Source organism: Excalfactoria chinensis, chromosome Z (assembly GCF_039878825.1).
Source record: "Excalfactoria chinensis isolate bCotChi1 chromosome Z, bCotChi1.hap2, whole genome shotgun sequence".
NCBI lineage: Eukaryota > Metazoa > Chordata > Aves > Galliformes > Phasianidae > Excalfactoria > Excalfactoria chinensis.
Genome location: NC_092857.1, coordinates 32,903,859 through 33,048,037, shown reverse-complemented (window position 1 = coordinate 33,048,037; position 144,179 = coordinate 32,903,859). Strand labels below are relative to the sequence as shown.

Sequence of the window (144,179 nt, the reverse complement as noted above, 5' to 3'; positions counted from 1 at the left end):
GATCACAGAACTCACTGGGATGAAGTGTTATATGGATCATCCAGTCTCAACCTCCCTTTCACAGACACAGTCACCACCCAGCAGCTCAGGCTGCCCAGGGCCCCATCCAACCTGGCCTTGAGCACCTCCAGAGATGGGGTATCCACAGCTTCTCTGGGCAGCCTGTGCCACTCAGTAAAACTTTTCCTATTAACATCTATTCTAAATCTGCCTTGTTTTAATTTAAAATTATTCCCCCTTGCCCTGTCACTGTCTGACCATGTAAAATGCTGGGTTTGCCATAGTCTTTATAAGCTCTAAGTACTGAAATGTCACAGTGAGGTCTCCCTGAAGCATTCTGTAGGCTGAAAAAGCCCACTCCCCATAGTCTTTCTTTGTAGGATAGGCACTCCAGCGCTCTGACCATCTTTGTGTCTTATAAAACCAGCCATTAACAAAGAACCCAAAGCCCTGCCTGTAGCACCAGTCTCATAGCCAAGCATTTATGGACTGGATCCTTCTATTCTGTCCCGTCCTCACCCAAAAATGGAGGGAGGGAAGAGAAAATAACTTGTCCCCCAGACTCTTTCACTGACTGTCCCAAAGCCTTGAAGTCTTTCTTAATTCCCCTCAGTCTATGGTACGCAGCTTCCTCTCCACCTGTCAGTAGTGGGTAGCAGTCTGTCGAGTACACCAGCTTGCAGAATATCCTGGTGATATCCCTGATCCAGGCTCCAGGCAGACTGCAGACTTTCCTATGATGAGCTCTCTGTCTAGTGGAGACCTTGGTCACTTTGATTTCTCACGGACTGCCAATAAATGAGCTGGTCTCCCAAGCAAGTTGGTGCAGAGCTGGGCCAGTTCTGAAGTGGCTGACCTCCCCCACCCTTTGATTGTTTTGTTTGCCCCCTGTAGCATCCACCCACCCTGAGATTCCTTGGAGGCCTAATCAAGGTCAAGGGTGGGCAGTGCTGGCTGCACCCATGGTACCTCAACAGCCTGCCCACAAGTTTCCAGCTGTCCCCTGCTCAAGTGAAGCACTTTAGGTTGCTTCAAAAAGCCCCACAAAGAGCTTTTTGTCTGCCTCTTTTTTTTTTTTTTTTTTTTGCTATAGGCCCCTTAAGTGAGTAAGGCTATTCTGTTTGGGTAAGAGATCCTCAGCAAAAGAAAAAGAGACGTAAACATCAAAAAAGCCAGGGCCTCCACACAAGACTGGATTGCTTTACTCTGTGGGTAGGTCAGGATGCAACAGGTAGGCGTCAAGATTCTCCCCTCTATCCTCTTTCCAAACTTATCTCTATCCAAGGACAAGCAGATGTCCAGAAATAGTGACCAAGTGTTGAGTGAGCAAATCTGAGAAGTTGAATAATTAGCAATATATGCCTAGCTGGCAAAAATTTTATGTTTATCCAGTATTCATATGTTTAGATGAGTGCTGGGAAGATTGTGAACCTGGAGAACTCATCCAGTGAGGAACCAGGGGAGAAAGAGATAAGTGTTGCGTAATGGAGCAGAAAAGATTTAATGCTGTTTACTGTGTGTGCTCCTGCTTGCAGGACACCTGCCATTGCAATTGTGAATAAAATCTGCTTTATCAGAGATACCGTCATGATAAATTCATTTGGATATTTCCAGCAGTCTGAGAACTCCTGAGGCCTTCTGATGTCTTCTGTCTCATTTCAAGATCTCCTGGATTTCAGGCCCACCTCTCACATCGTGATCTGCCATCATTTCACAGAACATGACTGCACAGGAGCCAATGACTGCACAGAGTACAACCTATCTACTCAAATTCTCTACAAATCAGATAGGGGGGCATAGAAATCAGAAAAAGATGATGCTCCCTCCCATCCCAAAGTCCTAGCATGGGGAGAAGGAGCAGCCTCACTTCTGCAGATTCCCCCATTTCCCTAGTATTCCCTACTCAGCCTTGCAATGGCTGAAGCCAGCAGCCTGGCCCCTTCACTCCAACTCTGTCCTACTCCTGATCACACCCACCTCTTAGCATCATTCTTCTTATGCTTCCTGCAGGATGAAGCTAACAAGGATCTGCTTCCTCTTGCCCACTAAGGTGAGACCTCCCTGGGTGTGTCATGTGCTGAGGGCCAGCAAAAGAAGGGCTTCAGGCAGAAAGCATATGGGGAGAGTGGAACATGGGTGTCTTATCTCCCCCATCCACCTCTCCATCTACCTCTCCATCTACCTCTCCATCTACCTCTCCATCTCCGCGGTCCCTTGGAAATACCCTTGAGCCTATAGCTTGTTCCTGCTCCTCTTTAAACATGAAAAAATTCTAGCCAGTCTGCAGTTTTTATAAGTAAGATGACAATTCATAAGTATCATAAAGGAAGTTGTATTTATTTTTTTTAATTCCATACTTAAAGAATAAGTTATAATAATTCCCTTTGCTGCTGCTCAGTTGAAGACTCTCAAATCTCTTTACTTGCAAATATCTGTAGCACTTTTTTTTGTTAGTTTTGTAGAATTGCAACTTATGAAACAATATTTTGCAAAATCAAGTATACACTGCACAAATTATTTCAGTGAATTAGTACAGCATAGGATAAAACACTTAATTGGATTAGGACAGGTCAACAGAATGCTAGGAATCAGTACGCCAAGTTGGAAACATCACATGGCTGAGACCTTAACTCATTAGTGCAAACCGTGATATTGAGTATGAATGAAACTGTAGTATGTGAGCTAAATTAACTGTGCTGTAAACATTTTAAATTACTTAACATATTCTTCATATGGCAGATTTTGTAGTGTAAAAAAAATAATACATAAATTTCTTATCCGTCCTTTTGCACTTATTGCAGGGACGTTATTAAAGCACAATTCCCTGTTTAACATACCATGTACAGTGACAAGTTGAGCCTGTTTGGCTCTTTAGTGGCATGCTGACTTATTAAGATCAGCGTGGTTTTAACAAGTTAACGGAGAAAGGAAACTGATAGCTGGGGTAGGTGCATGTTGAGAGGAACTGCTTATTTTGATTGGATAATCCATCTTCCTATTTTGCCGGAATGTTCCTGTGTGCTGCTCCATTTGCTGGCATGAATGTAGCCTGAACTTTGAATGACTGCTTTCACTGGTGCCTGAGATAAAAGAAATAATGTGATAAAGGATGGCAAATACTCATCCCAAGTATTCATTGCATTTTACAGTGAGATTAAAAACCTTCCCTGGAGAAGCAATCTACGACAATTTAAAGGTGTTAGAAATGCATAAAGTTTTGCATATATTTATCTCTAGTCATATGAATTTATGAATATCTGTGTAGTTAGATGACCTTTTAAGGGCAGAGCTGCTCACATGGAATCAAAGAGTGGGAACTCTTTATAAGAGTGATCTTGTTAGGTCTACTTGGAAATATAACTGTACTTTGTAAGCATGTTTCCTCTTTTTATTCTAGCTTCGTGTGGGTTTTGCTTCAGCCACAGACAGAGAAATGATCAAAAGCATTCTGGGCTGCAGCCTTATAGCACTGAACTGCCTCTTCTAGTAATTACTTTTAATGAAATATTTCTTAATTAAGCATTAAGGATGGATGATTAGGGAAGGCTGTGTTGTAAGTTGTATAATGGTTACTCCGCTCAGTACAAAAGTAAAATAAAGGTGGTCAAGTGGGGAAGAAACATTACTTGTTATAAAAAAAAGCAAACAGGGATGTTTGCACGGCAGGGTGAAGAAACAGCTAAATGTTAGTTTAAGACTATCTTTCATCAAAGTAAAATGAAAGACAAGAGTGAGGTTTCCAAGTGCACTAATAGTCCTGAACTATATGGTTAATGTAAGCAAACGGCTGAATTTTAGGGCAATTTTTGCCTTTTCTCTCCATTTTCTCTCCATTTAAAATCTATATTCTGACCTGTGCTCTACTGGCATTGACAATCATTAATCAGTTGCTCGTATTAAAAAGTATATTTGTTTCAGTGTTAGTATTTGTATTCTCATGGCGCTTACAGTCTCTGAGTGAGTCCCATTTAATTACCACAATATATGTATATATAAATATATATATATTTACATACATGTGTTGTTATATTAATGTAAATACACAAACATTCACAGACATACATACATGTAAAATACGTAGGTTGTTCTGAAAGTAGTGCCCTCTATTTATTTTGATGGAAAACACAACAGATACAAACAGCATGATAATACTATTAAGGGAGCAAATTCTTAACTACAAAGCAGTATTTTTCAGCATTGTCAACATCATTAGCTATGCAATTGCACTCATAACAATCTGCGTGACCATCCGGAACATGGCTTGTCTTTTATGTTGCTGTCTCCAAATGGATGTCAGAATTAAAGACGAGGAGAAAGTAAGTAATTTCCCTGAATGAAAACAGGTAGACAAAGCTCAGCTGAACTGTGGGAGTATAAACCATGCTAAAGAGACAACATGACATCAATATTCAGCAGGTTCTTGACTTTTCATTGACAGGGCTATGTTTCACTGTGTTATCCCACTGCTAAACTATTTAGAAAATAAAGATATTTCTGTAGGTTATTCTTTTAAATTCTTTGTAGAATTTTTGAAGAAGAGGGAATTGATGATGTAAGATACACATTCTAGCATTCAGCTGAAATAATAAGAAAGTGGCATTAAAAAAAAAAAGACAATGAAGTCATAAAGCAGAAAATGAAAGTGGTACGTGTAAAAGCGTACACAAGGGGGAAAACCTTAAAAACCAAAAAATGATGAAAGAAAACTTCTACCACAGAATAATTAATTTTCAAGACTTTGAAGAAACAGGAGCCTATGAATGACCTTCAAAGCAATCCAGCCCATCACTTGGGATTTATACAGGAAAGGAGAAGCACAGCTGCTTATCTTTATCATGTACACTTTCGGCTTGATACAAATTGGCCTCATTCTGTTGTGCACCATCACCATCTCAAGTCTCACCTGTAATCACCTTCCTTTACAGCAAAGAAAAGTGATTGAGAGCAGCCTGCAACTTTTGGACAAAATGGGCAAAAGGTTTCCTCAACAGTGTCTAAGAGAGAAAATGTCCTTCAGATTTCCTGAGCAGGTTCTAAAACCCAGACAGAAAGAAACTGTTAAAGTAGCTATTGAAGAAATCTTGCAGCACATCTTCTATATCTTTAGCAAAAATCTGACTCTAGCTGCGTGGGATGGGGCAGCTCTAGAACAATTCCAAAATGGACTCTATCAGCAAATTGAGCAATTGGAGGCATGCATAATCAAGAAACAGACTCACTATTTGTGGAGTAAAGAAGTCAACAGGCTGAAACTGAAAAAGTATTTCCAAAAGATAGACTCCTTTCTTAAAGAGAAACAACACAACCTGTGCTCCTGGGAGATCAGCCGTGCAGAAATGAGGAGATGTCTTCAATTGACTGATAAAGTCACGAGGAAGCTTTACAACTAAGGTACAAAGATTCTGACCTGATATAATTTAGCTTTAGAGTTAAATACTATGATCTATCTTGGGGCAATGCTTCTATAGTTCACTTTCATCATATTTGAATGACTATGCTGCTAATGTTATTTTTGAAATTGTAGTATATTGTTCAATGTTGGTTGACTTCTCTTTGTCAGGCATTATGTGTACACTACCTGTAAAATGACCCATATGAATTTTCAGTGAGGTTACTCCATGGGAAGGAGTTTAGGTTGATGCTGTTTATTCTTTCAAGTTTTGTATGCTCTTTTCCAAGAATGTTTTCTTTAACACATTTGATGCACTCTAACATTTGCTTTGTTCAAAGGGATAAAATAATTCTAGAAGAATTTGTACAGAAAACTGTTTGCAATAACTATATTTCTGCAATACTTATCAGTTGTATGCTGCTACTTAATAGTTATTTACCTCGTCTCTAACTTTCTGGGGAAGTTTTGTTTATTCCCCCCACCCCACCCCCCATCCTGCCATCTTTCCAATTCACTTTAACTTCTTTCACATGCTTATTTGAATTAACTTTTCTACGTAAAACTATCCTAAAGTTACATTAGCTAATAGCACATCCTACTTGTTCCTGGGCATATTCATCCTGGCTACTGCAACCTCAGACTTGATTCCATTCCAGTTCACTATGATTTGGTGCTATGCTTTCTTGTTGCATGAAATCTTCCTCTCGCCTTTTGCTCATAAATCCATTCACAGAGACATGTCGCTGCCAGTATTCCAGCAGAGTTCCACCCTTAGACCACACAGCTTTGACGAATAATAGAAATACAAACAACTTACTCAACATAAACTACTTCTACTGGGCAAAAGTCCACTAATTTCTGCAAGGGTAAGACAGGATTTTACACTTGGGAAACTGTCCCTGGGTAACTCCATTTCAAATTAATGTGTTTTCTGTAGTCGCTTGCTGTATGTTAGAAAGAGGGAATACAGAGTTTCATACAGGCTAGATTACCAACTGAATTTTTGTTAAAAAATGATAATAATAAAAAGCCAAAGAAAGCAGCTGTATTTTGTGGCCAAAGCTGATCATCTCTGGACACACTTCTGGGTCCTACATGAAGAGGTAGGGGAGAGATGGTGAGATTAGTTCTTAACAGAAGGAAATTTCAGTCCCAGAGGGCTGAAATTAGTAAGGGTAGCTTTTAACATCTGGTGAGGAGACATTTGAAAGCTCTTCCTGTTCTGCAGCCATTCAGAATAGTAGCATTCAAAGTACAGATAATAAAAGCGGGTCTGTATAAAAATGAATTGATGAAAACAATAGCAATGATCATCCAGATCTCAAGTACCATTATCTGTGACAGAGGTCTCTTTTGCAGGGTAGCCATACTCTCCTCTCTGCCAGTTACGGATGCAAGCTAAAGGAAATGATGACAGCTATAGGTCTGAAGCGAAATACCAGAAGGAAAGCCTGCCAACAACGCTACCATGATCCAATACAAACAGAAAGGAAAAAGCGTGAGATTCCACAAAAAAAAACTACTAACAACACTTGGAATAGTTCCTCTGCCAGACTGTTGGAAAGCTGATTTCCTGCTTGTTTGTTTTTTGCACTTCTGCAAACCTGTACAATAAAAGGATGTTCAGCCTATTTAGTGTTCTGGTTGTGGCATTCGAGCAGACTTCTGCAATGAAGTAAAATGATACTGAAACAGCCCCATTTTTACTGAAACATGGAAATGGGATGAAATATCTTCAGCTGCTCTCTCATGAGGGATTACAGGATTTTCTGCTTCACTTTCCTGCAGTAGAAAGATGTTAACTCATAGCTTACAGATTATTCAGAAACTCTTATCCCCAAAAGCTTCCTTTGTGGTTCACAATTATCCTTCGTAATCACGAAGTATTACAGTCAACAGGGTACTTTACAGCGCAGAAGACAACAGAGTGGGCACTAGAGGGCAAAGTGAGATTATAGACAAGTGTGCGAATTGCAGGTAAATGTGTGTATGTTTTGGCAAGACAGCATTTCAGCTCTTAATCACTGTGTTGCCTGTCAATCATCTAACTGCTATTGAGTTTACAAAAGAAAAACGAACTATTTATGAAGAAAGGAAGAGAATCTCAGAGAGAGTCAATATGAGTTTACAAACCAGCATTTGATTTCAATGAATTTTCAGTCATCTGTGAGATTGCAGAAATTATCTGTAAAGAGACAGTGTCTCAATTACTCACGTAAGCATAGAGACTTTGGTACAGAGATGGCTGCTGAACAAAAAAGAGGTAAAAAGCCAAACAATATTTACAATATTTCTTTGGTTTTTCAAAGAAGGGTAAAGAGTCTGTAAGGCGAAGAAAGAGAGGTAAAGAAAAAAATGTAAAGAGTCAGCAGATCCTTTTGCTTGTCACGATAGTATTTTGGAGCAACCTGTATTTTGTCACCACTGCGTTACTGGGTCAGCGGTATGTGATGTCCTTGACCTGAAACCTTCTACTATTTCTTCCACTTAGAATTTTTCTGGAAATTAAGACATACATAGTAAAATACCATTCTGAATATAAATTGTTTTCAAATATAAATGAATGAAATTGTGAACACGAAATCTTAAATCCAGGTAGAAAATTTAACACAGAAGTCTTTCCAAGCTAAGAGTGCTTACAGCTAAAAAAAGAAAGCCATACATTTTCTCAAAAGATGTGCACTAGTGCTTTCCTGCACAGATCCCATTCCCACATTCTCAGTTGTGGCTGTTTTTCATGGCTAGTTTCAAAGCCATGTTGTTTACATGTGCAGTGCTGCACTTCTTAGGAAATTTAATGAAAATGTGCATGATTTCATCTACACAGAGCCTGTTTCCTGGAGTATATTTATGAGACTGGGATCAACTGCATTGTATCTGACATGAAACATCAGAGTAGCTACAGCTGATCTCAAGCATGCTAATTCCAGACTTTACTGTGGCGGATTTTTTGCACAAGACGTTACAGCTGTCCAAAGCAATTCTTCCACAGCTTTGGCATGTTCTGCAAACTGTGCCTTTACTTCATTTTTAAATTGGAGAGAGAGAAGGAGGGAACAAAACCAAACCAAACCAGGGAGAGAGAAAAAAAAAAAAAAAAAAAGAAAAAAGAAAAGAAAAAAAAGAAAAGAAAAAAAAAAAGAAAAAAAAAAGAAAAGAAGAAGAAGAAGAAGAAAAAACCAGAACAAAGCCTGTGTGAGTGACTCCCCAAACAATTATCCAGGATTAGCCCTTGCGGTAGGGAGGACAGCTGTGAACCCTTCTGTCAGAGCGATGTGGACTGGAGAGAGGAGCAGGAGCTGCTCATGGGGAAATTAACTTTGCTTTAGAAAGTTCATGCATTGCATATAGGTTGAAAACGTAAGGATTTGATACTTCCCAATATGGTGACTATGCTTTTCAATATAAAAAAAAAAAAAATCTAATATTATAAATGTAGGCAAAGATGAGTCAGTTATACCACTGTTTTCCATAGTTATATCAAGAAATCTTGGTAAGGCATCTCTTTTCAACTATTTTCCTAGCCTGCAGACACTCTGGGGCTGAAGTCACCTCTACAAACTGGAGGACAACTACGGTGCTGCAGTGGGACCCCTCCCTGCTGCATCAACTCACAGCTGAGCCTACCTTCTTTCCAAACAAATTTGGTGTTCCTCATCAGTTGTGTCCTGGGTGAATGCCTCTTCTTTCTGTAAGATACTAAAACCAAAACCCAGCACACATGAACTGGGAGCCCTCTGTTTTAATTTAATCGAAGCAATGGTAGTTCATGAATAGATGAGCACACAGAAATAAATGTTCTTCCTCATCTCTCCTAGCAAGAGGCAGCAGGGTTGACTGGTTCTCTAGAACCAGCCTTCTTGCACCCAGATTCTTTCTAACTGGGGTTCTAAAACCAGGTATTAACTTCACTGATGAACAATTCAAAATTCTGAGCGAATAGCAGCCTGAGACCCAATCCAAACAACAATCAAATCCCTCTCCTGATTTTTGAAAACATGGGAGTGAGCACCATTAATGTTCATCTCCACGAAATAACTTCAGAACAGCATTTTCAAAGTCAAAACCCACACTAAGAAGAAGAAATACTGAGATTCCAAGTAGTATATCTGCCCCCTTCACACCAGTTACTATAATGTCTACTCACCTTAGCTTTTACTGAATGCTGTATTCTCCAAGTTCCTTATCTTGGTAGGCCAGAGCCTTTACAGCTTCCTCTGGACTTAGCTGGAGAACTGTGAGTACAGCTCATTTTCCCAGAATGGAAATATCAAACATATTTAAATAAAATGAAAGCTTTTCTTCTACAACACCAAAACCAGCATCAACAACAACAGCAACCACAGAAACAATAACAAAAACCCCACAAACAACCCCCCCAAAAAACAAACCAAACCCACCCAGCCCTATTTTACTTTAACTATCTGTGAAAATGCTGCTCTTTCAGAAATTAATTAAGAAATTAATATGCTTTCTATCCAGCTCTCCTCAACTTAGAGGTGGGCTCAGTTCTGGTCTCCATGTTCAGAGTAGAGCTCACATTGGCTGTTGCAGATCTTTACTTGGGATTATAATGTTTAATAGTTAAAACTAAGTTTCTGCAGCAGAATTCACACTGTTTTCCTTTGGGCAAGGCTCAAAGCCTGTCACAGCTATTCACGTGTAGAACAGGCTAGAGGTGGCTTCACTGTCTCTGCGTGGCTTTCTGTGTTGTGTGTGACCATAAAGTCAGTAAGGTACTGCTATTTTCAGGTTCTCAGAATGGAAGTAAGCATTATCTTTCTTTCCCCCTGTCTGACTGGTAGCTGCTGAGCTCCAGAACCCCAGAAACCTCCTGCCAGACCTCACCTGGAAGATCGTGGCAGCTGTGGCAGTGATGGAGAGGATGAGGAACAGTACCGTCGGCAGCTGTCAGACCACTCAAAGAGCCTTGGGCACGGCACTGTTGTGCAGGCTGCCTGTGGCATTTCCCTGCTGACCCCAGCCTCATCTCTTGTCAAGGATTGCTGGTTGAGGTGTGGCACACGTGTTCACCTTGTGAGAAATGCTCGTATTCAGTAGTTTGGGCTTAGGTGAAGTTTCCTATGAATCACAATTCCTTTCATGCTTCTACAGAAGCGGGCAATCCTGACAAGGGTGTGCCAGATCAGAGCACATTTTCTCCATTCCCTCACTGGCCGAGGACTCCCAGGTTTACAGCCTGTGCGAGGCTCCTCATTCCCTCAGCGGATTTCCTGTCCCTGTGTACTGCTTGGTTAGCCCCTCCCAGCTCCCCTCCTCCTACTCTTTAGCTTTTAACTGTTCTGGAATGCTGGGATAACCCCTCATAGTTAGCCTTCCCCTCTTGTCTGGCATTCAGGCTGCAGAACTGGTTTGTACCAGTACATCTCATGTTACGTTATTCACAGCATACACTTTTTCAGAGTATAAAATTGGAATGCTCAGAAATTCAAAGTCTGGCTGAGATTTAATGGTAAAAGTAAAAAGAGGTTTCTGCTGTTTCTCAATGGGGTGGCACGGTTCTGTTCTCCCCACATACAGGATCCAAGCCGATCCCTTTCTGCAATGCAGGTATAACCCATGACAGCGCACCACGGAGATATCTGATGGCAGTGAAAGCGGCACACGCATTTTGGGCTACAACTGGCTGAGCCCACCAGGGCTGTCGATGGTGACGTACCATGAAAGCTGCGGGGTCTCCCACCTGCCAGCCCTGCTGATTCTGAGGTCAGAGCCACGAGCTGCCGCTGTGCAGGCCCAGGCCTTTGTGAGGTCATGACTGGGTGCCACAGTCTGGCCCACTGAGGCACCACCTGGAACTGTTGGCCGTGGCTGCCGATGCATGTGGTAGGAGCTCGTGCTGCTGTCCTGGTGACTGTGCTTGGGGCAGGCGCACTTCTCCTGCAGACTGGGTTTAAGGCTTGTTGCTCACTGGCTTTCTTTTGCGTAGACATTTCTGCTGCTGAAGGGGACACTGAGAGGGGGCAAGCTTGATTCTTCCACATCATGAGGAGAAAGGCTCCACAGAGATCAACAGGGGCACAGAGTGCCCCTGAAAGGGTGAGGGTGAGGAGAGCCGGCAGGAACTTGGAAGAGGCAGAAATGGAGAGCAGCCGGCTCTCAGAAAACAGGTAGGTGGGAGGTTTGTTCCTCCTGGGGACACGAGCTGTTGGGCAGCAGAGATGGAGCAAATGTGGGGCTGAGGACAACACAAAGTCCAGATCCCATGGGAACACAGGGTGAAAAGGAAGCTGGAATGCTACTCATATCCTTTGTGTGCTGCTCATATCCTTTCCATGCTGCTTGTATCCTTTCCATGCTGCTCGTGTCCTTTCCATGCTGCACACTGTTGCCAAGCTGGGGCTGCTCCCTCGGAGGCTTCCCAACATCTCTCTTCTTGCTGGGGCCTCCGAGCTGGTCAGTCTGCTGGCCGTGGCTCCCGTGGTGTGGAAACGGTGCACAGCAGGGCTTTTCATTTTCCTCCACAGCTGCACCCTGTCTCCAGTGGCCCAGGTAGGGCCAGCCAGCTACAGAAGCAGTGCTTTGTACAATGAGGGTAAGTCCAGGGCTTTGCTCCACCAGGTTTCTGGGGTGCGTTTTGGCCAGCAAGGGGCACCCCAGTACAACAGGAGCTGGGACGCCAAGCCTTAGGCTGACCTCCTTCTCTGAACGTGCCATCAGAGGTGTGCCTGCAAAGTGACTCTTCCCAGCCCTCAGTATCCTGCTCATAGGATGCACCCAGCAGCCCCGTCTCCTGGGCACAGCCCTGCCCCTGCCCTTCTTAGAGGGTCAGACACGGTTCTGACTGTATTCCTGGAGGACATGCTTGAGCTTTTGTTTTTCCTCTTTCTTTGCCAGTGTCCGACATCATCAGGTATCTGAGAGAGTCACCAACCCTGGTCTCCCTCAAGAGACACTTCAGAACATGCATCTCCTCTGTGTGAGTACAGCAGCTGTCCAGTGTGGTAGTGGGGGTTCCATTGGTCCGGGTGGGCAGGCCAGGCTGGCGGTGCTACCCACCGGGAGAATGGTGCAGCCTACCTGTGGAGAGTACCTCAAAGCAGGACGTGTTTCTTCATCTCCTGCATAAGGAGATTTGACTCCTCAGCAAAAGAGAAGTCAAGCTCACAGCAAAGGGCCTGTGAGCCACTGCTTTCGCTTGCTGGATCAGCATTCTTCCCTGGGTTACTTCAGCAGCCTTCCTGAAGGTGCTCTGGGAGGCAGGATTTGGCATGGTTTGCCTGTGGTGCTGAAGGCAGCTGAGGGAAGCCCCACTCCTTCTGGAGGCTGCTCTGTTGGATGTTCTTTGCCAGCAGCAGACTCCCCACTTTGCTGCTTTGCAGCCTGTAAGAGAAGATACCCCTGAGAAGGGTTCTGCCTCAAACCCTGAGCGCTGCCAACACCCTGACTCCTTCATTTTCAGGAAGGAGATGTCCAAAAGCAGGTCTGGGATCTGTCTGCTCCTTCTTCTGATCCTTCTATCAGCTCATGGTGAGTATTTGCCTGTTGCCAGCAGCGCACACAAACGTTAGAGGGGTGGCAGGTTCTGGAGCACCTGCGGGGCCCTTCGCACCTCCCGCTTCTGCTGCTCAGGGAGCTCTGAAGGTGCTGTTGACACACAGATCCCAGGTGGCCCGAGCGCCAACTCAAAGCCATTTCAGAGCTTTAGGTTTGGACGCTGTGTGCAGGAGCTCCCACACCCCGTAGCTTTTGTTGTCTGTACAAGTCAGAGTAAGAGCAGAGGTCAGCCAAGCCAAGCCTATGAGGGGAGGCTGCCTGTCCTACCAAGTTCACTGTCAGAGAGGCAGAGGCAGCGGGAGCAAAAAGCCTTTGTGCTTTACAGTCAGGGTTGCAGTTAAGACCTTTCCCCCTTCTCAAAACCGTAACCCGGGTCCTGTGCTGGGGAAGCACCCAGCTGCCGCGCTGCTGTGCTACTACTGCTCCTGCAGCCCTCTGCATGGAGAGGGGCTGGGGGAAGTAGGGACAGTGACAGGCAGGGCCAACGTGGGTTCGTCTCAAGAGGCTGAGCATGGGCTTGCCCAAGGTTATGTAGAAAGAGAGGACTGTCTGGGGGCAGTCCCTACCATTAGTGGGAGCCAGGAAAGGTAGGGTAGCTGCCCAGTGCTGAATGCACCTGGAGGGCATGGCTGTGCCAAACCTGCAAGCCAAAGAACAGGGTCCATTCTTGCATGTCCATGTGCTCTCTGCCCCAGTCCCCCACATCCTCAGGGAACATCCTGCACCCTGGTCTGGGGGCGCGACAGTGGGACTATGGCAATCCTTAGAAACCAGAGAGAAATAACTTTCTGTCTGTGTTGCAAATGACAGCTGGTGCTTACTGTGGAGTCTCATTGGCAAAAATATCGTGGACAAAGGATTTCATGCAGGTCAGTGACAACTGCTGAGGGACAGGGAGTTCCCACAGAGAATGTCTATAGGTGATGGCTGGGCAAATGCATGCATCCTCCTGTTGCCAGCATCGAGTGGTGCTCCAATGGAAATTCTTGCCCTTTCAGGTGCTGTCATTGCAGAGTGCTCCACGCATGATGAACTTAGGGTAAGGGCCCCCATCTGTCCTGCTGCTCTCCTGGTGGGATAGTGGCAGACGAGCTCTTGTCATTTGCGCTGCCATGCACAATCCTCAGGGCTTGTGCCTTTCCTTTTCTGTCTTTTATTACACATGGAGGTGATGGGAAGCGCTCCTAAGCTTGAAAAGAAAAGGCAGCACAAAGAAAGGCCTGTGTGCCTGCTCGTCTGTGAGCTCTGAGTGCACTTGAGGGGCTGCGCAGCTCTCTGACATCATCTGCTTTGTGGGTGTTTGCAGGAATTCGCTGACTGAGCAAACCCAGGGGATTGAAAACCAGAAGAAGGAGGTGTCCTATCTGACTGAAGAGCAGGGCACTGTGATGAAGGTGATCCTGTTGTTTGAGTAAGAGGCTGGGATGAGCAGAGCCTTGGGCAGGGCGCTTCTGTGGAGCTGGCTGTGGGATTTCCCTGCTGACCCCAGCCACTCATCTCACAGCAGGCAGTGCTGGTTGAGCTCCCCTCCTGCAAAGGCTTTCTCTTGGTCACGTTTACCCAGGCCACCTCCTGCGGCTGGAAAGCTGCCCGCATTCTTGTCCTGGTAATCTAGGACCTCCAGGAGCAGCTCTGGTGTCTTCCAGAGAGTGGAGACTCCTGGGTTCCCTTTCAGACGTATCCTCCCCTGCCACAGCTCATCCGGAGAGCGTGGAGACAACTAGCCAGTGGTGTCCCAGTCCGTACTATGGCGGGGGACACAAAAATTCCTGTCCCGCCCTTAACTTGTCCTGATGAAAAAAGGCTGAGCATCTCTGCAGACGAGGCCTGTGTTTTGCTTTCTGATGCACTTCCTGACGATGTTCCTTGGCTTTGATACGGAATGCAGCGGTCCACTGTAGCAGCCTGGTGACGTGCTCATCTCCTGTGCTTCTTTCTCTCTTCCCCAGGATGTCCAGGATGTGAGAGAGGCAGTGTCTGTGACACCTAGGGAAAACTGCTTCGCAAAGCCTGACTGGGTTCTGAAAAATGCAGGTATGGACTCAGACAGGTGTGTCTTGTTACACTGGGCTTATGCTCAGCGCTGCCAAAATGAGGCCGTGCTGCAGCCTCGTCTCTCTGAGGAAGAGCCAGATGAGACTACACCAGCTGGCCCAAGGACACAGCTGTGGCACCGCGGCTCCCTTGGGCTCAGCGGCTCAGCCCCATCATGCCCTCGCTCCCTGCAGTGGTGCCCCTGGCAGGAGTTCCTGCGCTTTGCTGGTATTTCTCATGGACCACAACCAGGTCCATGTTGTCCTTAGCTCTCCCCATGCAGCTCGGCCTTGAGCCTGCTGCCCTTCACACAGGGCCTTGCTGCCTGCCACTGTCCGCAGACCCCATCTCTGTGCACCGGAGATAGAGATGCTGTCAGTAGGCAGTCTTAGAAATAGCCTGAGACAACTAGGTGCTGGGAGACTGGGTTCCTGGCAATCATCCGCTATCTTCTCTGTTCAGGGGTCTCCATAGACCTGCAGAGATCATCTGGTTCTGCATGGCACTGCAAGGTGGCTTGGTTCCTGTGCTCTCCAAACGTGCTGGAGACCTTTGAGCAGGTGGGGTAACTGAGATCCTCGGTGCTGCTTTTGTTCCCTCCTGTCGAGCTGGGGGAAGCCCCTGGGACTCTCCCCTCAATCCCCTCTGCAGTACTGGTGCTGCTCAGGTGCCCGGCTCCTGAGGGCTCCCTCAGTTCTTGGCTTACCAGAAACCAGTGGTATTCCTCTGAAGGCAGGCTGACCTGGGCTGAGCTGTGCTGCTACATCCTGCATTCCATTGTCCGTGGTCAGGGCTGGGTGAGGAATCTGCTCCTCTGCCACCCCGTTTGCCTTTTTCATCTCTGATCGTTGTTCTTTGGGTTGGGCAGGGGGGGAGGCAGGGGAAGATGGGGAGCTACTGGTCAAAACAGTTTTCTTTGTAGCCCTGACTCCGGTGTGGCGTATTGCACGTTGTATAACGGATATTTTCCTCTCCATGGGAACATGCAGAGCTCTCTTTCTCTTGCCAGCAAGGCAGCGGGTCGTGCCTGTCTGCTTCTTTACCTGCCATCTGCAGCACCAAAACAGCTTGTACGCTCAGTGCTGCCTATGCTTTACACTGTGTGGGCAGCAGTGTGTGCCTCATCTCTCACTCACTCCCTGCTCTCCACTTTCAGCTGGACCTTTCCCCGGGTTTCTGCATGCCTCTGAAAGCATCTCAGAACTGGCTGGTCTTCCACTTGCCTGCAAAAGTCCTTCCTACTGCACTTACTGTGCGGCATGCCACGGACACAACCTTGTGGGACATCCGCAGCGCTCCCCATAATTTTGTTGTCTATGTAAGTGTCTACTGGTACATGGGGCTGGGACGTGGCTGTAGGGAAATGCCCCCGCTAGGGAATATTCTGGAGAAGAGGACCAGTACGTCCTTTGAGAAGTGCTCAAGGGGAGACTCAGCACCACCACATCCTAGAACGGAGCTGCAGGAGCTTCTGGAACTCCAGTGGCCCAGGTATGGTACATGTGTTGACCTGCTGCCCTCTGTCCTATCTTGTAGGGTCTGGATGAGGAAGATGTAACTATGCTTGGGAATTTCAGCTACGATGTCAGGAAAGAGCTGACCCAGACCTTTGACCTGCAGGTACAGTTGTTGCGTGTGGGCAGGAGACCGTTCCAGAAACACTGCTTTGGCAGCAAGTCAGTGGCAGGGGGAGCGTGGGGAGTCCCTGCCAGGGCAGGGGTCCAGCACGGGGGCCAGGAGGAACGTGCTGAGGTTCAGAGGGCCGTGAGCACATGGCATGGCAGGGTAGCTGAATAAAACAGGGAGAGCACCGTGTTGGACCCAGCAGTGCGCAGGTGTGCAGTTCCCCAGCAGTGCCCACCACTTTTGGCGGAGCCCTGCAGGCCCACATGTGAAGGGAAATGCCTTGAAATGCAAGTGTCAGGTGGTGAGAGCCCATCTAGGCCCTTTTTCCCCTGGGACCACACAGCGTCAGGCTTCCAGTGCTGCTCATTCTGCTACCACAGGCCAGATGTTTGCTCCGCTGAGGCACAGGGGACTTAGAGGGACCGCCTGGGAGAAGGGAAGCAGTGAGAAGCCTCCTCCTCAGCCAAGGAGGGAGCTGGCACCCTGCTGACAAGGAAACGCATGGAGGCAGCTGCGGTTGCTTCCAGGCCTGTTGTGAAGTCTCTTGTCCTCTTTGTTTTGCAGACCGGAACCCCCAGAGCCTTTTGGTATATAAAGCTCGTCGTACTCAACAACTGGGGAAACGTGGGACACACCTGTATTTATCGGGTGCAGGTTCATGGCAAGATAGCGTGAACAACTGACATTGGCTGAAGACACTAATTGGCATTGTAGAAATAGATTATTTAAAAAATAAAACACAAAATTATCCCAGACCAGTGTTGTGTGTTTGCTGTGGGGCAGAAGGTGTTCTTTCACAGGCTTCCTCTGAGTAGGCCGTTTTTACTTGTCCAGCAGAAACCAGACATTCCTCACTTTGCCTCTGCCCCCTGGATGTGAGTGAACCAAATAAATGGAGATTGTGATGCCCAAGCCCTTCCTTGTCTGGAGGGGTGCAAGGGACACCCATGAGGGCTGGCAGGTATTTTTACATCCACGGGGCTTAGAAACGGGTGTTGTCCTCCCAATCCAGCCTCAATGGTGGTGCTGTCATTGCTGACTCCAAATCCCATGAAAACCTCCCATAATTGAGAGGGTGTTCCTCTCCCATTTCTGCTACTCATGGAGCTCCAGAAATGCTGTCTGCATACAGACCCCACCTGGCCCCAGAGCCAGCCCAAGAGGTTTTCCTTTGGACTTTCTGCACAGGAGCTCCCATGGCCCTGCAGCTGCCGTGCCTCTATACCAATGTAAGAGCAATAACCCAAGTGTCTTCAGTCTAGTCTTGGCAGAGGCAGGGCTGTGATTATGCCTGGAGAGTGGGCAGCTGGGTGCATCCTGTGAGTGGGATACTGAGGGCTGGGAAGGATCACCTCGCAGGCACACCTCTGACGGCATGTTCAGGGAAGCAGGCCCCTGGAACCTGGTGGAGCAAAGCAGCCCTGGACTTACCCTCGTTACACGAAACACTACTTCTGCAGCTGGCTGGCCCTGCCTGGGGCCACCAGAGAGGGGGTGCAGCTGTGGAAGAAAATGAAAAGCCCTGCTGTGCACCATCTCCATGCCATGGGAACTATGACCAGCAGGACTGACCAGCATGGAGGCTTCCGCCAAAAAAGACATCTTTTCAAGCCTCCCAGGGAGCAGCCCCAGCATGCTGTCAATGGGCAGCATGGAAAGGATACGAGCAGCATGGAAAGTACACAAGTAGCATGGAAAGGACACGACTAGCATGGAAAGGACATGAGCAGCATGGAAAGGACACGAGCAGCATGCCAGCTTCCTTTTCACCCTGTGTTCCCATGGGATCTGGACTTGGCAACAGCAGCAGCACTGTGGGTCTGGTTTGGTCGTCTCACATGGGCTTTCAGCTTAGACTCTTCTCCCACGTATTTCTGAGCCCAGTGGCTCTTCTCCTACCCACAGCCCTCCCATGGTGACAGCTGAGTGCATCCTATAGCAGGGACGCTGCTCCTTAAACACCTTCAGGGACGGTGACTCCACCACTTCCCTGAGCAGCCTGCTCCAATCATGTAGTTGCCAAGGTTGGAAACAGCCTCTAAGATGATCCATTCCAACTTTCCACCTACTACCAATATTTCCCACTGAACTGTGTCCTTCAGTACATTATCCAGAGAATCACAGATGCCTGCAGAATGACAGAATGCCTACCCACTCCTTCCGAGAAGAAATTCTTCCTAATATCCAACCTGAACATCCCCTGGCACAACTTACTGTGATTCCCTCCAGTCCTACCTCTGGTTCAGTAGGAAAAGCAACTCACGCTTGCCCCACCACAACCTCCTTTCAGGGAGCTGTCAATTACCTTCAGCTATGCCCCCAAGGCTGACAGGGTCCTTTCCCCAGGTGGTAAATCAGAGGTCCAGGCTGTGACTCAACTGTTACCGTACGCTCCACCGCTTCACTGGGTGAACCAATGATTGGGCTGGCTGAAGGGCAAGCCTTCCCTAATACAAGGATTCAATGCAGTGCAACGCTTGTACAGTTGCCCATCACAATGCAGGCTGACATAATATAAGATGATTGATGGTTCCTTCACAGTTGAAGGTTGTGTTCTTTCCTGGGCTAGTTCTTGATGACATTACTAGAGGCATAGAGTAGTTTGGACCAGGAAAGGCTCAGCTCGCATTTCATCAGTCCCATGTAGTCCATCACCAGGTGTCACACTGACCTCACAGTGGCACTGGAACATCTTGATAACACATTGCTCTACCTGGTGATCCTGTGGACTCAAAGAGACTCATGTGGAGCCATACAGATGTTTTGAGATACTAGAAAGAGAAGGTTTGCCTTCCAAGGCAAGATGCAGGCTGTGTTCCTGTTCTGGATCAGCACCTCAGCTTTCACTGGATTTGCCACAGGGACATGATTAAGGTTCCCCTAGTGATGAAAACCAGAGTGTTGACCATGACGTCTGCAAGCCAGTTACCGGGGGGATGACTGGTCCCCCAGACTCAAATAATCTTCCCCAAGGTGCAAGCAGGCCACACCACTTTAGTCCTACTTGCACCTTTCAAGGTCATTCTGTTTTATGGGTACTGGGCTCTAGGTTCTCAGGGACAGGGAGCAGAAGATTGTTTTCATTTTCTGGAGAGGATTGTTGTCTTGGGCAGCAGTCTTGGTCTCATCCTGGAGCAAGTGTTGCAGTCTTGGCATGCCCAGGCGATACCAGATAGCTGTATGGGCAGCCCGCAAGCTTTAGCAGCTGCCCACATTGTCTTTTGTTCAGCATGCCACAGCTTCTGATGTAACCTGCAGGCAATGTTCTTGGATGGTGAATCATCAATCCATTGAACTTGAGCGAGCGTGTCGGCTTCATCGATTCCCAGTAACTGTAGAGGCTGATGGCCACATGAAGAGGTGATGGGAGGCACTCCTAAACTTGCAAAGAAAGGAAGACACAAGGCAGTGCCTGTGTGTCTGCTCATCTGTGAGCTCTGTGTGTTAGTTAGGGGCTGGGGAGCTCTCTGACTTGTGTGTCTGCAGAAACTTGCCCTCTCTGGTGAGTGAACAAGCCCAGGAGATTTAGTTCTTGAGGAAGGGGGTAACTTGCCTGTCTGTGGAGACTGGCTCTGTGATGAAGCTGATCCTGCACTTTGGGGAAGACACAGGAATGAGCATCTGGAGGGATGCAATCCCATGAGGGCTGGCAGGTATTGCAACAGTCACGGGGCTTAGAAACCCACCACGGCTCAAGAAGCAGCTCGGTCGGTGTGTTCCCAAAAGCAGCCCTGATGGTGGTGCTGCTGTTGCTGACTCCAAATCCCATGGGAACCTCCCATACTTGGAAGGGTGATCCTCTCCCACTTCTGCCTCTCAGGGAGCTCTGGAGATGCTGTCTGCACAGAGATCCCACCTGGCCCCAGAGCCAACACAGAGCTGTTTCACAGCTTTCCCTTTGGATGCTCTGTGCAGGAACTCCTGCAGACCCATAGCATCCATCCTCTATACCAGTCAGTGTAAGAGCATCAACCCAAGTGTCCTAAGCTCTCCTAGGACATCTTCCACTTTCTAACCTGCTTTGTTGTCTCTTTCTGGATGGTTTCAAATATCTTAACATCCCTTTTATATTGTGGAGACCTGAAACGAATTCCAAGGCTTGGAATTAAACAGGGTTCAAATGCACTGGTAAAATTCTGGCCTATACTGACACATTTGAATGGAACTAGGAATGTAAATTCAGCGTTGCTTAAGGAAGTGCAGTTTCACTGCAATTAATTTGTGCAGGCTGAGCAACACAAGAACAAACATCTCTTAAGCGTTTGACACTAATAAGTCACAAATTGTAATTTTTTTACTAATTAAGAATCCAACAAAATAGACCAGCGAAAAAAAGAGCTTTTTATCTTGCATGTTTTATGAAGAGACAGTCCTTCCAAGACCAGCGTCTGCTCTGTGTATGCTAGCTGAGATTTGCTTTCCCTTGAGACTCATATCGACAAAGGAGGTTATACTAACAACACTGCACAGCCTCCCCTCATCCTACATCCTACCGAAACATTCTGCCGAAGTTGAGACTCTCTGATCCTCCGAGGAGTGCAGAAGCTGAACATGTGAAGGAGTAGTACTTTTTCTGTGTTGATTTCGAGGTCAAAGAACGTTTTCTGAAGTGATGAAGCCAGCATCGGCCCCCAAGTATTTGGCTGAGAAAAGTAAAACCACACAGTGCCAGGATTTTTTCACAGACTGCACTCCAAACTCAGGAACAGATTAGGAGAAATGTCTCAGTCTTCACTTCTGTTTTGTTCACACATTGTCTCTGAGTCAACCCATCCCTTTACTGCCAACCCTCTGGACCAGTCCCCCTCTGTGGGAAAGAACAGAAAGGCAAAACAGAAGCAATGCAAATTATTGTCTCTCGCTCCTACACCACAGAAAGCAAACAACCTTCACATCAACACTTTAGTTCTGTGTGTCACTCACACAAAGTCTCTCTGAAAGTTCATGTCTATAGAGCTGCTCAGGAGCAAGCAAGAACTAAGGCATCCCAGGTTCACTGGAAGGGTAATGGAAATAAATGCCATTCACCAGGGATATTTGGAGACGTTTTAGGAACAGGATTCAAAAAGAGGACGCAAACTAACAAAAAAAAATCTGTTCTGATGCATGTCTGCTAGCTCGGTACAAAGTGATGTTATTTTTTGGGCACTTTCAGAACAGCCTATTTCTCCTGCCATATCTTGATGCCTTAGTCACGTTCATCACTTTTTGTCCCAAGGATATGTTAGAACCATGCAACAGTTTGTATTGCTGCTTTCCTTTCTCTGTGTAACCTCCAAAGTGCTGCTCTCTGTCCTGCCAGACACATAGTGACCACATGCTCTGAACCAGCCCATGGGGACTTGAGCCAACACAAGCATTTTGAAGCTTTGTGTTGTGTATAAGGAACTGGTGACAACCATCATGGGGGTGCCCAGACCTGAGAAATGGTCACTGTAGCTTCACAGAACTTGGTAGTATATAGGTTAGTCTGAACATAGCATTCTTCAGAAGTGTCAGGCAGATCACGGTTTCACAGGAGGGAGGAGAGTGCCTTCCACTCAAAACTGGGAGCAACTGCAAAGCCTCTAGGACTCCAGAATCACTGAAGCACTGTTTCAGATAAATACTGAAGATCATTGGATCACAGAACTCACTGGGATGAAGTGTTATATGGATCATCCAGTCTCAACCTCCCTTTCACAGACACAGTCACCACCCAGCAGCTCAGGCTGCCCAGGGCCCCATCCAACCTGGCCTTGAGCACCTCCAGAGATGGGGTATCCACAGCTTCTCTGGGCAGCCTGTGCCACTCAGTAAAACTTTTCCTATTAACATCTATTCTAAATCTGCCTTGTTTTAATTTAAAATTATTCCCCCTTGCCCTGTCACTGTCTGACCATGTAAAATGCTGGGTTTGCCATAGTCTTTATAAGCTCTAAGTACTGAAATGTCACAGTGAGGTCTCCCTGAAGCATTCTGTAGGCTGAAAAAGCCCACTCCCCATAGTCTTTCTTTGTAGGATAGGCACTCCAGCGCTCTGACCATCTTTGTGTCTTATAAAACCAGCCATTAACAAAGAACCCAAAGCCCTGCCTGTAGCACCAGTCTCATAGCCAAGCATTTATGGACTGGATCCTTCTATTCTGTCCCGTCCTCACCCAAAAATGGAGGGAGGGAAGAGAAAATAACTTGTCCCCCAGACTCTTTCACTGACTGTCCCAAAGCCTTGAAGTCTTTCTTAATTCCCCTCAGTCTATGGTACGCAGCTTCCTCTCCACCTGTCAGTAGTGGGTAGCAGTCTGTCGAGTACACCAGCTTGCAGAATATCCTGGTGATATCCCTGATCCAGGCTCCAGGCAGACTGCAGACTTTCCTATGATGAGCTCTCTGTCTAGTGGAGACCATGGTCACTTTGATTTCTCACGGACTGCCAATAAATGAGCTGGTCTCCCAAGCAAGTTGGTGCAGAGCTGGGCCAGTTCTGAAGTGGCTGACCTCCCCCACCCTTTGATTGTTTTGTTTGCCCCCTGTAGCATCCACCCACCCTGAGATTCCTTGGAGGCCTAATCAAGGTCAAGGGTGGGCAGTGCTGGCTGCACCCATGGTACCTCAACAGCCTGCCCACAAGTTTCCAGCTGTCCCCTGCTCAAGTGAAGCACTTTAGGTTGCTTCAAAAAGCCCCACAAAGAGCTTTTTGTCTGCCTCTTTTTTTTTTTTTTTTTTTTTGCTATAGGCCCCTTAAGTGAGTAAGGCTATTCTGTTTGGGTAAGAGATCCTCAGCAAAAGAAAAAGAGACGTAAACATCAAAAAAGCCAGGGCCTCCACACAAGACTGGATTGCTTTACTCTGTGGGTAGGTCAGGATGCAACAGGTAGGCGTCAAGATTCTCCCCTCTATCCTCTTTCCAAACTTATCTCTATCCAAGGACAAGCAGATGTCCAGAAATAGTGACCAAGTGTTGAGTGAGCAAATCTGAGAAGTTGAATAATTAGCAATATATGCCTAGCTGGCAAAAATTTTATGTTTATCCAGTATTCATATGTTTAGATGAGTGCTGGGAAGATTGTGAACCTGGAGAACTCATCCAGTGAGGAACCAGGGGAGAAAGAGATAAGTGTTGCGTAATGGAGCAGAAAAGATTTAATGCTGTTTACTGTGTGTGCTCCTGCTTGCAGGACACCTGCCATTGCAATTGTGAATAAAATCTGCTTTATCAGAGATACCGTCATGATAAATTCATTTGGATATTTCCAGCAGTCTGAGAACTCCTGAGGCCTTCTGATGTCTTCTGTCTCATTTCAAGATCTCCTGGATTTCAGGCCCACCTCTCACATCGTGATCTGCCATCATTTCACAGAACATGACTGCACAGGAGCCAATGACTGCACAGAGTACAACCTATCTACTCAAATTCTCTACAAATCAGATAGGGGGGCATAGAAATCAGAAAAAGATGATGCTCCCTCCCATCCCAAAGTCCTAGCATGGGGAGAAGGAGCAGCCTCACTTCTGCAGATTCCCCCATTTCCCTAGTATTCCCTACTCAGCCTTGCAATGGCTGAAGCCAGCAGCCTGGCCCCTTCACTCCAACTCTGTCCTACTCCTGATCACACCCACCTCTTAGCATCATTCTTCTTATGCTTCCTGCAGGATGAAGCTAACAAGGATCTGCTTCCTCTTGCCCACTAAGGTGAGACCTCCCTGGGTGTGTCATGTGCTGAGGGCCAGCAAAAGAAGGGCTTCAGGCAGAAAGCATATGGGGAGAGTGGAACATGGGTGTCTTATCTCCCCCATCCACCTCTCCATCTACCTCTCCATCTACCTCTCCATCTACCTCTCCATCTCCGCGGTCCCTTGGAAATACCCTTGAGCCTATAGCTTGTTCCTGCTCCTCTTTAAACATGAAAAAATTCTAGCCAGTCTGCAGTTTTTATAAGTAAGATGACAATTCATAAGTATCATAAAGGAAGTTGTATTTATTTTTTTTAATTCCATACTTAAAGAATAAGTTATAATAATTCCCTTTGCTGCTGCTCAGTTGAAGACTCTCAAATCTCTTTACTTGCAAATATCTGTAGCACTTTTTTTTGTTAGTTTTGTAGAATTGCAACTTATGAAACAATATTTTGCAAAATCAAGTATACACTGCACAAATTATTTCAGTGAATTAGTACAGCATAGGATAAAACACTTAATTGGATTAGGACAGGTCAACAGAATGCTAGGAATCAGTACGCCAAGTTGGAAACATCACATGGCTGAGACCTTAACTCATTAGTGCAAACCGTGATATTGAGTATGAATGAAACTGTAGTATGTGAGCTAAATTAACTGTGCTGTAAACATTTTAAATTACTTAACATATTCTTCATATGGCAGATTTTGTAGTGTAAAAAAAATAATACATAAATTTCTTATCCGTCCTTTTGCACTTATTGCAGGGACGTTATTAAAGCACAATTCCCTGTTTAACATACCATGTACAGTGACAAGTTGAGCCTGTTTGGCTCTTTAGTGGCATGCTGACTTATTAAGATCAGCGTGGTTTTAACAAGTTAACGGAGAAAGGAAACTGATAGCTGGGGTAGGTGCATGTTGAGAGGAACTGCTTATTTTGATTGGATAATCCATCTTCCTATTTTGCCGGAATGTTCCTGTGTGCTGCTCCATTTGCTGGCATGAATGTAGCCTGAACTTTGAATGACTGCTTTCACTGGTGCCTGAGATAAAAGAAATAATGTGATAAAGGATGGCAAATACTCATCCCAAGTATTCATTGCATTTTACAGTGAGATTAAAAACCTTCCCTGGAGAAGCAATCTACGACAATTTAAAGGTGTTAGAAATGCATAAAGTTTTGCATATATTTATCTCTAGTCATATGAATTTATGAATATCTGTGTAGTTAGATGACCTTTTAAGGGCAGAGCTGCTCACATGGAATCAAAGAGTGGGAACTCTTTATAAGAGTGATCTTGTTAGGTCTACTTGGAAATATAACTGTACTTTGTAAGCATGTTTCCTCTTTTTATTCTAGCTTCGTGTGGGTTTTGCTTCAGCCACAGACAGAGAAATGATCAAAAGCATTCTGGGCTGCAGCCTTATAGCACTGAACTGCCTCTTCTAGTAATTACTTTTAATGAAATATTTCTTAATTAAGCATTAAGGATGGATGATTAGGGAAGGCTGTGTTGTAAGTTGTATAATGGTTACTCCGCTCAGTACAAAAGTAAAATAAAGGTGGTCAAGTGGGGAAGAAACATTACTTGTTATAAAAAAAAGCAAACAGGGATGTTTGCACGGCAGGGTGAAGAAACAGCTAAATGTTAGTTTAAGACTATCTTTCATCAAAGTAAAATGAAAGACAAGAGTGAGGTTTCCAAGTGCACTAATAGTCCTGAACTATATGGTTAATGTAAGCAAACGGCTGAATTTTAGGGCAATTTTTGCCTTTTCTCTCCATTTTCTCTCCATTTAAAATCTATATTCTGACCTGTGCTCTACTGGCATTGACAATCATTAATCAGTTGCTCGTATTAAAAAGTATATTTGTTTCAGTGTTAGTATTTGTATTCTCATGGCGCTTACAGTCTCTGAGTGAGTCCCATTTAATTACCACAATATATGTATATATAAATATATATATATTTACATACATGTGTTGTTATATTAATGTAAATACACAAACATTCACAGACATACATACATGTAAAATACGTAGGTTGTTCTGAAAGTAGTGCCCTCTATTTATTTTGATGGAAAACACAACAGATACAAACAGCATGATAATACTATTAAGGGAGCAAATTCTTAACTACAAAGCAGTATTTTTCAGCATTGTCAACATCATTAGCTATGCAATTGCACTCATAACAATCTGCGTGACCATCCGGAACATGGCTTGTCTTTTATGTTGCTGTCTCCAAATGGATGTCAGAATTAAAGACGAGGAGAAAGTAAGTAATTTCCCTGAATGAAAACAGGTAGACAAAGCTCAGCTGAACTGTGGGAGTATAAACCATGCTAAAGAGACAACATGACATCAATATTCAGCAGGTTCTTGACTTTTCATTGACAGGGCTATGTTTCACTGTGTTATCCCACTGCTAAACTATTTAGAAAATAAAGATATTTCTGTAGGTTATTCTTTTAAATTCTTTGTAGAATTTTTGAAGAAGAGGGAATTGATGATGTAAGATACACATTCTAGCATTCAGCTGAAATAATAAGAAAGTGGCATTAAAAAAAAAAAGACAATGAAGTCATAAAGCAGAAAATGAAAGTGGTACGTGTAAAAGCGTACACAAGGGGGAAAACCTTAAAAACCAAAAAATGATGAAAGAAAACTTCTACCACAGAATAATTAATTTTCAAGACTTTGAAGAAACAGGAGCCTATGAATGACCTTCAAAGCAATCCAGCCCATCACTTGGGATTTATACAGGAAAGGAGAAGCACAGCTGCTTATCTTTATCATGTACACTTTCGGCTTGATACAAATTGGCCTCATTCTGTTGTGCACCATCACCATCTCAAGTCTCACCTGTAATCACCTTCCTTTACAGCAAAGAAAAGTGATTGAGAGCAGCCTGCAACTTTTGGACAAAATGGGCAAAAGGTTTCCTCAACAGTGTCTAAGAGAGAAAATGTCCTTCAGATTTCCTGAGCAGGTTCTAAAACCCAGACAGAAAGAAACTGTTAAAGTAGCTATTGAAGAAATCTTGCAGCACATCTTCTATATCTTTAGCAAAAATCTGACTCTAGCTGCGTGGGATGGGGCAGCTCTAGAACAATTCCAAAATGGACTCTATCAGCAAATTGAGCAATTGGAGGCATGCATAATCAAGAAACAGACTCACTATTTGTGGAGTAAAGAAGTCAACAGGCTGAAACTGAAAAAGTATTTCCAAAAGATAGACTCCTTTCTTAAAGAGAAACAACACAACCTGTGCTCCTGGGAGATCAGCCGTGCAGAAATGAGGAGATGTCTTCAATTGACTGATAAAGTCACGAGGAAGCTTTACAACTAAGGTACAAAGATTCTGACCTGATATAATTTAGCTTTAGAGTTAAATACTATGATCTATCTTGGGGCAATGCTTCTATAGTTCACTTTCATCATATTTGAATGACTATGCTGCTAATGTTATTTTTGAAATTGTAGTATATTGTTCAATGTTGGTTGACTTCTCTTTGTCAGGCATTATGTGTACACTACCTGTAAAATGACCCATATGAATTTTCAGTGAGGTTACTCCATGGGAAGGAGTTTAGGTTGATGCTGTTTATTCTTTCAAGTTTTGTATGCTCTTTTCCAAGAATGTTTTCTTTAACACATTTGATGCACTCTAACATTTGCTTTGTTCAAAGGGATAAAATAATTCTAGAAGAATTTGTACAGAAAACTGTTTGCAATAACTATATTTCTGCAATACTTATCAGTTGTATGCTGCTACTTAATAGTTATTTACCTCGTCTCTAACTTTCTGGGGAAGTTTTGTTTATTCCCCCCACCCCACCCCCCATCCTGCCATCTTTCCAATTCACTTTAACTTCTTTCACATGCTTATTTGAATTAACTTTTCTACGTAAAACTATCCTAAAGTTACATTAGCTAATAGCACATCCTACTTGTTCCTGGGCATATTCATCCTGGCTACTGCAACCTCAGACTTGATTCCATTCCAGTTCACTATGATTTGGTGCTATGCTTTCTTGTTGCATGAAATCTTCCTCTCGCCTTTTGCTCATAAATCCATTCACAGAGACATGTCGCTGCCAGTATTCCAGCAGAGTTCCACCCTTAGACCACACAGCTTTGACGAATAATAGAAATACAAACAACTTACTCAACATAAACTACTTCTACTGGGCAAAAGTCCACTAATTTCTGCAAGGGTAAGACAGGATTTTACACTTGGGAAACTGTCCCTGGGTAACTCCATTTCAAATTAATGTGTTTTCTGTAGTCGCTTGCTGTATGTTAGAAAGAGGGAATACAGAGTTTCATACAGGCTAGATTACCAACTGAATTTTTGTTAAAAAATGATAATAATAAAAAGCCAAAGAAAGCAGCTGTATTTTGTGGCCAAAGCTGATCATCTCTGGACACACTTCTGGGTCCTACATGAAGAGGTAGGGGAGAGATGGTGAGATTAGTTCTTAACAGAAGGAAATTTCAGTCCCAGAGGGCTGAAATTAGTAAGGGTAGCTTTTAACATCTGGTGAGGAGACATTTGAAAGCTCTTCCTGTTCTGCAGCCATTCAGAATAGTAGCATTCAAAGTACAGATAATAAAAGCGGGTCTGTATAAAAATGAATTGATGAAAACAATAGCAATGATCATCCAGATCTCAAGTACCATTATCTGTGACAGAGGTCTCTTTTGCAGGGTAGCCATACTCTCCTCTCTGCCAGTTACGGATGCAAGCTAAAGGAAATGATGACAGCTATAGGTCTGAAGCGAAATACCAGAAGGAAAGCCTGCCAACAACGCTACCATGATCCAATACAAACAGAAAGGAAAAAGCGTGAGATTCCACAAAAAAAAACTACTAACAACACTTGGAATAGTTCCTCTGCCAGACTGTTGGAAAGCTGATTTCCTGCTTGTTTGTTTTTTGCACTTCTGCAAACCTGTACAATAAAAGGATGTTCAGCCTATTTAGTGTTCTGGTTGTGGCATTCGAGCAGACTTCTGCAATGAAGTAAAATGATACTGAAACAGCCCCATTTTTACTGAAACATGGAAATGGGATGAAATATCTTCAGCTGCTCTCTCATGAGGGATTACAGGATTTTCTGCTTCACTTTCCTGCAGTAGAAAGATGTTAACTCATAGCTTACAGATTATTCAGAAACTCTTATCCCCAAAAGCTTCCTTTGTGGTTCACAATTATCCTTCGTAATCACGAAGTATTACAGTCAACAGGGTACTTTACAGCGCAGAAGACAACAGAGTGGGCACTAGAGGGCAAAGTGAGATTATAGACAAGTGTGCGAATTGCAGGTAAATGTGTGTATGTTTTGGCAAGACAGCATTTCAGCTCTTAATCACTGTGTTGCCTGTCAATCATCTAACTGCTATTGAGTTTACAAAAGAAAAACGAACTATTTATGAAGAAAGGAAGAGAATCTCAGAGAGAGTCAATATGAGTTTACAAACCAGCATTTGATTTCAATGAATTTTCAGTCATCTGTGAGATTGCAGAAATTATCTGTAAAGAGACAGTGTCTCAATTACTCACGTAAGCATAGAGACTTTGGTACAGAGATGGCTGCTGAACAAAAAAGAGGTAAAAAGCCAAACAATATTTACAATATTTCTTTGGTTTTTCAAAGAAGGGTAAAGAGTCTGTAAGGCGAAGAAAGAGAGGTAAAGAAAAAAATGTAAAGAGTCAGCAGATCCTTTTGCTTGTCACGATAGTATTTTGGAGCAACCTGTATTTTGTCACCACTGCGTTACTGGGTCAGCGGTATGTGATGTCCTTGACCTGAAACCTTCTACTATTTCTTCCACTTAGAATTTTTCTGGAAATTAAGACATACATAGTAAAATACCATTCTGAATATAAATTGTTTTCAAATATAAATGAATGAAATTGTGAACACGAAATCTTAAATCCAGGTAGAAAATTTAACACAGAAGTCTTTCCAAGCTAAGAGTGCTTACAGCTAAAAAAAGAAAGCCATACATTTTCTCAAAAGATGTGCACTAGTGCTTTCCTGCACAGATCCCATTCCCACATTCTCAGTTGTGGCTGTTTTTCATGGCTAGTTTCAAAGCCATGTTGTTTACATGTGCAGTGCTGCACTTCTTAGGAAATTTAATGAAAATGTGCATGATTTCATCTACACAGAGCCTGTTTCCTGGAGTATATTTATGAGACTGGGATCAACTGCATTGTATCTGACATGAAACATCAGAGTAGCTACAGCTGATCTCAAGCATGCTAATTCCAGACTTTACTGTGGCGGATTTTTTGCACAAGACGTTACAGCTGTCCAAAGCAATTCTTCCACAGCTTTGGCATGTTCTGCAAACTGTGCCTTTACTTCATTTTTAAATTGGAGAGAGAGAAGGAGGGAACAAAACCAAACCAAACCAGGGAGAGAGAAAAAAAAAAAAAAAAAAGAAAAAAGAAAAGAAAAAAAAGAAAAGAAAAAAAAAAAGAAAAAAAAAAGAAAAGAAGAAGAAGAAGAAGAAAAAACCAGAACAAAGCCTGTGTGAGTGACTCCCCAAACAATTATCCAGGATTAGCCCTTGCGGTAGGGAGGACAGCTGTGAACCCTTCTGTCAGAGCGATGTGGACTGGAGAGAGGAGCAGGAGCTGCTCATGGGGAAATTAACTTTGCTTTAGAAAGTTCATGCATTGCATATAGGTTGAAAACGTAAGGATTTGATACTTCCCAATATGGTGACTATGCTTTTCAATATAAAAAAAAAAATAATCTAATATTATAAATGTAGGCAAAGATGAGTCAGTTATACCACTGTTTTCCATAGTTATATCAAGAAATCTTGGTAAGGCATCTCTTTTCAACTATTTTCCTAGCCTGCAGACACTCTGGGGCTGAAGTCACCTCTACAAACTGGAGGACAACTACGGTGCTGCAGTGGGACCCCTCCCTGCTGCATCAACTCACAGCTGAGCCTACCTTCTTTCCAAACAAATTTGGTGTTCCTCATCAGTTGTGTCCTGGGTGAATGCCTCTTCTTTCTGTAAGATACTAAAACCAAAACCCAGCACACATGAACTGGGAGCCCTCTGTTTTAATTTAATCGAAGCAATGGTAGTTCATGAATAGATGAGCACACAGAAATAAATGTTCTTCCTCATCTCTCCTAGCAAGAGGCAGCAGGGTTGACTGGTTCTCTAGAACCAGCCTTCTTGCACCCAGATTCTTTCTAACTGGGGTTCTAAAACCAGGTATTAACTTCACTGATGAACAATTCAAAATTCTGAGCGAATAGCAGCCTGAGACCCAATCCAAACAACAATCAAATCCCTCTCCTGATTTTTGAAAACATGGGAGTGAGCACCATTAATGTTCATCTCCACGAAATAACTTCAGAACAGCATTTTCAAAGTCAAAACCCACACTAAGAAGAAGAAATACTGAGATTCCAAGTAGTATATCTGCCCCCTTCACACCAGTTACTATAATGTCTACTCACCTTAGCTTTTACTGAATGCTGTATTCTCCAAGTTCCTTATCTTGGTAGGCCAGAGCCTTTACAGCTTCCTCTGGACTTAGCTGGAGAACTGTGAGTACAGCTCATTTTCCCAGAAAGGAAATATCAAACATATTTAAATAAAATGAAAGCTTTTCTTCTACAACACCAAAACCAGCATCAACAACAACAACAGCAACCACAGAAACAATAACAAAAACCCCACAAACAACCCCCCCAAAAAACAAACCAAACCCACCCAGCCCTATTTTACTTTAACTATCTGTGAAAATGCTGCTCTTTCAGAAATTAATTAAGAAATTAATATGCTTTCTATCCAGCTCTCCTCAACTTAGAGGTGGGCTCAGTTCTGGTCTCCATGTTCAGAGTAGAGCTCACATTGGCTGTTGCAGATCTTTACTTGGGATTATAATGTTTAATAGTTAAAACTAAGTTTCTGCAGCAGAATTCACACTGTTTTCCTTTGGGCAAGGCTCAAAGCCTGTCACAGCTATTCACGTGTATTCAGAAAGGATTTGGTCACTAGCACATTTCCCATTCCTTCTGAGATCCCCATACCAGCCTCCTGAAAGTGTTGAATACTATTACACAACTTCTGTGGTAAGTGACTTAATAATAGCTAAAGCTTAAAAAAGGGAGTTTCCCTGGGCACTGATTCTTCCTGATGATTTGACCGGTCTGTGGGTCGCATTCCAGTAAAACGGGTGCAGTGAGCTGGAGCACAAAGGCTCGTGACTCATTGCAGACCTAGTAGGTCTTTCATACTCAGTTGATCCTTTCATTGCCTCCCTTTGCAAAACCAGTGAATTTCCCCATCTGCTGAAAAGTGACTGTTTGGGAATGAGAAGGCCTGATGAGAATCCTTGTAAAATAATTGTGTTGCATTACAGAAACGTGCTTTGTATGTTTCTCCTAAGCTGATAGCCAGAAGTCTTCTACCGTTCACCTCCATCTAGGATAGTAACTTATAGTCTGGCAGATCAATGCTTGAAAATAGTGAATAACTCAAATCAACCTATTTTTAGCAAGCTGTAGGGCAGGTTTTAAGCATCGTGGTTAATCTAGAGGGCAGATCACCTGCTCTCATGAAAGACTCCGAGGAAGGAACAAGTAAGGAGAGTAATGCTGGCACACATCCTCCAAGTGATACCTGGGGAGGTCTGGACATGAGCTACCAGAAGACTGTCTCCCCCTTTTTCCTTCCTTGTGCCCCACTCCAGCTGCAGGGCAGTGGTGAAGAAAAGTCATGACTTTTATAAAAAGCGTGCTTTTTCAAAAATACCTGTGCCTATAGTAGAGAAGGACTATCCTGAAGGATGGCAGATACAAAAGGTTGGTTACAGATGATGAAAGCCAAGCAGATGAAGTGGGACTTTCTTCCTTGAAATGCCTCCTGCCATTCTCTGCTGTGGGGTGGCTAGCACTGGTGCTGAGGGAGGGCATGGGGACCACATCTGTCAGACACTGCACTCTTGTTTTCCGTGGGAGTGCTAACTTGGCATTTACCCACAATGGATTTTGCAAGTCACGAGGCTGAATGAGCCTTTGCTGCTTTACATGTTGTCCTGATATTTGAAAAGAGCTGCTCTGCCAGCTGCTGGATCTTATTACAGCCATGAGCTCATCTGCTGACAGGGTTAGGCACACCAGTCGACTTCCCAGAGGCAGGCAGCACAGGAGCCGTGTTGCAAGAGCTTGGGGCAATGCATTTCAATAACCATCTGTTTAACTTACTTGCTTAGCCATTTGTTTAATGCTTTTTTATTATTTTCTCCTAAGAAAGGAATACTTTCCTTAGCCAAGAAAAAATGTAGAAGAGAATGTCACACCAGCAGGATAGCTCTGCATGCCTATGTGACCCTACTGTGGAGGCACCACAGGGGGGAAATGCAGACAGGCAAAACATGGCATCCCACCAAGAGAAATCACCTCCTTGTCATGGAGGGAGGGATTTCTTGCCTCTGTGGGACATGGTAGGATGGAGGTGGCTTTGTTGGTTGCCCCACAGCGCTTGCAGACAAGACATGGGATGGCATCCCCCAGACTTTTTGCACTTCTGCATGAAATCCTACTAGACATTTGTTTTGTCCTTGGTGACTTTTTCACAGTATTAAATTTTAAACCTTCTGTAAGGTGGGGTATGCTTCAGCGTGAGTGCTAATGGGAAAATACTGATTGCCAGAAGGTATTTTATATGTTATTATAATAACTGCCAAAGATTTTAATCTAATTTATATTGACGTGTTCAAAAGATGTAAGGGCAGCAGGAATCTTGTACATAAGCATTTCCTCTGTCAGTAGTGTCCGTATTTCACAGGGGCATGAATTAATAGATACTTCCAGGTAAGAAATGAAATGGAAAATTAATTCCTCTGTCTGAAGAAAAGTGCCCCCTTCATGCTATGCTGTCAGCCTTCCTTGTTAGCACTGTTGTACCACTGATGATTTAACTAGAAGAGGAAATAAATAAATAAATAAATAAATAAATAAATTGCTTTTTCTATCTCTCCAGTGATCACTCAAAATATTGCTCTGTCTTAGGAGACAAAGTTAGTGGGATTTACAGAGTAGCTTATTGGCGCCGTCAAGAAACCAAATTAGGCTAGGTCAGGCTGTTTTACATCAGTTCAGATCTGGCTAGGCTGAAGTAGCTAGGCAGCGTTAGGTTAGCCTTGGGTAGGGTAGAGTAGGCTAAGCTAGGTTAGGGTAGGCTGGGCAAGGCTGGGCCAGGTGAGAGCAGGGTGGGCTAAGCTGTGCAAGGAAGGTGGCTGGCCACGTGGAGACATTTGGGGTTAGAAACTCCGTTCTCGGAAGTGCAGCACTGTTCCTGCTTAGTGCTACAAAAGAGTGACGTGGTGGGTGGGGGAAGAGGGAAGAGGAGGGGTGATATGCCAGCGAACAGCTGCTGCAGCTGTGAAGAGAAAAAAGGAGGAAGATCAGGAGCAATTGCAGCAGTCTGACCCCCGTGGCAGGTAATGTCCTTTGTGCAGAGATGACGTGGGCTGCTCGTCAGGAAAAGGAAGGGAAAACAAAGCGGAGTGGGATGTGCCTGTGAGAGAAAAGCACATCTGTGCAGGGTCTCAGCGGCTCTCCTTCCTGAGCTGCAGCATTTGCAACTTCCCACAGGGTGGGAGGGGAAGAGGGAGAGGTTCAGACCAGTGTGACTTAGAAGGAAACCGTGTCAGTGAATGGGCTTTTTTAGCAGACCTTTCCTAAAGAATAAAATAAATCTAAAACTAACATTGCTGCCTGGTTTCAGGGCAAGGGCTGCTTTGTCATGTGCAACAAGCCAGTCTGGGCTCAGGGAAGGCAGGAGGAGTGCAGTTGCTGCCATGGCAGGGAAGCACCCAGCCTGCAGTGTCTCTGGTTGGGAAGAGCCATCCCCCGGGGGAAGGCCTCATTTGGCACTACCAATGAGCAAGGTGCAGGCTGACCCGCTGCCCAGCCACCGGGATGTGGTTCTGCTGCTGAACAGCAGGGAGGAAAAGAAGCTTGGGAACATCTTGCCTGTATAAGATCAGAATGTTCCAGTGTTTCATCTGGGGTTCAAAGTTTCCAGCTCAGAGCCAGAGAGGGTAAGGTGAGCACTGCCGCTATGCAAGACAGTGTTGATTGCTAGCATTTCAGTGTATTTGTTATAAAACCTGTCACAGCAGGTAATGTGGGATTGAAAACCAGAGCATCAGACTGCATGTTGACCTTCTGTATCTCCTTACTGCAAGTCCCACATCTGTTTCTTTCACCTGTTATCAGAGTACCGTCATGTGCAGTGCCTTCAGTCTGAGACGCATTAAAAGCAATCTGGAAGCACTGAAGTGCACTACGCTACAGGCAACAAAGGCAGCAGAAACTCCGTTTTGTAAACCAGGCACTGAGGAGGCTGAATGAGATTGGCAAGGTCAGCCAGTGAGCCTAAACTGAACTGCTGTCTGCAGGCAGTTGCTGGACTTGCTGGTCTATGCTTTTCCTGCAAGGGTGCTGCAGCCGCAGGCTCTGTGAAATGAATGTGGAGTGGTGCCTGCTGTGAGTTGAGCGGATAAGGAAATCTAATTAAAGCCCGTCTCTTCTGCCAGTGGCTGGTCAAACAGAAGCACGTGGATTAACTTTCTCTTGTGACACAAAACTGTCAGAACAGGGAGACAGGTTAACCTCAATCTGCTTGACTACCTAGGAGAAGGGTCTGGCCTTAATATCCTGGAGATGAGGAAGACCGTAGGGAACAAATACATTTCCATTTCCTGTGATTACACTGATATCACCTTTTATTCCTTGCAGATTTATTCACATCTGCAAAAGGCATCTCTTTGGTGTTGGTACCTTTTGTGCAAGTATTAACACAGTGGGATGAAACCCCATTTTGAGATCAGGACCACTCCTTCACTTGGAGAGCATCAACACATGAAGGATCGGTCCTCCAGGTAAGAAAATGGCACAGTGCCTGCCAGCACATCTCTATGCTTTATGGGCAGTAATGGGGCACTTTGTAACAACAGCATGTATATTTAAAAGGTCATGAGTTTAACATAGAATGGGTGCCATAACGACTGAATGCTGGCATGAAGCTGCAGTTACAAACATCTAATAATAATAAGCTAATACGATAATATCTAGCCAGTGGATGGAGGAAGAATTCAGAAAATAAAAGCCTGAACCACTGAAAGACAAGTTCTGAGGAAAAGAGACAGATGTAGCAGACGTGGTAAGCTCCAGAAGGAAGAGAACATGTACTCAGTGCATTCAGTGCAAAGCCCACATGGCAGTATGGGGGCAAAGGGACTGGCAGAGGTACTGACCGGAAAGCCTGAACATTTTTATGATGATTCCTATAACTTCCCTTCCCATTACAGTAATAAGACAGTAAATCCCAACAATATATATGTATTTTGTCTTTTTGTCTCACTTTTTTTTTTTTTTTTTTTTTTTTTTTTTTTTTTTAAACCCACAAGTTCATCTGTATGATAGTTTTTCCAAAAGAAATGTTTATGGATTATCTCTTGTTTTGGACCTTCAGGGATCTACTTTCATAGTATCAAAGAGAACTGATGTATCTTTGGAGGCAAATTGTGCCAATAAATCCTTCTGTGCTTGTAGAAGTAATTATTGGAATAGCAGCCATCCTGTGTATCAGGAAGATAGGAAGAAAGGCATTTACTATGATAACCATAGGATATATTTCAATTAAAAATCTAGGTCAGATAACCTAGGCCCATTTCAAACAAACAAACAAAAAACCCCCACCAACAAAACATCACAACCACCCATGTTCTTCTTATTTATAACCTGAGTACAATGTTGGGAATGAATTATATATTCATTTATAATGTTCAGTTACTCCAAAGCACAGAAATTCACTTTGTTTATGTGCAGACATAAGGCAGAAAGGTTTGGTGGCAGACATTTCACACTAACACAAACACATGGGATCCAGGGACAAGAGATCTGACTACTTACTGGCACAGAGAATCAACTGGAATTCAATTGGCAGGAGATGAATTATAATAAAAAATTAACAAATTCATTTCCAAAAAAGATAGTCCTTTTTGTAAATGGAGGACAAACAGCCCTCTACAGAATAAGCGAGAAGAAAATGTATTGATGGGGATTGAAATTAAATATCTCCCAAACCTATAGCATTCTGGAATCAGATTATTTGGACTAGATGATCTTTCAAGGTCCCTCCCAGTCCCTGACACTGTGATTCTGTGATTATCTATTCAAATAAAATCAGAATAGCTATAAAAATTTGCCTGCTTCAACAGAAGATTCTGTATTAAATGTAACTTGAAAGACCGCAGGATGACACAGCTGAGAATTTGCTCTATCAAATTGTGTTACTGTGCTCTTTGCATCTGTTGTAATTCCCATGGAATTAAGTGGAAGGCATTATGGCATTATTTTTGAGTAGCATTTAAGTAATACAGTTTGCTTTAACATTTTCACCTCCACAGCTTCACTAAGATGAAGATCTACCTCTTTGTGTATGACCTGATGCAATTCTGTGGGCATTCCTGGATATTTACAAATATGATCATCAGGTACATGTCATTTGGAAAAGGTAGGATTCCTTCTGTATTTCCCTTAAACATTTTAGGAGGCAGTAGTATAGAGAAACTTATAGATATACATAGCTCTGCCCAATGCCATGGGCTGTAATTTTAATTAGGAAAAGCGTTGTTTCTGTTCATTAAGAGGGATGAGCAATTTGCTTGTATGCTGCATCAAAAAAAATTGGGCTCTATAATATTCAGTGCTGTGTCAGCAACATTTGATTTAGACACAGACCTATACGTGAGTAGGTCAAGTCATTATGGTATCGGTCCTATTGAAGCCACTGGGAGGGAAGATCTTTGTAATTACTGCACGCAACTTTGCATCTCCCAAAACTTCACAGCATTTTTCTCTTTCAGTTGTCTGAAGTTAATGCACAAAAATAGAAAACAAATGACTGGAAATTAAAAATAGTTTAGAGGTGGCAGTTGTGGATATGTAACATACATATTTTGTGGTCTAGTTGTTTTTGGAGGTATCATGGGTACAGAAACAGGCAGGAACTCCTGCATCTCCTCATATTTTATGCTTCTTCATGTTTAGAAGTTTCCTAAAGGGATATCTGCAAATGAACATATCCTGTGCAGTGTCTGCCAGTGCATCAAATATAGGCACTCCCATTCTTTTCTCCGTTTCCTGCCTCTATGTGAGATCTGCTTGAGGGTAGAGAGGCCCTTCAGAGGGATCTAGATAAGCTGGATTGCTGGGCTGGGGTGAATGGGATGAGGTTCAGCAAGGCCAAGTGCTGGGTCCTGCAGTCTGGCCACAATAACCCCATGCAGCACTACAGACTTGGGGCCGAGTAGCTGGATGACTGTGAAGAGGAAAGGAACCTGAGGGTGTTGTTTGATGCTCAGCTGAACATGAGCTGACAGTGTGCCCGGGTGGCCAAGAAGGCCAGTGGCATCCTGTCCTGCATTAGAAATAGTGTGCCCAGCAGGGGCAGGGAGACAGTCATCCCTCTGTACTCAGCTCTGGTGAGGCCACACCTCTAGTACTGTGTTCAGTTTTGGGTCCCTCACTACAAGAAAGACATTGAGGCCCTGGACCGTGTCCAGAGAAGGGCAACAAAACTTGTGAGGGTTCTGGAGCACAAGTCTTATGAGGAGCAGCTGAGGGAGCTGGGATTGTTTAGTCTGGAGGAGGCTCAGGTGAGACCTCATTGCACTCTACAGCTTCCTGAAGGGAGGCCGTGATGAGGAGGGGCTTGGCCTCTTCTCCCAGGCAACAAACAAGACTTGAGGAAATGGCCACAAATTGTGCCAGAATTGGGGTTAGATTAGACATCAGGAAAAGCTTTTTCTCTCAGAAAGTGGTCAGGCACTGGAATGGCTGCCCAGGGAGGTGGTGGAATGCAGTGTTCAAGAGGGTCTACAAGATATGGTTTAGTAGCTTGTGGTAGCAATGGTGATGGGAGGACAGTTGGTCTGGATCTTGTAGGTCCTTTCCAACCTTATGATTTTATGATTCTATGATCTGCAGACACAACAGGCTGCCTTTTCCCCTCTCTAAATCTCTGCATCTGCTATCTCAAATTTTGGTACCGTATGAGCTCTTCTTGTCATTTCCAGGTGCAGCAGGCAGAATCAAACTCAGCAGTTGGTCTGAACTTTTTCTTGGTAACTAATTCCAATATTCTTCTTTATTTTGCCTGTAGATTCATTGGCCGACACATTTTACTCCATAGGACTTGTGATGCGCCTTTGTCAGTTGTTATCTGTACTGGAGATCCTGCACATCCTCATTGGCATTGATAAAAACCGTCTCCTCCCCAGGTTCTTGCAGGTATGTCCTTAGCTCAAGACCCCTCTTCTACTACACGTGTACTCCTGAACTAGCCACGCTGAACTACCCTGAAAGATCTGGATGCCTACCTGTGTGATATATTGTAGGGTACCTGCTTAAAAAGGAGGATTGAGCATGATGATATCTTGCGATCCCTTCCAGCCCTGGTAATTCTGTGGTTTGCTGGCATTTTCCATGCTGCACTCTTGATTTTCACTGGGAGTTCAACTCAGGTTTTGGAAATCTTTTTTTAGTGCATTGGAAAAAGTAGAACTGTTGGCTTGAATTTACCTTCAAACCTTTCTAATCCTTAATATTTGAATAATGGTGAAACTAGTTGTTCTCTGCAGTCAGAAGATAGGAGACTAAGAGTAAGTTAGTTGTGTTTTTACTTTTCTGGGTAGCCCATTTTTGCCAAGTGACACATTACAAGGGTGAAGATGTTCCTCTTTTTAGATGTCCATTAGAGATGGATTGACTGGTAGAGATCTCTGTTCTTCATGCTGCTCATGCAGTATGGTATCCAGTTTGTCAAAAGCAATTAGCTGTTTTTTCTCCCTGCTTAAATTCATGCATTCTTACACTAGTCTCTCCTCTCCTCTCCTCTCCTCTCCTCTCCTCTCCTCTCCTCTCCTCTCCTCTCCTCTCCTCTCCTCTCCTCTCCTCTCCTCTCCTCTCCTCTCCTCTCCTCTCCTCTCCTCTCCTCTCCTCTCCTCTCCTCTCCTCTCCTCTCCTCTCCTCTCTTCTTTTCTTTTTTTCTTTTTTCTTTTTTTTTGAACAGCATCCAATCTCATATATTATTTAACAAATCTCATGTCATTACTTGGAGAGAAGAGCAGCCCAGTAAGCCTGACAGGCATTAGAGCAAGAGCAAGATCTGCCCTGGCAGAGTTTACAAGATTACACATTCCCCAACCCTGACACGGTCTGTTCTTCTGTTCTTTTCACACCCATCCCTATGGAAGCAGAGATCAGGGAAGCCTGCACGCACACTGATGTGAACCACCACAGAAGAAACTGGATGTGAACTGCGAGCAAGAAAACTGTGATCTTTCTTGGGTACTGCAATTACTGCAGTATCCTCCAGGGCAGCATTAAGAGGGCGGGTCAGGGAAGGGTTTGGCAGTGTGACTCTAAGCATTTGTCCTATAGTAAAGATAGATTTGGATCTTTACTTGGCTATTTACCCCTCAAAAAAACTGTCTTATCTTGATGTTAGCATCACTTCCATGCTATCTAGATAAGGTGCACTGGCTTTTGGATACAGGCTCTGTTTTTATTTGTGTTGGTCTGTTTTTGCTGTGATGGTACAGCTTAAGCATCTGTGTGCTTACATTAATCCTTTGTGCTTTGCCATACCTTCCTCTGTGCATCTTGGGAAGAAGAGGTATTTTCCATAATGCACTGGGAAAAAACAGTAGAGGCTTATCCTACCACAGCCTGCTGGACTACTGCTGACTACCTATTGTAAGGCTGCAGTAGTTTGGTAGTGGTTGTGCAGTCCTTTTTTCCCACTGTTTGTTCCGACTGTAAGTGTAAACAATATCCTTAGATGCATCCTTACGTGTGTGCACATTTATGCACATCCACAGTTAAGTTCATCTCAGAGATGAGAACAGGTGGCAATGGCAGTGCCATGGAAGCACATGGGCAGAGATAACATCACATTCAATAAAATCAGCTGCAGATGCACCCCTATGATGGCTGATACGTGCCATTGCAGTTGCCAAAGCTGTGAAATTTAGTGTTGTTCTGCCCAGAGAGTAAAGACAGATGGCACTGGTACTTAGCAAGAGGTGTAGGGAAAGACTCATGTTTCTAAGAGTTTCAGGTACTAACGGTACTGCACAGTCACTGTCATTAGTAAATGGAAGTGAACGCGCAGCTTGTTCCTGCCCGAGACTCAGCTAGTCTGATCTGTTTCACTTTCTTGCTTAAATGCCCAGGCTGCCTTGTGGAAAATTACACCATTCTACAGCACATGCTGTATCCTGTGAGAGACGAATGCTGGGACAGGAAGGAAACTCCAGTTTAACACAGAGATCAACAAGGAATTAAAAATGAAACCATTTAACTTATGCTTTGTGATGTGTTCGCACATACTTCCCTTTTCTGAGCATGAAAACACTGGACTTCTGGTTTTGCTACTTTTTTTTTTTTTTTAAAGGGAGTAGTGACAGAGAATGATGTATTTTAATTTGTGCAAGAGACAGATGATCTGTACAAAGGAGCTGCATCTTAGCAGTTTGTACATGTATGTAAACCTAGGCATTTACATTTGTGTATGTGTGCACACGTACATACTTAAACAATTCCAGATAGGCGTGCCTAGGCTCACACCAAGTGACATTTCCTGGAAGTGCCTCTTCCTCAGGTAGTACTCTGTCCTTTTCCTTGCTTCAGATCTTCTTGGACTCTCACTAACCCATAGTTTGTCTGGGTGACCCACGGTGTGAGTGCTATGAAAGAAGAGGGCACAGTGTTTGACAGGGAATAAGTGTAAGCAGAAAGGCAGCCTCTTAGTTGGAAATAAGGTATGATGTCCATCTTCCTGAAGTCATCACAAGTGCACTGGGCAGCTAGACCTGTGTGCTCACAAAAGCATCCTCACAATTCTGTTCCATTTCAAGACTGTGATTGGTTTGCACTTTCCATGGTTGCTTTATGCATCTCATGGCACGTTGTCTGAGTCTGGTGTTTAGCAGGAGCAGCAGACCTGTACAGAACCTCCTCTGTGTCATGCCCAGTTCCCCACTACTGCAGGCACTTAAACTGCTTTGCAGTATGATCACTGGCTTCATTTTGTGCAGCTAAGGTGGCTTATTCCACCACCTCTGCCCTTTCCAAATAAGAGTCGTATGGTGGAAGATGTGTGTTTGAGCTCCAGTCAGGCAGAACTTGCCTCCTGTGCATCAGTCTGTGCCCAAGGAGAGGAGCACCACAGCCTCTCCTGCTCTGAGACCATGGAGCTGGCTCTCCACAGTTACTCTTGTTAATACTAGCTAGATTGGCCAGCGCTCATCCTTTTGAAATTGGGGGTGGGAGTTACTGCACATCCTCCTGTCTCATTGGAATGGGATCAGTTCCCAGCCATTCAACCCGTTTTTTGCAGCACTTTTCCACTTGGCACCACCTCCTGAGTAGCAAGTGATTCTTTGGAAACTCTGCCAGCTCTCACAGACCTTTTCATTATTGTGATAAGGCTTTTGTCTCCAGGTGACACAGTTTCTTGTGGCAGTTCCTTGACGTATCTTTCAGTCTAACAGAATTGCAGAATTCTTTCTCCTCAGCACAATCTGATTCTAGGGCCTGTAACAAACTGCCCCCAATAGCAGCACTGCACTCCTTTACCATTCTTCAGCAAAATCCTTTTAACTCAGTTTCTGTTCCATTTGTTCTCCGCAGCACACAATCCCATACAATGATTTCACTACTTCTACCTTTCTTTTGATTTCCCCCTTTTGTGATGGTTGTCCTACCACGCTTCTCCTATCTCTGTTACATCTGATTTCAGATCCTGCAGCAGGACTTCCAGTTCCCCCGCTTTATGCCTCAGCATCAGCATAGAAACAAAGGACTTTCTGCCTCTCATTTTCTATTTCCTGGCCTATAAACAGCACCTTCTTAAAAGTCACTTTGTATATTAGGGAACAAAGGGATCAAATGTGCAAGATGACATTCTTGTGAGAGAAGTGGCCAAACCACGTTATCTGTTGTGCCTCAGTGCTTTCCAAGATGAGGAACCAGGTGACTTAAGGGATGGGCATGCTCTTTTCTGTATGAAAAATGGCTCTTACGTAATTCTGCTGAGTAGTAAAGCTGCTCATTTTTCTGGTAGATGTTGTTTGCAAAAAATAAAATCTGTAGCCAAAATATTCCACACTAGTACTGGTAAACATCAGGCAGCACAACTACCTCATAAACCTGTAGAGGTTTTTTACTCGCATTTTAATTTAAGGTGGGAATGAGGGAAAGGGGAAAACCAGTAAAGAATATTGACCACACTAATGAAAATCACCACGCTAACTGCTTTTCCTTTCATGGCTTTTCAGTGCTTTATCTTAATCATAACATCATTCCAATTGAAGGTACTTTAAGAAGACATGAGTTTGTACGCCACTTGGTTTAGAAAAGAGAAAATGATCTGCACTGACTCATACCAGCTGAACATACATACTTTTCCCCTTTATCATTTAAAACAGATCATAAGTCAGAATGAACCAGCACAGTGCTGGGAGAGTTTCACAGAAGATTCTCGGCAATCCCAAAGATTATCGATGTATTTATTTTATAAGATTGGGAAAATGTTGTTATAGAAGCACAGAATCATAGAACCACCAGGTTGGAAAGGACCTGTAAGATCATCCAGTCCAGCAGTCCACCCATCACCATTGCTACCACAAGCTGCTAAACCATATCTCATAGCTCCTCATCCAGACACCTCTTGAACACTGCCATGGATGGCGACTCCACCACATATGACATGAATATTATGGCAGCAATTGATATAAATAGTGAGCTGAAAGCTGTTTCTTTTTTTTTCTGTCCAGGAATAAGAAAGGAAGAAAAACAAGTAATTTAACTTTTCTTCCTAATTTTTGCAAATCTCCTGTGAGAGAGATCCTTCCAAGATCCAGATCTCCAAGCTACGGAAAGCAGAGCTGGGAATGTGACATTACTGCTGTCTGGCACGCTGTTTTGCTGAAATATCATAGAAGTGAGAGCTGTTGAAGACACTAACCTGAGTTTCTTTCCTTACAGATCACTGAGAGAATAATCGTGTTGTTTGTCGTGATCAACAGTCAGGAAGAAGTTCAAGGGAAATACATTGTGTGTGTTTTATTTTTCCTTTGGAATTTATTAGATGTGGTCAGGTAAGGAGTCAGTGGTGAAACTGTGAACGGAAAGTGGTTTGTTCTTGCAAGGAAAGCATCACCACTGTGTTGTAGGTTCATCATTTCACTGCACTGAAACTGGCAGAAAAGAGAATTACCAATTTTTAGTGAAAGCTTAGACTCGATAAGCTGCTTACTAATTTTTTATAAAAACTGGCATATCTGAGAGACGGAGCAATTTACAGAAGTAAACGACTGCATTAACATTTCTAGTTCAAGGGATTTGACGTTCTTAACAAAAAGAATGCAGGAAATCCTAACAATCTACTGAGGAACGGCAGTTTCCCAGTGTGATTTACAATCTCATTGCTTTAGTACTTAAGAGCACGGCAGTTTGTTTTAGCATCTCATGTTGATCCAGGACAGACGGCACAGTAAGGCAGCACCTGCAGAACTGCTTCCTGAGACTGAAAAGTTACTCTGCATTTAATTACTGCATATGGGTAGAAAAGGGGGTCCTGCTGCAGGGAGCAAGAGTTTTGGTGTAGTTACATGCACAGGGAGTGCTCACAAGAGACATAAAGAACACAGTGCAGTTCAGGATTTTTATGTCAGAAGATTTGTGTGGTGCACACTGACCATGGTAGATATATGAACATTCCATCTTGCTGACTTTTGCTTTGATATCTGCCGTCAGGAAAATTTTTCAGACGTTACATAAGCCTCAGTGAGCCTCAGTTTGTAGACTTAGAGCAAGGAGGGCAGATGGAGTTAAGCATTCAAACAAGGCATGGCCCTCTTGATAACCTCCCAGCGGCAGCAGAATTCTTTATGGGCTACACACTACCTATCTATCTGCTGAAATAGTCCTCTGCTATTTTGGATACATCATTTTGAGGACTGACCGGGGTATAGGTTCTTAAGCAGTGGAAGAAATGTGTGTTACAAAAGAGACCAGGAAAAAGGAAATTGGCTGGTACAATTGATAAGTCTGGAGCTGACTTACTTAAAATCAGTTTGTACTACATGCATTAATAAACCACTTCTTGTCTCAATAATTTGGATCATCACTCCATTCCTTTTATTTTTGAATCTAGTAGAGCCAACAGAGTAGAACTTAATTTCAAATGAAAACATTCTGCACAGCCAGGGAGAAGCCAGAAGTATAAATAATATTGGCTGTGCAGTCCTGTCGATGCATAATAGTCCTGTTAGCACATAATTATTTGACATTACTGTTGATGAACAGATCCAACTTTATGGCAGTAAACAGTGGCTATTTAATAGATCAGTAGGATACAGTGGGTGGAAGCAGCAAGTGTACAATTAAAGCTTGAATGCATAAAATAACTCCTGCTGACTTAGACATCGTAACTGGTTTATTTTACGGCATCTGTGCCACAGACTAGCAACTCAAAGGAGCATTAAACATTATTCCATCCCTCAGCATACGAGTCTTGAAGTATTAACAAATTCTAGCACACAGTTCTTCAGGGACATAAATATCCTGTGCATTAGGGCTAATGATACACTGACGGCAACTACTGCCAAGTTTTCCATATCTGAGCTTTCTTGCTTATATCATAAAACAGTTCAGGAAGGTACATAGAGAGGAAGTAGCATTTCTATCCTGTCAGTCTCCTCTTCTGCAGCCCAGGAATTATACAAAATTAGTCTGATTAATTAATGAGTAGAAGAAGCATGAGGTTTTTTTGATGCTGGCTATAGCTGCCAGAAACAGTTCTGGCTAACAGTGGGTTATCCTTTTTTATATATCTCTAGCATTACCACAGGGCAAAGAGCCTTTCAAATGGCCAAAAACATGACTGGACAGGCTTCTCCATTTATCACTTGTAGGTCACAGAAACTCACTACCTTTAGCTCACTTTTGGGGACTGAGCTTTAAGGTCTCCTTGTGGGAGAACAAATTTTTGTTTTTGTAAGAACAAAATGCTGCAGTGCATTGGAATGTTACTATTATTATTAATTACTATTATTATTTTGCACCAGTGGGTGCCTGAGGCCTGGGGCAGGGTCAGCCTTACCACAGAAGAGCGAATACCTGCGAGTACCTGTCTTTTCAGCCCCTAGCACTGCTGTAACCATTCCAGCAGACATTTATCAGCATTTTCTTAATCCAGCCAGCAGTCATGCTGCACCTGCCCCTCTCTTGTAATGTGCCCCTCTGAAATCTGTTCTCTGATGGACTGAGTTGGAATCAGGTGCACTTTGGGCTGGGGAGCTGTCTTGCTGCCTGCCTACTCCAGGTTAGCACCACAGATAACGCTTCTGAAAACTGTGAGCCATCTGTTTTCAACCTGAATGAAAGAATGAACAAAATTTATGAAGTTCTGCTCTGAAAGATTCTCAGATGGGTTCTTCCATACTCTTCTGCAGCCCCACTCAGATCACTGAGTAGTGCTTCTTCCTTTTGCTGTAGGTACACTTACAACATGTTGGCAAGGGTGGGAATACGTTACTTACCGCTGACGTGGCTGAACTTCTCACTGTGCATCCTCCTCTATTTGCTTTCAGTTCTGGCTGAAGGTAAGGAGATGGGATGGGGGATCAACCACAGATTAATCTGTCTTCTCCAATAAAGTTTAATCTGTCCGATTGTTGTTTGTGTTTCTAACATGTTTCTGTGTTGCCAAAGCAGGCATAAATGTTTTTGTACATTCTTATTAATTAACCTCTGTGTCACTTTGTGTCTTTTCTGTGTCTTTTTTCTTCTTAGGAGCTCTCTGTTTTTTAAGAGTATGGAGAAATACACAGATTCTCCGTTCCAGGTTGACTGCATTAGCCTGCAAAGCGCAGTGCTGCCCTTTTCCCCATTGAGGCTAACACTACCAGCTTAGCCACACTTAGCTACTTACCACACTTAGGTGGGGAAATGTGCCTACTGAGATCATTTGGGCAGCAGCGCAGCTGCAGCAGTGACAGAATTTTTTCTGACTAGGAAAATCTCCTAACTGTTGTGTTAATAGAAAGCAGTATACCTCAGACCTACCAAACTGAACTCCAGGAAATAGCGTGTACCTGTGCACAGAAATGACATGGTAAATTCAGCATACAGTATTGGCTATCCGTGCCCTGAAGATCTTTTTTGATGATGGTCTTCCACTTCTTTTGACTAAAGGCTTAACACGTTGTTTTACAGCATTTGCAATCTGTGTATCATTGCCTTATTTTGAGACCTTCGGCACATACTCCGTCAAGCTTCCATTTCCAGTCGCCTTCTCAGTCCACTTCCCCTATGTTCTGAAAACGTACCTGCTGGTGCTGTTTACAGGTAAGTATCTCATCGCCCAGAAAGCCAGGTCTCACCACAACTGTAGTGCCCTTGGCAACTAAAAATCACAATCAAATCAGCGTAGGCCCTTTCGCAGACTCTAACTTTCTTTGCAGTAACTCGTGTGGAGTACTGTGGGATGCCTCACGACCAGCTGGTTTGGATTCAGATGTTTTTTAGCACAAATGATCAATTTTGCAAGAGATGTGGTGTGTGTGTTGGAGAGAGAAAAGAAAAAATCAGAAAGTATATATGCATAAATATATATACATAAAGTTCTCCAATCATCTTGGCCTTTTATAAACTTTGGAAGTTTTCTTTTTAATCAGTTCCCATTTAGTCATATTCTGTGCTATGCTTCCTCACTCATTCCTCTCAGTTGGTGTGAAGACACGTATCTATATGAAGACCTCTGTGGCTTGTTTATCTACCAAAGGGATTTTTAAGAAGCCAAAAGCTGCATACAATCTGACCTCTTCCCATTCCCAACAATATATTTCTAGTAAAATTTGAACTACAACTAACCTTGTGGCTAAGCCTTTGTTCTGATACTGGCTTTAAGGCTAATTGAAAGAATCTCATCGCTGTAACGTAGTGTTGTTTTCATGTTCATGAAAGGGACTGTTCAGAGTTGCCATACAAAGGCTTGTACTGTTCATCCTACACAAACTGAGGGCGCTTTGGACTTCCTTCCCTCGTTCTTACACCATTTTGTGTTTTAATTCAGGTATGTGCTTTATCATCCGGAACCTCTTCTCAGAAAGGAAGGCTCATCTAGAAACAGGCAACGCCAAAAAGAAAAGAAGCTAAGCTGATGCTTTGTTTTGAAATACAAATCTGGTTCCCAGTGGGTTAGTACATGTCATCGGTGAAGAAAAGGCGACAAAGACGTTCCATGCATAACTCCTGCCTGCATGCGCATTATCCAGCTGTGTTGAGCCTTCAGCCAAGACACATCTCTAATGCTCCTCATTTGGAGCAGCCTGGAATACCTTGTTACTTTTGAAAGTTTTGACTTCAAATGTCAGGATTTTTTAAAATGAATATTTTTCTAATAAAAGAGAACTTGGGAAAAAAAAATAGAAGAGTGCCTTCACCCCAATTATACTATCAGCCCTTGTTTTGGTGTTAATTCTTGCTTCATCATCATCAGATATTGTGTAACAACAACACTGCTTGATGTATTAGGCAAGCATGTATGTGCCTCCTATATATAAACTGGCTATAATGGGGATCTCTCAAGGAGCAGAAGCTGGAAGCTTTGCAGCCTATGAGATTCATACGCTGATTGCCTCAGATATTCACAAATATATTGTGGCCCAGCATTCACCTCCTGCCAAAGAGATTCCAGCAGAGTAAACCATGGGGGCAAGTGATCGAGTACTTGGGTACTATACCTCCAACCAAAGCTCATCATCATGCTGCTGGCAGATGCTGAGAATCTCCTTGCCATGATGAGGCCAGCTGTTATGAAAGGTCACCTACTATAATTTTTATTTAATACACGTGGCAGACAACATCTGCAGACTGTTGTGATCGCTGGGATATAAGCAAACCATAAGCAACAGGATCCTACATGCAGTAGTTTAACGGGGATCCAGGGTATTTTGAAAGCACTGTGGACAAGAGTTATTAATTTGGATGTTGTTACAGACACAGGTACTTTCACTTTGGACTTCTGGCTGACCCAAACCAATCCAAGTGCAGACAGTCTGAATAAAGAAAACTATAAGCAGCTGAAGGAGATGGCAGCTTCAAAGGAGACCACTGAAGCAGGAACACTTCACAGTCAGATAACACTGTAATATGCAAAGTAAAACACGTGACATTCCTCCTCTTGGTGATTCAATCGGATGTATTTGAACTAAAACCAGAGTTAATAGTACAGGAAGGATGTGGAACTGTTGGAGTGGATCCAGGGAAGGGCTGTGAAGGTGGTCAGGGGGTGGAAGAACCTCTCCTATGAAGAGAGGCTGAGGGAGGCTGGGCTTTTTCAGCCTGGAGAAGAATAGGTCCTGGGGAGATGTTGTTGCAACCTTCCAATACCTTGGGGAGCTTATAAGCAAGAGGAGACCAACTTTTTACACGGCTTGATGAGGACAGGACAAGGGAGAATAGCTGTAAAGTAGAGGGAAATAGACTTATGTCAGAAATACTCAGAGGGTGGTGAGGCACTGGCACAGCTGCCCAGAACAGCTGTGGATTCTCCATCCTTGGGGGTGCTCAGGGCCAAACTGGGTGGGGACCTGGGCAGCCTGAGTTGGTGGAGGGCATCCCTGCTCACAACAGGGCATTGGAAATGGAGAATCTTCAATGTCCCCTCCAACTATTCAGGGACCCTGTGGGAGGAAGCATAACATATTATACTGGATATATAGGGAGCACAGGGGAAGGTGCAAGGATGGCTTCTGTGAGAAGAGGCCCACACCTATGGCCTGGACAGAGAACTGGCACCAGATGACTTCAGAACAGCCACCATAGGGCACCACTGAACCTATTAACATTGTGAGAAGTGCTTCTGTGAAAATGCTATATAAGAAAACGCAAACACACTGCACACTAGGTGTGAGGGAGAGGAGGGAGAATGTGTGTGAGAAGCAGCCCTGTGGGTGCCAAGGACAGTACAGCAGGAGGTGCTCCAGGCACGGAGCAGAACTCCAAATGCAGCAATGAAGGACTGCTGCAGTGCTTGTGGACTCGCTGAAGAAGCCATGGAGCAGCTCTTGAAGTACTACAGTGCCTGAGCAGGGCCTACACCAGTGCAGATGCTGAAGGAGGGTTCCCACACCAGAGATGGGGTACAGTATGAGAAGAAAGCAGCAGGAAAAGAAGCGTGTTATCACAATCCGTGTTTCCCACCCCCCCCTGACAGGAATTAAGAAGTGAAGCTGAGCACGTAGGAGGGAATGTTTTTGTATTTGTTTATCACCACACTATGTTTATTTGGCAATAAACTGTTCTTCCCCTGACTGAAGTTTGTTTTGCTCATAATGGTAAATGGTGAGTGATCTCCATGCATTCAACTCAGCCCTACCTCTGAGATTCTCTCCCCATTCTGGTTAGGAGGCTGGGTAAGCATCCAGCAACCAGCCAGCTCAAACCCAGCACAGATATTCATGTTTGTTTGCTTTAACATAAAAATACATATCGTACTTCCATTGCATTGATACCAATAGCCAGCTTAAAGGCTGGAATAGTAGAATGATTCTTTAAAGTCACTGTGTGAGGGAACTCCAGAATATAAAGTTAATTACTGGAAACTTCCCCCATTTTTGGTGCAGAGGTAACTTGGGGCAGAGGGAGATTTAGGGAAGAAAGCCTTCCATGTATGAACACAGTAGGCCATTGTAACTCCAACTCCACCTTACTTAATTTCTGGAAAGATCGGGACTGGGCAGGCAAAAAAAGCGCCTCAAATATTGCCTGACTTCTTTCCACATCTGGGAAATAAAACCCTTGAGCAAAATAAGCACTTTTTGTACATAACTATATGAAGATGACAAAGAGCCAAAGACAAGGATGAAGGATGAAGGAGTGTCACTAGAAAGTGACGCACTGGACAGCCACCTCAGGAACAGAAGCATATCTACTACATTTGTCCATCTTTATACAGCTTGTGCAGTGTGAGACTGAATTCATAAGTATATATATGAAATGTGGAAACGGATTTGTATATAAAAATTAAAGAAACAATTTTTATAAGCCATTATTCAGTGCTCTTTTTGCTTGCCTATAGAACAGCTATGCTGGAATCACAAGAACTCATCCTACTGCCTGCTCCAGCTCCAGCTTTGCTGCCTTGTCACACATCTAAACTGCGGTAGCAATTAACTTGTCCTCAGTCCTTGAAAGTCACTGTCTCCAGAGGAACGTTCTATTATGGAGGACATCACCTAGTGATAAAAATAATATTAATTTCTCCAGCACCAGCACACAACTGGAGGCACAGCCTCTCTCCATCACAGGCTACACATATAGGAAAAGCAGGCCAACAGAAATGGAACAGTAGATAAAAGGATACACTACAGGGACCCAACAGTGAACTTCTCAGTCTTTCAGAGGATTATATTTCTAACTAGCTTTTGTTTAGTTCTGTGGGCTGAACACACAGTTATATGGAGTATTTCCACTATATATATATATATATATACATACATACATATATATACACACACTATATATATATAATACACTATTTATATATACACACACACTCCAATCCAGCAGCTTGTGTACTTGTTCCACTGTACAAACTGTAATGCAGCACACGACTGCTACCCACAGCTTCCTCTAAAATAATCACACTTTTCATCTAAAATAGAATGCTAATGCAGACACAAACTTAGATGAGTGGAGCTGTAAGTTAGTTTGCAATAGCACTCTATGAGTGGCAGCATTAAAATATCTGGCTTTCTTAGAGGTTACTTAGAAGAGCACAGTGGTTTCAGAGTCCTTCTGTGCATTCACCTTTAGATTGGCTTCTCCACATACTGCTGCCTACACAGCAGGAAATTATCATTATTATCCACTACTTTAGAAATACAAGCAAGCTCTGTGGTAATTTTCCACATACCCAGTTGCTGAAACAATGCATCAACAGAGCCAAAGGCTGTTCCTTATAGTTCGCTTTGTTAGGTGGGAAATGCTAACGATGAATTCAGTGGAAAATTTTTTCTGCACAGAAATGTAATCGGCCCTGAAATTAAGAGAATTCCTGTAGAGGGCGTGGCTCCCAGATAAAGGGCCATAACACTTCCTTGTAGTAGAGCTTTGCAAGACACCAGAGTCCAGTACACACACAGTTATTGTCAGTTAACTTTTGTTTAGTGAGGAGAATTGCTAAACACAGCTCTGCTTCTTTAAGTCCACTCTCTCCCAGACTGCAGAGGTAAAGCTCTTCTCACATGCAAAGTTGTGCAAAGGACACAAAAACAACTTTCAGTGGACGGAAAACTGCAGTAATCCTGGAGCTGGAGGCTCCCCATTTCCTTGCAGACACTGACTTAAACAGTCTTGATAAAGCTGTTGCAAAACTGACACACGTAACACCCCTTTCAGGAGCTGTATCCTACATACCTCTGCTGTGGTGCCATGCTGCACAAGGGCATCATATAGTAAAAAGTGTTATCTGCTGAAAACTAGTACTCATTCAAGGCTTTAAAATGCAATTCAGGAAATAGGCCACATCCGAACAATTCTTGTAACGTTTTATTTCTTTCCCACTTGCTCCACAAAGCTCAGAACACACCGCTACAGCCTCTGACGCTCCCAGCTGTCACTGAAACAGCTTAACTGAAACAGCATATTTCTCATTCAGATCCAGTACAGCTCAAACCATGCCAGACAGTCTGTAGGAACGACCCCAGTAGTGAAAAATATACATTTTGGTTTTTTCATCATTAGAGTCTTAGGGAGAGAAGGGAAGGATTAAAAATAATAATAAAAATAAAATTGAAAAACTTCTGACAGGAAACATTTTTGGAATTAGCCTTGATGCCCGAATAGTAACTTTATGCTTTCAGTTTTCTTCACAGGGTAAGGCTTTGCATGCAGCTACCAGCCATAAGCTTTAGTCCACACTGCTTTCTTCTTGAACTCTGCAAGAGATCTCAAGGCCAGAAGTGTAACTGTGAAGACAAGGAAAAATCACATTAATACGTGCAGTCTAGAATGAAAAGTATGTGCAGGAATTCTTCCTAGTCATTCCACTAACACGTATAGATTCAGTTCCCCTTTTACTGACTCTTTTCATGACTTTCATTTCCTAGCCTGACAGCTTCTGGTGCTACTTCTGCTATTCCCAGATGTACTAGTCTCTACATCCCTCTGAAATGTCATGCTGTACAAGACGTTTCACCTGCTTTATGGCATGTCTCCCACTGAAATCACATCACCACTTTCTCATTAGATCATCACTTTGAAGCAGCACGTATCAGCCAAGTCTGCAGGAAGCCTCAATTCAGTGACCAGAGATCCAAGATAGGGGGGTTAGGAGGTACCGGGAAGGACAGAAGCATGAATACAAGGTCTTATATCCTCTGGTCAGTTTACTGATTCACAGTGCAATCCATTGATTCAAAAGGATCATGCAATTAAGCAGAATCTGGTTACCAAACTGCTCACATTCTAGTCATCCAGGAGTGAATCAACTCATCTCAACCACTGCATATTGAGAATATACTGTGTGCACTGCAATCTTCTGACTACAGAAGATTTCCCAACATCCATTAGCATGTTTCTGCTATACTAAACTTGAGCCCACTGAAGATAAGCAGACAGTCGGGGAATCTTTAGATTTATCAGAGAGTGATTAGAAGTTGAAGACTGTCAAAAACAAGGCCAATTATCCTAGTAAAGCAAACAGCTTACAAGCAGCTTACAAGAAGTTGTGCTTAGGTCCAACAAATCAAGTGATTCAAATGAAGTGCCTTATGTTAATGGAAAGAAGAAAAGGCACACTTCCTTCATCAGAGAGTATTTATGGTATCCCCTTAATCATTTCCACAGATTGTATGACACTTCTACCTCTCAAAGTGACCAATGTAGTACAAGGTAGGGTCAAATCATATTACTGTAATTCAAAATATTGTGCATCCCCCATATTTATTTTTATCTTTCATTTCAATAACCCTATTGAGCCCATTCTGTGGCTCACTACACCAGCCAGACAACTACTCTGGGCTGTCATTGTCTGCCTCTTCTCCCTTCCCCACAGTTCAGATGCATCAGCATAATTTCTGTTTTGTGATTTCTATTCTAGAATTGGAGGCTTTACAAATAGTATGTTCATTTTTAAAAGTAATTTCAAAAACAGTTGACAGATCTATCACTGAATACTCTTGTAGGACCAGATATCTTGCTTGGGACCACTGGGTTCCTTACATCTTCACAACAGTATCACAAGAGGCAGCAGATAAGACAGCAAAGTCTTTAAAAAGGCGTCACAGATAGGTACTCTATCTTGCTTGTGAAGGTGCCCTTACAGACAAAATACAGCTCTCCTACATATGCTGATTCCATAGATCCATCTTACTCCTTTTAATAACTGGATTTTTCTCTGTTATTGCTAGTTACGGAAAGAAAAGGAACCAATTAAAAATACCTTTCAGCAGGTCCGTAGAAGATTTTGATAATGCTTCCTTAGGACTTTCCAACATGCTGATAAGCCAGTCAATAAACTTAGGATTAAAATTTAAAAAAAAAAGAAAAAAGAATTAAAAGAGTCTCAGTATCTAAACACCACAAATTCTTTACAGTTTGGTAAGCAACATCAGATTGCTGCTAAATTTGAACAGTTATCTCATCAGAGGTAGCGGCCAATCAAGCTTCTGCCCAAACTAACCAAACTGCATCTCACCATTAGTGTAATTTCTTCCACTGTTGGATGTGGTACTTTTATCCTGGTACATGGTACTTCCTACCATGGAAGCAATAGTTCTTTGTAGAAAAGAGGGCACAGTAAGCCCTTTTCTCTTGCCTATTTACATCTTTATTAATACAACTCTTTTGTATTTGTCCCAATGTTTTAAGGCAAATCCATCATTACTCTTACTGTATTTGTCCCTCTTCTAAACTCTCTCATTTCTCACTGTTTTTCTAGCAGAGTACGGTACCTGCAGGAGAACATGGTATTTCAAGCTTATTGGAGTGATCTTCAGAACATAGTGTCAAATTCTTCCCTAAAGTCTAAATCATGCATTTGCATATTAACACCCCACTCCTACATTTCACCTGTATTCTGAACTCTGACTTGAGTGAGAACTCAAAGCACAGAAGTGTGCAGGAACCAATCATTAGTGGTTCTAGCTATCAATCAATGGATTCATACTATTTCCACATATCAGATAAGCAATCTGCGATAGGTTTGCCAAATAAGCACAATTGTTTACACTTACTTTAATGAAAAACTTGAAAATAAAGTGAAACTGAAACATTACAAACGGAGATCGCTGATTGCCCTACATTGCCACAGTGGTGATGTCCAGCTCTAGTGGGCCTGCCTTTTAGAGTTTAGCAAGACCAACTGGCTACCAGCACCCAAATCTCCCTCAAGAGTTTGATTATGGAAATATTCCTTTTATCTAATTTTACTTGAGAAACTGCAGTCATATACTAGATATTACTTGTCTCAAAATATGAACAAAGAAAATCAAGATCACATGTTAGGTGCTTACCAGCATGTGCAATCTTACCTTTTGTGTTTGCTCTTTCCAAGGCTCTTTAGCTAGCAAAAGGGAAATGCTACTGGGAAGAAGAGTGAGCACCTCCTGCACAGCAAGCTTGTCAGTGTGGTGCCTGCCAACTCGATCCTCAGATAATTCTGGTAATACTGTTTGGTGCTTCCATGGTGACCAGTTGGCACTGAGGCCAAGCAGTAATGGTGCACTATGGTCAGCCCAGGCCACCACCAAACCTGCAAACAGCCACAGTAGAAAATCTATAACCTGAAGAGGAAAAAAGTACACTTTATTAAATGAGTAACACAGGAGAAAAAAAAAGAAATAACATATGGAGGTTTATTCAAAGTAATCAGGTGAAAATCCACCTGAGATTCAAAACGTAACAACTAAAAAGTTCTTAATATTCTCAGTGGATTGAAGCAGTGCTAGGCTGGTTTTGGTTTTGTTTTTTCAACTCAAAATCAAACAAAACTGTCTAAACAAAGAGAAGCAAAAACACACTCTTCTAAAGCCATGCCTTAGTTTAATGCTGACCCACATCTCATTAAAATGGGCAAATAACATTTTTACAGTAATCTGACTGTCCAGGGTCAGGCTTGTGTGCCGAAACCTTTGACAAATATTGTAGCAATGCAAAATATGTAGCTTGTTTGTTGCCCTAAGACAGAAAACTAATGGCTGAACAGGCATTATAATTAACAGTATTAGTACTTTAAAACTGTCCAAGCCCTCCCAAAGAAACAGCAAGCGCAGAACTCGAATCTCCTTAGACAGTTCTACTTGTGAACTCAAATTTTCCTTTAATCTATATACAGCAAGTTTTTTGCCTATATCTAGTTGCATTTCTCACAAAAAGTCTTCTAAAATACGAAAGCATAGAGAACAATATCCAGTGCTGAGAAAGAATGTGAACTACAGCAACATAACTTTTTTTCCTGAAAGCTGAAAATTATTTTCACAGCACGTACCTCTTTAAGATCAACATTTTGTACAGGTGTTGATTTGTACGCTAAATTTCCAATGTAGCCCATCAAGTCCAGCAGCCAGTCCATCCTTTTCATCACTCCTAAAAGAAAAAGAAAAGAATACTGGCTCACTTAAACTTCACGATTTTTCCTTAAAAGTCAAGAGTGAGGAAACAATGGCAACAACTGTGGAGGAACAACAACCAGCAACACCACTATCGCATTTGTTTCATGATTGCCACTAAAGCATACAGGCACTTGCACAGTACAGAGCCTTCGCCTGTAATGTAGGCAGCACACTGCACATGCAGATAAATAAATGTTTAGCAAGATTATTTTTATGTAATGGCAGACTGCACTGCAGACATGACTACTCTTAAAACCAAAAACCTCCCCAAGGTCTTTTAAAATACAGTCAAGGCAATGGAACTAGTACATATTCTATTGCTGATTTGAGGACACATTTCATTGACTCAGAGTCTTTTGTCCAAATTCAGTTCTGCCTCCTACAAACTAATAATCAACTTTATCTCATTTTTCAGCTTTGAGACTGTGTCATTACCCTCTCCCCACATATGCCCTTTACCACATTGCCTCCTCTTTCAGTGAAAGGAACCTCACTTCATTCAAAACTCAGTAATAGCTGAAGTTCTTTAATCACAGCTGGGACCTCAGGCATGAATGAACAATGTAATACTTTGATTTTCATCTTTGAATAGTCAGCCTAACATCCTGCAGCCACAAAAAGGGGGAGACTTAATTCTTCACTCCTTTTTTGCTTGTTTCTTCCTCATTTATCCTACTGCGCGATTCCGTTACTTCACTTGCGTCAGCTCCAGTGCTTATCAGAAGCTGAGGTGAGCCAACCAACATATAACCCACTACACAACTATCAGTTATGGTGGAGAGAAAGAAGAACAATTTTGTTTCTCTTATCAGTTCAGCAGAAGGAGCTCAAAAGAGCATGCTGCTCTCTTGGCTCAGCCAGGCTCACAGAAACGCACTCTTACTTTGTCTCACACTGCTAAGCGAGATACTAGCTATGAAGGACAGCAGGTTTGCACTGACAATAGTCACTGATGTGCTACGTGTATTTCAAACAATACTCAAAAGATTAGAACAACTCGGAGACACAAGATGCAGTCATGGCTGTGGCCAGCAAATCACTTGTCTATGATATGTGACTCATTGCTGATCCATGGAACGATAAAAGAAATGGAGAAAAACATAACAACAGCATTTGTTAGAAGTAGTTCAGAAGCTGAAAGATTCTGAAGATTGAATAGTTTCCAATGTAGAGAAGTTTGAAAACAATTGCATCAGATCATCTTAAAATTACATAAATAGTATCAGAGCAGACCCTTTAGTATTTGCTGGTACTGTAGCTGATCCTTTTTTAAGGCTGGCCTTACCGGTGTTTTCATGGCTCACAATACGGGAGTGATAGAAACCATGCAAGAACATCCATACTATAGACTCTTTCTGGTAATAGCCTATTGAAGTATCAATCACAGCGCTCAAGTTCTTCAAAGGCAGTCTGCCTTGAGAAATCAAATACACTTTGGTGAAGATGGCCTTCTCCACATTGCTCTGCAAACCAAACGTAAGAAAACATTAAATCAAAATATGCCTTATTTTGTGGAAACAGAAAAATATGATTTATTCCTCTGAAGTGGGATTGGGAAGGAATTCTCTGATTATCTAGCAGGCTTACTTTTCTCTCAGACAAATTACAAAACCTAAGACTGTACATACTACTTTAATTTTACATGCCTCTGAATAATCAAGCAAAGTGCAACTCAGTACAGTTTGATTGTTTCCATACTGCTTTAAGTTTTACACTCCCCTTTAAACTGAAATGACTCATGGTGACAGTCCTTAAGATCCAAATCTTGCATAAGAGATTTCCTTTAGTGACAAAAGAGGTTTTCACAAACTGTGTGGAAACAAGAACTCAAGAAAATGATTGTTCAGCTTTCCTGACCTATTTAAATCTCGATTCACTCTCTCTGATCTGTAGATGAAATAGCAAAGCATTTTGTCATGGATATCTGTTCATAAAGACCCGCTCTAAACTCCTTCCACACAGGTTATTTACTCAGCATATAGTATTTTTCAGCTGCTAAGTGTTCCACTGCTAGCTGATGTGGTAAGCTAGAAGTTGAAAGTTTCCACTGTTATCTTTGTCTACCAGGAAACACTCTGAGCATGAATACAAATACAGCAAATTAGGTCACGAATGAAAGACAGTTCAGTTGAAGCACTTCACTTTTTAACAAAAGAAAAAATCCAGCAGTTCTCAAAAGGATGTATTTACAGTCTGCTTCAAGTTGGCAGTTATGTTAACACAGGCAGGCTACAGTCTTATTTGCACCACTGGACTAAGAAAATCTAACACCACTCCTATTCTAAGTAACAGTCCAGTTCAAAGCCCTGGGGTGAAATCAGCAGCACTTAGCTGCCTTAATGAAGTTTTGGATGTGGACTGACCACTTTTGCTTCCCTCTCTGATGTCTGTAGAGTAGTACCCAAACTCTCATATGCAGGATATACTAAACAAACAGTGCTCTTCGGCACCTAAAACACACTGGTAAGATTAAAAAAGAATGGTAATTTATGCTTATTTCATTTAATTTTGTGATAAAAGGCCAGGAGAAAACCGTAATTACCTTAGAGATTTGGACAATGCGATCAATTTCTGAATCAGCCATTTCTGAGATACATTTTGCTACACTGACATACATCTCCAGTTCACTTCTCTGCAACAGAAAAGTAAATGCACATTTGGACATCTACCACCAGATTTCTTCTTCATTAAAACCACTACGTCCAGGAACTTTATTAGTGACCACGACAACAACTTCAATGCACTTCATGTAGGAATAAATAAATAAATACATATATACGTACATAACTAAATATATATACTAAAACACTTTAAAAAACTTTTAAAAATCCTTCCTTGCAGATATTTTCTGTATCTAGGTAGTTCTTTATATCACTGCAAGATGCTGAGGCCTCTGTTGAAAAAGAACACCTCTGAATGTTCTCTGCTTCTGTTTCAGTACTATTTATTTCAGTACCAATACTGTGTTTTCCCACTACCAAGTTATTTAAGAGGGAAACCCGTAATGAAATGGCCTCACAACTCAATCAACAGTATATTTGAAAGTAACGTCAGTTGAAATTACACAGAAATCTTAACTGCTCTCACTAAAAATTTTACATCCTACTTCATGTTTCAAATCTGATGAGTCAGTGCAAAAAGACGGGATTTTACATCAGTAAAAATAACCATTCAAAGTTTATATGTCTCATACGTTATTCCTTACCTGAATTTCGTTTGGTAGAAGCTCAAATATTTTCTCAGTAGCCTGGCACAAAAAGCCCCAGCAGTACTGGGTAGGGTTTGGAATTTTCATTGCCTGCATGAGTCCCTGTAAAACACACTGGCAAATTTCTGGGTTTTTTGTGCGGTTCACTTCAAACTGTTGTATCAGAAACACTTCTGTAAAAGCCTGTAGCTTGTCTTCTGCAACATGTTTCATCCACAGGGACAGGGACATGAAAAGGTATTTCTGTGTTTTCATCTAAAAAGACGATAGAAGGTAAGAGTGTCTTAAAGTTTGCTGTAATTTCCAGATTAATTACCTTCACTGCATTTAGGTCTTTCTGATTCATCTACATATTTGGAATTAGCTTTCAATTCAGTGGTGTTCCCTGTACTACATAGGAGCAATCTACAAACGCAGGGGTATCACTCATCATCTAACAGACCAAAACAAATTTTAAATTGCTTTGAGATACTAAGTGATTTTTTTTCCACATGCTATATAAATCAGTGTGTTTCAAGGACACAGATAATTTCCTCTTGGGCTAAAAACAGAATCTGATTTTCACTTAGTTTCATATTCTAACTCTATTATCACAGAACCATTGAATGGCTTGTGTTGGAAGGGACCTCAAGGATCAACAAGTTCCAACTCCATTGCTGCAGGCAGGTTTGCCAGTCACTAGAGCAAGCACTAGATCAGATTATCCAGGGCCCCACCCAACCTGGCCTTAGACAACTTCCAGGGATGGGGCATCCACAACCCCTCTGGGCAGCCTGTTCCGGCACCTCACCAATCTTAGTAAAAAAAAACCTCTCTGACATCAAATCTAAATCTCCTTCTTTAGTACAAAACCATTCCCACCTGTGTGAAAAATTGATTTCTCTCATGTTTATAAACTCCCTTTAAATACTGGAAGTCTGCAATGAGGTCTCCCTGCAGCCTTCTCTTCCAGGCTGAACAAGCCCAGCTACTTCAGCCTGTCTTCACAAGAGAGGTGCTCCAGCCCTTGGATTCATCTTCATGGCCCTCCTCTGGAACCTCTCCAAAAGCTCCATGTCTTTTCTGTGGGCCGCAGACTTGGATGTAGTACTGCACTAAGGTCTCACGATAGCAGAATAGAGGGGGACAGTCACCTCCCTTGTCCTGCTGGTCACCCCTCTTCTGATGGAACATTTATTCCATGTTCAGATTCAATATGACATTCAACTTATAAAGTATTAAATTAAAAAAAAGAAGCAAGGAAAAAACGCAACTCAAAACACTTCAGAAAGCATTCTAAATCAGTTAAATCTGATCCCTTCCTTAGTTGTGTCTCATTTCTTTCCTCTTCTTATGGATTGCTTGAATTACAAGAAATTCAAACATGGCAACATTCTGTTTTCCTTCTAAATTGAAGAAATTCTTTTTAGTGAACTCTTACTAAAGACCTTTTGTGCTGGCAGAAGAATTTTGGTTTCCCTGTATGCTGCACACTGCAATCCCAAACAAAACATACAGACCTTTCATTGGCAGCCAAGCACAGGAGTATGATACACCTAATACCATTAATATTATTGGTTAATGAAGAAAACTGCAATTATCTTGGAAAAAATAAAAACTAATATATCCTGGGGCTTAGTCCATTTTGTGACCTGAAATCCACACTGCACTGAGAAACCAGAGCTCAGAAACCAAATACTTAGCTTTTTGCTACCACATCAAGCATATACATTAAAAAAGCCACAGAGTGTTCATCTATCTGTGGAGATTAATTTAAAATCACAGGACAAAAGACACCCCCCCTCAAGGAACTGGAAGAGAACAATTTTGTTCCCTATATGCCATGGCTTCTTACATGTCTAGATTGTCAGAAATGCAACAGGAAATGGAAGAGGTGCAAAAGATCTTAAGTGATCAAAACAAAAACAATGCTGCATATCTTAAGTTTGTCTTGAACCTGAAGGACCCAGACAAGATACTCCAGTCCATCCGTACAAATAGATGCTAAAAAGTACTCATTTCTGCAGAATTCTGAACCCAGCAATCACTTTACAGTTCGACACTCAAAACTTCATTAGTATCTAAGCAATCTCTTCAGAAAGAGGTGCTGAAGTCACACGGATTTTCTGACATACGTACATTGAGACTATAAACAAGAGGAGGTGCCACCCACATCCCCAAAAGCACTGCAGCATTTTGAGATGATTGGGCTTGTGTTGCAGCCAGTTCAAGGCAGAGATATTTTATCTCGTCACCTAAAACAAAACAAAAAACAAAAAAGTTAGGAAATGAATTATTTTAACTTTAATTTTATTCTCAATGCATAAAATGAAGGTTATTGTTCTACTTGAGCACTTGCAGATGAAACTCCATTTATAGAGCTGCTACTTAGAGTTTTCAACACATTCACTGTAGAATGCTCCTCTACCCATTCACGCTTGGACAAATTCTGAGATGTCTTGCTGAATGTTCCCTTCAGCTTTCTCAATAAGAAAAAGTTAACAATCACACAGTTCACTAGTAGTGCATGAGCAAGGCAAATAATTCAAGAAACTAATACTTTGGCTCTTTAGAAGACCGTACATTAGATGTTATGTTACTTGCACAACTCTGAAAGGATAAAATTGTTAGAAAATACTTTGTCAACCAATTCAGAACTGTCTCACTAGCTTGGAGTACTACATCACCAATAATTAGGGATTATTAAAAGAGTATTGTTAAATAACAGATCCCACCTATGTCACATTATATAGTTTTTGCTCAGCAACTGCAATGAATCTTCTGCAATACCTTTACAGATAAGTTTCACAGCAGACTTTTAGAAGCATTTAAGTTTTGTAAAGATGTCCACGAACAATAGTCATGTAAGAATCTGATAAAATTGAATAAATTATCTATTTTTCATACAAATATTCATGACATAGCTAGTTCAACATAATTATGTTAGTTTTATGTTTCTAGATTGACTGCCAGGTGAACCGTACTGCATTATGCTTTTTAAAACAAGCTGAATCACAGAATCATAGGGGTTGGAGGGGACCTCCAGAGATCAAAACCTGCCAAAGCAGGTTCCCTACACCACGTCGCACAGGTAGGCATCCAGGCTGGTCTTGAATATCCCCAGAGAAGGAGACTCCACCACCCCCCTGGGCAGCCTGTTCCAGTGCTCCGTCACCCCCACCATAAAGAAGTTCTTGCACACATTCATGCAGAGCTTCCTATGCTCCAGCTTCTGGAAATAATGCTTACTAGCACACAAGAATCTCTATTTCTGTGCAGATATATAAAAGAATATGCAACTTCCACAGGAACACAGAGCAAGAATCAAGAGAAATTATGTTTGAAAACAGACTATCATGTGCACTGAAGTTAATAAAAACAGTGTCACAAAACCAATGTACAATTTTCTTTGGAATTCCCCTCATTTACAAAAGTCAGAGTCCTAAGCAAAAAACAGGAATAAAAAAATTTCCCAAGAATTTAAGAAGTTTCAGCTATTCATAAGGTTGCACACAGATTTGCATTAGCATGCACTGCACAGCTCAGTATAGGAAATTCTTTCACATATTCTTACAAAAGATTCTACTATTCATTGTAAGATTACAAAAGTTCCAGCCCAATTAACAGTAAAAGCATTTCATTTGTTGCCAAATTTCTTCTAGATCTAGCAATTATTTGTTCCACACTGGACATTTCAGTGGTTTCTAGTGCTTTTGCAGGCATTTTGTATAACTAAAGAGAGAAATAAGCAAAACTTTCAGTTTTCTGGGCTCAATTTAAATGCAACAGTTCTTGACCAGCCTAGCTGTAAAAAACAATCTGCAAAACCAGTAATGACAACTACACAAATCAAGAGAAACAAAACTCTGCAGAATCAAGGGAATATGGAACTATGAACAGTAGGTATTTTTTAAGGAAATGAGTGAAAGTCAGCGACATTTACGTCAACCAAAAATGACACCACCAGATATCCTGAGAAAAACTATCCAGTCCCATACTTCAGTGTTGTGATTTGATCTGGCAGGTAGCTAAATGTCACACAGCCATTTGCTCACTTTACCCCCAGTGGGATGGGGAAGAGAACTAGAAAAAAAAATGTACAACTTGTGCACTGAGATAAAGACATTTAATAGGACAGAAAAGGAGGGGAAAATAATAATGACAAAAGAATATACAGAACAAGTGATGTGCAGTGCAGTTGCTCACCACCTGCTAACTGATGCCCCTTCACTGGCCAACTCCTAGATACACGGAATCCAGAGCTGTGATGGAAAGATGGGGATATGCTTTCCCCTTTTAGCCAGTGCCATTTAGTAAACATTTTATAAAACTATATTTTAGAGTAGCGATAGCTAGATGTGCTGTAGTTCAAATTTGTGATAGATCTACCTGCATCTTCTAACACAGGCAATTGTACTGCATTCAGTTGGTACTGGATTAAGACAATTTCCGGTCTTTGATGGGTTCTTTTCACCAAATCCACTAGCATCCTAACAGAACTTAACAGAACTCTTAGTTCTGTTCTCTAATCTCGTCTTATATTACAACAACCTATGTCCAACACAACAATTGCAAATACATGCCTGCAAACACTAGAAAGTTGCCCTTGAGAGCATAGTAAACACTTCAATTTCTGAAGCAACTAACAGGTTTTGTAGCTGATGAAAACTGCATTAGGAAAGAAGTGTTGTGGCAAATACAAGTGACTTAACAGAAAATGATAGAACTTACCAAAGTTTAGCCTCATCAAAGGAGAAAGAACAGATGCCCAGTTTACAGGTGGATACTGATGACTTCCTCCAACTACAGCAATAGGTGCCAGTGCAACTTTCACCAGCTGAGTTGGAACAGATTCAGGGCCTGGAACAGAATATCCAACCACAGCCTGATTTTATATGTTTGTTTAAATGCTTCAGAAGTGAATGTACTATATCAACTCAAGCTGCAATGAAGACCAGTCTATAGTGAAGACCTAGAGAGCACTATAAAATTACCCGCTGCTTTTGCATTGTTTTTTGACCTCTGTATAGAAGAATTAGCTGTCTCTTGTTTGTAATTAATGGATCTATGTTTAACACTAATAACCTGACAAAGGTTTTTCAGCTTTGGAGAAGCTTTCGGGTTCCTGTCTCTTGAATCTGTTGTAGTGTAAATTACAGACATTTTTTTTTTTTTTTTTTTTTAAATTAGGAAAATAGCCACGTTTTCTGATACTGTTCTCATGTCTCAACCCAATGATGCATGACACAAAAAACTGCTAGACATGCTAACCTTTACTATGCACTGTGCTACTTAAACATGGGGAATTAACTCAGTTTCCCGGAAGCGAAGCAGTTTCCTCCTTCATTAAGAGCAAACCTTGCTAAATTGGACAGATCTCTTTCATTAGCACTCCACAGGTAACAGCATACTTTCAACAGGTTACTTTGCACTTTTCACACAGTTTTGTCTGATGAAATATACCTGAGGATACATGCTAACATTTAAAGTGACCAGACTTCCATTCCCACAAGGGAGATGCATCATCTCACAGGCAGAGGGAAGGGGAAAGGTAGAAGATTTAAAAATGTAGAAAAATCCAGACAGAACAATATGATTCTGTTACATGTAATTCAATTTTTTTGTTTTAAAAGAGTTTGCACATGGAAGTTTAGAGTGCAAACATTAGAGAAGCATAGTGAAGCATTAGTGAAGCTCAAATCAGTGCTTAGAAAAGGTCTCTTGAATAAAAGCAGGTTGTTAAGGTCATACTTTTAAGCCATAATGTATTTCCTAGGTATTATACTCTAATTCCTTCTCACCTTTTTTTCCACTTTCAATGGCAAAGTCAATGGCTGCCCGGATAAAGCTGCTTTCAGGCAAGTAGCTAAAATCTGGAGGAACTGTGAAGACAACAAGACTGTTTATATGCTAAAATGTGTTAGCAGAAAGTGTAACTTCCAGCTTCCATGTAAATACAAATATGGAGCTATGTTTGAGCTCACTAAGTCTGCAGGTGATTCAAAGCAGTTAAACCAAAAGACTACTGATATTTCCACTGGCCTTCCCGCTGCAAAGGCAAGTTAAACAACAGTGAAAAATGTCAGGTCTGAAAAACAAATTCAACAACCAACTGAAAAGCCACGGATAAGGTGTGACTACAAGTCAGGCCTTAGTAAGCTTTAAAAGCTTTAAAGCTCCATTTGAAATTTAATAAAACAGAAACATTCCGTGTCTATCTAAACTCAAGCACTTACATCAGATTATACAGAAGTAGAAAATCCAATCACGCAATGATATCTTGACAGAATATGAACTTGTGTTAAATGTCACATTAAAAGTGCGCTGAATAGAACATTAATCTTCAGCTTCAGCTAAGTAGAAATCTGTACTACTAACTCATTTGAAGAATAAGTTTCTCATTGTTAGTTTTTCAGTGTTAGCTTTTTTTTTTTTTTTAATGAAATGTTATGAAGTGTAACAGAGTAGGTTTAACAATCTCTCAAGGCATGGATTGGATAACATAGATAACGTATCTGCCCGATGCAATACAAAACTTATTTCAATTTATCCTCAATGCTTTTAAAGAGTAAAGGCAGAAGCAACATACAAGCTTGACTGGCATAACAGAGAACCTTACTTTGATACTGCAAAAGCAATTGCAGTAAAAGCAGATTGCAGGGTGCAGTGTGGAGAGCATCCCTTTCAGCACACTAATCCCTGCATCACATTTCAAGCTTTAGGTCTGGTACACAAGACCATGAAGTCTCTGCTTTAAAAGACGTCATTCATATTAAGGCCTGCAGTGCCAAGTCTGTAGTATTCTTTGTAGCCTTCACTGCCTTTTTAATTACGTGCTACTGCTGTATGCCATCTTTAAGCAGCAGTAAGATAAATCATCTTACCAGATGTCCTGCTTTGAGTAGAAGACAAACAGGACATATGAAGGTGTCCAAGAAGTCCTGCTGCATTTGTCTGAAGGCCAATCTGCCCCGAAAAACTGATAATCTATTAAGACAATGAAAAAATGTTTCAATCATCAAGCTGGACAGAAATACTAAAGCATTTCTTTAAACAGAAGTGGTCTGTTTGGGCACAGTGTCAAGATACCCTACTGCATTATCCAAAGCTTGAAAGACATACTAGCTCCTTACCTGTGTAAGGGTTCTGATGACTTCATTGAGCTTACTTTGAAACTGGGAGGTCTGGATGCTTTCAGATTTCAGCTGCCAAAGGAACAGAAAGAAATAGTGACCTTTATAAGAGAAGAAAAGAAACAGTGCAGCAGCGAATGAATACTGAAAAGGCAGATTATATTTGCACACATGCCTTTTTGTGGGGGAGCAGAGGAAAGGAGAAAACCTACACAACAGTAACCTGATTCCCAGTGATAATGCATATGAGCCATATGATGGGAAAAATGGATCAGATTCATTCTACACACGAATTCATCTCACTTGGTTTGTACCCAGCATAACTCACTACTAGGTGCCCTGGTAGACGGCAGCTCCTGCATGGATGCAGGAGAGATCATTCTATCATGTCTTCTCATCAAATTTCTAGGATAAAAGTACCATCTGCATGCATGTTCTCACCTGTATCACGCCTCCTTCAGAACCCACCAGCGCAACCAGCCCATTGACAGCAGCCAGACGCTGCATTGTTGGAGAACCCTGGAAATGTAGTTCAGTGTTAATGAAACTCTGGGCTCACACAGCACCACAGTAGAATTTGGAGCACAACAGATTGGCTTCCCTTAAGCAAAGGGGATTTTCTTTCAAATAAAAGACGACTGTTATCACAACTATATTCTCCATCTCAATAATCTCTTCAGATCAGACTCCAGCATGCTGAATGATTATTCGTCTTGCTGAATGAAAGGCTTTATATAGAGACTTCCTTCCCCACTCTCTCCATCTAAAATAGCCACACATTTTTCTCTGACGAATCACTTCCTTCTGGCGCAGTGTGTTTTCAACAAAACAGGCCAGTGAATCTGAGCTCTAAAACATTTTTTTTCTTACTGAAACTCACCTTCAGCTCCCACCTGAAGGTCTAGGTTTAGAGGTTGCTTTCACACAAGTGTTTTAATAATGAGAAATTAGAATGATAGAAGCAGAATGGCACACAGGACAACTGAATGCATGTTAATCTTCCCATTACACAGTTACAACACAATGATGAGTGGGGCTTTCAGCCACCCTGGACCTGTTCATCAACAGTCACAAATACCATCCGTTCAATCTAAAAACTGCACTGCAGTCACTGCATACCTTGAGTATAGAGAAAGCAATTACTATATCATAAAAATGGATTACTGGCAATTTATTACTTAGCAAAATAACCATTTAGGGGAGTAAATCTAAAACAAATGAGACACTATAATCTCCATTTATTTTAGTCTATTTTTGTTAAGTAGCACCTAATTTCACCAGGTACCTTGATTTACTTAATAACCTATATTTTATTGTTTGATATTGTTCCAAATTAATAAAGATGCCCAGATTTCCAAGACTTCCTAAGAATAAGCGTTTCCCATAAAGCAAACAGCCAGAAGAGAAATAAGGTTTTTCTTAGTGAACTTCACATTTTTAATAGCAAGTACAACTCAGACAGCTTATTCAGATTGTCCCAGGTTTTCCTAAACCATTCCAACAAACACAATGAAATTTATGTCTCTACTTTTCTTTTAAGAGTGCCCTCTTAAAAACCCTAGGATATGAATCAAAACTCCTTTACCTCTGCGATCACAACTTTTATCCAGGCTGGCATTAGTTTGTTACTCAAGTCTTCAGCTTTGCCATGACCACAAACGGACAAACCGTGAACAATGGTACCAAGAGCTAAAGCAAAACCAGATGTCTGTAAAGTAAGAAAGACACACATGAAGAAACAAATCTCCCACAGAACTCTGTACTCTTTTCTGTATTTACTACTGCGAAGTTATGTAAACATTTATTATTCCTTTACAGAAGTCATACACTTATAGAAGTCCTGCCTTTATCTAAAGCACCAGATGCTTCCGTGTTTTAAGTATTTTCTCCTGTCAAATGACAGAAGATTTTCTGATCTTTGGCACATGGTCTGCTCTGAGGTCTTTATTCCAGAACAGACTTTCCTATACAAAGATTAAAATAATTATAAAGGCCTTGATTCCTTATTTTCTACATGAATTTTCAAAACAATTGATCAGTCTAATAGTGAGCTTTGACATTACAAGATTCTGTTTTTCTTTTTTTTTTTTTTTCTCATTTTCTGGCATATACGTTTAACAAAAAAGAACAAGTACAGGACTATGGAGATTATTTATGCATTTTTGAAGATAACCTTAGGACACCTGAGGAAGAATCAGTAACCTGGAGTAAGTTGTGGATCTGGTCATGATGATCTATCTGATCAAAAGAAGACGAAATTCAGAAGGGCACAGCAGATGTGTTTTCTTAATAAAAATATTACAAATGAGACAGGAATTGGTAAGAAATGACGACTAAAGACATCAAGATCTCAGAAATACCAACTCTCCTTTTACATGTAATAAAATACATACAGTCTGCTATTATTTCGGTCTCTGGTAATTGGGCAGATAATGCATCAGTGGATAAAATGATAAGGTAATTGTATGGTGTGGAGAACACAGTGAATATTCATTAATGATCAAAGTAGGTTAATATAGTTTTCTTCAAGCAGCAGCCCAGATACAGCAGGATGAGATATTAAATAGGTAGGAGACAAAGAGAACTGAAAAAAGCCAAACTCTGAATCATCACCTGCAGATTTTTTTCCACTAAGGTCCGCAACTTGTTCATGGCCTCTTCAGCCTCTGCTGCTTCTATGATTCCAACACTGAAAGCAGAGACACAGGAGCAGGCAACAGAATAGGCAAGTACCTGAAAATAATAAATTCTGTTATGCAGCACTGTTCAATTTCAATTCAAACAGAAGACAAACATTTTTCATAGCTTGCAGTGCTGCCTCATTGACAAAGAGCAATAATATATGTTACTTACAAGATATGTCAAATAATCCCACAAAATACAAACAGAACAAAACAAATAAGCAAACAAAACCGACATACAGAACAATCGAGCAGAAAAGGAAGCTGTCTATGAAACCTCAAGCAGGATTTATACTACTTAGGTACTAAACATGAAGACCATATAATTAATTCTTCTTTGGCAGCTCAAATAGAAAGCAACTTCTGCTGCTGCTGCTGTTCCAATCTTCATTAGCATTGCATTTCTCAGTCACGCCTGCTTTTAAGCAGTACTTGTATATACTGTTCCCTTGGGGAAAATGCTGCATTTTAAAATATAGACTAAATGTTTTAAGAATCAAATTTTATAAATCTGTCTGCTGTTGTCTTTGCAGATCACCTCTGAGCAAGGACAAGTATACGCTATGATAGCAGTGCCCAAGGAAGCTAAGCACAATCCCTTAAACACTCAGCAATAGTTGTCCTCATTCTCCAGTGTCAGGAACTGAGAAAACTCACTCTAGGCTTCGATCCTTTTCTTTCTGTAAGATGGTATCTAAGTTTCCACTCATTTGTTAACTCCACAAATAGTAAAAAAGGATTGGTGGTTTCAATGTCTCATCAGAACCATGCATAGTACTTGAGTACTTGCAACAGGATTTATCACTATAGCACATACTTGACAAGAAGATTATCTCTCAAGATGGAGGCTAATGAGAGATGTCTTTTGTAAACCATGGAGGAATGCAGTAGCATAACAAAAAATGCCATGCCATTTTCAATTTATACTTTCAAATACTTATTCTTTCTAAGAAAGGTTCTTAATCTATGCCATTAAGCAAGTATAACTAAATTCAGAAGAACTTCTATGTTTTGTAGGGCCAACTTCTGATCTTCGTAAGTGTAGTTATTTTCCTACACACAAGTATCCAATCACTACTTATGTCAGAATCTACAGCATGTTATGATCCCATCCATGATGGAAGCAGGCCTGGAAGACTGGAAGAGTATACAGTAGAACAGTTTCCCTCACAAAATACATGACCCAGCCACAGAGTTTTGCAAGTTGCACTATTTTTCTGTTCTTTAGCATTAAGATATGAAAAGTAAAGAAATGAAGCTTGATCTTTCAATAAGGCAGCTGTGCCAATTGTTCACCCTCCTTTGCAACAATGCTATGCAACAGGACGTATATAGGGATTAAAGGACTCCGACCAGTTAGACAGTTAGCAACAACTGAACTTCAAAAAGCAATGCTCAGATTGAACCACTGCATGTGGCCAAAGCTACCTCTAAAGAACAGGATTGTATGCCAGCCATTTCAGCCTACTGCGCTGGTGACATTTAACTGGTGTAATTACCTATGCAATATCTTACAGATTTTTAAGTGATAAAGGTAATTTTTGTATCATCTAAAATTAACTCATGATGTTAAATAACTGCTGCATTTAATCTCAGAAGTTGCTTATAGAACTAAGTTTAAGTTCAGTAAAACTCTTCAAGACTCAGGAGAGAGAAGCTATTTCCTATCTCCAACTCTGCTAACTCCCTTGATAAAACAGAGGATTATGCAACTCTGCTGTTCAGCTGCTGTGAGTTTGGATGTGAAGATACAGAGTTGTTTGTGTGTGTGCGTGTGTGTGTGTGTGTGTGCAAAAAACCTGTTTATCCTGATTCTTGTTAACTGTTGTAAACTTCTACAGTTTCATGAGCTTTCTTAGGCTTTACCTCAGCAAGGTAATAGACTCACTCACACATAGGCCACATAAAAACTTAACAGAATATATCATGGCAAATGATACTGAAACATACACTCATATTTATCACCACTCAGGTTTTTAAGTTTTCAAATCTTTTAAAGAGAACAGCTCACAAATTAAAAAGGGAACAGGAAACATATCTATAGCAACTTCCACAAGCAAAAGACTCACGTTAGGTAATGACAACAGCTTTCAAAGTGGGAAGCAGAAGGCATATTGAAGAAGGAAATATGAAAGCACTCTGAGAATAACTTGCTGTTTGCTTTCTAGTAGAAGAGATGAGTAGCACTTTAGAGAATAATGTGTTTAACCATTTCAGGCAATTTCCTAGTGTTTGTGCTGCATTATGGGCTATTCCAACAATATACCAGCACTACTGATAAAAAGCTTCAGTAAAAAGCTGAGTTATTAAAGGCAGCAAAGAAAGAAAAATGAAAATTTGTAATCTGTGATAAAACAAGTCATACCTCCTGGACCCATCTGCTTTGATCCTCACTGCTGTCCAGGTATACACATAGTTTTCGCAGTGAAGCAGAAACGTGTACTCGTGATTCTGTTTGGCTACTGTGACTCAGAAATGAAAGAGCAAGTCCCACTCCTAAAATACATCCAGTGCTTGAAAGGAAGAAGAATAAAACAAAAAATATTAGCTATGTCTTGGCTGCTCTGAGCTTTTTTTTTTTTTTAACTCTTTTTTCATCCCAAAATTACACTTATACTCTCCACTCCTTTTTTTCACTTGGCCATCTTGCTTGTGATTTACAAATATACATACACACACAAATATGTATGCATACACATGTAGAATGAAAGACAAATTTTAAAACAAAATAAGTGGTTAGTATTTCAGGATGAAAGAAGACTGACATTTTGAAATCCTTTTACTAAGGTGAGTTTAACAGGTTTCCAAATGTAGAATAAGAAAACTTAATGACAACTTTAATCGAAAATACCTTATATCCAAATCAAACAGTTAACAGTCTTGCAAAAAAAAAAAAAAAAATCCATAAAAATCAAAGGCTCTGCACAACAATTTTAAGGAAGACTACTATGTATTTTCAAGTTTCTTAATAATCTGCTCTTTACTACATCCTTACTCAACAAGTATGCATCAACATTCATCATTTGCTCGATATTCCTTCAATATTTATTCTTGCAAATGCAAGACAGTTCTGCACATCTGGCAGAATTGACCCTGGTTACAGAAAATTGGAAGGCAAGCCAGAAAACACTACTGCTTCCTGTTAGTGCCAAAATAAAACTCTTCAAAAGCAAGAGCTAGTTCAATCTTCAACACATGGTGTTTTTCTTTGATTATAGAAAAAAAGTCTGTCCAATAGAAGTACGGTATGAATTGTCATGTTTGTTACATATATGCTATACTGCTACAACAAAACCCTACCTTTAACTTTTGCCCCCTCCTCACTTTACAAAGGTTGACATGAGAAAATCTATTCAGTAATCTAAGTGAAAAATGGGAGATGTAAGCAGTCATGAATGTAACACAGTTTTTGCGTATGTGTCTTTGCAAGGTAGCTTGCCCTTCTGAGGGTTTTAGTCATTGATCAATAGGCTTAGATTATTAGATCCCAGTTCAAGGTGTTTCTCATTTCCTCTCAAGGAAGATGACTTCCTTGCAAGCTGCTTGGCAGCCAGATGTGGCTGTGATGCCTTGTAAAAACATCCCTGGACCAAAGTGTAGCAAAGCTTCCCAACCACTTCACAGAATCACAGAACTGGTTGGGCTGGTAGGGAACTTAAAGATCATTGAGATCCACAGGCTGCACAGAGCCCCATCCAACGTGGCCTTGAACAGCTCCAGGGATGGGGCATCCACAGCTCCCCTAGGCAGCCTGTGCCAGTGCTTCACCACTCTCTGTGTAAAGATTTTCCTCATAACATCTAACTAAATCTTCCCCTCATTTAGTTAAAAATTGTTTCTCCTTGTCCTATCACTATTAGACAATGTGAAAAGTCAGCCCCCCTCCTGTTCAAAACCCTGCTTTTAGTACTGAAAGGCTGCAAAGAAGTCTCTTCAGAGCCTTCACTTCTCCATACTGAGCAAGTCCTGTTCCCTCATCCTCTTCTTACAGGAGAAGATCACCTTCACAGCTTCCTCTAAACCCACTCAAACTGCTCCACACCTTTCCTGTTCTAGGAGCCACACACTGGCTGCAGTACTACAGGCAGGGCCCCATAAGGGCAGAGCAGAGGAAGATAACCACCGCTGTTGGCCATCCCTCTTCTCATGCAGCCCAAGTTGGCTTCACAGGTTGCAAGCACACTCTGCTGGCTCATGTCCAGCTTCTCATCCACTGGAACTCTGAAGTCCTCAGCAGAGCTGCTCTCAATGAGTTCTCCTCCCAGCCTGTATACAACTGAGATTGCACAAATAAGGAACAGCATCTTCTATTTGGCCTTTTTGAACCTGATTAGGTTCTCATGAGCCCATTATTCAAGCCAGTCCAGATTTCTCTGGATGGCATTCCTTCCTTCTATCATACCAACTAAGGGTACACTTGATCCAACTCTCTGGGCTATTGATAAAGATGATGCAGAGCAGAAACTGCAGAATGGACTCTTGGAGAACATTACTTGTTATTGGTCTGGAAATAGAGCTGCTGACCACAGTCCTCCAGTTGCAACCATTTAACCTATTTCTTATCCACCATATAGTTCACCACTGAAATCCATCTCTCTCCAATTTATAAATAAAGATGTTGTGTGGGACTGTGTTAAAGGATACTTTAGATGGCCAGGTAGATGATGAACCATACTAACACATGCTTATCCACTTGAAACCATTTGAAATACTTTTGCCCTTTTAAAAGATTATGAATTTCACTTATTTTCTTGCCTGCAGTTGAAGACAGCATACTGATTTATGAGCATTGCTCTCACAGTGACCTTTTTTAACAAGAAACTATTTAGACTGTGGTATGTATCTTAAACAGGTTCTTACAGAACTTGGTGAATTCTTGCCATGATAAAGCACTGGTTCAGGGAAAAAAGATTCCTTTTGCTTATTATTTATTAAAACATCACTTAAAATGAAAATTCTCCCAATTAACCAAAGAAATAATATATGTAAACAACATTCCTATCAAGACTTGACATGATCAGTGAGGGGTGGCTGTATATCTCCATCTTGCATGCTATGCACATTAATAGATCTCTTTATTAGCTAAACACTTAAAGCAGGAGAAAAAGATGTTAAAGCCTCTTTCTCAGTGTCCTTCAATACGTGAGATGTTTCAGCAGCCTAGAGAAGCATGTTCTTCAACAGAAAAACACTCTTAAAGAGTCAGGAGCTATACCACATGGGGTGGGGGGTTTGCTTTCTACCACACGGCAGTACAAGTCCCTGTGACACAGCGGCAGAAACATTGTCCACATCATGGCAGGATGATGAACTGACCCTGGATATCTGTCATCCTTCCTGGAACACTAATTAATGAAAGTACACAGAAAAAGCAATCTCTTTATATCCTTCAAATTTAGGAATAGAAGTTTGAATGGAAAAAAAAAAAAAAAAAGAGTCCAAAATGAATCAAAATTTAATCAGTAATGTAAGAAACTCACTTGTACTCCAGAGTGGAATCAAAACAACAGTCCTCTAGTGCATCTAGGGACTTCATTAGAACTAAGTTCATCTGTTGACCAGGTAACTCACTGCAAAACAGAAGAAAACAGAAAACAAAATAGAAATATGGTTCTGCTCTTCAAATCGTACAGTACATTAACCTTCTGCTAAGATGGAACATGTCACTAAATAAATTTAATTCTTGCTGTAATGGGTTCTCATACTGGCCTGTAAGCACTGACAGTAAAAGTGGCCATTTGTGTTACTTTCAGATAAACCTACTCATGTAATTATGTAAATAATACAAATGTATTTGGACTAATTTGGTGCCTGTTGGTTCAAAACCCAGAAAGCAAGCAAGCATCAAGTATTTATAAAGTGAAAGAAGGCAAATAATAGAGAACATGTGAACTCAGCTAGACTGGTAGCTATTTGTATAAATATTTATATTTATATTTTAGGGTATTAGCTCTTGAAATCTGCCTGTCTCTCTATCCATTTGCCTAATATACTGATAAAACAAAGAAGGGTCTATTTCTCATTCCGAAGATGTCATAGGAACTCTTCATTACAAAACATACCCACAGCTGTCTTTATGAATAGGACACATTTAATAAAAATTATCTCTATGATTTGACATTACCTATAGCTGCATGCCAAGGATGTGGCCAGCCGGCGTTAGGAAGAGATTAAGTTTTGAAATTATGTAGTGAAGTGGAAGAATAAAAATGGATTTGTTTTAGCTCATAAGAGGTTTGTTTGATTCCTTTTCATGTTCTTGTTGCTTTTTTTTTTTTTTTTTAAAGATAAAGGTCAACACCCTTCACCAAACAAAAAAAAACTAAAATGAACAAAATGAAGGCTGATATACACCAAAATACCAATGTCATTTGTTACACACTTAAGAGCATTTTAATATTTGTTAGCATCTCAATCTCAATAATAATTCACAGGCAGTGCATCAGCAAATCATGATCTTGAATTGGATACAGGAAGCTGACGCCAAAAATGAAGAACAGTGCAGAGTCCTGCTGCATGTTCTTTAACAGCTGGTATTTGTTTCAGAAACATTAACTTCACAAGTTCTTTGTTATACTTTCGACAATGTAGTAGTTAAACATTATGCACACACAGACAGATGAACTTCCTAGTAGTCATTAAGTTGGACTAGTACAGAAGCAAACCTACATCTCAGATGCTCTGAAATCATTTAAAATTTGTGACCTGAGGCCAGTACTGAGGCCAATCTTCAGCACTGCTGTAACAGCACACCATAAAGACAGTCCATTAGATTTCCAACATTGTAGCTCTGTCCTCATATAGGTAACATGATGCAAGTGCATACTACCCAAGTGTACAGATTATTAATTTGAAAGGGACAAGTGAAATCTGCGAATTATTTTACAGTTAAGCCTCCCAGAGCATCTGGTACACTTTAAAGATATGTAAGCAGTCAACTACCAGGTTGCACATGCACCTAAGGGATACAATGAAAATTAATCAATCACTCTGAAGGAATGCCAGCAAGATATCCAGAATAGCAGGACTGGAGAGAAAAAGGCAATTATAATAAAAGAAACCTTATAAGAAATGTTGCAAAACACCTCACGACTTGTAATTATTTTATTCCTTAGAACATAGAAGCTGCATGCAGGAAGAAGTAGAAAGTTATTTCTACACATTAGACACAGTATTCCTTACCTGACTTTTTCTTCACACAAACGTGAGATAAACATCCCCAAAGCGAGACCCATATGGATTTGAACAGCTTGAGACTCATCAGCGTTTGGTTTCCCAGGTAACATGGCAGTCAGCATATTCAGGACTTCCTCAACCTTCTCCTTGCATGATACAACGATAACTGGCACCAGAAGAGACAAAGCAGTGGCTGCACAGCAACGAGCTATAGCACTAGCCGTATTTTCACCAGAATAGGATTTCTAGAAAAAGATTTTCAACAGATTTATTTTTTTCTCTCCTAGAAAGGAAATAAAATTCCTTTGCAGGCAGCAATGCTCAGTACTTCTGGAATTTAAAATCAATATCCATCCAGTATATTTAAAAAAATAAATAAAATTAAATTTAATTAATTAATTTTTTTTTTTTTTTTTTTTTTTTTTGCAAAGTGGATTTTAGGAGTGAAATATCAGCCACTTCAAATGTCCATTTCAAAAATTATATTTCAAACAGCATTGTTTCCAAAAGCAGGAGTTATAAAAAACTGCTCATTGCTAAACAAGTACTTGAATCTCATCACATTCAGCCAGTCTAAAGTTTAACACTGCATTTGGTTTGGTGATGTAACCCCTAACAGCGATGACAGGGGTCATATGGCAGAGCTGCTTTCAAAAATTCATTTATGCAGCACTATCTTCTCATATGATTTTTATTACTTTGTTAATAAAGACAAAACCTCAAGGCAAACCCAAACATAAGACAACACTGAAAGGAAAAAAAAAAGAAAACATGTTTGATTTGCTTACATTGCATCTATATTTCTTATATTACAACTCCAGTGGGACCTTGACAAACTCAAAACACGGGCCTGAGTGAACCTACTGAAGCTCAACATAGCAAGGTGCAAGATTTTGCACTTGGGTCAGAGTAATGCCAGATATGTACACAGACTGGGAGAAAAACTCCCTGCAGAGAAGGACCTGGGAGTTCTGGTAGATGAAAACTAGGTAGGAGAAATCTGGTAGGAGAAATCACTGCTGTCCTCCAGTATTTAAAACAGGATTACAAAAAGGAGAAGAATCAAATTTTACATCAGTAGAACAATGGGGAATGGTTTTAAGCTCAAGTTGGGAAAGGTTTAGATTGGATGTCTGTGGGAAATTCTTTACTATGAGAGTGCTGAGGTGCTGGAACATGCTGCCCTGGAAGCGTTCAAGACCAGGTTGGATGGAACCCTGGGCAGCCTGGTCTGGTATTAGATATGGAGGTTGGTAGCCCTGCCTGTGGCAGGGGGGTTGAAACTTCATGACTCCTGGGGTCTCTTCCCACACAAGTCTTTCTGTGATTCTAACTGCCACAGGGCAAACAGAATCAGAGAACTCCAGACAAATAATTCCATGTACAAAATACAGATATATACTCTTGTTTTTAATGCTGCAGTACGTACCTGGTAGAACCATGGGAAGACTTGTCCTTTAGGGCGATAACGGCTATTCATGATACTGAAGAGAGTCTCTATAACCATATAAATCCATTGCTGCATGGGAAGAAAATCTGGTACAGTCTGCAAAGATCAAATCCAAACATTCATTGTTATTTTTTCTTAAATTGGGTTCTGAACAGAAGCTCAGCAGCTGATGTTCCAGCTATGATCCATGCAGAATGACATTTTGTCACCCTTATGCACAGCATGTTTTACTTGACAACACTGAACCTTCAGACACCACTTTTGAACAGATTACTCACTTAAAGCAAACAGCTGCTAGAGAGCCTCACAACAGCATCAAGGAAAAAAACAACACACATTCACAAATCTGAACTCTTACAACTTCTCCTTAAGTTACAGTCTTCATGAACTTCTTCAGATCAAGATATAATTTTAATGTAGCCAGAAAAACAGCGTGGCTAGTGAAGTAACTGCAGCGTAGTTATAAAGTACAAGAGCCTACAGGAATGTTTTTGAAATCTGACAGGAAATCCTGAATTCAAATGAAGTAGCTATCACATACATACAAGCTGACAAAAGACATCTGAAAAACAAGACCTACAGTAGTAATATATAGTTCAACTGCTTCTAACTAAAGATGGCATTTTGAAGTGTGATCCACTCTTCTGCTAACAGACTGTGGGGTCCCTATTACATGTGGCTCAAAACCTGTTTCACTCTAGGTAGAAATCAAGTAATTTTGGGGGGAAATTCTGGCAAAACAGTGCATTTTTCCCAGGTGTAAGGAGTATCATGTTAACTTGTCATAATGGTAGGAACAAAATAAAGATGAATGGCTACCCAAACACCCAAACTATGTCAAAAATGTTTTAGACTCTGAGGCAGAAGGAATCAGAGTCATGTAGCATTTCAGCAGGGGAATGAGTTATTGACATGTTTTTACAAAACGAGGAGAAAGATCAACTCCTCCCTCTCAGTTGTGTCTTGCATTTCCATGCAAGTCATTTAACTTTGCTTTGTGACCAACTGTTCATATAATCATATGCATTTTGCGATAGTGTAATAATCTTCCATCATTAGTCAAGTCAAAAGTTTCATTCAAGATTTCTTTAAAGAGAGCTGGCAAAAAAGACTGCACAAATTAGTATATAAGAAAATGAACTTTTCAGATTATAAGAAAACAAACTAGTTAAATTAATCAAAAGTGCATTATCCTCTTTAAATTATCTGGATCTGTCAGAACAAGATGTCTGTATTAGTAAGTGCATTTAATCCAACCTACAGTATATACCCATTTGATGAGAGTTTTATTTTAACTAAGTGGTTGATTTGAAGACCTCTCTTATCCACACATAAAATTTGGATCATCACAATTACCATAACACTATGAGATGCTGTACTGACACAAAAATAGCGTGTTTATTATGCCACCCTAAAACATTCTGCTGTATCTGATTAAGAGGTAAGACAAGAGACCGGTTGGGCTTCATTGTTCACTACACCTTAATCTTATATGACAAAGCTAGCATAGGTTTCTTTCCAGACGATGCCTGCTTGCTCTGACTGAAATCACCAAGCTGCTTTCGTACAGATCACACAGCAATTACTAAATGACAATATCACTGAACAGAGTGAAATATGAATTACTTCATACTCACTAAATCCTCAAACATACCTGGACATATCACTACATTCCACTAAAAGAATTTATTTCCCAGACTGACTTACCTCAGGCATGCCTTCCGTGTCTGAGGAAAGGTTGCTTTCATATTTGGCTACAGCAGCTGCAAGACCAGTCAAGGCTAAAATAGAGTTTCCTTTCACCACTGGGCTTTCCCTAGACATAAAAAGACAAAGAGCAGTCAAGAGGCATAACAGATAGGCAGGCAACCAAGGAAGTATCTCAATAAAGAAAAGCTATGTTACAAGGTGTCCAGTTGCTTTGCACCAAGCAACTTCACTGGGCTCTTTTCTGGCTCAACAAATGTGTAACGTATTTCATCTCAATATAATATATATATATAAACAGCTGTCTGCTACTGCTCAAACAAGGGCCATCTTGCAAATCAGTTGCAGTCACAGCAATACGTTCATCATAGCTAGTACCATCTCTAGATGACACAAATATCTCTTCAAAGAGAGACCTGTTAGACAGACAGGTCTATTTACACAGCATCTATTTAGGAGATTCAGAAGAGTACCTATCACTGGAATCTTAGCTTAAAAAACGTTTTGAATGAATTTCCTGCTATGAAGCATTTGTATCATGGACAGTATGAGTCTCTACAACAGTGCAAACCATACTTTTCCTATTAAAGAACTCAGGAAAAAAAAATCTGCCACTTGAGAATATGATATAGGAAGTAACTATATTCAGTTTCATGAAAAGAAAGATATCCATTTTCCATCAAATAAAAAAAAACAAAAAACAACCCAAGATGTCACAATATAATTCTGCTAGAACCACCTTTGGTGTTTTACAATAATAGCAAATGATCAATACAACTACAGGAGACCACTAAGAGCCTTACGCTAGACCAATATAAGCTGTTGTATATTCTGCATTAATTTTGCATTTTCAAAAACTTCCTCAACTGCTGCTACAGACATAAACCTACTCCACAAATTCAAGCATTTGCTCCTGATATAAATATTTCATTTTCACAATGAAAATACACTCTGGATTTCTACAATTTCTCTCTTTCAAACAACATCTTACTGGAATATCACTGACCTTTTTCACACATTGAAAGTACAGATGAGACAGCAATAAATATTTATAATTAAGTACTCAGATAAGAGGTACCCATAAATAATTACAGTTAAATGTTAAGTTTGTTGTAAACTCCCTAAACCTCTTGCCTTAAACAATTTCGTCACTTATGTTACAGAGCCTTTTTTGTTGCTATCAAATTCTAAGAGACTATATTTCATGACATACATAAGAGTAATTTCTAAATCTATACTCTCATGAAAGACAAATGCTTTAAATTTAATGAAAGTACAAATCATCATATTTAATTATGGGACCCAGGAGGGCTCTTACTCTCCACTGAATATACAGAACCAGTAAAGTATTTTCTTAATAGAAAATCAGTAAACACAAGAAGTTCTAGAGACGTGACCAATGCACTGGAAATCTTTCCACTGTTCCCTATTCTACACTCTTTCCTAAAGCTGGAAATGCAACTACCTTAAATAGTTTCACTAGTGAACTTCTGTGACTTACAACTGATGCTTGCACTCTGAGAAACAGAATATTATATATTTGACACTTATTATCTTATTCCTCTTTCCACTAACTTAACACATGTATTTATTGAGTAGATAAATTATCAAACATATCTCTCAATTTCTTTAAGTGACTCCTTTCAAGATGAGCTGACAGGCAAGGAAACTGAGTAGCTGGGAATATCAGAACAATGGTTAAGTTAAAAAAAGAAAAAAGAAGTTCAAGTCTTGATTCAAACATCCCAAACCTTCAGCTCACATTATTATTTTAAACCTAGTCTTTTCTGCATTTATAGGACTACTAACACTGAAACAGTCTGTGAGATTTCAATGCAATTCTTCAGCTGATTACATTTTTATGACTTTTTAAGCACTTGCTCTTCGAAGGAATCATTGTTTCTGACACTTTTTTCTCAACCTGGTGTAAGTGGCCAGTTTCCAGTTAACCATAAGTAAGTAGGAGATAGCTGCTAAGGGAGAGTGACAGGAACAAGTCAAGCCTGCCTATGAAGAAACGTTAAGATATTCATTGCTGACTGAAAGCCATGTGATAATTCTAATAGCAAATTAACAAGCCTGTCACAATCTGGAAACACGAAATTACTTGTCTTTGGAGGCATTTGGGCACAGGGAGGATAGACAGAAGCTGTATAGCTTTGAAGAGCCAGTGCTCCACTCAACCAGCCAACTTTTAGATACATTAAGGAACTGGAGGCAGAGTTTGCTATTTAGAAAAGAAGTGACTAATAGCGCATACAGCACTAAACAAGCTCTGCCCAAAACATTAGGCACCAGTCTTTCTAATAGACAGCCAGTGGTAAAATGCTCAAAGAACAGTGTGGGGAAGAGCTCCTTTGTTGAGCACCTGTCACATGAAAACATGGAACTTGGCAAAGAGACAATTGCAGGAAGTATTTTACATTATTGCCACAAAAGAAAACTCATTCTCATCTCTAGTAAATAAATCATTCTTACTTTGAAGCACCCTTGATGACATCTGTCAACATATCTCTAACCCTGGAAGAGAGACAAAGAATTTAAACCATTGTTACAATATAGCATTAATTCAGTTGATTTATGTCTTACATGCATCCATTTTTCACATTCTTCAGAAAACTTAGTGCAAATGAATCACAGGTATTAAAACTGTATTAGTGCTCACCTACTACCCCACGTTCCTTCATGCTTATGTGGACTACCATACAAAATGCTTTCTTTTGCAAATGGCATGTTTATATAATAACAATAGATGATTTTTTTCTTCTGTCACAAAGATATTTCCAAAACACTGCACTATAATTTGGCATAATAAAATGAGGATGCTTTACAACAAGCAACTGTAACAAACTACACAACACTTAATAATATTCTCTTGAAAACAACTATGGACACCTATGCTGTTAGGGAGTGTAGTAAACTGGATCTATTTAAACAAAAGCAATAGGAATAGTTACAGTTTCTTACACGTGACTGTAATTGTTTCATAATAAGCAACTCTTCTGCATTTGCTTAGTTTTGCATTCATATTAATATTCCTATTTTCAAGACAGTCATGTCACTCAGCCTTTGAAGGTTTTCCTTCTCCATATGCTGTTTTTACATACTGTTTCAAATGCACTTAGAAACACTGACACCAATCTAAATATCAATGCAAAATTACACAGCACTAGTTTATATTGGGCTGTTTACAGCTGGGCTAAATCTGGAGGGCAGCACAAATACCTAATGGGTAATGGAATTGGAGCCCCGAGAGTATCAAGCAATGAATGGACAACAGGAGAAGACATAAAAGCTAAATTGTGAGGCCCAAATTTCTTACCTGCTTTACTTTCTCAGCTGTTAAAGGGAATTCTGTTCATTTTGAACATACCTTACATTAAAATGGTTTAGAAAACAGAAAGCAGATTTCAGTTCAGGGAATATCTACAATAGTAGCATTGCTCTAGGCATATAAAATGTTTTCACTTTATTCCTTACCAAGAAAGGGATAAGACAGTGCCTTGGTGCATACCAGTATCACATTTCTCAGAACTACAGTTGAAAGGTAGAACAACAGAAAACTGTGCAACTACTAAAGAATCTCTTTGTAATTCTTTGGAATTCTGGTTACTGACATGAAACACTAATCTAGACTTGACTGGTATAAAACCACTACAATTTTGCATTGGTATTGAGTGTGACTTAGGAGCACGATTTTGACTGAAACAGGAAAAGGTTATTTTGGTTTTCTTTGTACAGATTTTGGTTACACACACTTAGGAATGTTATTCACACACTTACGAACAAGCACAGAGACACCTGTACTGTCCATGGACATGTAGTCCTTTCTCTGTGATGCCTTCCAAATTCCCAGCCTACCGCCACTGGTCGTGCACATGCATGACTAAATCCCGAGACTTATGTACACGGCTCAGCTGGATGAAATATAAGTACTTGAGGATATGGAACAGAGTATGCATCATATGTTTAGTTTCAAACAGTACCTTCAGCTTACTGTATGAACTGAGATGTCTCAGTTTGTTACTACATGTGTCTTACATTTCTTACATAAGTTCATGTTCAGTGAGGCACCTTTCAAAATCTCTACATGAAAGTTTTGCTTTTGTCCATAATCTCCATATTTTAAAACAACATATGATGCCTACAATTTCCATTCGTTCCAGTTGCTCACACTACAAAGTTTTGGACAAAGTGGAGGGGAAGGTACCTCTGAACTTGTGAATACCAGTATCCTCACTCACTGTTCCTTGGTAATTTCTTTTCTTCCCCCAAATGGCTATTTTATTTTATTTTATTTTATTTTATTTTATTTTATTTTATTTTATTTTATTTTATTTTATTTTATTTTATTTTATTTTATTTTATTTTATTTTATTTTATTTTATTTTATTTTATTTTATTTTATTTTACTTTATTTTGTCATTAGTACTTATACAAACAGTTAAATTTGCAAAATCAAAGGCTTTCAAGTCTTGCCCTCTTCTGTCCTTCACTTGTCACTACAAGTGATGAGGAACAGGTGGACAGTTCCTTACCAGAGCCATGCTGTAAACTGCTTGTATTGCACATCTTCAGGGTCCTCTTTTCCATGTTTTAACTGCATCTCAAGCTCTGCTTGTCTTCCCTGCAGAATCACAGCATAAAACAGAAGTAGATCTTAAGACAGTCAATCATCATAACACTTTTTCAGGAAACACCTGGATCACTAACTTTTTCCTTGAGGGCTAATTCTTATGTTAACCAATTGCTTTTGACATGAGACCCTGCTGTGATACATGACATACTATGTAAAAGAATTTGTAATTCTTCATTCTGGGTGAGAAAAAAAAAAATGCAGATAGCACAAATCGTAGAATCTCTGAAACACCAAGGTTGGGAAAGACCTATCACCAATATTCCCACTGAACCTTGTCCCTCAGTACAACATCTAAACTTTTCCTGAACACCACCAGGGACGGTGACTCCACCACATCCCCTGGGCAGCCCATTCCAGCACCTGACCGCTTTCTTAGAGAAGTATTTCCTTATGTCAAATGATCAAAGATACCAACAGATCTCCCACCTAGTCTATGGAAAGAAACATGCACCCTTGGGGAGTGGAGTATGTACAAGCAGAGAATGAAATTTAGAAACCTACTACTTAAAACAGTTTCTGAGAACATAATATTACTTTCTTGATTAAAAGAGCTCCTCATCCTTTTCCTTCTTATGACCTGAGCCTCCTTCTACTTCAGTTTCTTTTTCTGTACATCAAAGGAGTTTTTATGATGTGTCTAACAAGTTATATCTAAATGTATTAAGTAGTACTCCCTTACCTTCATTCTCAAACCTTGATACAACTACAGCTCAACTTGTTTAGATTATCATTTGCTGCTTCTTACTGGGTTATTAAGTCTTAAGTGAAAAACCAAGGCACATAAGCTGTGTTTCTTACATACTGAACACTGCAAATCCAGACATCACTTGAAAGGTGTTTTCCATCTCCTAGACACTAAAACAAAAGGTATGACACACTGACCAAGTAGAGATCTGTATAAGATCTATGTTCTGGTGTCAGAACCATACAACATCCTGATTTGGAGGGAATCTGCAAGGATCACTAAATGACTCCAATGACTGGCTCTACATAAGACCACCCAAAAATAAAACCATATGTCTGAGAGTGTTGTCCAAACATTTCTTGAATACAGAAGCACAATCTCAGATAAGAAATTCCTTGGCTTTAATAGTGTGTTTAAATCTATTACAATTTCCTCAAACAAGTAAACACTGGCTTAAGATCAAGATTAAACCAAGACCTGTAAGATCATAATGAGATTCAGTTCAGTCCCTGGAACACACTGAATTTACAAAATGGCCAAACTGGCAAAAGTGCTTAAACATTTGAGCAGACATACTACAGACAAGAGAACTGCCACGTGTCCAAAGGGAAAATACCCTCACGGAAGTGCCTTGATAAACTGTGGACAGAGCGTTTACCCTTGGTTAACGAACCATGGTCTCTACAAACCTCTGACTCCAAAATGTAGAAAATGTTATTGTGAAATACTGTGTTATGCATAACCCAGACTACTCACATTGTCCTGCAGTGTCTTCAGGTCAGCTCAGATAAAATATACAACAGAAACACAAGGAGTAGAGATACTAGATCTCAGCTTAAAAAAAGGTTTTCACTGAGAGACCTCAGAAGTTGCTCTTAAAAAAAACAAAAAGGAAATCCTAGAGAGGCTTTAAAAAACAAGTAGAAACAATTCTTGTTTCTCATGGAGTCAGAGGGGAAGCAGCAGCAGAAGCAAGCAATTATATGCAAGCAACAATGGCCCCCTCTGTAGTTAAGACATAAAATAACAATTTGAAAAACCACTGGTTGCTTTGTAATGAGGATCAATCTAGAAAATTTTCCCAAATATCCCAGGTAAAAATCGTTTTGAAAAATTTTAGAGAAGCACACAGAATCATAGAATCACAGAATTACCCAGGTTGGAAAAGACCTCGAAGGTCATCAAGTCCAACCACACAAAGTGGTCCTGCTGCACAGTAAAGGGATGGTCAAAGCGTTTTGAATTTGCTCAGCAATCTGAGCTGCTAATGCTGAAAATAGCTGACAAGGCCTGGAAATATAAATCAATAAGCCCTTCTAGTACCACAAAGGGAGACTTCTAGAAAGTTATTTCTTACAAGTTTTTACATTATTCTTCTACTGAAGAGAACAAATGACACTGTTTTGCTCTAGATACTGTGCCAGCCACCCTAATGAAAGAGAAGTTCAAAGGTATTACCTATATTTCTTATCATTAGATCACAATATAAATCCTTTTATTCAGCATGAAATGTTATTTAAATAATAATTTCTCAATACCTTCTGACCACTTAGTGGTAATATTATCTGAAAATTTCCATTCAAAATAATAGGGTAGATTTCTAGATGAAATTTCACATTCTAAAAAGCAAACTGCAATCGGAATTGACTGTATGGGAACTTGACACAGGAACTAAGCTACAAGGACCAGAACTGTCAACAGGAATTATACTTGTTGAAATAATTTCAGATTGGGCCGCTTGAAAACTCATTTTTATTTCCTTTTCAACAAATGTTATGAAACACTGCAAGCTTCACTTTTAAGTTGTTGTCAATTAAATGGATGCTCTTGCTGGAAGAAATGAAAACACATACAGCTTGAATGAGCATTAATATGCACAGTATTCTGTACCTCAGAATTACCTGTAGGACTGCACCATAGGTTCGACTCATAAATCCCAACCAAGACTGTGGCAACACTACAGAGCGGTGCCATTCAGAAGGCTGAATGTTAACCTGTGCAACACATAGAAAGGATAGAAATGGTTATATTAGGTCTAACATATGCAAAACATATGTTCTTCAGCCTGTGATTTGTAGGCAAAATTTTGCTAATGTGTGCAGGTCACTATACACTCCTGTGGGAAATAAAAATCAATACCATTCTTTCTTCTCCTTTTCCTGGTTTAACCAAGTTATTTTACAACTTTACCCAGGCCAGCCAAGACTTCAGATTGTTCTCAATATAACTGATACCAGAGAGAGCACTGTGACTATACATGGCAATAAGCAAAACACTTTGTAGTACTTGTAGGCAAAAAATGCACACACCACAGAGACGATGGAACACTTTACGCTTGCCATCACTTTTGTACCTCTTTGGTGCCTGTAAAAGCTTTAAATGGATGTGAAATAAATTCAGATACATGACAACCTAAATACAGAAGTGATTACTGAAATTGGTATACCTGAGTTTAATACAATTATGTCAATGCACACATTTCAAATCTCCTTTAAATAAAGAAATTGTTAAAACAACAACAAAAAACAACAAGGAATTAGATGGTTCTACTTAGGAAGGACCATTTTAGAATTAACTGGAGGAAAACAACACTACCTCTAGCACAGTTTAAATAAATATGCAACAACTGTCACTGCCTACCTCCAAATCTCACACAGGTATGGCAGCTTCTGCTTCACAAAACTGGAATGAATGACTCAAACAGTCAGCTATACAACCTAATGTTGGTGCATAGCCAATCGACAAGAAACCAAGTTTTTTCTCTTCAGTAAGTGCCATAGCAAACAGTGACATAAAGACATTCTCAACAGTATTGAAAACCAGAAATGATCTCAGTAAGAATCCATTTTCCAGTCACCGGTGGCTTAACAGAGTAGCTACCATGGTAGATTAAACACAAGGGCCATAAATTCAAGGCTGCAAAAAAAAAGGAGCTCTTTTGCAGATGTTGGACTCCTGCATAACGTGTGTATCTTCTCCCCTAATTTCCCTAACGTGAAACTTATAAAACCAAAAAAAATTAATTCACAAAACTGTGTAGCAAAACTAATAAACATAGTCTTTATTCTCTGTCTCTGTGACTGCCTTAGATGCAAGCAACATTCTATTAAAATAAGAGTGCCTCATTCAGCTGTCTTCCTTTGCATGCCCGTGTTTTCAGATTAAAAACAAAGAAAAGCTCTGCAATTAGAACTGCATTATTATGTTTCTGCATGTTCTATGATGACTACAAAGAATTGATCTTTCCTGATGCCATTCACTTATTCCTACTATTTGCCTCTATCAAGATGATGAAAAAATGCCATCACAGACATTTGGACTCCACAGGAAATCTCAGCACTTTCTGGGGTAACAAGTTTTTAATAAGAGAAAGGTAAACTTGTCAGGCTAAGGTGAGATGAATATATTTCAGCAGCCTCTGTTTCAGTCCTGCACTTTTCATTTCTGTATTAAAAACATGCCAGACTCCTTGACTTATGGAAAAACTCACCCTGTAACTATGATTAAACAAAGTGAAAAGTGATACAGGTTTGTTTGTTCAGCAATAGAGATCAATTTGTTTAGCAAAAGGAATCCATAAATGGGTGTTCTAAAACATTCCATTTCAACTTTAGTGGATGAATAGTCCTGTTTTCCTCAACAATTTTCCACTGGAGATATGACAGAATACTTTTGCCTCAATGATTTTGACTTACAAGAAGCACTGGAGTAATAATAGAATTCTCTTGTCTTCTGCCTCAATAGGTGCAAGTACATCTTCCTCAGATTCCACATACATTGTTTTAAATGTTGCTCACTATGGCCTAGCAAGCAATGGAAATTCTCCAAGCTGGGGAAAAGCAGCTGAAAAGTTAGTCAAAAGGTCTCAGCAATAAAGCTGATGGTGGTAAATGGGGAAGAAGTGGGTGGGCATACTACTGAGCATGCCCAAAGGGGCATGAGCACATATCTAAGAAAGCTATGGAAATGTGTCTGAAACTTTATTCATGCCAGTGAAATGTCTGAGTAAGGGTTTAAACGCTCTTTTCACACAAGGACATATGAAGTGTAGCCTCGGAGACTTCATAAGTAAGGCTAGCATTACATTTCCATATTAATGAAGTGGTGCTGTAACATCTCTTTGCTTCTCAAATTTTGTTCAGAGGTTCTTTTTTTTAACATTCTTGTATGGGTAAACTTCCAAACCCTCCTCCCAGCCTTCCTTTGTGAAAAAAATACTTGTTTTTCTCTAAGCCACACTGGACTGAAGAGGAGATTAGCAAAAATCTGTCAACAAACTTAGTTCACCGGAGGAGAAACATGCAATAAATTCATTAGTGGAAGCCAGCACAAAATGGTCCATAATGTGAGTAACATCCTCTGGAGTATCTAGGCACAAAAGAATACACTGCAGAAAATTCCTTTCTAGAAAAACCTATTACCATCTGAAATGCTTCAGGGACAAGGTTTGAATAAGTCCTTGAATCTCTTGATTACATTAAAATCAAACTGGGAGGGACACAGAAGAAGCTGCTCAAAGGTGCATATCATCATAGTACACAACACAAAAACACGGGTTGTTTCTTTTGTGCACATGTAGAGTGTCTAACATCATTATTTGTTAGGCAGCATATTTATAATTATTCAGCTTACAAGTACTGCTCAATTGTGCAATCATGCTTGCAAGTGTTATTATTATGGCAACATGACTATGCTATTTACAACGAATAGCAAATACTTGAATATTGATAAACATGCAAAGGCGAGATCATATTCCTCCAGCATTTTAAAAATACTGCATCACCGCTGCCTGTCAAAGCCACTATTTACAACATCTGCATGCCAAAAGCAGCCTGTCTCACAAGCTTTCTGCATGAAGCATAAACTGCTTCTGTCATCCCCTTTAAAGAAATAAAAGCTGGCTGGGTAGCTAGCCAAAGACCTAAAAACTTTATTTCCTTTAACCCAAAACACAGAACAATCAAAACGTATGGTGCATGATGTCAACATGTGTGACTCTTCATCCCTATTCAATACTGAATCAATTTACTGAAGAGATACAGACATTATTATCCCAGTATGGTATTTATATTGGCACCTGCTAAGCTTATGAGAAATTTTATGGACATGATAAAGGGATGTTTGCTCTCTCTCAATTATTTCCCCTTTAGCATTTACATGTAAATGGAACTTTTCTTGGAGCTTTACACTGACTGCAATGCTTTAAGAACAACTTTAAGCTCTCTTTCTAATAAAATGCTTGTTTTACTTATAAAGCCACTGTAAATATTAAATACATAAATTGAAGGGATTTAGAGCAGTAGCAATGAAATGACATTCCAGTGATTTAAACCTATAGAAAAACTGCTTAATGTGGTGCATTGAAACCTGATGAAATAACAGAAACAGCTAATTCCTATAGACAGTGTGCAAACAAAGATTTGAGTTAGTAACATCCAGGCTATTTTCTTAGATCAATATGGCTCCTTCATAGCTTTACTGCTTAAACTCCTTGTTTTTACTGTCTGTTCCCCAGGACAACACCAAGGACTAAAAAAAACCTAAAACATGAAATTCACTCAGATGAACCTAGGAATTCACTTCTGTTCTAGCCAATGGCCCAAATACCGTTTGCCAGACATTAACTCCAACTATACACAAGAGAAAAAATAAAGCCCTTTTTTTGTCTTTAGGAGTAATGTAATTTTAAAGAGAAATACTAATGCATTTTACCAAAAGAGTACAGTTAAGACTGCTTAAAGACAATTAGTATTTAAGTATTTTAAACACACTTTGACTTTTTAGTTTTACTACACCTAAATCAGTTGACTTAGCAGTAAATACATGCCAGTGACTGAAGTAAAAATAACTACCTCAAAATTTTATAAGCTCCAGTTCACCACTTTCACATGAAAAGTATGCTGTCTCAAAACCATCCGTTTTCAGATTTTGATTCAAAAGGTAATTTGTTAGCTCACAAAAAGTCAATTATTGCTGAGCAGCTGGATGTTGTAATCATCAGTACTAGTGCACACAGTGTTGCTGTACTTCTTATTTCCAGTTTATGCCTTTATTCTTTTGCAATAAAGAGGTGAAGACAAAATAGAAATTATTACGTTTGCATACTTCATTAGATGCCTTGAGATATGTGTTGGTGGTTAACACTACCTTCTTAAGACAGCACCAGACAGGGGTTTCTAGATTGTAATTCATCTATTGCAGATTGACATTGGTCTCTGTGGTTCAAAGATCTGATTATTAATTTATGTGTCTCTTTTTTCAATTCAGAGGACCCAAAACGATGTGATGCTGTATCCCAGCCAACTGATGGGATCTGATTTTATGTGCATCAAATATTATGCGTTTGGAAGTTTGCCCTAGGTCAAAGAATCCAAATTCATCATAGTACACAATACCTGTCTAGAAACTTCAGGCAAGGTACACTAAAGACATGCTAAAGATGGAACTAGCTAGTTAGCTACAAAAGAGTACCAGTACAAATATAATGTGAACAGTCAGGACTCAGGACACGACAGCAAAACCACAAGACAGCCAAACTGAAACATCTCAGGATCAGAACACTGCCCCCATAGATTTTCCACTGCATACGCATGTGCTCAGTTTCAAGCTTCCAGGTTGCAAAAAGTGTATCTCCTCAAATCCCTTGCTTGCAAACTTCCAACTCAAACCTTTGTTATAATTATTTATATAATAATAATTTATATGTAACAGTGTTTTGTTTCAGTGGTTCATTGATATCCTTAAGCAAGTCGGCAGCAAGTGGGCCCCTGGCCTGCTATGTGTTAGTGGCAGACCAAAATCAGCACCTAGACATACTCCCACCCTCAAACCATACTACATTCACTCCACTTCTTCTAACTTCTTCAACAGGTGCAAAACATTCCCTTTAATTTCAAAGGGCTGGTTCTGTCTCAACACACAAACTATCCTGTGCTTCTTCATGTGAAATAGCCTACAATCAAATAATCTCTAATAGCACCAAACTGCCTGAGCATAGAACACAGAGCATAGAGGAGGAATCATAGGACTGTTCAAGATTTCTATCCTTGAAAAACAGAGTAGAAACTGGTATTGCTGTAGGCGGAAAAAGAAAGCTTTTAAATGCAAAACTTTTTATACACTGTTTTTATTTCTGGATATTCTGCCTAAGACAGAATATAAATTTTATACTTCTTAAAAGAAATCATCATTTATGATTTATGATAGCCCTGGGCTATTTGATAGGGTGGGTGGTAGCCCAAAGCACAAAAGTTGTAATTAGATTAAGGTCCTCTCCAACTCACGCCATTCTGTATTCTGATTCTGTAACTGTATGGCATTATAACAGGTTAGGGAGTTACAATGTTTAAGAGACAGAATAGAATACAAAGAATTAACAATAATCACAGAATCTCCAAGGTTGGAAAACACCTCTGGGATCATCTAGTACACCCATACATCTACCATCATTTTTTCCCCACTAGACCATGTCCCTTAGAACAACACCTAGGCATTTCTTAAACACAAGATATAAATGTCATTTCCCCAGTGAGTCCCATCATTGCTCAGACTTTCTATTCAGCTAGATGTGATTAGACATAACAGGTACAGGCAAGTCTAAGTGCTTCTGCAAGTCAGAAAAAGGCACAGGGCAATTTCTGCTTCTTCTGATTTTAGAAGAGGTATTACAGCAGTAAACACTCAGAAACATTCCATTTAAGTTAAATGTCTCTCACAGCACCTTTAATTAATTAAGATACATTCACATGTCACTGCTTTAGTTTCCTCCTAATTACCATAAAAAATAAGTGTAAAGGAGGGCAAGGAAGTACAATATCTATGGAAAGGAAAAAAAAAGCAGCAACTTACCTCGTGAATGAGGGCTACCAACATTTGCTGGAAATTGCGCCCCCTGCTAACCAGAACGCGATTAATAGGTTTGCCGTCTCTGCCCATATGGACTGGAAGGTCATAGCACAACAACATGCCAGCTTAAAGAAAGGGAGAAGGAGGAAAAAAAACCTCAGTAAAAAATACAATAGTTTATAATTCTTGTATATGACATCTGGAAACTCAAAAATAAAGTCAACTAAATACAGTTAACAACCTAAAAGCCTAAGCAGCATATGTAATCATAAGTAGGCAACACAAGACAACACTGTTTCTTAAACTGGTTCACTCCAATTTTATTCTGAGAAATAACTAGATCAAAGTGTATATAACTGCCTAACTCCAACAGAGGGACAGCCTACCTGCAAGGCCAGGTGTCATTCCTGGTTGTTTGTTCCTCTCATACATTTTCAGCAAGAAATTTGGAACACCTGCAACGGTCTTCCCCTGGTCTGTGCGTGTGGCCCCTCCTCTCAAGGCAGAATGATACACACCTCGGGGCATGTTGGTCATCTCCTGTTTCACTAGCGATGTTGCAAATTCTTCAAACGCTAGATGAATCACAAAGAAAGAAACAGAGATGAAAGAGGACATCAGAGTTGATAACTGGAAAACACAAACCAATCATGAAAAACCGCTAATGACTGACATTTGTGCTTCAGGGCAGGTATGCTAATCTAGTAATGACATTCAGATGAGAGCTCATGGTCAAGGAACTGAAAACCCTTGGCAAGTCTCTCTGAACCCACATCTGCTGCTACTGTCACTTCAAATGGCACTAAGTCTTATCATATGCTCAGGTGGAGAAGAAAAACAGCCAAAACCATTCCTTGAGTTATTCCCTAAATGTATACTTTTAACTTTACACCAGTAAAACTGACACAGTCTGGCAGAAAAACAAATGAGAACACAGCAAAAAAAAAAAATACAAAAATAATCTGTCTCTGAAACTTGATTGTTATTAAGGAGATTTAAAAAGAATGCAGTGCAAAAAGAGTACATGGAAAGAGAGTGTATGTGCAATCAAGGAATATACAGAAAACAAGAGGTACCACCTTGATTTCTATCACCATAGGAGTAATTGCTGAGTTCTGTGTGCTTAAGTTATGCATTTTGTAGTCTAGCTGGGCTCAAAATTTACAGAATTAATAGAAAGTTGCTGTTCATTTGTGAAGTTAATCTGAAGGCACGTTAGCAAAAAGGACTGTGTTTCTGGGCTGTACCATCAATGTATATGACTGTACAGTGTTACTATATTGAAGCTAAAGTTGACATCATACCTGAACATTACAAACTTGGTACCTTCAAGAGTCTGTTAATGCTTTTGTTATATAACTGAGTTTAAAGGGGATTTATAACAACAAAGATTGAAACCTTGTCATAAAAGTTCCCAAATTAAATACAGCCCTGCTTTAACTTGGAGATTATGAACAATGGAGACTAAATGGCATCCACTTAACCTTCCTCGGTCCCAGAAACACCTATGTGAGCTTGGAATATAATTCCAATTCCAATACAACTTTTTATACTGGAGCTTCCTTACATCTCCTATTTTCATTACGTTCCCATCATTTTAGCAATCTTTTTTTTTCCAAATCAGCTTCATAACCCTCCTCAACCCAGGTCATTCTATGATTTTATGATAACAGAGTAGTAGTCGCAATCTGATAAGTCTTTATGTTACAGCAGGAAGGGAAACTGTATCTGTGGAATTTTATTTGTTTTTCCCCCTACATGTAAGACCAACATCCCCGAGAAAAACAAAAAAAAGTCAGAATTCACAGTTGGTGAAATCACTAGTGATTCACACAGAACTTGTAAGCTTATTCCCAATCCTCAGTGATATATTTTCTTTCTACAAAACTAAATGCAATGACAGAAAAACAGTATTCACTAATCTTGACATTTGTAAGAGGGTTTTTTTTATTTTCTTTTTATTTATTTATTTATTTATTTTTATTTAGGGGGACTACAGCAAGAAAGTAAGAAAATCAGATAGGCCAGCTTTTTCACTCCGCATACATGGAGACACCCCAGCATAAGTAATACTCATCTCACTTGCTAGTTACGCCAAAGAATACTGAACATAGAATTCAAAAACAAACCAGCCTGCACTTTAACATGCTATTATTATAAGAAAGCCAAATGCACGTACAGCCACTGCTGTTACAAATCCACAAAACAACCTTAAACACAGAACATACTGTACCTCCTAATACATAATCCGGTGTTAGAGACAGCAGCTTGATATACGAAGAACCTGGAACAAAAAGATTCACCTCCTTCTCTTCCTCGTCTTCACTCATGTCTGTCTCCTCTGGTGAGTTAATTTCTGCTCGTGCCTAAAAGATTAAGAAACAGAAACATCAGAACAAATCTCTTAATCCTTATTATCTTTCATGATTTCAAACATCAAAAAAAGCAACTAAATATGAAAAGTTCCCTATTTCATTTATTTCAATTTCGTTAATCGGAGCTGAAAGAATTAAAGTCCTCCTTCTACCTGAATGTAATGCAGAACTGGTCAATAAAAACCACATGGATATATAATCTGCAGTAATATCTGCAGTAATAAAACTAGTCCTGATATTCAGTCTGAGATAGTATTACTAAAACTTAATTATCACTCTTATTCTTCTTCGAGCACAGAGATAATCTGTGCATATTATATTTTGATGTAGTTTCCAGAATTTGAAGAACTGAAGAATATTTACAGTGTTTTCAATGTAAATATATTTCTTTTCTGATAAGTGTGAAGTAACAGCACAAGTAATACTGAACTATGTACCACCACAAATGAGAAATGGCAATCCAACAGTGTTAAGAGATTTCCCTTATTCTGCATTGTGCTTTTCTCTGCAAACCCATTTTTCATTTGCAAGGCCAGTGCTCAATTCTTTCAACTGATTCATATAGAGAAAGAATGTTTATTTAAAATTTTAATTCTCCTTATTTTCATAATACACAGTTATATTTCCCCAAATGAGCCCACTTTGTAATAATGCAGGCACTAAAGTCTGAGATTTACTATGTTATAAAGTACCTATGGAATACTGAATATACATACTGTCCAGCCTATCTTACAAAGTTATTCTAAAAGAGAAAATAATCCACACAGATGATCTTTGTTTATTTCCTTCCGCTGTTCCATTTTATAAGGTTATTGATTCAACTGATCAGACTGAAGTTTCAGATTATAACAGCCCTTCTTCATATTCAATAAGATGTCCAATAAGTGATCACAAATACTTACTGGCTGTGGTTTTTAAACAACAGAAAAACCCAAAATGTCATGCGGTAGAAGTATAGAACTAATGCTGGTAAAGTTTTCAGCTCAGTTCCAAACAAGCACCTATTTCTCAAACTGACTTTCCTATTTCAGGAGCAAGAGCACCAAGCATGTCTGTTACTGCAATGGATGGAAGAGTGTTCATGAGAGCTCCTTTGTGCCAAGACTCAGCTGCACACCTTATCAGAAGAGCATAAAGTGCAAATCTGGTGCCTAATGAGTAACGTGCTGATTTGACTACTGAAACAAGAAAAACTACCTTGCTCAGCTCCTACTTGCAGGTTTCCCCTCTCATAAACCTTAGTTATGCTAATCACTTGCAATATCACTGCACTAGCAGTTGTTCATACTCCTCCTTTGAGACTCTCAGTTGTCTCACAGACGATGCATCACTCACAAGATAAAACTGACATCAAGTGCAAGTGATGTCCCTTACTACTGAAAATACAAAATTGCTACCTGTTCAGGAAGATGAAGAATTGTATGTTCATCAGCGCCAAATGATGAGAGTGATTTGTAGGCTGAAACAGCTACAATAGCATCCTAGAAAATTAGCAGGAAGAGAAAGAAAATCACAAGCACAACAAACAGCACCGATGCACACCAAACATTTTACATAGGAAAAACCTATCCACTAATCACTGAATGCTGAAAAAGAGTAACTGACTCTTTTCGTTAAGCAGTACTGCTTTCCTGAGATATTCTCCAAATTACTTTGGATTTTGTATAAAACCAATTATCTAGGCCTGGTATCACCCTGATTACTGTATTCCACTACGGCTGTACATGCAGTTTATGTAGAAATACATTTAAACTCAAGTTCTTTGGTTCTACTAGCTTTTTGGCTACAGCTGCCCAGAATTTCCCCAGCAAAGAAATGAGGCGTATGTACTCATGCAATTGGTCTGAATTGATCTCTGCATGTTGTACTTACTTAATTAATTTAGAATCCCATTTTAGATATTTTCCAAATTGAGCTAGTTGTCACAGTTTCAATTTAGCCAACTGAGTTTTACTATTTCAGTGCTGACACCCATCACAGGATTCAAACTACTGGAAGCTGCAAATCTCAGGACTAACAGTTGGCTACCATTTTTCTTGTACATCACACCGCTTCAAAAAAAGGATTAAACATTCAACAAGAAGAAAATGCTACCACAAAACAATATCGTTGGCACTGATAGCTTTTTCTTGACAGAAAAGTATCAAATTAAATAGTGTCAGCAAGTGGATATTTATTAACATCATTATTAACACAGACACCAGGAATTAACATTTTCACTTGTCACTTACCTTGTTTTGTGTGTTCTTCCACAGGAAGCTGAGAACTTGAGCTTTAAATTTCTATAAAAGCAGACAACACATATGTTCAGTTTCTCTTTAAGCAAGAATGCAGTTGAAATCAAGTTACCTTACACAGACTGCTTCTTCAACATGGGCTGAATTAAGAAAAATGAGAGGCATAGGGCTGAACTACAAACACATCCTGCAAGAGGGGAATTTGTGATCAGTGTTTCACTCAAATTTCACAGCTGTCTTTCAGGGTTCATTAATGTAAACTAAAGCTGTGAAGTGATTTGAGAATGTGTATTGTGAGGGGTTGCAATTTAGTGGTAAGCAAAAATACGCAGATATTTGTAAAACTCGTATACAATAATATAATGAAAGAAGAGATTCAGTGTAGTCTGGGATACATACCTCATATTCATTTGTATTCACTGTTAACGAGGGAACCAGAGCAAACAGTTCATTCAGTGCTTTTAGAATAAGGGGCCTTGTATCACAGCTCAGCTTTGGTGACAGAGCATTCCATGTAGAATTAATACAAACAACCTGAAGGGAAGTGGAAGGCAGCATTAACAACAGCAATTCCAACCTGCATGGCATGTTTGTTTCTAGAATTTGCTTCCTTTCTTGTGAATATGAATCGATGTAAATTGCATTATAAAACAAACAAACCAAAAACCCACCAGATAAAAAAATCCTACAAGCATGTTAAAAATTCACTTGTATACAATAATTCTAGATGAATCCTCATCAGATAAAGCAGCTCCTCAGTAGGAAAAATAGAGCAATGCAGCGATACAAATAAAGATGCAGATGTGTAAGTTGTCTTCATATAATGCAATTACTTTACTTCACTTTTTAGTTTAAAAGCAAGCTGTCTGGAGTTCCATAAGAATGAAAGCAAAGAAAGCTCCAAAACAAAATGTCCTTCCAGAAAGGAAAAATATAAAACTGTGGGAATCCAGAAATAATTGCAGAGAACTCAAACTAAAATAAGCAATAGTACAATACTAAGACCTATGCTAAGCAGGTCAGTTTTTAAACAGCTGATAACTGAAGAAAAAGGAATCAGAAACAAGAAAATGAAATCATTCTGTGTGAAAATGCAGATGTCACTAAGATCACACTTCCTTCCCAGTTTTACTTAAAATTGTGAAACGTGTCTGAAAATCATGGAGCTACTTTTTATTCTATGAATTACGAATTTGGAGTCTTGCCATTTGCATTCCAAGTCCTCAGAAAACATTAGCTTTATCCTTTTAAATCTCACTTTGAAATCATGTTAGGAACCAGAAAGTCATTTTGTGTCGAGCAGAAGCTGAAATACCCTTAGACACATTTTTGCAGTCCTATTATTCCCTTAAAAGGAAAAACTACACAAAAATATGGGCAATATTAAAAAAAAAAAATAATAAAAAATACGAGGATCTGCAAAGCATTCAATGAAGAATTCATTAGAAACCAGAAAATCATGCTCTTGAAGGTTTTCCAATTTAAAAGACCTATATATCTACACAGCAAAGTGACTTGTCATTACAGATAACAAAATCCAACACTCTGAACATCTTACACGATATACGGTGCTAAGACTGGTATTTTTTTTCAGATTTGAGAGCACCAGGGAAAACAAATAAATAAATCCATCTTTCAACAACAAGGTAATACTCTACACAGAAAGCATTCTACCTTGCTTATTATTTCAACAGAGTGTAAGAAAAGCTGAATAGCTTATCTTCAAAATTGAACACTACTAGACGGGTGTATCCTGGCAGATTAGAATTATAGAAACACAGAATCACCAAGGCTGGATAAGACCTCCAAGATCATCCACAGTCCAACTGTACACCTATCACCAATATTTCCCACTAAACCATTTCCCTCAGTACTGCATCTAAATGTTTCTTGAACACGTCCAAGGATGGTGACTCCATCACTTGCCTGGGCTCCTTGTTCCAGCACCTGGCCTCTCACACAGAGAAGTATTTCCTAACGTCAAACCTGTATCTTCCCTGGTGCAACTTGCATCCATTCCCTCCAGTCCTATCACTAGTTACAAAGAAGAAGCTGACTCCTCCCACGCCACAATCTCCTTTCAGGGAATTGTAGATAGTGATGAGGTCTGCCCTGAGCTGCCTCTTCTCCAGACTGAACAATTCCAGCTCCCTCAGTTGCTCCTTCTAAGACCTGTGCTCCAGCTTTGCTGCCCTTCTCTGGACACATTTCAGGGCCTCAAGGTCTTTATTGTATTGAGGGGACCAAAACTGTTAATAGGAGGCAAAAAAAATACCAGATCAGAATTCTCATTCAAGTTCAACATGAATTGGGAAATGTTACAGCACAGTAAGAATTATGCTTAGTTTTATGGATCTGTTCAACAGATCCTCAAATATATATATCCTCAAATATATTCCCTTTTCACGTTCAGCATTAGATAACACAACAGAAAATCTCTTGGCTCTTTTGTCCTAACCAACTATTACTTCTGTGGCTCACAGATATTACCCCAAATAAAATCAGACTACATCTAGCTTTGCAATTACATCTATATGTCAAACTCTGTCCATCTAATTTGTTCTCACATAAGATTCCAGTTCATTATATTCCTTGCTTATGCTGGTTTATTTTTGATCAATAAAACAAAGAAATATAGAAAAGCCTTTCCCACAGAAAGGCTGGAGAGGGGTTTAAAATAGTATGCTTGGCATTTTCATTCTTGGATATTTCTTGGCTTGCGTACAGTGCTTGACACACAAAAGCAATTAGAAGCCAAGACAGTTGTCTTCATATAAAAAAGTCTTAGCTTCTGTCGAAATCACACTGGCAAAACAAATAAATAAATAAATACAAAGAATAAAATAAAATAAAATAAAATAAAATAAAATAAAATAAAATAAAATAAAATAAAATAAAATAAAATAAAATAGTCCAGAAACAAGAAATGTGGCCTGGCAAGAACTGTGTGCATTATGCATTTCTGACATTCTGATATACAAGTTGTTGTGTGCCATTCATTAAAGACCTTTTGCTATACACACATGCAAAAAAAAACCTAACAAAAAATAAATAAATCTGGCTTAGCCCTCCTTATAAGTCATGCAAAAACAGATCAAGTATTCTCAATATGATTTGTGTAGTGTTATTTACTTTGCCTAGAGCCTTTACATTCATGCCGAATGATTACTGCATTCAACAAATTGTAAAACCATACACTCAACCAGAAAATTAATGTTACAGCAAGCTTTGTAACAGCACTACTTTTACAAAGGAAGCTTTCTGACACTCTTGGAATTCTGCTCTGACAAGTGACACGATGCGTACAGTTCTGTCATCAACTGTCAGCACCATATGTATGAAAATGCAGTTTTTTATAATTCGGAAGAAGCTGACTAAGAATTAGGTGCTTGCTAAAATTATGCACCTAAACAGCTACATATGGAAAAACTCAAAGAGATTAAATGTTTTTCCCATGGTTCTGCGTTGACACAGTGGCACAGTAGGAAAATAGCACAATAAAACTCTCTATGATTATGTCCTGTCGGGTTTCTGCTCTGTAGACTGGAGTCTAAATAATAAATATGGGATGGGCAGCATTGCTTACCCCAAATGATTACCTAGTTTACTGAAAGACAACTCTATGAAAGTTACAGTTTCTCATTGCAGCACCTCTGTTTTCCCTAACAAACTGGCATGAAGTTAGGGAAACAAAGTAGGCACAAGAGGGCCAGTAAAAATTAGAAAAGGAAAGCATTCACTGTCCACAGCGTGTTCCTTTTACTTGGAGCTATCTCAGTCTTCCCACATTGCATCAGCAGTACAGTGCTTCTCAAATGGTGGCTTTTTTCAGTTGGATGTGATGTTTGACACAGGCCTAGCTCCTGCTTCTCTGCAGGAAACAAAGCTTATGTATAATCCAGTCTAGGAAAACATCAGTATTACCAAGGCCTCCATTCCAAGAATCCATATGAGCTCAAGATGAGTCAAACTTTGTACCAAAACCAAACACAGTTGCTATCCTGAGCAAGATGGTTTTTAATACCTTCTGTCTGAAACTTAACTATATTAATAACAATGTCTATGGAATGTTTGCCATTTCTATATTGCTCTTGAACTGCTGTAATGATTGCACATGTACAGTGTGGTAATGGCTGGATTCTTTTATTGGATCAGTTTCACTGTGGTAAACATTGCACTGAGTGTGGAAGCAGATAAACTTAAGATTTTTCTTTGGCATCAAAAAATTATCACATATTTCTGTACGGTACTATTAGTTCATTAACTCAGACACAGCCCACGTAGTCCACAGTTTGTCTAGAGGGTGATTCTCAGAACACCTATGTCACCACATCTATGTAACATGTTCCAATACTTATCCATCCTCATTACCAGTAATGAAAGTATTATTTTAAAATATTACAAGTGATTTTACACCCTACACCACATGAACTGTGTGAATAAGAGACAAAAGGGCAAGTCAGTAAGAAGATATGACAAATGATTTACACACTTTCCAGCTAATCAAAATTATGTTCCACACAGCTGCTCTTTGTCAAATTTGAAGGAAGAATGCATGAAAGAAATGTTTCTGACACAAACTACCATGCTGACTTAAATTCCAAACCAACCATCTGACCTGCCATAGTAGAAATTCATAGTACAGTCCCCCAGGAAATGTAAACTCATACTGGGAGAGAAGAATTCTACATAGCTGCACATATGAAAAAATAAATTCAACTGAGGGAAAAACAACATTATCCACAAACAAAACATGAAAGACGCTGATAAGATCATTTGACCTTACCTCAGCCTCACAAAGTGCCTGAAGACCCTGTAAGACAATAGCAGCAGGTGAAGCTTGATCAGGTTTTGTGCATTCATTCAACACCTGGGAAATAGCAGCCAACATATCTGCTCCATGCTGGTATGGCCTAAAGGAAAAAACACAAAGATATAGGGCAGTGAGGCAGTATTCAAGCATACAAATTACTTTACAAAAAAATTTACTAAGTGTCAATTATTCAAAAGTGACAACTAAAATGGACAAACTAACAGGCAAAGGAGAAAAAAAAGGACGAAGCAGCAGGAAATTCTAAAGGTGGAGTGATAGAGAACTAAATCAGCAGGCATAGAGTTTGCAATGAAAAATGTCACCAAGAAATTAAGCTATGGAAGTCTTTTTATAAGAAAGTTGTGTATTCTAAATGACTACACTATCAAGAAGCAGCCAAGAAAGTGCTGTTAAAGAGACTATTCTGTGCTACTTACTTAAGATCTTTTATAGGCATTAACGTGTACTGCTGTATATTTTGGAGACAAAAGACTGGCCTGATACATGAATACTCCCTTTACATCAGCGAGAAACCTTTTTTCAAATATATTTTTTGCTGCAGCTATTTATTTCTCTTTCTATGACTACATGGCCACTTATTTGTGACTTGAAAGTCTTACAGCACCCACTCAGATTCTCAGGGCAAAAAACGTCAGCTGCTGATTCTGCAGATCCTCTCACTGATTCTGTAAGAACTTTGGGTAAAAAGCATCTGCTGAACTGATTTATATGCATAGAATGTTCAGGCTCTCTCTACTAGTTCCCACTTTCTTTCAAATTATTTCTAAATGCATAAAGAATAGTTCTTTTTACCTGAACAGCATTCACTTGGCAAAGAAAATATTTCACCTGCATTGAAATTCCTCTCATGATGTTCACTTGTTTTCATTTTCATTTTTTTTTCTTTACTGTTTCTTAAAAAATGCCATTCAACAGAATTAAATACTTAACATTCCTTGTCCTCATTTTGAGTCTTTCCAGCTGTTAGTAATTTTTACTTTCCTGAAGGTCAAAGTGGAAATCAAAGGATAGGTGGACAAGCAGAAAAGAGGGTAATGAGCGCACAAAAACTGAAGATATTTATAAGGTGTTTAAAAACAGTCTTTATAGGAACTGTAAATAGGTTATTAATTGCTGACCTTCATGGACTGCTGGACCTGGAAAGCATCAGTATACCATCATGTTAGCTGCTCCCAGTTTCAAGAAAGGAAGAAAGACCAGGAGAACTACAGGCCAATGAGTCTCACCTCTAGGCCTGGGAAGATCATGGAGCAGATCCTCCTGGTTACCATATTAAGGCACATACAAGAGAAAGAGGTGATGTGAGACAGCCATTACGGCTTCACCAACAGACAGATCTTGCCTGACCAAATTGGTGGCCTTTTATGATGGAGTGATGGCATCAGTGGACAGGGGAAAGGTGATGAATGTCATCTACCTGGACTTCTGCAAAGCCTTTGACATGGTCCCTCACCACATCTTCCCCTCCAAATCAGAGAGTATGGATTTGAAGGATGGACAGTTCAATTTAAGAACTGGTTGTCTAGTCACAGCCAAACAGTTCTATGTCTGGATAGAGGCTGGTCACAAGTGGTTTCCCCCAATGGTCAGTTCTGGGACCAGTGATCTTCAACATCCTCATCAATGACACAGATGATGGCATCAAGTGCACACCCTCAGCAAGTTTGCAGATGACACCAAGCTGAGCGGTGCAGTTGATGTGTTGGAGGGAAGGGAAGCCATCCAGAGGAATCTGGTCAGGCTAGAGAAGCGTGCTCATGAGAACATAATGAGGTTCAACAAAGCCATGTGCAAGATGCTGCACTTGGACTGGTGCAGTCCCAGGTATTTATAGAGGCTCAGGGAAGAAGTCCTTGAGAGCAGCCCTGCTGAGAAGGACCTGGGGGTCCTGGTGGACGAGAAGCTGGACATGAGCTAGTAGTGCATGCTTGCAGCCCTGAAGACCAACTGTGTTTTGGGTTGCATTAGAAAGAAGAGTAGCCAGTAGGGAGAGGGAGGTGATTGTCCCCCTCTACTCAGCTCTCGTGAGGCATCATCTGGAGTACTGCGTCCAGACCTGGAGCCTCCAGTACAGGAAGGACGTGGAACTCTTGGAATGGGTCCAGAGGAGTGCCACTAAGATGACTGGAGGGCTGGAGCACCTCTCCTATGAGGAAAGGTTGAGGGACCTGGGCTTGTTTAGCATGGAGAAGGTCTGGGGAGACCTCATTGTGGCCTGCCAGTACTTGAAGGGGGAGCGTATAAACAGCAGGGGGAATGGCTGTTTACAAGGGTGGATGGTTTTAAACTGAGACAGGGGAGATTTATGTTAGATATTAGGAAGAAGTTTTTTACACAGAGGATAGTGAAGCACTGGAGCAGGTTGCCCAAGGAGGCTGTGGATGCCCCATCCCTGGAAGCATTCAAGGCCAGGCTGGATGTGGCTCTGGGCAGCCTGGTCTAGAGGCTGGCAACTTTGTCCATGGCAGAGGGGCTGAAACTAAATGATCTTTGAGGACCTTTGGAACCCAAGCCATTCTGTGACTCTGTAATTTGTTACTGTGTTAAGAGAGCCAGTATTAGATCTGAATGAAGGCCCATAATTTGTGTGTGACAAAAAAAAATAAAAATAAAACTCAGAACAGTATCTAGTGTTTCTTTAAACAGATCAAAAGACTTAGATATTTCTTCCAATGGTGCATTTCTCTTTTTTAAAATTTGGAGCTGGTACGCTTTAGGTTTCTGTTCTGCATCAGTGCAGGACCCTTGTTTTGTTTATAATGAAGACAGGTCTTTTCCACTAACTTTAAAATTACTTAAACATCCTTTTAAATCCAGTGTGTAAGTAGTTGAGATTTACAATGCCTGAGTCAGTATCTTGCACAACTGGAAAAATACTAGCCATAATATTAGTCACAATTAGCAAAACAGACTAGCTAGAAATAATTATGCAGCTTATCTGAAAAAAGTTTTTCCATACAAAGACACAAGAATGATAACAAACTCATCTACTTACCTCTGTTTACAGATATCCCTTATACAGGCAGCTTTAGCAATCACTTTTTCCCACTGAGCATCCTTGTCAACTGACAAAGAAGGTACATCAGATGTCGCCAAGAACTTCTGTAATTCTGGGTAAATTCGATCCTAGAAGTAATATAATATAAAAATTATCTTGGTGACAAGATCTTGATGGCTACCAGTTTTACACGACTTCTAAATTCTACGTTTATTGCATACCATACTTTGCTTTTCTTAATCAGAGTTCAATGTTGCACTGGGATCTGAGTAACTTTTGCAGACTGTGTCTTTATTGTTGCTTCATAAACAAAGAAACAAGTTACTGCCTTTTTATTAAGGTCATGTTCTTACCACATGTTACATGAAACAGAAACCTATCTCTCAAAACCAGTATTTTTCCTCTAGTTGAGATGAAAAGCAGCTTCTCTGAAAGAGGTACTATTGAAATATTTCACTAAAACATAATAAAGATTTTCATCACTTTTACCACTTAATCTATATTGCTGAAAATGAGATGTTAGTGGAAACAATGCTCCAAAACAGATTTCTTTTCCTGGTTAGAAGAAATGAAGTTTATAAATTGCAGTTGTACTCAGAGATACCACAAGAATTTTCTAACCTGTCTTTCCCACAAAGATGTCATCAGACGCAAAGTAATAGCTCTAAGCTTCGGTGTGCTCCCCAGCATGTGTATGGTTCGTAAAATCTGAGCTACACAAACCTGAAAGAGATTTTGTTAACCAAAAGTTACCTTTGCTTTACTATTTTTTTTTCTTCCTTTTTTTTTCTTTTTTCTTTTTTTTTTTTTTTTTTTTTGTAATGACCAAGAAGGTGCACAAATCTACAAATTGTTACTTGGACCAAGTATCAGAGTTCTGTAACTGCCCAACAGCAATGTCAGAAAGAAGCTGGAACCCACTGAATCCAAGAACATCTTTTTAGCTTACCTAAAAACAATAATGATATGCTACAGACAAGAAAGCATAAAGTACATTTCACCTTACTCAAATGCCATATCCCATCCAAAATATTACAGTGTTAGTCTTATACTTGCTTGTCAGTTATTATTTTAAGCAAGCTGTGAGTCTAAATCACCCATTCCTCCCCCCTTTTTTTTTGGTAAATACATGACTGCTTATTGACAGTTTTTATCTTACTAAAAAAACTTTCATTCTGACCTTGTGTACACCAAGTGAAGGCAAAGTATACAATATATCCCTGTAAAGTGCAGGCTCCAAAGGTCTTCCCAATATGAATATCAGAACTGGGATAAGACTTGGGACCTACAATAAAACAAAAGAAGATAATTTCAGAATTAGGTTGCTGACCTGGTAAGTGTCTTACATACAAGACAATGATTTTGTGAGACCATATTAAGATCCCTCACCTTTCTGCATGATTTTGTATAAAAATAATAAAAACAAATGAAAATTTCCAAGGTTACTTTTTTATTTCTTGAAACTCATTTCTTCTATTGTAATCATCTCAGAAGCAAGCTGTTGTGAATGTTCAGCTAAAACTAACACAATAATCTAGAATGCTAATGACTGTCTCATATTTGCAAGAAAATCAGGTAAAAATGAATGCCGTTGTGATCTGGATCCAAGTATGTACAATAGTCTTCATCCACAGATCCAGGAGAATATTTTTAAAGGATCTCACAGTCAGCAAATAGTAATTGGCTCAAAGTTCAAGATGGGAATTGGTATTACAGAAGTATTAGTAATACCTGTAAGCTCTAACTTATCAATTTGCTACATGAATATTCTTAATGTGTAAACTGCTAAAGGAATCCCTTAATCACCATGCAATATTATTTAAACATATCATATCATAAACAAATAACAAATGCTGCACGTCTTGTTACAGCATATACTGTAGTGATGCCAAACAGTGTTCTCTTTTGGAAGTAGAATGATTATTTACCACAAACCAGTGTATGAAGAATTCTTTCCATATGGGAAATTCAAACTCAACAGAAGACCCAGCTACTTTAAACTGCACATTTACAGCTATTCATATGCCCTCTACGTCTTGAATTTGAGAGCATTAATAGCAAGAAGTTTCCCATTTCCTCTTAAATTTCCGCAGTAAATCCATCTTCACATAAAACTTCCATTACAGGCACTGAAAGGAATATTACATGAAAAATAATATACATTAAAATATTCATATAACAAACCATTGAAAAAAACTACTCTGTGGGAACACAAGAAAGACTGTTCAGAGCAGCAGCTGTGAAGCAAGATAAACAGCATGAGAAAGCAAGACTGAGAACCAAGGACATCTCCTGAAGAAGAGAAAAGTGAAAGGAACAACCTATAACTCTGATTGGATAAGTGCCTATATGCACAGTTAAGGAGTGTTGGTGGAATACTTTGACAACATGTAAAGGCGGATGGGAAAGTTGTAAGGGTGGATGGGAAGTTGTAAGGGTAAATGGGAAAGCCAAAAAAGGAAACTTGTGAATGTAAAGAAATTACATGAGAACCTGTATGAAAGAAATTGGATCGTTCAGATCTGAGTCTGTGTTTACTTCAATTGTTTTCTGTCCTTTCAAAGGAATTCTGATGATGCTGCTATTTATCCCTCAAACCTCTCATAATGGAATGTAATTTACTCAACTTTTCTAACGTATGCTAAGGAGGTGCCACAGAGATTTCCCTACAGTGACAAAGAAGGGAAGTGTTTATTTATTTATCATACAAAACAAATCTCCTTTTATTTAGGCCAAAGTTTTCAGTATTTTCATTCCTGCATGGTCATTTTTTCTCCTCTTCTGCAGATTCATATCACTACATCATAAAGTTAAATCTACTCATTTATTTTTCTTTTTTCCACTTCATTTCATGGATGCTTAAAAGCAATTACATGGCACTGGTTCACATTCTGCTTCTGTGCAATAGCAATTATTAAGGTAAAATTTTTCATTGTACAAAGGTCCATCTCAGTTCGCAGAAATCACTAAGCTGACTGAGAAAGAATAATAAAATAGAAATCAAATAGCTCTGGGAGTTGCCTGCTTCTCTGTTATTACCAGTTTCAAATAGTAGACCAGAAAAATATCACTCAACCTACAAAACAGTACTACCTTTGTAACAACTGAGAAATCCAAATCTGTGCTTTCACAGATTTAAAAGTCTTGTTCTGGATCTTTATTTAATAACTAAGGAATTAACTACAATATATTATTTATTCAAGTTTTCCAAATACCACTTGTCATACCCAGGTAAAATGAATTCCTTTATTTACCCCAAGATCTCCCCACACTTGTGACTAATGGACCCATCTCTCTCACTCTCCCTATTTCCCATGGTTGTTATCTACCCTTTGCAGAAGTAGCTCCACTTTTCCTTTAAACAAAAAGAACTGAAGGGAGCCTGGGCAGTTTTCTGGCTTTTGAAAGAGTTAAATTTTTTAGGTTTTTTGTTTGTTTGTTTGTTAGTTTGTTTGTTTTTTTTAAAAAACTTAGACCAGCTAAAGAAAGCAAAATAGAAATAAAGTAGCAGAGATACAGATGAATTGATCCAGCTAAAACTTCACAAGAAGTACAAATACTTCACAAGAACCACATTCAACCCTCTGATGAAACACACATACTGCCTAATTTTTCTAAATAAAACCTGAAGAAGCAGGGCTTTGTTTACATGAACTAAAAGCTTTTACGCATAGGAAATGTAAGCTGCTAGTGGGTTAATCAAGTTTTGTTCTACACATCACAACATTTTGATGTGTAGAACAACAGATTTATGAAAACATTAGAATCTGCATAGATGCTTTTATAAGAATTTAGGTTGGAACTGCATGTTTCAAAATCCAATGTATTCTGAAATACTTAAATTAATTTTCAGGGTTTCTTAGATAATTAAGTGGACAATACTTACCTCCCCTTGTCTATCTTATTTTACATACCAATATACAAGATGGTAGCAGAGAACAGCATCTCTGAATATGCACAACTGTAAGAGACACATTCACCTTCTTAGCTCAGGCAACCCTCTCTCATTTCCAGTAGGGTTCTTTACTTTTGTTTATTCACCCTGAAACCTAAATCTATAAAAAAACATCTTTACTACTTTATTGTTAATGGTGAAACAGCTGGTCCCAAGAAACAACGTCACCCAAAGGATGTGGTTTTATACTGCGCTCTGCAGTAGTTTGCCTCAACATAAATATTCCTAGCCAGCATTCTTAACTAACATTCTCCTGGTTAACTTAACCTTGCCTAAGCAGACCACAGCAGCCAAAAGCATTTGTAGGCTCAGATAAATTTGTTTCTAAACTACCATTAACATCAAGGTGACACCAGCTTCCAAACAACTGAAGGCAGATGAATGGACAGATACCATTCTTTCTATTTATGTGACCATACACCTAATTTTTACCTGAACAGCTGCTGGCATTTGTGCAAGTTTATCTGAAACCAATTTGCCTTTCTCTGACCAAAAACAAACAAACAAACAACCCAAAATACTATCTCATTTAGAATGAACAATTCAATAGAAAAAAGGGTAAAGGTATAAAGAGAAGTAACAAACTTCTGAGACTAACACGCTCCCTGAGAAGAAACATATCTCATGGTTCTTTGATTCTCTCCACATGACAAGTAAATATTCTCTAAATCCCTAATTCCTTTCAGATCTCTTACACTGGTTTATACCACAGAAATCAAAGGAGTCTCTCCACACTAAACCCCTCAGAACAACACTTAAGAACAACACTTTAAAGTGAATTGCAGGGAGCTGAGGACCTAGTTCTTATCTCTTCCAGAATTCTCCAAACTATCATTTCTTCTCTATTCATAGTAAGCCTGTTATCTTTTCACTGAATTTCATTCATGACACATCTCAACAGCTAATTCAGGCACAAGTACTAATTGGAATCCTTCCAATTAGTCCACAGTCTCTGGAGACTATCCTGCATTTATACTCCAACGTGTGCCTTAACCAGATTATTCCTCCAAGTTTAAATGCCTCTGAAAAGCCCAGTCATTTTCAAGATGGTTACATCAGTTAATAAATCCTGCATCATCAGCAGTTTTTTGTTATGACAATATTTTTAAAAATACAATGGTGTGGGAATTAATTCACTCCAAGTCCACCAGCACACAGCATTGCTTAATTAATTCTAGCCCTAGTCAAAATCCAGTAAGGTTTGCCTTGATACTGACAAACAGAAAACTACATTTTCATTCAAAACTGAATTTAGTTAATTGCCTTCTATTTGCCTTCCACTTCCAAAGTAATCACTTGTTTAGCTGTGTTTCCTCACCTGACTGATGCCAAAAGGGCAGCAGCGCTGCCTAAGAGAAAAGAATGTTCATTAATACACAGGAAAAAAATTAAAACTGCCTAATAAGTTGATTAGAACACAAAGACCTGAAAATCAAACACCAACATTGAAGCTAGGAAGTCTGGTAGAATTAAGTGCATTTACTTCTGGGCACCTGTTGTAACTTTAGCATTAAGGAAACAATAATTAGTCCACTGACTTACTGTTACTTAAATCTTTGGTAAAACCCTGCTGATGCACAAATGGTGAACATTCCATACTCCACGTGGTGCAACCAGCAACACTAAAGGCAGAAACCTCCACCACTATTTTAAGTCTCCAAATTATTAGAGAGGTCACTGCATGCTCTGAAGTACAGTCTTTCAGGCTGCTTTTAGCACAACGTGTGAATAGCGAAGAAAAGTCTTCTGAAAACATTACACACAACATCTGTCATGCATCATCATGGCTGGAATACGCTCAACTCCAAGAATTAGAGCTTTGTTGTTCCTTTAAACTATATTCATCTCTGATTAATTCTGTCAGTGGTTTGTGCCATGCTGTGCAAAGGCTATATCGGTAATAAAGCTGTCAGATGTCATTACAATGCTTAAACTCCTTACCTAAGTTCTGTCCTATCATCCTCTCACCACTATCGCCAGAAGCAGGTTTTTACCCTGCTCCATTGCATCTTTAGTTAGCTCTCTATCAGATTATTTCCTGCAGTTTTCTCAGCAGCAGCAGGAGTCTATGCACGTGGCAATCAGAAATAATATTCTTAATTTTACTTAAAAAGCATTTAAAGTCAGTCTCATCAAGCCTATTCCTCCTTAGCTGTGACAAGAACTTCAAGTCCTGTGCCCACATTAACTTTCTAGTTAAGAAATACATTCTACACTAAGTTCAATACACAGAATTCTCAGGGAATTATTAAACGCTTAAAGCTAAAAAGACCAGATACATATTCCCTTTAATGCTTTGCCCTTCAAGTGCACTCTTTCTGAAGCTGATGTTCAGATTATAAGATCAGGAGAAAAACAAAATGTTCTGGTACAGCAGAATTGTTCCTCCCTCCCTCATGCAATGGATAAACAATGCTGGGCCTACTCTCAGTGCTATATTTATACTAAATCTTCATCAAAAGCTTAATAGCTCCAAAAAGCCAGTACAACAATTTGCTAGCTCTCAGCATGTAGGAAACAGCTGTGGAGGCAGAGAGGCATGATGCCTGGTTGCAGTGCCTCCTGCACTTACCACTCCTGGAGGATGCAGCTGTTAGGTCAAGCCTTTCATTAGCAATCTGACAAAGGGCTTCAAGACTCTGGGGTTTGTTATGAATAATAATGTGCATCTCAAAAATCATGCCTACATATGCCAATAGCCCCTTTCTTCACTCACTTACATACAAAACAAAATACTCTTATTTATTAACAGGAACAGTGACTGTTTGGTATAACAAATACACTCCAGAAAATAGTAAACAATTCTCTGTCCAAGACTTCTCAAACATATCAGTAATGCTGTCTCCATTTTATATGCTAAGCACAGAGTATCACTTCACTCATGCCACACATTTTTTGATTTAACACCTAACTTGGAGCACTCTTTTGAGTCAGTTTTAACATTAAGAGATCATTGCAGGGAACTCAGAAAAAGCAAACCAAAAAGGCACAAATAACGTCACTGCAAAGTACTCCATATTTTATTTCTGGAACATGTAGGGCTGAACTTTAACAAGGAGGTAATACCAACTGAGCTCTCCAGCATGCAAGACAGTGTAGTGACTAGGTTTTCAGGAGCATTCAGCACACTGGTATTTCTTGCTCCAGGGCACAAGACAGAAGTATTAAACAACACACACCTGAAAAACGGGCTCATTCATTTCAGTGCACAACTGAAGACAGATTTTTCCACAATAAAGGCTGTAAAAATATCCTCCTATAAAAATATAAGAAGCACTTTTTAAGAAGACATGTGCTAGGGTTTGAAACACTAGGTGTATTCCACAAGGATCTTAATCAGTCAGCTTTGATAATGAAAAACCTGTCTATGAGATCAGACTACAACATGATAATTCCCTAACAGCTACTGTTGGAAGATAACATAATCAGACTCCCAACAATACTGCCAGGTATCACACATTCTTAAACACACTCTCCTGAATAAAAATGTAAACTAAGTAAAGCATCCTCAGATTGACTTCCCCACATTGTTTCATTCCAGCCACTGAAAGACCATGAAAGAATACATGTCCTTTAGAACCTCATTAACAATCTTAATAAATCTTGTGTTACTATTCACCAGTGATCTCTCAATGAGATGATTTAATTTCTTCTTCCGCAGTGCACTGGGTAGCACACACTGTAATTCTGTTGTTTTTGCTCATCTGATTAGACAGACTATATTAAGTCCTGTAGTACAGGAGCCATTCCACAGCTTGTCTGCAAAGCTCACACTTTTTTTTTTTTACTTTGCCCTGTGAACATTTCATTTACCTTTTGCAATCTTAAATCTGAGGTCTGTTTGTCCAAGTTATTTTTGATCATGAATATAAAATATGGAATTCATAGTGTATCTGTATTTACTTGATTAGGCCTTTTTTCCATTTCTTAAACTGGATGCTCAAGTGTTAATACCAAATGAACAGACTCAAGTTAATACAGGTGGCTGTTTAACTCCGATTAACAGCGTATCTCTTCACTTAACTTCTCACCTCTGACTCTCCCTCTGACTTCTCACCCCTGACCCTCTGCTACTCAGAAAGAAGAAATTACTATGCTTCATATTACCTTTCACAGAATCCCTTGGCAAGCGCCTAAGAAGGAAAACTTAAATTCTTCACTATTTAGTTATGATTAGCTTTCCTCTTACGATAAAAGCATTCTAAGCACTCTTTTACCACTTACTTTCCCCATTTCTTATAAACCATCATTTATTTATATGGAGTGGAATAAAACAGAAACAAACACAGCAGTTCCTGAAGTACTCTTTCACTATGTATTGACTCTTGTCACCATATAGTCCTTGAAGTTTCCCTTATCAGAATATCTGTTATTCCTCCCGTACATGAGTTTAATTGCTTTCTCCCACTACATTAAATACTTCAACTGTGAGAAAAAGAAAAGAAAATCCTTCCTGCCTTAGTATACTTCTAAACCTACAAGAAACAACATAACAGCACAGTATAGCAATAATTCTGTGGACTAATTGAGCAAAAGCAGAACTAAAGTAACTTTGTCATAGTCATGACAGATATCAGGTGACCCCAAATTCAACAAAGCCAGACCATACTTTTAAAAGCATTAAGATCCTTTAGAACAATATATATATATATATATATTATTTTAGAATGTGGTCTTGCAGCAGATAGTGCTAACTCCAGAAAGTGCAGAAGAGAAACAGAAAATATTCTTCTCTGATTTTCCAAATCTTTCCCAGCAGAATAGCAGCTATATTACTAATTGTGATGGTTGCTTTATATAATACTACTAAAAAAACCCCAAACATTTGAATACTTAACATATTTTTCAGTAAAGTGTTTTGAAGTCCAGAGCTTGCCACTTGCAGACCCTGATAGCAAGTGAAATGTGATGTGCTTAGAGGCAATCAACAAATGATGGCTTAAGTTCTGCATTTTAAACAATTTCTAATTCACACGGTCTTCTGCTGATCATTAAAGAAACAAAATATAATGAAGTTTCCATTATGCTGTATAATTGTACCTGGACAGAAACTTTTTTTTCCAGTGTCAGGAAGGACCTTTTAACCACAATGAAAGGCCTCCTAGTTCTGAAGATCACCAGTGGTCAAGAGAATCACAGAATCTTAAGAGTTGGAAAATACCTTTAAAGGTCATCCAGCCCAACCCCCCTGCAATGAACAGGGACATTCACAGCTCAGTCAGGTTGCTCAGAGCCTGGTCCACCGTTGCCTTGACTACCTCCAGGGACAAGGCATCCACTATCTCACAGGGCATCCTGTTCCAGTACCTTTCAAGTCCTTTTCAACAGGCCTGTACTGAACATCAAGAAACATTTTTTTTTTCCAATGTGAAGCTGACTGAGCACTGGCACAGGTTGCCTAGAAAAGCTGAGAAGGATTCCATGCATTTGAATATTCAAACGACATACTGACACAGCCCTGAGGATTTTACATCTGTACTTTTACAGAAAGAATCCATCCCTATGAAAGAAAATAGCAATCGTTATAAGAAAGAATCATGAAATGGAGGAAGTAAGAAAGAAAGGGAAAAATATCCTGGGGGGGGGGAGAAGGAAAAAGAAAAAGAAAAAGGAAAAGGAAAAGGAAAAGGAAAAGGAAAAGGAAAAGGAAAAGGAAAAGGAAAAGGAAAAGGAAAAGAAAAAGGAAAAGAAAAAGGAAAAGAAAAAGGAAAAGAAAAAGGAAAAGAAAAAGGAAAAGCAAAAGGAAAAGGAAAAGCAAAAGCAAAAGGAAAAGCAAAAGCAAAAGGAAAAGCAAAAGCAAAAGGAAAAGCAAAAGCAAAAGGAAAAGGAAAAGCAAAAGGAAAAGCAAAAGGAAAAGCAAAAGGAAAAGCAAAAGGAAAAGCAAAAGGAAAAGCAAAAGGAAAAGCAAAAGGAAACGCAAAAGGAAACGCAAAAGGAAAAGCAAAAGGAAAAGCAAAAGGAAAAGCAAAAGGAAAAGCAAAAGGAAAAGCAAAAGGAAAACACAACTTGATTTAGCATGTTTCTGCCTGGGTCTTGAGGAGTCAGCTCCACTCGCAAGCTTATTATATCCACTTACTTCAGACCTCTCTCACAGGGCAGCTCTTCTATGCATAAGTCAAGGAGTGTACCAAGCACACAAACAAATATTTCAAAAATAAAACTAAGAGCTAGGTCCCATTCCTATTGTGAATTGTAAGCATTAACTATGCAGTCTTGCAGGTTTCTTGAAGAGTTCAGCAAATATCAAAGTTGAGATTCAGGCTTTGTACAACAGTATTTTGAACCTGCAGCCATCTTTATATTCATTAAGATGAAATACTACTTTGCTACCACTGGTTTAATAACAGCAGAATGCACAGGACAGAACAGAAACTCAAAAATACAATAAAAGGAAGGAAGTTAAACATCTCCCTTGTTAATTCACATACAACATGAGTATACTAAAACACTAGATGAGCTGGTAACCCCTTTCAATATAACTGATGGCTACTAGTGGTTGGAAGTGTCAAAACTGTGTCAGAGATACTAGTACTCAATTTTAACTTTACCTCTTGCTAGTATGCTGCATCCATTGTTTACTTTCAAACCAAAAAGAAAAATCAATGCTATAGCTGCAGACACTACAACAAAACATTTTAAAATGCCACATAAACCTTCCTTTTTGAATTAGTGCCTTCAAATGATTGTGTCTGCTCCTTCAAGCTGCAGTGGGAAATGTGGTTTGTTAAATGTATTTGGAGGTGACTCACTTCTTGGAAACCCAGTTACACTACAGGACAATACATCCAAAGGCTTTTAGTTGGTTTAGCTAGGATTTAAATACAATTTATTTATTTATTTCTCCTCACCACAGTGGTGATCTTACAGCTCATGTAAATAAATACATTCCACACAATCTTCTATTCCTACATAATGCTCACAGTTCTGATGAGTAATTCCACAGCAAACGGCTACAGTTTTTTTCCAGACTGAAAACCAGACCTTTTCATCTGTTAGTATGTGTCTGAATAGGAATCATAATTACTTTTCACATAGGATCAAACAAAAATAAACATATATATATATATATATATAAAAAATTCTCGGTCTTTAAAGTTACTGAATTTCAAGGCCCATGATGCAAAAAGCTATTTAATAACTGGTAAGCCCTGAAATAAGATAATTAATGCCCACCAAAATTAATTGCAATGCAAAAGTACAATTGAGTCCAATGCTATAAATTTGATACAAGTTGAAAAAATACAAAAAAATTCAATCAACAGTAGAAAAAAAAAAAGAAGAAATCACACGCTTCCAAATCAGTTTTGATCCTGCTGCATATGAAATAGACCCACACAAGAAAACAACAAAACAAAGAAGAGCTTGACAGAATTTATAAAACATATATAAGAAAGTTATATGCATGTAATCAAAAGAATATGAAGCTGGCACCAAGTTAAAAAACATCTCCAGCTTAGGAATTACATGTATCTCCAAAAGCACTGTAAAGTGACTCTGTTTTAGCACAGCATTTCAGTACATGTTCAGTAGAAAGCACAACACAGAATCACGGAATCACAGAATTGTAGGTGTTGGAAAGGACCTCTAGAGATCATCGAGTCCAATCCCCTTGTCAAAGCAGGCTCCCTACACCACATCGCACAGATAGACGTCCAGACAGGTCTTGAATATCTCCAGAGAAGGAGACTCTACACCCCCCTGGGCAGCCTGTTCCAAATCCACATCCCAGACCTGCAGTTCTTGGTACCCTAAGGCACTAAGTGCATATTCATAAGCTGCAACTTTTTATTACTTTTGTGCTACAGAAGTGTGACAGCTATTTAAAAAAGAAAGCACTTGGGAAATTTAAGCAAATAAAACTTGTCCTTATGGTATATCTGACACTCAAAACAACACTTCTCCTTTGCCAGCATTTTTTTCCATTTTACAAGATGATTATTTCTGTATAGTGATTCCTGATCTACCTATTTATCTACACTAGAAAGCAATATATCTGCATTTACCTAAGTGATGCAGAAACACATAAGTATACGTCATAAACCTGACTTAGATTCACTAGTGAATGAGACAAAGACAGTACAGACTATGGAGATATTTTTAAGAAGTAATACAACAAACATCACAAGTGACTTGGTCCTCCAGTAACTTCAATTGGATGAAGATCCTTCAAAAGCCAGAAATGGTATAGTAGCCTTTTTCCAACTTACTGGTGTTTTATTGCAACCTTATCAGTTAATTTCACTAAATAAAGCAGTTTTTTTTCCTAACCCTGAAAACAGGGAAATACCCTAACACAGAGGCATAATGCACATGTTATTGTACACAACTAAAAAATATTGCAAGCTGAAAAGCCAGAAACGAGGAGTGTTCTCGTGAGCTGCATGTGTCAAGTATAGGGATGCAAACATACACATGTGTATACATGCATACATTAAGTGCTTGGGTGAAGATACACATGTATACATGCATGTGTTGCCAGGGTAGTCCAGCCAGCTGTATATATGTGCATGCAAAAAGTTGTGTGTGCTTGCTTGTAAGGCAGTCTGTACCAGCAACTGTAATGGAGCTGCAGCCACAGGGACTTTTATGTCCAGAAGCCAGCAACTGGGGAGATGGATCCAGAAGTCAGCTAGTGTGTGCCTGAGAGTGTGAGCCCTGCTGCTGGAAATAGCCACACTACACATATGAATACAGTGTATATGTATGAACTGACAGCCAGTGTGCTCAGCAGGAAGGGAGCAAAACTCAGCCACTAGTGCTGATAGTGTTCATGAGAGTGCACTGTGTGTCTGCATTATATACATACAGCCATAGATATGTGATGTACATGTGCTCTGTGTGTGTTTACCTACAGAGAGTGCATGCTCAGTCTCATGACCAGTTGGACCTGAGAGCAGGAAGCTGTGGCAGACATGCCCCTCTTGAGGTGGGGAATCCACCCCAGTTCCTGTAAGAAAAAATAATAACACTAAGTTTTTACCTGAGAACAGTCAGCTTTGGCTACCTCTGTAGCAGTCTGCAGTACATCACGAAGACTGTCTCCCTTTTCTTGGATCAGTAGATAAGCCAGCAGAAGAAAAATATGGGTAGGGACTTGAGTTGTAACAGGCAGCAGTGACCTCACTGAAGATAACCAGTCAGTAACTGCGGACTTTTCTTTCATGAGCTCTAAAATCTTCCAAGTAGTGTACAGTGAACAATAAGAGCTGGTTATGGGGAACAGGAGTTTACAGGACGTCTGAAAAAAAAAACAAACAATGAAACATACAGTTTTCCAATAAACAAGTAAAAAACATCATGAAAGAAAAAAGAAGTAGCTTATTCAGTTGTATCATCTGAAACAAATCTTTAACTGAGGATCCCAATACTAATAAATGTAATGAATAAGTCACAATACATTTCATTACAACCCTCTACATTAATTCTTAAATTTAGGATGACTGAATGTTCTCTACTGAGGAACTTCCTCTTAATTTGGAATCCATCATTCCTATTTCTGTAGGTAACTGCAATGCTATGTCCTCAAGAAAACATACACAGTGAAACTGGGAGTAAATTAATAAAATATTACATTAACAAACTTGTAGATACAAAGTATTTCTCAGTCAGCTACGTATAATGCAGCAAGATGTTAAATACACTCCCTGTACGTACCACAAAACAAACAAATGAAAAACAACAACAAAAGAAACTCAGAACATTACCAATTCCTTTTTATTCTTCACATCTTCCTCCTTTAACATTTCCAAAAGATCTGTAGCCAGTTGCTGCCTAGTAGTTCCAGAATCATCCTCCTGTAAGCAGTCTCCAACTGATGAAGAAGATACGATTTGTAGCAAAGGCATCACCAAAACAAGAGCTGTGGCTGAAATGTTTTCTGAAGAGGAAAGGAGCTTGTAGGCTATTAAAGAAAACGGGGACAAAGAGATAATCAGCTTGGGAAAAAAGAACTAATACCATTTGTATTTTTGCATGATGCAAACTTTTCTAGGAGACAGGCTGGTCAAACAAAGTAGCAGTTTCAAGAATTACACAGTGCATAGTAATGCTGCCCATTTATTTCCATGTAAACCACAACAGATGCAAAGAGCACAATAACACTACTTGATAGAGAAAATCCTCAGCTACAAAACTATTTTTGAATGTAGTCACCACTGTTAGCTCAGCATTTTCACCAGCAGTGATCAAGAGCCTGCATGCCATGCTCGTACAAATCTTCACCAGCACAGGTCACACACATGGTTTGGATGTCTCCATAAACATCCAGCAAGCACAGATGGATGTCAACAGACACCATGTTTTCTGCATGGAAAAATTAATTCTACCCCTTTCCTCCATACACACGCCCTTGTTCAGACCGCCCCTCTGTCACACAGTAACAAAATGTAATGGAATATTGTTAGGAAGGTTCAGTCACTACTGCCATACAACTAACATCCACTACTGGTATTGTGGGCCAATGTAACAATATAGGAAGTACTTTTGGAGAATCCCTTTCATTTTCAGTAGAATATTCTACTTAAGGACCCATACACTTCTGTTTTATAGTAAAGCACTTGATGGCTGCACAAAATTCAATGATGGAAGGTGGTACAGTCCCTCACTTCTACTGTAATAACTCAATCAAAACTGCTAGTCAAAAGTGCATACAAACATTAAGAAGATTACCAATCCTACTCTCTTATGATCTATCAAAATAAACCATTCAGAATGTGTATTAATCTCCACTGAAAATATCCTAATATTGACTTAAAAATGAAACAAGTAGGCTTCAATACAAAGGGACAGAATACAGTAACATTCATAGAAAAAGTCAGCGTCGTGGGAAAATCTGAGCCTTACTGCCATCATATCATATTTTACTTTTCAAATCAAGGAAGAATCCTGTTTATGTAAAATATTTCACACTTCAATATAAATTCAGGAAAGTGCAGAGCCTGCACTCTCACAAAACAAAAATTAATACACAATCTTAATGTGTGGATTCTTCTTTCAGAAGAGCTTTACCTAGACTCAAGATAGGCTTCTGTTGACTTTCTGGTGTTTGCAGCAGCAGAAGTGCTAGTCCAATTACACACTGTTCCACTGGAAACACCTATATGGAAAAAATGAACACAGTTCAAGTTATCTTTGTTTTCCAAGGAGACAAACAGCAAAATAAAGAAAAGCAGCCATAATTCTCTAAGGAGTTTCTTACTGCCTTGTAATGAACACGGTGACGCAGAACATGCAATTAGGAATATAAACAGCATACAGTAAGTATTTTAAATGAGTTACTACAACACAGTACTCAGTTTAAATCAATCTCTTTGTTTAAAGGTTAGCTTATATACACAGCATCAGTTTGTGTTTTTCTTTTTTTCTTTTTTTTTTTTTCCTTCAGAAGGTTTTTAACCAAGGAAAAAAAAAAAAAAAAAAAAAAAAAAAAAAAAAAAGCTTCCAAAACAGCATTGGTCACTCAAAGATGAATGCCATGTATCAAAGCCTTGAAATCCTGCCTTTAGCATGACATCCTTTAAATTTAACATGACTGTTTCCCTCCACAAAAACAAACTCTTACCTCTTGTACGGGCTCAAAGTTGTCCTCCATTAAGGAGATCAGAGATGAACATTCTCCTGTTACATTTAAACACACTTCACAGAAGCATATCAGTTGCAGACAAAATTGGGATAATTGAACTTTCCAAAACACAGGAAAGCGCAACAGGCTGAGGAATAGCTCTTGAAGAAAAAACAAGACTTCTGTAACTTGTGCCAAGTCTTTAACCTATAGAAAGGTAGTTGAAAAACACATTCCAGTTTAATTGTCTTTCCCTATTTATGCAGAATTCCTTCAAGTTTAAAATTAGTTCTACAACCTCTACAGTCTTCTCATTGCAGTTATTAGTAAGGCTTTAGAGAACACAATTAAGGAATCTTTAATAAAACTTATCTACAACATCAACAGATGAACTTAAGAATTTAAGGTCCTAAAGTGAGTGATGAGAAAAATCCCTTGCTCTTCAAATGCAGTAGAGAATTAACTCACTTCTTGAGGTCCTTTTGGCCAAATAAAACAAACTGTATGGGGATTTCATACAGCAGGGGAATATTATTTTTAACAGAAATATTCTTCTATCAGATATTTCTAGGCTGCTTCCTCTACAATATAACTAAGATATTAATATACATCTCAAAAGAAATGGTAGTAGTATTTACCACCATGCAGAATGAGGTCTACAGAAAATGAGACAGTGCTCTATTTGTTCGCTTGAAAGGCAGTAACAGAACTCTCATTGCTGTTGGGGTCTGGCAACAACTTTACCTGAAGGTGTGGAATCAAATCACACAGGAGCTGAAGAATACAATGCTCCAGAACACAGGGTGCTTCTTTATGCTTTGGACCACGTGGTTGAAGTAAAATCCTAAGTAAGCCCATTCGCAGTTCAGCATATTCCCGTAACTGAGATGGCTCACAGTACAGGTATCTTAGAAACGGAGCCATTATAGCAACACAAGAACTCTGTGCCCTGCAGTTAAAATAATAATAATAATAATAATAATAAAATAAAATTGCCAAGAATACTTTCTACCATAAGCTGAATAACCTTTAAAGAAAATCCAAGTAATATTTGCAGTAATTCACAGGATATAATGAATAGAAAGGCACTAAGAAAAATATTACAAATTTTCACAAAACAGAACAAAAAAACAATGAAAAAACCCACATGATTTACTATTACAAAGTACTATCATGAGATTTACCCAGCGATCACACAATGAAATACACTTGTAAGAGACTATTTGCTCAGGAATATGATTTGATATACACTTAACTTTAATACACTCTTCATTTTATTGTACTTCTTGAATACTTACTTTATTCAAGAAAGTTACTTTCTGTGGTGAATGAGAATCTACTGCGCCATAATGAAGTAGTACTTGGAAAACATTATTCAGAATTATCTTTTTTTAGTTATGAAATCTGATTTTAACTAAAAGAGCTATCTGTTCTTCTTAGTTCTTAGAATCATAGAATGGTTTGGTTTGGAAGGGACTTATAAGATCATCTAGTTCCAACTCCACTGCTATATACAGGAACAGCTCCCTCTAGATCACGTTGCTCAAAGTCCCATCCAGCCTGGTCAAGGGTCTTACGCAACTACAGGAGACAACAGCTGTTTTAACCAATGAAGCTTGCTGGAAAAAATGTAACATGTAACATTTCTTTCAGTTTGACCATGTTAGGACTGCCAGTTGATCCTGACATAATTAGACAATCAAATAAGACTAATATAATACCTTTAATAAAGTCATCCACTGTCTCCCTATCAAAAATTTGGCAAAGTACGCCTGGGCAAGTGGACTGTATAGGGGTGGAAAACAAACTAGACATTTAGACTCAAAGTGTAATGATCACTGACACAAAGTGTGTCATCAAGCAGTCAAGTGATGGTGTTCTACAGGAAAATTAGTGGGTCCAGTGCTCCTTAGTCTTCATTAATGAATTGGTGATAAGACTGAGTACACTGCAATTTTGTTGCTGATGTTGAACAGGAGAGAGCATTCAAAGCACTGGCAAGTATGTTTTTTCAAACCAACCTAGATAATTTGGAGAAGCAGACTGACAGGAACCTTTAGCAATTGAGCATGGCTTGGTGCATAGCCTTGCATCTGTATACTTTCCTGTGTGGTCTACTCTAGAGAATTTGCTTTAGCAGGGGGTTGGGACTTGATGATCTCCAGAGGTCCCTTCCAACCCAAGCCATTCTGTGATTCCGTAACAGTCAATACATTAGCACACATACTGAAAATCAATACTAGGGGTCAGTTTCAAACAAGACTCTGCTTTGATAGAGCTTGAAAGTAACTTAGTAAGAAACCTACAACTATGTATTATCAGTCTGGAATTTTAGTCAACAGATGTTTCTGCACTAAAAGTGGTAAGGATGTTTAAGATGTTTAATTTGAAACACACCACCAGCAAAAAAAACAGTCAGACCTCTGTTGAGACTCTTTGTGAGTCTCAAATTTAGTAGTTGAGTGGAAAGACAAGTCTGCAAATAATATTTAAAAAATACTCTGATTATTTAAATTGGACTTTTAGTTGAATGCCTCATGTAGCTTAGACCTACTAGAATTTTATGAGATAAATAAACTTCTTTTATTCATTTACATTACCAGAATATAGAAGTCAGTTTCACTATAATATCACTCTGATCAGTTTATATGAGTCTTCCAGAAAACGAGAGAAAGAAGATCCTTTTTATCTGAAATGCATGCACATGGCTGTAAAAACATTTAAAACATTTGCCTGCAAGGCAGCTCCTCTGTTCGCTATCTTACACTGAAATTTTACTGGGGAAGTTCCTTGGAGATAAGCATGAAAGAATGTTGAAATTGTGGGTAGATATTTGTTTCTTGTTAAATGTATGGCGATGCCATTGAGTTTCTTTTTTTAAATCAAGAAGCATATACCATATATATCTATATAGATATATGGATACATAGATAGTGTGTGTATATATATATATATATATATATATATATATAAGTAACTCATCCATTCCTATGAGATATAGCTTCCTGTGCTTATCTTATCTTACATCATCCATATATATAAACTAATTTTCGCAAAACATAAGATATATTGTCATCTTTGACTAAATAATCAGAATTTTGGCAAATACAAATCATTCTTGTACCCCTGTAAAACTCCACTAGCTCAAACATGCTGGAGATTACAGTTTTTAATGGGATTAGTAAGCTTCTTCCATTCATAGCTGAACTACGGTAATTGTGGTTTCTAGCATAGAATGTGGATTGTTGTTTTTTAAACTAATTTTATTTAATTCCTATTTTTAACTCTGCTAACAATATAAATCATCAAAATAAATTCTCTTTTTTTCTTTAATCAACTTTGCATACATTTCTCCACATCCACAAAAATGTTACCAATACAGGCGAGTTAAGAAAAATATTTAAAATAGATTTTCAATTGATTATATAGTTACTTATTATTCTGTTTTTAACCTGTAAGTTACAAAATTTAGTGACACAGTTATCTTTTTCCAAAGACACAATTTTTATTGCTTACATTCAAGCCTCTACAATTGCAGTTCACTTCAAGAAGAAAATTTTGCTGACAACTGAGTTACCTACATTTGCTCTTTTTCAGTTTTCATTTACTTACCTCTCCGGACACTGATGGAAAAATACTGTTATCTGCTGTAGTAGAACTGGCCAGCAATCAGGTCTATTTTCAAGGACAGTAATTAATGGATGAGGATTGTTCCTGAAATGCAGAAAAACCATGTTTGGATCTATAATGCATAAATGTAAGTGAGTGCATAAATTTGCTAGGTTCAAAATAAAAGCAGCTGTAGAAATGGAAAGTTTAACACCCTGGTATTAAACAACCCTCTTTACCTGCTTTCCCAAGACTTACACTATGAAATTAGTACATTTTCTAGGATCATTGGGAGGAGAGAATTAAACAAAGAGTCTAACTGAAAAATATTGGCACAGTTCTATTTCTTTTCTTTTTTTTTTTTTTTTTTTTTTTTTTAAATTTTAAATCAGTGTAATCAACGGTGTGAAGATGTGTCAGCCGGTTTGAGTTGGTAACAGCATTAGGCTCTAGCAGTAGGTACCACATAATACACCCAAAATAAATGGAACCACAATACACTTCTGTCTTTCAAGCACAGGTACAAATCTTCAGTGTCTGAAACCAAAGCAACCATTTGTTCAACTGAACGTTTTACATCTGTGCTCAGCTGATGGCCCTCACCAGCTTCTCTTTTTAGAAGGTCCAACAGCAGCCTGCAATCCTCCTCTTTCTTTATTGCCAGCCTTGTGACAACTGCTGATTTGAAAAGATCACCAAGGATTCAGTCAGCTGTTCTTCACAGACAGACCTCCTACCACCAGTGCAAGTCTGCTAAGTCAATGACTGACTGCCACCTACACCACGCAGAAGGCCTGAAAGAACAAACAGGATTGCTGCTTAACCAAGCTGAAGTTGGTGCTCTGGTCTACAGCCCTATGATAATCCTACAGGCTTTGCAATACACTCACTCAGGTTTATCGTTTCTTCTTTGGACTGGGGGCCCCAAAGTTGAACACAGTACTTCAGATGTCATCTAGTGAGTGCCAATATAGTAAGCCTGGTGAAGCTAGCAAACAATAACTAGATGTTCGGAACTGAAATTGGCAAATTTAGTCTATAAAAAGAGCATGTCTTTTCACTTAGAAAAAGAAACCAGATACTGGAACAATTCTTCAAGCACAGAACTTTTATTTATTTATTTATTTTTACACTGGATTCTCTCCTCTGCTCCTTAAATGATTTTTTCTTCTTTAGAACTGTGATTCAGTTGAGGAAAATAAGTAATTTCAAACTACAGGGACTGTTGTGAGACTGACCACTTGCAGCACGTTCAGAAAACATGTATTAAATGAGAAGTAGGCATACATTGCAGCTCTGGCCCTCATTTTTGGGCTGGAGGCATGGCAAGTCCCATATTCATTTATCTAAAATTTGTTTACTTCTATGCATAGTCTTCAGATGTCTACCTTCCTTGATTCTGTAAACGTTCCACTGGAGTTAAAATATGTAACCCCAAAGAGTTATATTTTATAATGCTATGGGCATTCGGAAGAGGATGTGTACAGAGAAGTTTGTCTTCAACAGTAACTTCAGAATTGCTTGAAAAAACCACCAAACAACTTTATGCTAGAGCAGAGAGAGAACTAATCCACTGGGAATGTACGGTTCTCAAGCACAGTCACAACCACTTTCTCATCACTTCTGACTCTCTATAGCTAGTTCCAACTTCATCATAAATACTAAGACCATCCCAAATTTAAATTTAAAGTTGAATCAATTATTTCACACACACTTATAAAATGGCATGTTTGATTTGGTATTTAGCAACCCCTGAAATACCAGTTTGTCAGAAAGACAGCAATACTTACACAGCTTACGGAAACAATTAGGAATCCCAAAGCTAAGTAATAAATGAGGCAGTTCCTATCAATTTACTAGGTTAAAAGGAACATTTCCTGCTTTCTTCAGCAGCAGAGAGAAACACTTCTCAGTTTTCCAAGGTTGATTTGCTTAAGGGAAGTGTAGAACCACAGCTCTAAAACTACAGAGGCTTTTCTAAATGAAATCAGAACACACAACCACGCTAAATCCTGCAGACTACAAGACATTATTTTCTCCCAATTCTTTTCAAGATTTAGATATGATATTACAGTAAGTAATACGTAAGTGCTCCAGTCCCTCTGTCATCTGTGTGGTTCTTTCTGGACTCTCTCCAATAAGTTTATTTATTTATTTTATTTTGCACTGATAAGTTGGCAGTGGACTCAGCACCAAAATCTGTCCCACCATGACTGAGCAGAGGGAAGGATTGCTTTTGTCAGCCAGGTGGCAACACTCTTTCTACTGCATCCCAGGCTGCTGCAGGCCTTCTTTGCCACAAGGGTGCATTGCTGGTTCAGGGAAATGGCAAATATGCTGTTCTAAGTTATTGAGGAGTTGTCTGAAGTTGATGATGATCAGTTCTGCTGGAACTGTTACTAATGCATTATTTCCCTGCTATTTGGCAAAAAGAAAACAGCTCAGATATGTTCCATATCTATCCTGGTGTGATTCTTAAATATGACTAAGACCTTGAATGAATTCCAGAGCTCAGTTAAGAAAAGTAGCAAAATAGCACCTCTAACAATTATACTGCGACCATCATATATCTACATAATATTATTCGTTTCACAAAAGTCTTTTCCGTTCTCATTTATTGCTGCTCACCTGAACAGACTACTTCAGAACACACTTCTCTTTACCATTATGAACTGTTAGGACACATGTTAAAAAATGTACAGCGATGGTTGTAACAAATTATTCTATTAAAAATAGTATTCAATTAAAGATTTGTTTTGTGAGAACTGTAACTACTGAGAACTGTTCAAAAACAATTGCTTTATGTTAAGCATCTGTACAGTTGTGAACTTGAAGTGACATCTTCCCCCAGCTGATAAGCACACAAAGATAATAAAGGCTGAGCTCAAAAATGAAGCCCGGTTCAGCTGTACCCAGCCAGCTGTCCCTTGAATCATTCAAGAAACATGCAGCAGTTAACTCTCTTGCACAGACAGTACTCTATCATATTTGCACAGAACTGGTTAGCAGGACTAAAATAACCCAAATTTACTTGTTTGTTAATAGATGGAAGGCCAGTATTAGCCTTTATTACAAAATGTTGTTAGGTAGTCTATTTAAAACAAACTGAAACTAACCTGATTCCATACAGATTCTGAACAGCCTCATCTCCATCTTTTCCCAGCTGTACAGCTTGAATTTGCAGTAGTTTCCAAATAGTTTTTACTAAACCATGCACGTTCCTGTTGACAAAAAGAAGTACAATACTGTCAAGTGTGGAGCCAAGTTATAGGATTCTTTTGTAAGAGGAGGAAGCTAGTAACAAAACTGACACTAAAAAAGCACTGAATTCTCCTTATGGACCTCCCTGCTTCTTTACAGTTTTGAGCAGGCTGTATGTCCATGGCTTTGTTTTCTTCTTCAGAAAATGAACAATATAGCAGACAATAGTTAATGTATGAATTAACACTTGTGATGGTTTCTTTCCAGCTGATCTTAATAGCACAATTTTGTCCCCACTTTAATGGTCATTAATATTCTAAAATATTAAAGCCTGAAATTAGCTATTCTCTGCTTTCAAATGAACTGGTAAACATTCAATGCAGTACACGAACTTCAACCACACTCCTCATCTCCAGGAGAAATATATTAAAACATACCTTCTCTGAAAAAAAACAACACAAAAAAAAACAAACAAACAAACCAAACTTGAGATACCTTGTTTATCTTGACTTTAAATCTAAAAATAGTTGTATGTAACAATCTCTTATTTCCCTCTTACACTCTTAAGTTTGCTTTCAGTGAAAACACAAGAAACAAGAATTTCTGACCGTTTGATAGGATTTATCCCATTTTCGAGGGATGATGATAATGAAGTCCACCATAAGGAGAAACAAAAGACCTCTAATCATGCAGTAAAGAGGGTAACAAATCTAAAGGTAGATACTGCTTGACTGAGTTTAAAAGCATGATTTTCAAAATTTTGTTTTCTTCTTCAGAGTGTTCCACACCTTTCAAGCCAGATCACACCACACCTAACCCAGTTTTTTATAGAATCCAAACTATATTCTGAAGAATCACGTTTTACACTTTGAAAATGCAGACACAGAGGAAAAGTTGTGATCAATTATTTGATGGCTCATCCAGAAAATGCTAACAGATAGTTCACTGTTCCCATTACTAAAACACAGTAGCTGAAGAAAAATGAACAGGAAGAATTAATAATATATTTTATAAAAGATCACCACCTAACAAATGCAAAAAGCTGCTCCTAACACACAGTGAAAAATAAGGGAGGAAAAAAGAGGCTAGTGTTGTTTTATTGTTCTTTATTGTTTCCCTCTTTGTTACCTAACAGTATAAAGTCAGAAAAATCTGTTTCATCTGTAACTTCACTTCTTCAACTGTGAATGGACCACTGCAGGAACTCCTCAGGTGGCCAAATGGAAACATGATGTTACACATTTCATGAAGTTCACACAAGCATCTTACAGTATAAACAGAAACCACCATTCTCCTTTAGCAGATGAGCAAACTGAGATACTTAATACTACCTGTTTCCCATAGAGTGCAGTATGCTCCATAAACTCCTTCCTAAATTATGAGTTTAATCAACCTAAATTTCACACAGTATCACAGTATCACAGTATCGTGCGAGTTGGAAGGGACCTTAGAGATCATCAAGTCCAACTCCCGGGATTCAAGCCCTCTGTGTAGCGAAGCGGCACTTCTACCCCTTGCACCACAGGGGGGATTCGAACCCGGGCCTCCGGTGTTGCAAGCGGCACTTCTACCAACTGTGCCACCGGGGCACACAAATTTAGATTTTTAAGTGATGCAAGAAGCCTGAACAAATGTAAGCAATTTCTGTCAAAGACCTCTGAGATTTCACATGAGCTCTATTAAAAGACAAGAGCTTGCACCAGCAGGCTAGGCCCATGCAAAATAAAAAACAGTGGATGATGTAGTCACAAAACAAACAAACAAAAAAACAGCAAGGCTTGATATTTATGAATGCTTCACGGAAGATTCAAGAAACTGAAAATCATGGAATCAAAACCTAAAACTCACAACAAAGAAAATGGACAACTATTACAAATAAGTATCACTTCTAACTGGCAGGTCTTTATAAAATTTAACACCACCTGCAGGGTGACTCTTCCATAACGTGGCAAGGTACACCAGGGAATATCCCACAGAGATTCCAACAGTAGATGCCTCCACCAGAAAATGTTTAGATTCGTATTCCAGATAAGAGGCTAAGAAGCATATGCCTTCTTCTGTGCCTTTCATACTCTTTGTAACAGTGCTGAAAAACCAACATATTGTGCTCGCTTGTTTCCTTCCAAAAATGGATCAGTTGAAAAATGTGCCTGTAATCATTAAAATTAGTGGCTATCATGACACCTGGCTCTTGAAACACAGAAATCCAACCATAGACAAGAATAGGAGGTTCAGCAGAATTCTGTTGCCAAGCAACCAAAACAAAGAAGCGCAGCAGGCCTACAGATCCCAGAGCAGCCAGCCTAACACACAGAGGATGGGAGTCTTTTGGACAGGCATGAGGAGAAAGAGAAAAATGACCTTGGAGGCACTGTAAAGCTTAAGCCATTCAAAGGTCAATCTGTTGATGTGTCCCCAACATCAACCGAGCAACTATGCAGCACAGAAAAAGCAAACAATAAAACAGTAAGAGAACAGGCTAGACTGATCTGATATTCCAGTACTGCTGGTCTGAATTTCCCCAATGGGAGGTGGGGGAAGAACACCTACTTGAGGCTTTGCACTCAGCTCCTGAACTCAAGCAGCATGCTACTGTGGCACACTGCAAGAATTCACCACAGCGCTCCCACTCAGGTAATAAGGACATTCTAAAAATGTCTGACAGTTTATTAAAGACTACAATAACTCGTTGCTTAATAGGTTTTTAACATAATATCCTGGTTATTTATGATCATTCACTATTGAATACTGGCTGCGGGTTTGACCTCTTCTATAACAGAAAAGGCTGTGATGATTTTTTCACTGCCTGAAAAATGCTATTTTACAGAATCAAAGCAAAGGAAGTTGAAGGTCAACCTCAAAAACAAAGTAAAATGTGTACGTGTATAGTTGTATATATAAAAAAACATACATATTTATGTATATAAACCAGAATGTATGTACAGACTCAGACACAAGACTCTCCATGAGGTTTACACTTTAGAAGCATCAGAGGAAACATAAACACTGAGTCTAACAGATGAGTACAACAATGCACCAGAGATATGAATAGTTTCTTACTTGTCTAATAAGCAGATAGTGAGAACCATGTAAAAAGTCAATATACATAAGCAATGGATGTGTCTCAAACAATGCTTTTCCTACCATATAGAATTTGATACACCTGACAAAACAAAAACCACCAGGTGTGCTAAACCCTGACTAAATTCATCATAACAAAAGGAAGGGAAGAAAGAACAAAACATCAGTAGTCTCTGCCAATAAAACATTTACTTAGCTTTATCAAGCACTGAAATGTGTTCAGCAATTCCATGTGCCTTTCTGTCTGCTAATCTCATATTTATTTTCTTTTAAAGACACCGTGCACACTGCTGTGCAAAGCCCCAGAGCAAACCTGGATGAAAATTTGGCTGGGAATAACAAGAAACAGCAGGCTAAGACTCTAAAACAATTGAGAGGGGGGAAAAAAAAAAGGCATCAGCACCAAAAAGAACCAATCAGAAACAATCATTTTAATCAGCTCCTGAGGCTACAGACATTTTAAACCCAGGGACTTCTGCGGTTAGGCTAAACCCTGCTTTGCAGTCTGTAGAGGATGTGGTTTGAACTGCGGCGGCTTGAGGAAAAAATGTCAGAAATATATGTATAATAGTTCCTAGGTAATTTGCCAGCACTTGCCATAGCAACTAGCCATTTGTGGTGATTTAACACATGGAAAAATCTAAGAATGAATGGAACTGGGGCACAGCCACATCCTTTCAGTCAGTTCAGTCTAAAATATTGTCTTCTAGTAGTTCTTATCCTGAAGCAGATGTGGTATGAAAATTTGACTTCCCTATATACTGGTGATACTCTTAACAATCCTTGGCAGAACAGGAATTAAATATTTTTTATTCTTCAAGTCACAGCTAATGAAGCTCTCCACATCATTGATGTCACAGTGCTCAGGTTCCCAGTGCCCAAAGCACAGGTGCTTTTGCTTCTTTGTTAGCAATGCAGATTCTTCCCTTGGTCCCAAACTGGAAGTCCTTTAGAGAGCGGTGGTTTGCAGAAATTATTTGTATTGTAAGAACATATTCACAAAACGTTCCTTAGGGATTCATAACCAACTATTGTAAACTCAGCACAGAATCTCATCATCACAGCACGATCCTACACGTAATTCAACTTTAAGCAAGTCAGCCACAAGGCTTGAGTCCTTTTTTCTTTTTGAAGCAAGTGATTTCAGCATTTCACTGCAGTCTACTCAAAACTAAATTCATCCTTGGCTCAGACTGCTCATGAAAAACTTCAGCCTAAAATTGATTCTGTGTGTTTAGAAGGGGTGTAAAACTTCAGTTGAGTGGTTTCTGCAACCTCTGAGATGAGCTCACCAGCATAATACATCACAGGTGTAGCAATAGTTACACAGATCTCTCTGAAAGTAATGCCTTTTACTTATTTCCATGGAAACTACAACAGATACAAAGAGCACTATAGCACTATTTGATAGAGAAAGATCTCAGCTACAAAACTACATTTTTCAACATTTTTTACCAGATATGAACAAGAGCCTGCATGCTGCACACATAAAAATCTGCACCAGTGAAAACTGACCCACTGCCACTATCACCACTGAAAGGCACTACCCACCACCTCACTGCACTCACATACACTGTTTGGTCTCCAGAAACATTCAGCAGGTATTCATGAATGTCAATAAATGCCATTTTTTTCTGCATGCAGGGATTCAGTTCCACACCTCTGCTTCAGACACACTTCTATGTCAGACACCATTTTGTCAGACTCCCTCTCTGCTGCCATCTGTCACATGGCACTAAAACATACTGGAATATTGGTGAGAGGGCTCCATCTCTACTGCCATATCACCAACATCTGCCTCTGGTGTTGTGGAACAACACAATAAAACAGGAGGCATTACTTTTGGAGCAGCCTTCATTTTAACTTTGGCTAAAAATGACAGTAGGGAGAGCGACAAAAGTACCCCAGAGTTTTTTTGTAAGGCTGCATGACTTGAGTGGTAACACTTTCCCAGTCTTCATTTGACTTTCCATTTCTAAGTTTTACACATTGTGTGATTTTTCCCCAGATTTGCATTCTCTCAGTATATTGTGCTGACTGCCTATTTCAAAAGTACATCACAGCATGTAAGTGTTACGTTTGCAGAATTTTCTAAGAGGTAATAACTGCGGAGTTAGGTAAAGTGATTTCTTCTTTAGTGGAAGTGGAAACAAGCCAGAAGTTTCTAATACCTATCCAGAGAATGACGGTGGACCCAAGTGAGCAATCGGTTATTTGGACAGGCAGATTAGGAAGCTATTCCCCCTTCTCTTATCATGAAAGAAGTTACTGCCATTTTCCTCCCCATGCCAGACAGCATAAAACCAGGCAGTGCCTTGATTTCTGAGGTTATTACAGTTCAGACCATTAGCTTAAACTTCTAACACCATCCACCTGCATGAGCGAGACAGACCATGAGTTCTTCTGTCAAAGTCAAGATGAAAGCACTGTCCTGCTGCAGGATGGCAGGGCACTGTCAGCCCTGAATGAATGTCAGTTTGAGTACAGTCACTCACAGAGCCACTTCTCTTCCATAGAGTTTACCAGAAAAAAAAATCAGTGATTGATGAGCAGTTGGCAAAAGGCACAAAACAAGACAAACAAATACCACCTTGCTGAGGGAATTAGGTTGACAGCTCCGTGAAGAACATAGCTGAGCTCGGCATGGTTCTCTGCAACAAGTGCCACCAAACCCTCAGAACAAGCTGTTCTCAAGGCAACATTCTCACTGCAGCACTTCTCCCAGAGTAAGTTCAGAGCAGGAGTCTAAAATTAAAAGTATGAGACAAGCAATAAGAAGGCTGACATTGATTTCTTTCATTTTGAACACACATCTGAGTAAAAACCTGCTTAACAGCCTCTCCTCAAGTCTTAGAGAGTGCAATGAGGAAGCTGGAAAATAGATTCTTCAGCTAGGAAAGGACCACTTTAGGATAGCTCTCAGGTTTCTTGTCCTCAGACACACTGGTCTCATGCTCTCAGTATGAACAGAAGAATAAGACATAATAGAAGAATTTTTCAGCTGTGCCTGTGAGAGTAGACTCACACCAATTATACTTTCCTTAGAAATATTTATAATTACAGACATGTAAGGAACTGCTATGTCAAACTGTGTCTATAGTACAGTGTAATGCATACAGCCATTCATATCCCTGCCTCTACCTACAGAGAAGGAAGTCATATTCATTCTTCAAATGAAGCCTTCCACTCTCTCCATTTGCTATTACAGACAAAGATCTGTCCATCAAACCCACAGTTTATTTTGATACTAAATCTGCATTTCTTAGTTGGCTTGCTGACTTGTGGTTTCCAAATGGAGAGAGAAAAACATTTTTAAACAACTGAATACTACAAAAATCTCCTGTGAAAAGAGGAAATAAACAAAAAACAGCACATGTAATGTTAACAGGAGCCACCTTCTACTGCTTTAGAAAGCATCACTATGTCTAATTGCAATACTTCCATGGGGTATCAGTGGTGAGAAATCAGGTTTTAGCTTAAGATAGAATACCATTTAGAAATATGACCATGCTCAGTGATTTGGAAAAGCTTTTCAGAGAAACTACGCACCTCAAACATTTCCACCCATCAAAAATGAGCTTTTTTGAGGTTTGATTTTGTGTTCCTTAGTTTGGGGTTTGGGACTTCAGACAAAGGAAAAATCCACACACATTTTTTTTCCTGCTCAGTTCAGTATAAATTAACATGGGAGAGGAAAAATGGAGGAAATCCTAAGACCTCCCTGACATGACTGTGACACCTGCAAACACTAGCATTGCATATGGCTCTTGGTTAACAAGATAGATCCATACTTACCTGAGCTCGACTCAATTAAAAGTATGCTTTTGCACCCTGCTCTCTTACATATAAACGTAAGCTCTTCCGTAGTTAATATGTAAGAAAATACCAATAGAGCTGTATGAAAGTATATACTTTCTGAAACGCCCATATTGCTGTAATTTATTTTTAACAAAATGACAGTATCTCACCACACAGCACGTCACTTCTGGTAACGTAAATAAATTTAAAACTCTCTTCAGTTGAGCAGAGCAAGATGTTGCTATTCTGCAGAGTTAAGGTTTCTGCCTTCTGATCCTGAAGGCTGGGTTATCACCTGTACACTCAGACACTTGGTGCCAACGTGTTTAACTACTAGGATTTATTAAAGTCACACGATAGAGAGTAAGAACCCACAGAAAAATGTAGGCATCCATGGATGGAAAAGGAGAAATAAGTGAAAGAATGGCACAGACCTGGTGAGAGGCCTGCATGATCTTCTCTGAAGAAGCATTTTCTTTCAGTACTGCAGCAATCAGATGGCCCACTGCCTAAATAAGAAATAAAAAACACATGCAGATCAAATGTTATTTTTCACTTCTCCACTACAGAAAAAAACACAGAAATAAGTGCATCTTTTTACAGAGCCTCCTGTAAAATTATGATTATTCACATTCTCGGGAATTGCAAGCATTTTAATTAATCAGCTGTGATAGACTTACAGCTCCAGCACTGCACAGATCTCAGCACCCTTTACAGCACTGACCATCATTACATTATTTGCTTCACAAGTCAGTGAAAGCAAGAAAGGAAGTAGACTTGAACAGATAAGAAACATGCAAAGTTCTGAGGCACTTCTTTAGATAAACACTGATGATAAACACAGTCTCACAACCTACACCTTTTGCATACCTGACAACACACCTACAGTCAGAAATGCTTAATTTACTTTAAATCAGACATGTGCATTCAACTAAATTTCTCATAAATCTATTCTGTGGAAAAAAAGTAACAAGACTGAATTTCCAGGTCCTCCAGAAAAAAATGTTGTTTTTAAGAACAGGGCTTCAATTCTAAAAAGAGTAGGTTGTTCATATGATCAGAATGAAAATAATTTTCTCATTGAATTTTAACAGAAGAAATACCTGACTCCCTCGACATTCCTTTAAAACGTATATGTTTCATAACCATTGATAGTGCTACACTGAAAACCTGAGAAAGACAAAGATACCTCTTCATAGCAGAAAAAATGAGAACATTTCAGATTATCAGCATAACCAGAACAACAGATCCATCTGCTCTCCTATAGCAAGAACAGATATTTACTTTTGTACAAAAATAAACTAGGAAACCAAGAAAAAAAGAACCAACCAACCAACAAAAGCTGTCTCCCCCACCCCCCAAACCACAAGAGTAACATTTCTCTTTCACCAGTATATAAAAACACAGGCACATACTTTAAATGTTTCCCGGTTTCTTTTCCTTTTAGGATTATTTACAACTCCTTTAGAGGCTGGCAACTTGTCTGATATGATGAACACTGAGATAGCAGATCACATTTCTGGGAACAATGTCACTATAAACCTTCCTAGACTACAAGAACTAAGTCAGGTCTTTGTTTCAGTGGAGCCATTTCATTGAAAGTGCAGCAACATACAGTCAGCCCATATAGACTACAGCTTTTTAGATAACAAGTGAACCTATTATTTTTTATTTTTCTGCTCCTCATTTTAATTATTTTTTCCTGCTGTAAGTGAATATCACTTTTGAAACCACCTAAAGAATATGAAAATGCACAAGTTCATGGGACCTGACCAGATCATGGGTTCTGAGGGAACTGGCAGAAGAAGCTGCCAAGTTGTTATCCATCATATTTGAAAGGTCATGGCAGTCTAGTGAAGCTTCCACTGACTGGAAAAGGGGAAACACAACCCCTGTTTTCAAGAAAGGAAAAAAAAGACAATCTGGGGAACTACAGGCCAGTCAGTCTCACTTCCGTACCTGGCAAGATAATGGAGCAGCAGATCCTCCTGAAAGCCATACTAAGGCCCATGGAAAATAAAGATGAGGTGACCAGTGGTAATCAACAGGGCTTCACAAAGGGCAAGTCATACCTCACAAGCCTAGTAGCCTTCTATGACAGAATCATAATGACAGCATCAGTGGATAAAGGAAAAGCAACACGTGTAATCCATCTGGACTTGTGCAAAGTGCTTGACATGGTCCCACATGGCATCCCGCTAGCCAAAGTGAAAAAATACTGATTTGATAGATGGACCGCCATTCTCTGCATAAAGAATTGGTTGGTTACACTCATAGAGTTGTAGTCAACAGCTCAGTGTCCACAAGGAGACTGACAATGAGTCAAGTTCATCAGGGATCAGTGTTAGGACCAGTGCTATTTAACATCTTTGTAGGCACTATAGACAGTGGGACTGAGTGCACCCTCAGCAAATTTGAAGATGACACCAAGCTGAGTGGTGCATCTTGGGAGGGAAGAGATGCCATCCAGGGGGACGTGGACAGGCTTGAGAGGTGGGCCCATGCCAACTTCACAAACTGCAAGAAAGCCAAGTGCAAGATGCTGCACCTGGGTTGGGGCAGTCCCAAGCAAGATACAGGCTGGGTGGAGAATGGCTTGAGAGCAGCCCTGAAGAGGAGGATTCGGAACTGTTGGTTGTTGAAAGACTCAGCGTGAGCCAGTAATGTGCACTTTCAGGCCATAAGGCCAACTGTATCCCAGGTTGCATCAGGAGAAGCATGGCTAGTAGGTTGAGGGAGGTGATTCTTCCCCACTATTCTGTATCCAGTTCTGAAGGCCCCAACACAAACAGGACACGGATTTGTTGGAGTGAGTCCAGAGGAGGGCCATGAAGATCATCAGAGGGCTGGAATATCTCCCCTATAGGGACAGGCTGAGAGAGCTAGGGCTCTTCAGCCTGGAGAAGAGAAGGCTCCAAGGAAACTTATAGAGTCTGTGAAGAAAGCCTACAGGAAAGCTGGGGAGAGACTTTTTAAAAGGGCAGGTAGCGACAAGATGAGGGGAAATGGTTTTAAACCAGAAGAGGGTAGATTTTGGCTAGATATTAGGAAGAAATTCTTTATTGTGAGAGTACTGAGACAGTGGTACAGGTTGCCCAGAGAGGCTATGGATGCCCCCTCCCTGGAAGCATTCAAGGCCAGACTGAATGGGGCTTTGAGCACCCTGGTCTAGTGGGAGGTATCCTTGCCTATAGCAGGGGGGATGGAACTAGATGACCCCAAAGGTCCTTTCCAACCCAAACCATTCTATCAGAAACTTTAGAAATAAACAACTGCATCCTTAATGTAAGTTTCATTTCACTGGAAAAAAAGGCTTATCAACTGAAAGGGGCTTCTGCGAGCTACACAGTAAAGTCAGAACACAGATTAGCCCATCACATTCCAAGATTCATCAGTAAAACCTTTTCTCCTAAAAAGCATTGCTCAAGTCCCTCACTTTGCTGATACAGGTAACATGATCTGCAGAGCAGATGTTTGATGACAGCTGGAATACATGGACAGCTGATGTCAGTGTGCTTCTGAGGAGTCACAGAATAGAAGCTAAAGCTAGAGAAATCACCAAAACAGCACAAACTCCCACAGCAGTAGCCCTAAATGATGAGCAACTGTAGTGATAAACCAATAATAAATCTGTAATACACACAAAGGCATTCTTCACTGAAGAAAACTGAAGTGGTTCAAAAACACTGAGTTCTGTTCAAGAGGGCTAAAGAAAATGAACTCATCTGCAGTGCAAGACATAATTTTAGAGCTTAGGTGTACTACAGTTTTGAAGGCCATCTGCTCCTCTTCTAAATACCAAGCTGGTCACTAGTGGACTTCTTTGTCTCTTTTTCAAAGTCACTTTATTGTAAACCAATGCAGCTGAACTGAAAAGAGAGAAATTACGTTGCAGACTGTACTCACATCAAACTCCTTCAAACAACTGGCTTCAAATTTAACCCTCTATTCAAAATAGGAAGAAGAAGAGAGTGGGCAAGTTAGCTCTTATCTTCCAGCTGAGGAGAAACACTTTAATGCGAAAATGAGAAATGACTGAACCAGAGAAAGCATATTGTTTAAACAGAGGTTATTACTTTCTTCCCTGCTTGTTAAAGATACTGTGATAAATGCTTTATTTAAATGAGACGGTTAAAGTCAGATATGATATGAAAATAAAGGTGTTTCATCTGCTGAATATAGTGAATCTGTACAGAGTTACTAAGGACAGACAAGATAGCAGTAGTTCAGCTGTCATCACACAGGAGAAAAATACATCAGTCTCAAAAACAGCTGCACAAATTATTGTCAACTTCCACCCCACACATGACATCTGGTAAGTCTTTGCTTCTCTCCAACTGACAGGGCTACTAAAAAGCATTTGGCCCTACTTAAACTTTCCAGGACTGTAAGCTTTTCTGATTTTCATGCAGAGACTTTAGTGATGAGTGATTATGTACCACATTCAGGCTACGCAGACACAGCAATTGTTTTTGTTTGCATCTTGAATATAACAAGCATCTAGTTTTCCTGGTTTGAAGATAAAAGGTCTTTCTTAAAACCTGTCTGGAGCCAGGCAGCAGGACACCGAAGAAAAGTCTTCACAGATTATTCCATTTGTTTAACATTTTTTAAAAAATTACCTGTGATTGAATAACTGTGTTAGGGAATTCAAACCTCTTCTTGATGTCATCCGACATCTTGGCTCTGTCACGGGACACTAACTCATAACCTGCAAGACAGATAAAAAAAAATATGCTTGGGACTGGGCAATACAGTTTGATATTTGCTAGAAAACATGCTTAAGATGCTCATGCTAAACAGCAGGTGTGAACATAACAGCATTTTCTTTCAACTCCTAAGTGTACCACATCAGCTTGCCTTGCTTTATAAGCAAGGTAACAAGCTAGAACAGCTAAAATCCTGAATACCTTTTGCTCTCATGTGAAGAATGAATAATATTTCTTAAAGACAGAGCAAACGCAATTCCATACAGCATAGCATACATATACTCTGAAAGTATATACTTAAGAATGCTCTGTGGGGTAAATCTAATTGACATCAAAATGGGACAGTTTAGGAGTGTTCAATTTCAAACATGATTTAAAAGGCCTACAACTCCCTGGATCTCCCACCTTCTTCATCCCCAAATTTCTCCAGCAGCACACGATGCTGATTACATGATTTTCTCAAAGGCTGCAGTGAGACTGATATGCCTGCAGCTCTCCAAACTGACCTTTTCGCCTTGTTTGAAAGCAGTTAAGTGTTAGCTTCTCTCCAATCACTGCAGACCTCCACCAATCTCCACTCCTTTTTGAAGACCAACAAGAGTGACCTCACAAGGACAGCAGCCAGCTCCCCTAAAATGTCCTACTTTTCCTTGTTGATTTTTTTTTACTATTAATGCAACAGTAAAGGTTCCCCTTGTTGCCACTAACAACCCTTGTAAGCCTCTACAGCGTCTCAGCTTTAGCTTTTCTGCACTATTTCTATGAACTCAAGCAATGTTTCTGAACTGTGCCCTTGTAGCCTATTCTCACATCTCCCTCCTGCAATGCTGTTTTCACAATAGAGTCCCCTGTCTAGTCTCTCAATACATTTTGTTGGTATTCTGGATATTGGGATGCGCTCTTCTTATGTCTGAAAGACACTGTGTTTACAGCTCTGACAGTTTTCCTGGGCTCCTGCGTTCTTCACAGCTACCTCTCACAGAATGTTACCAACATGTGCACAAATTAACCAAATTCTGCTTTCCTGACGTTCAAGGGTCTGCATTCTGCTACCAGCCTTCTTAAGTTGGTAGGAGCTCCTCATTATGTCATTTACTCATTTACTTCTTCAAGGATAATTTCCAGTTTTCCCATTAGCAAAAAACCTTCATGGAGACATCACACAATAGTTTGTTCACTCTGAGAGCGACACTATCATGAGACAAAAGATAAACAGCTGCTTTTGATAGTAACTGAAGAGACAACAGCCAAAATCTTGCAGCAGACACTTCCAAATATTATTTATAAAAAAGAATCTCAGCATTACCAAAAACCAGTTAATTAAACAACAACAAAACAATCAAGAAAAACCAACACCACCACCACTGCTGCCACAGTTTTCTTAACCTCCTGCCTTTCTTTTTGGCACTGAAGATGCAAAACCTAATGAGAGTAAGACACGACAGACACAGTGAAAATAAATAAAAACAAAAAGGTGAGGTTTCTCCCCTTCCTAAGTGGAATACAAAAATATTTTAGTATTTTAATTTGGAGAGTAATTGCTATTAGTTACATAAAATTCTGAACAACAGCTTCCTCCCCCTTACGAGGGATGGCTGCTGCCCACTCTTGTCAGCATGCCACGCCACTTCTATAAGAACAAACATCAGTATTTCTTGCAACACCTTTCTCTCCTTTCCATGAAAGGCACAACTGCCACAGAATCACCCCAAGAAGTGCAAAAGCAACCACAAAGATCTGCTACCTATTTTTTTCAGCCTTCTACCACATAAAACAAGGAAGACCAGGCTCATGATAGCTAGCAAGTCTCTAGCCTACCAGCAACAACCCTGAAAAGTACTTAAAGCTTTACCCTACAACATTTGGGACAATACTGCCTCATCCTCTCCCCACCAAAATACCCACACCTAGCAGAATTTACCTTAATAGCAATAGCTCCAATAGCACTGTTCTTTCCACATTACAGCTGTCAAATTGTTAGCACTGCACACAAAACAACCTTGCAAAGGAAGCAACATCACCCTGAATCAAATCCATCCATTTGCAAAAGAGGCTCAATGAGATCAATGACTCATTTCCCTGTCTGCAAGAAAACAAACAAACAAAAAACCAAAAACCAGGTCCACTACAAAACCTTGCAGATTCTTCTCACAGTAGACAACTCCTAACATGTTCCTAGGCCCATGCCATAGCTCAAGTCAGCAGGAGTACACTGACCACTACAAATCCTGAAGCTTTTCAGGTCAGAAGCCTGCCTTGCTAAATGGTAACAAGTTTCATTCTTCTTGTTCTGATAAGGCCTCTTTGTTTCCTTGGCCCAAGCTTAGGTTCAAGGGGACATTAAATGTTACCCAGTTCTAACCCTCTACAGGGCAGTTGTTAGCCACCCACCAGGTCAGGTTTCCCAGGGCCCCATTCAACCTGGCCTTGAACACCTCCCCAGGGATGGGGCACATACAGGTTCTCTGGGCAGCTTGTGCTAGGACTACACCACCCTCTGCGTAAAGAATTTCCTCCCAGCATCTAACCTAATTTTACCCTCTTTTAGTTTAAAACCATTCCTCCTTGCACTATCACTATTAAACCATGCAAAAAGTCACTCTTCTTGCTTACAAGCTCCCTTCAAGTACTGGAAGGATGCAAAGAGGTTTCACTGGACCCTTCTACCTTCTAGGCTCAACAAGCTCAGCTCCTTCAGCCTGTCTTTGCAGGAGAGGTGCTTGAGACCTCTGATCAGCCTTGAGGCCCACCTCTATACATGCCTCAAGAGCTTCAATGTCTTTCTTGTACTGGGGGCCCCAGACCTGGGCATACTACTTCAGAAAGGGCCTCAGAAGGGCAGAGTAAGAAGGGAAAATTGCTCTCCCTACTGGCAACCCCTCTTTTGATGCAGCCCATAACACCATTAGCCTTTAGAGCTGCAAGAGCACACTGCTGGCTCATATACAGCTTTTTATCCACCACAGCTCCCAAGTCCTTCTCTGCAGGGCTGCTCTCAATAAGTTCCCCCAGCCTGGGATATACAAATATCTGGGATTACCCTGGCCCAAGGGCAAAATCTTGTTGAACTTCATGAGGTTCTCATGGGCCCTCTTTTGGGCATGCTAAACATCCTAATGCTAAGAACAAGCAATGCTTACACACTGGAACCAGAGAAGTGTTCTCTTGGCAACACACCTTCAGGTACGGTGCATACTAAAAGTTTATTCCAAGTCACTACTACAAGTTAAGCTGAACTAAATAACAGAACACAGAACTGCCACTCTGACCACATTTCTTATATTTGCTATGGTTTGCTTATTAGGAGGGACTCCCACTTCAAACCAGTGCTCCCCTCAAACCAAAGCATAAAGAACACAGGCACTGACCAGCAAGGACTCACACTGCTTATATTAATGGAGAACCGGCAAAAACATGTTTGTAACACACACAGACATCTGGCAAAGGAAGAGACAAAGATGGGTTACAGTTCTATCTCCAAACATAGCACAACAACGTGTCAGTGACTTAGAAAAACAAGAGAGAGCTTTCTGAAGAAAAGTCCTTGCAACAGCCATCAGCACTGCAGGATGTGAGCGTAAGGGGGTTGCTCACCTCCACCAGCGCCCGTTGCCACCCGAGTCTCGCAGCACACGGGGATGCACGCACCAACCAGGTGCATGAATAAGCAGCACTGCTGATTTGGACCCCAAGACCCACTAAGCCCAAAGTCACTGCAGCGGCTCACACACGGTGCTTCAGCGCTTCTTAAACGTGAGAAGATTTAAGAAAAGCGCTGAGTAATGACAGCCTCAGTGACTGCCCGCTCCTCGGCGCGGACAGCCCCGCAGTCAGTAAGGCACGGAGCCCGGCGGCCCGGCACACCGCCTCAGAGGAAGGGCGGTTCCCCCCACCCAAAGACGGGGCCGGTGCTCTGCGCCGGACGGCCCCAGGCCGGTATGGAGCCCGCCTCTCGACTACAAGCTCCGCACCCGCAACCCTGAAGCGGGCCGCCCTCACCTCGCCCAGCGCCCGGGTAGGCTCCCAGAGGCGAACACCGGCGAGAGCCCCGCGCAGCCCGGGCAGCGGAAGACGCCTGCGTGCCTACGGCGCCTGCGCCTCGGCTCGGGGGGCGGGGGCTGCGGGCGCGGGGCGGGCTCTGCGCTGCCTCCTGACCTGTTGATCCGCCTGGGCGGCCCGGGGAGCGGAAGGGCTGGGGGCGGGTGGTGGGAGAGCGTTGGTAATATTTGTGGGTTGCGGGTACAGGTGGCAGAGAGTGTGAAGGTTGTCATGGAAGGGCTTCGGGGAGAAAGTTAGAAAAGGCCAAATCCCGGCTAGAACTGAACTTGGCCACTAAGGT

At 40.0% G+C, this 144,179-nt stretch overlaps 4 protein-coding genes and 1 long non-coding RNA gene across 5 annotated transcripts; 4 read left to right on the top strand and 1 right to left on the bottom strand.

Moving 5' to 3' along the window:
* Positions 1–4,760: 4,760 nt before the first annotated feature.
* On the top strand, positions 4,761–5,390 carry LOC140264669 (interferon epsilon-like). The gene has a single exon (XM_072360602.1). The coding sequence runs from the start codon at positions 4,761–4,763 to the stop codon at positions 5,388–5,390; it is 630 nt and encodes a 209-aa protein (XP_072216703.1).
* Positions 5,391–16,130: 10,740 nt separating this feature from the next.
* Positions 16,131–17,260, top strand: LOC140263817 (uncharacterized). The gene is made up of 3 exons (XR_011905963.1): positions 16,131–16,262; positions 16,481–16,564; positions 17,135–17,260. It is a non-coding gene; the product is annotated as an uncharacterized lncRNA (long non-coding RNA).
* A 9,692-nt stretch (positions 17,261–26,952) lies between these two features.
* Positions 26,953–27,582, top strand: LOC140264460 (interferon epsilon-like). The gene has a single exon (XM_072360271.1). The coding sequence runs from the start codon at positions 26,953–26,955 to the stop codon at positions 27,580–27,582; it is 630 nt and encodes a 209-aa protein (XP_072216372.1).
* A 7,034-nt stretch (positions 27,583–34,616) lies between these two features.
* Positions 34,617–48,779, top strand: HACD4 (3-hydroxyacyl-CoA dehydratase 4). Its single transcript, XM_072360176.1, has 8 exons — positions 34,617–34,720; positions 36,024–36,166; positions 37,697–37,803; positions 39,454–39,581; positions 44,343–44,455; positions 46,857–46,963; positions 47,577–47,708; positions 48,436–48,779. Exons 2-8 carry the CDS (start codon positions 36,093–36,095, stop codon positions 48,516–48,518), a joined length of 744 nt encoding a protein of 247 aa, XP_072216277.1. The 5' UTR covers positions 34,617–34,720; positions 36,024–36,092; the 3' UTR covers positions 48,519–48,779.
* Positions 48,780–52,897: 4,118 nt separating this feature from the next.
* FOCAD (focadhesin) lies at positions 52,898–143,946 on the bottom strand. Its single transcript, XM_072359075.1, has 44 exons — positions 143,840–143,946; positions 139,754–139,842; positions 135,566–135,640; positions 133,924–134,078; positions 128,168–128,272; positions 125,055–125,156; positions 122,187–122,391; positions 121,443–121,649; positions 120,890–120,977; positions 119,587–119,783; positions 118,863–119,120; positions 107,108–107,212; positions 106,549–106,650; positions 105,925–106,055; positions 102,882–103,008; positions 98,495–98,629; positions 98,090–98,140; positions 97,256–97,339; positions 95,717–95,849; positions 93,870–94,058; positions 93,487–93,608; positions 87,540–87,632; positions 84,853–84,941; positions 82,793–82,834; positions 80,315–80,423; positions 78,587–78,703; positions 77,164–77,402; positions 75,462–75,551; positions 72,347–72,494; positions 69,914–70,033; positions 68,886–69,008; positions 67,742–67,819; positions 67,301–67,372; positions 67,052–67,154; positions 65,969–66,049; positions 64,899–65,027; positions 62,307–62,422; positions 60,186–60,443; positions 59,523–59,612; positions 58,266–58,443; positions 56,857–56,954; positions 55,901–56,152; positions 54,811–54,886; positions 52,898–53,335 (listed from the first exon to the last, which is right to left on the bottom strand). Exons 2-44 carry the CDS (start codon positions 139,808–139,810, stop codon positions 53,262–53,264), a joined length of 5,403 nt encoding a protein of 1,800 aa, XP_072215176.1. The 5' UTR covers positions 139,811–139,842; positions 143,840–143,946; the 3' UTR covers positions 52,898–53,261.
* Between the last annotated feature and the right edge of the window lie 233 nt (positions 143,947–144,179).

Coding starts and splice junctions, on each gene's coding strand:
- LOC140264669 (XM_072360602.1), top strand. CDS start 4,761: ATGACCTTCAAAGCAATCCAGCCCATCACTTGGGATTTATACAGGAAA.
- FOCAD (XM_072359075.1), bottom strand. CDS start 139,810: ATGTCGGATGACATCAAGAAGAGGTTTGAATTCCCTAACACAGTTATT. Junction 84,942..87,539: donor CCTATGGTGCAGTCCTACAG/GTAATTCTGAGG, acceptor GTGATTCTGCAG/GGAAGACAAGCAGAGCTTGA. Junction 59,613..60,185: donor TTCTACCAAACGAAATTCAG/GTAAGGAATAAC, acceptor TTTCTGTTGCAG/AGAAGTGAACTGGAGATGTA.
- LOC140264460 (XM_072360271.1), top strand. CDS start 26,953: ATGACCTTCAAAGCAATCCAGCCCATCACTTGGGATTTATACAGGAAA.
- HACD4 (XM_072360176.1), top strand. CDS start 36,093: ATGAAACCCCATTTTGAGATCAGGACCACTCCTTCACTTGGAGAGCAT. Junction 37,804..39,453: donor GTACATGTCATTTGGAAAAG/GTAGGATTCCTT, acceptor TTTTGCCTGTAG/ATTCATTGGCCGACACATTT. Junction 46,964..47,576: donor GCTTTCAGTTCTGGCTGAAG/GTAAGGAGATGG, acceptor GTTGTTTTACAG/CATTTGCAATCTGTGTATCA.